General features: G+C 32.0%; 9 protein-coding genes across 28 annotated transcripts; 3 read left to right on the top strand and 6 right to left on the bottom strand.

Moving 5' to 3' along the window:
* Positions 1-29,896: 29,896 nt before the first annotated feature.
* LOC107640865 (ENHANCED DISEASE RESISTANCE protein (DUF1336)) lies at positions 29,897-40,580 on the bottom strand. 2 transcript variants are annotated; one of them, XM_088502232.1, is made up of 23 exons: positions 40,330-40,484; positions 39,980-40,227; positions 39,133-39,207; positions 38,914-38,967; positions 38,385-38,450; positions 38,058-38,116; positions 37,579-37,655; positions 37,138-37,254; positions 36,380-36,414; positions 35,316-35,416; positions 35,139-35,234; positions 34,439-34,503; positions 33,955-34,026; positions 33,578-33,748; positions 33,027-33,229; positions 32,812-32,878; positions 32,487-32,662; positions 32,064-32,165; positions 31,882-31,929; positions 31,336-31,479; positions 31,158-31,253; positions 30,655-30,756; positions 29,897-30,282 (listed from the first exon to the last, which is right to left on the bottom strand). In XM_088502232.1, the coding sequence occupies exons 2-23, from the start codon at positions 40,190-40,192 to the stop codon at positions 30,190-30,192; spliced, it is 2,232 nt and encodes a 743-aa protein (XP_088358358.1). In that variant the 5' UTR covers positions 40,193-40,227; positions 40,330-40,484; the 3' UTR covers positions 29,897-30,189. The 2 variants fall into 2 exon arrangements, with proteins under 2 accessions (XP_088358358.1, XP_016199856.1); XM_016344370.3 differs by having other exon boundaries at positions 39,980-40,580.
* Positions 40,581-43,214: 2,634 nt separating this feature from the next.
* On the top strand, positions 43,215-44,268 carry LOC107640855 (uncharacterized). Its single transcript, XM_016344360.3, has one exon. The coding sequence runs from the start codon at positions 43,215-43,217 to the stop codon at positions 43,758-43,760; it is 546 nt and encodes a 181-aa protein (XP_016199846.1). The 3' UTR covers positions 43,761-44,268.
* STP7 (sugar transporter protein 7) lies at positions 44,238-47,659 on the bottom strand. Of its 2 annotated transcripts, XR_015902615.1 has the most exons (5): positions 47,357-47,629; positions 46,362-46,681; positions 45,262-45,888; positions 44,391-44,927; positions 44,238-44,356 (listed from the first exon to the last, which is right to left on the bottom strand). XR_015902615.1 is itself a non-coding variant. In XM_016344349.3 (4 exons), exons 1-4 carry the CDS (start codon positions 47,499-47,501, stop codon positions 44,511-44,513), a joined length of 1,509 nt encoding a protein of 502 aa, XP_016199835.1. In that variant the 5' UTR covers positions 47,502-47,659; the 3' UTR covers positions 44,238-44,510. The 2 variants fall into 2 exon arrangements, 1 of the variants encoding a protein (XP_016199835.1); XM_016344349.3 differs by having other exon boundaries at positions 44,238-44,927; positions 47,357-47,659.
* Positions 47,660-49,953: 2,294 nt separating this feature from the next.
* Positions 49,954-52,598, bottom strand: LOC107640838 (Endomembrane protein 70 protein family). Its single transcript, XM_016344341.3, has 2 exons — positions 52,361-52,598; positions 49,954-52,152 (listed from the first exon to the last, which is right to left on the bottom strand). Exon 2 carries the CDS (start codon positions 52,132-52,134, stop codon positions 50,146-50,148), a length of 1,989 nt encoding a protein of 662 aa, XP_016199827.1. The 5' UTR covers positions 52,135-52,152; positions 52,361-52,598; the 3' UTR covers positions 49,954-50,145.
* Positions 52,599-54,297: 1,699 nt separating this feature from the next.
* Positions 54,298-62,643, bottom strand: LOC107640832 (D111/G-patch domain-containing protein). The gene is made up of 8 exons (XM_016344336.3): positions 62,251-62,643; positions 61,938-62,068; positions 60,343-61,255; positions 59,793-59,884; positions 59,626-59,700; positions 55,687-55,748; positions 55,543-55,612; positions 54,298-55,230 (listed from the first exon to the last, which is right to left on the bottom strand). The coding sequence occupies exons 1-8, from the start codon at positions 62,429-62,431 to the stop codon at positions 54,463-54,465; spliced, it is 2,292 nt and encodes a 763-aa protein (XP_016199822.1). The 5' UTR covers positions 62,432-62,643; the 3' UTR covers positions 54,298-54,462.
* A 2,747-nt stretch (positions 62,644-65,390) lies between these two features.
* Positions 65,391-66,259, top strand: LOC107615444 (uncharacterized). The gene has a single exon (XM_016317508.2). The coding sequence runs from the start codon at positions 65,604-65,606 to the stop codon at positions 65,916-65,918; it is 315 nt and encodes a 104-aa protein (XP_016172994.1). The 5' UTR covers positions 65,391-65,603; the 3' UTR covers positions 65,919-66,259.
* Positions 66,260-71,856: 5,597 nt separating this feature from the next.
* On the bottom strand, positions 71,857-76,308 carry LOC107640798 (increased DNA methylation 1-like). Of its 18 annotated transcripts, none has more exons than XM_021106060.2 (4): positions 75,269-76,308; positions 73,892-74,000; positions 73,554-73,814; positions 71,857-73,463 (listed from the first exon to the last, which is right to left on the bottom strand). In XM_021106060.2, the coding sequence occupies exons 3-4, from the start codon at positions 73,768-73,770 to the stop codon at positions 72,061-72,063; spliced, it is 1,620 nt and encodes a 539-aa protein (XP_020961719.1). In that variant the 5' UTR covers positions 73,771-73,814; positions 73,892-74,000; positions 75,269-76,308; the 3' UTR covers positions 71,857-72,060. The 18 variants fall into 18 exon arrangements, with proteins under 18 accessions (XP_020961719.1, XP_020961703.1, XP_088358342.1 ...); XM_021106044.2 differs by having other exon boundaries at positions 73,554-74,567; positions 75,269-75,352; positions 75,828-76,308; XM_088502216.1 differs by having other exon boundaries at positions 73,554-74,000; positions 75,269-75,349; positions 75,828-76,308.
* Positions 76,309-78,569: 2,261 nt separating this feature from the next.
* LOC110267301 (uncharacterized) lies at positions 78,570-82,309 on the bottom strand. Its single transcript, XM_088503240.1, has 4 exons — positions 80,504-82,309; positions 79,775-80,186; positions 79,237-79,511; positions 78,570-78,914 (listed from the first exon to the last, which is right to left on the bottom strand). The coding sequence occupies exons 1-4, from the start codon at positions 82,307-82,309 to the stop codon at positions 78,570-78,572; spliced, it is 2,838 nt and encodes a 945-aa protein (XP_088359366.1).
* A 26,483-nt stretch (positions 82,310-108,792) lies between these two features.
* Positions 108,793-111,297, top strand: LOC148578866 (protein FAR1-RELATED SEQUENCE 5-like). Its single transcript, XM_088500138.1, has 2 exons — positions 108,793-111,165; positions 111,253-111,297. Exons 1-2 carry the CDS (start codon positions 108,793-108,795, stop codon positions 111,295-111,297), a joined length of 2,418 nt encoding a protein of 805 aa, XP_088356264.1.
* The last annotated feature ends 4,194 nt before the right edge of the window (positions 111,298-115,491 follow it).

Here is a 115,491-nt window from a genome sequence, read left to right as displayed (position 1 = left end):
TCTCTATCAATATTCATTCTTTTACGGTCTTCGGTGTTGGGTCTTCGCTTCTATCTTTTTAGCATCACTCTACGTCATCATTTCTTATGAGGGAAAAACCAGAGATTGATTATCAGTATGATCATATGATCATATGATGACAACAAGTACAATAAGTATTATGTTTGGTGAAAATTCAGGTGAAATTGACTTCACTTAGAGTGGATATTCCATAGTCGTTAAATAAAAATTTAGTCAAATTATTTAACGATTTTTAAGTATCAATTTTATGTGAGGTCGACTGCATCTGAATTTCTATCATTATATTATGTTATTTTTATGAGATAAAATACGTAGATTATATAATTCTTAGCCAATTAAGAAATTTATTTATAAATTTTAGTTATTAAAATTTTGTTTTACTATAAAATAAAATCTCAAATATTTTGTTAGAATTTTTCGGTGGCCATCTTGATCTGAATTGTTATCTTAATGTTGTATTTTATATAAGGTAAATATTCACATACAATTATCTTTACATTAAATTAATAATAAAAAATTATTAAATAATAATTTAATTAAATATATTACATTATTTAATAATTTTTAATTTAACAATTTTATTTAAAAACAGTAACATGTGAGTTTTCATTTTTTTCATAACGTATTCATTTTTTTTCTTTCAACAAGAAAAATTAATATTAGTTTGCCATATATAAAATAAATAAAATATTAATTAAAAAATATGTATTTATGTGTTATGACTTATAATTTATTAATAGAATGATAATAGAAAATATGTATAATATTTTATTAACTTTTTAATTAATCTAAAACAAAAAATTTTAAAAATAAAAATAAAAATATACACTAATTTTTTAAAATTAAGTCATTGACTAACTCCTTTTTTTTTTTTACTTTTATTTTGGCTAGAAGTAAACAAAGTGATGTATCAGAGTTCAGAATAAGTAATAGCTTCTTATAAACAAAGTTAAAGTTTAGAATAAACAATAATTTTTTATTTTTATCTTTTGATTGGATCTATATATTTCTAATAAACAATAATTATTTTATACAGCGAGTGCTTCCTTCTAAAAAATTAGCTAGCAGATTCATCCAAGACCCCATCTATTGGGGTACAGACTAGGGCTGGAAGTGAGCCGAGCTTAGTTGAGCTAGACTAAGCTCAAGTTTGGCTCACAAAAATTGAGCTTGGCTCACGGCTCGACTCATTAACAATCGAGCCTATTTCTTAAGCTCAAGTTTGACTCACCGAAAGCTCACAAGCTAGCTCGAGCTCACAAGTTGGTTCAAATAATAGAAACATAAATACATAATCTATAATTCTATATCAATAAATGATAACTTACATATTTTAAAAAATATTTAAAAAGATCAATTTTAAATATTGTTATCTATCAATAAATTATAAATTTTTTATTTATGTCCTACATCAAAATTATATATAAAAATTTTTAAATAATTCAGATCATATATATATATACGAGTCAACTCACGAGCTAATGAGCCGAGCTTATCCAATCTCAAACTCGACTCATTTAATTTATGAGCTCAATTTTAAGCTCAAGCTTGGCTCACTAGCTCACAAACTTAGCTTATCGAACTATTAACGAGTCGAGCTCGAGCTAACTCATGAGCTGGCTTGACTCACTTCCAACCCTAGGTACAGTCACCTAAATTGACTTTGATTTATAGACAACAGACAGCCATTGATCAGTAGGTGGAATGAAGATCAGAGTTTAAAATAGTTATTTTGTAAATAAAGTAACGGCTGGGTGCTTCTTTCTAAGAAGCTAGTTAGGGGATTCATTCAAGACTCCCACCTATTGGGGCACAATCACCTAAACTAACCATAACTCAGACTTGAATTTATGGACAGTAGACAGCCATTAATCAACATAATCAACAGGTGAAATGAGGATCAGAATTTAAAATAGTTATTTTATAAATAAAAGGGTACTTCTTTCTATAAAACTAGATAGTGAATTTTCATTCAGGACCTCCATCTATTGGGGCACACTTACACAAACTGACCAGAACTTAGACTGGAATTTATGGACAGCAGACAGCCATTGATTAGCAGGTGAAATGAGGATCAAAGTTTAGAATAAACAATCACTTTTTATTTTTGTCCTCTAGTTAGATTTATAGACTTCTGAGTTTAGAGTAGGTAAAAATAAACAATAACTTTTTGTAAACAAAGTAACCGTATCAGAGTTCAAAATAAATAATAGCTTTTCATTTTTGTCCTTTGATTATATCTATACACTTTTGAGTTCAGAGTACGTATCAGGTATCAGGTATCAAGTTAAGAATAACCAATAACTTTTTTATTTGCCTTCCCGCAGACATGGAGTTTTACGGTCACTATTGGGTGCCATCCCGGACTTCTGTTTTCACGTACTGAAAGGTGTATTATGGTTAGTTTTTTTTCTATGATAAGGGGAAGGAGGAGAGATGAGGAGAAACTCTGCTAACTTCGCTTGTCTGCTTGGCAAATCTAACCTCGAAACTAGAATTATACTTTTTTTTTCAGGTGATATTAGAGTGGATAAAACCTGAAAGAAGTCATATTGAATACTACTGATTAAAGAAATTCTCCACGGATAGGTTGAGATGAAATGTAAGCCTCAAGTACTATAAACCAATAACTTTTGAAAACAAAGTAACCATATTAGAGTTTAGAATAAATAATAATTTGTTAGTTTTTGTCCTTTGATTGAATCTACAAACTTTTATCAGATCGGTTTACAACAAAAAAAAAAATATAAAATGTCTGAAGCCATGCGTAATGGGATGACAGATTTGTGAGGGAACATAAACATTATATGTATTTTTGATAAAAAAAAAATTGATACAAAGAAAGAAAATAAAAATGATTTTTAATACATAAAAAAAATATAAAAAAACAATTAAATATCACAAGTCAAAACTATAATGGTTTATTAGTCTCTCACAAGTTCACAAGAATGTCACGTGATTAAAGTGTCGAGAATTAAGATGCATGTTCTGTTAAAAGAGGAGGGAGAACGTACAACACTAACCTCCTTTCCTGCCAAAAGAATGGAATGTCATTTTTCTTCCAGCAAGAAGATTCACATTATGCCTGTCACATTATGAGTAACTTACTAAAAAAAGTAAATATATTATTTAACAAATTTTAAATATTTTATTTTTTATTTTTAAAAATAAATTAGACAATTTAGACGCTATAATAAAAGGCATCATAACAAAAGGCACCATAGAACTCGCATTCAAAATAAACAATAGTTGTTTTATAAATAAACATATCAGAATTTAGAATAATCAATAAATTTTTATTTTTATCTTTTTATTGGATCTATAGATTTCTAAGTTTAGAGTACGCATTAGTATCAGATTTAAAATAAACAATAACTTTTTATAAACAAAATTGATTGGATCTATAGACTTCTATCAAGTTCAAAATAAACAAGAGTTGTTTTATAAATAAAATAACGTATCAGAATTTAGAATAAACAATAACTTTTTATTTTTATTTAATAAAGTTTAAATATTTTATTTTTTATTTTTAAAAATAAGTTAGGCAATTTATGTACCACAATAAAAAATACTATAGAATTCAACATATTGTGGTTACATTAAGGACCAAATACATACTCACTGCGTTCATAAGCTAACTGCATTTTTAACCAAAACTAACAATAGTTTCCTTGAGATTGGAATTTTGCTGCTATAAATGTTTCAAGGAAGGGAAGAATTAAATATTTGTAAGATGTACTCCAAGTCAAACACGGGGTCAATTAATTTTTAATATAATTTTTTTAACGAGGATAATGCTAAATTTTATTCCATTTTTAAAGTTAATTATGTTTTCAATGTTGTACTGATATCTTAATTTTTTACAGAATAACACGGCTTAAGAATTTCTAAACAATTGCCTTACCGCGGCGTTGTTGACCACGAATATCAACATGGATCTTTTCTATTGATGAGCTTAAAACAAACATCTCAGGCTTGTAATTTACTAGCTCGAGCAAAAAGATTCCAACCAGCAGAGATAAAGGCATCACATGATGATGGCCTACAGATCAACTTAGCAGGGAACAACTTCTTTCCAAACCTTATATTTGCATTCTGGGGGATTATTTTCAAAATACTTTCTGAAGAATTTAGTTGAAAAGTACTGCAGCACATCATATTTATGTCATCATGGTTAGAAATAAGACACAAAATTTGGAAGAATGATAGCACATGGAAGTTCACATGATACATAATTTTCAACATGGATATATGTATTAACCCATACTTACACATGGTGCTCTCGTTTGAGACCGTTGAGTTATCTTGATGATGAAAGAGGGCTTTTCCCACTTAAACTTCTTAGCTTCTTTCAGAGATTCAGGTCTTATAGGACAGGGCCTAACAGGAGATTCAGAATCTTTTCTTCTTCTATTCCTTTTGCCTTATACATATAGGAAACAAAGAATCAGAAACTACCACTATAATGTACAAAAAACAGTTGCAAGTTGTAACTCAAAATCAACATTTGAATCCACAAAAGGAAAGGATGATCTAATTATGAGACACATACCATTAGAATCTTGATTGACAGACACTGGCATCTCATGGTTTTTTTCTTTAGATTTAATACCGTGCGAATTGAAGCTTCTTTCCACATCCCCTGATTTGTGTGTCATTTTCCAACTGTCTACCTTTAGAATACTGGTGCTCTCAGCTTTTTCCTCTGTTGGCCCGGACTTCTCTTGGCAATGGTTCATTCAATCTTTTCTTCTGCCGTCCCTTGTTAAGTCTCATGTTTTGGGTGTTGGGACTACTATCCACATCTCTAGTTTTTTGTTCTTCTGGCCTTTTCATCGGCTGCTGACCACTGACTCAAACCATAACAAATGGCCATGATCAAGAGAGTAATATGCAACAAACTCTTTCCAACCCTTTTTAAACAAAGTTCTACCATCATGATTAGTCGAATCTACTCTCCATTCAGTACTATTCAGAGGCTTAAATACAATGAGTTTGATAGGCCAGAACCATATTTTTCCGTGATTAATCTTTCACCTATTTTAAAAGAGAGACTAATTTCAAATTTCGAATGGCTATTTTGCAGCATTATTTGCATAGTTAAAGACTAGGAGTGAAATAAAAAAAATGATAAAGGACGGGATAGTCCAACATGAAAATTGGTAGAGACAAAATCAGTAATAACAAAATCAGAACTCATGCATAACGAAAAATGATGATGAATATGATAATTTTTCAAATCAAATATGCCCTATGATATTTCCTAATCTTGATTAGTGAAAGTGTTACCTAAATCATTTTTCATTAACAATAATGTAGATTTAATCATAATTAATTTTGTAGCAAGAATACATACAGAGTACATAAAATGTAACCACCTAATATGTTTTTAGGTTGTCATTCATTTTATTTATTTTTTATTTTTTTATGTACTTCTGCTAAAAGATTAATTATAATTAAGCCTACATTATTGTAAATAGAAAATGATTTAAATAACAGGAAGGAGCTTACTATTACTATATTTGTAGCTAAGAAGCCATGCATGTGTGTTCTATGAAGAAAATGTTTATAAACGAGAAAAATTATATATATAGGAATAAAGAGAGAAACTTTTTGTTAACTAAACAATATCTCAAAAGATAAACAGATTAAAAGAAAAAGAGGGAATGGAGAAGACGAGAAAATGCTTACAAAGTCTTCATTTTGAAGAGTTTGTCTGAGAATAATCTTAAAGAAACAAATCACAGTAGAAGTAGAAGGAGACTGCTTGTTTTGTTGACGGCTAGAAGAAGCCATAGCAAACGGATGATGATGGATTTGACTATTGTTGAGGCTGAGAGTCTCTCTCACCCAGTATTCCTTAAATAACTTTTTTTTAAGATAACAATTAAATTAAAAAATAACAAGTGAGTACTAAAATAAGTTATATATATTTTAATTTATTTTTAATATAAATTTTATATTTTCATATGTATTATATATGTATAAATAATTTTAATATATATTTAATATAATTTAATAAATTAAAAAAAAAATTAGGACTGATTCCTTTATAATTGATTGCGGAGTTAATGGTATTATTAGAGAGACGATAAAAAAATAGCCAAAATTTATTTTATAATTATTTTTGTCTAATTTTTTCTTTTTGCTATCAAACATTTTTTAAATGATAATATGAAATGCCATTAGACAAGCTAAATAAAAGGAGAAGGTGCACATGGAAAAAAAACAAAATAGAGGCATAATGAAATGGCACGATGAATGTTATTAGTACATGGAATAAAAGGTGAATACTAATGATCAATTGACTTAAGTTAGGCTTGATTTGATAAAATTTTAATTTCTTAAAAGTAATAGTATTTATATTTAGTAAATTAAAAATAATTGAGTAAAGTATTGTTTTTGTCCCCGACGTTTGGGGTAAGTTCTATTTGTGTTCCTAACGTTTAAATCGTCATATTTGTATCCTTAACGTTTATAAAAGTGATTCAATGTTATCCTACTATCAATTATACTAACAAATCAGATTATATTTTTCAATTATTCTTATTTGGATGTATTCATTCTCAATTAGGTCTCACTTAGGTCTCACTTGGATGTGTTCGATTTTAATATTATACCCATTGTTTGTGTTTAGATTCAATTATATCCCTAAAAAAGTGAATTATATAAATGTTGTAGGAATTAGTTTCAACATTTGATGAGCTATTTTTCGGAAGAGGAGTGCTACACATACAAGTCATTTGGTTTACAAGTCATCATACAAGTTGGGAGAAACTTAACAAAAAAACATGCTGACCCATATACGATTTCTATGGCGTGCTCCTCCTTCTCCTCCTCCTCTTCCTTCTTCTTCTCCTTCTTCTTCTCCTCCTCTTCCTTCTTCTTCTCCTCCTTCTTCTCCTACTCTTCTTCTTCTTCTTCCATAAAAACGAGTTTCTTGTCAAATTTGATCTCCTTTGTGCGTTCTCTCTTTGCCTTTTCATTCGTTGTTTTATCTGTGTTTATCACTGGTATTCTTGCTTCGTTTTTTTTTTTCGATTTTCATGGTTTCTGAAATCAAGTTTTGAAATCGTTTTGAAGATAATGGAACTTTAGAAATACACCCAAACAATTACATAAATACACCCAAACGGTTACGGGAATTCACCCAAACGATTATAAAAATACACCCAAAGGATTACAGAAATACACCCAAAGGATTACGAAAATACACCCAAATGATTTAAGAAATACACCCAAAATTTGTTGAAGTACACCTTATGCAGAACTCTTTCTCTTTCTCCTCTTCATCTTCTGCTGCTTCTTCTTCTTCAAAAACGATTTCAGAGTTTGATGTCAAAAAACAATGGAAATCGAAAATAACGAAGAAAGAAAATAGAGAAAAAAGCACATAAATGAAGAAGGAGAAACAGAAGGCAAGAAAAGAAAAGAAAGAAAAGAAGAAGAAGAAGAGGAAGAAGAACGTGCAGAAACGAAGAAGAAGAGGAAGAAGAACGTGCAGAAACGAAGAAGAAGAAGAAGAAGAAGAAGAAGAAGAAGAAGAAGAAGAAAAAGAGGAGGAGGCACGGAAAAAGAAGAAGAAAGAGAAGAAAAAGAGGAGGCATGGAGAAAGAAAAAGAAGAAGAAATAAATGACTTGTATGACTTGTATGTGAAAAGACTTGTATGTGGAGAATTTCTCTTTTCGGAATAGATCATCGATTCTATCCCAGACATTTGTATTCTAACTTCAAGAAGGGATTTTTAAAACTCAAACTAAGTAGGATAACATTGAATCACTTTTATAAACGTTAAGGATACAAATATAACGATTTAAACGTTAGGGGACACAAATAGGACTTACCCCAAACGTCGAGGACAAAAACGATACTTTACTCAAAATAATTTTTAATAAACATAAGTAATAACAAGTGCGGTAAAATAGTTTTTAAAATTTAAAAATATTATAATAAATATTAATATACGAATTAAATTTAAATATTAATTAATGTATGAAATTATACTAAATTTTTTAATTTTGATAAATATAAATAAATTTTAAATTTTTTTTTCTTAAATGCTTTCAAAAGTACTTTAAACTTTTAAAATTTGCAAATACACTCACATACTTTTTTTTTATTTACTAAATATAAAATAAAGTGTTTATACTTTTATACCTTTTTAAAAAATTTTACTAAATCAAATCTTAGTGCGTTTGATAATAGATTATTACTTACCAAGATATCCAAAAAGACAGACAAAGGTGTTAGATAATTAAATCAAGAATATTTAAGAAAAGTACAAATACAGCATCTTAGAACATTAAAAAAAATTCAAAATCAAATTGAATTGGAATTGAAAACCAAGTTGTATCTTAAATTAGAAGGTGGTAGAAACGGACAAGAATCCAAGTTGTTTTTCTAGCGCAAGACAACACAATATTTATGAAGAACGAAGAATCATGATTGAAAGCTTCAAGTTGATGACTAAATTTGAAGGATTTGAAGCAAATTTGAATAAATAACTTGACTAGTAAAAATTTTTACTAACTTCATGAAATATTACAACGGTACTTAGTTGTTATAAAAATTATTATTTTATTATGAAACTTTGCCCATATAAAGGCTTGAACACATGTACTTTAATCATATCTCCATACGAATGAAAATGCATTGAGTTGTTAGAAATTCTCTTTTCTTCTATGAGTGTGTTGGTGAGTTTGAGAGATGAAAAATAATAGTGTTATTTAAGTGATTGAATGACCAATAAAGTGTTGGTATTATACTTATATTTGGTATCGGTTCAATCCAGAGCCAAGTGTTTGAGAGTTTGTGAAGTGTAGGAGAGTTCTCACATAATTGTTTGTTCATAGAGTCAGTATAGCAAACACTTTTAATGTTGTGTGGTTTGGTTCCAAATTAAATGAAAAACTTGATTACTAAGAAACTTTAATGTCTACCCATTTGAAGGCTTAGATTCTGTAGAACTTTATTGAACTGGGTTTGCAAGAAGGAGTTGATGCTACCTAATAGAAAAAAAATCAATTGGCATTGTCTCAAATTCACCAAAGTGTATATTATACCGTGTTTGGCAAAATAGTAAATGCCAAAAGTACAAAAGAAATATAAAACACGTTGAAACTGTCATACAAAGGCATAGATAAAGCCCAAAAAGCAAAGTTACAATCTTTGAGAAGAGAATATAAAAAGTACGAGATGTTTAATTCACAAACTGTTAAGCAATATCTTTCTTGTGTTAAAAATGGATAAGAGTATGAAAAAATATTCCGAGTAGCAAAGTGGTGGAAATTTTTTTTGCACTATGCTAATGAAGTATGGTCATGTGGCGACTACAATATTAGAGTCCCCACAATATGGACACTATGACGATTGTAGAGTTGTAAGGAACCATGAAAAGCCATATTAGCATAATATTAGAGAAGTTAGAAAAATCAATTGAAGAAGCCCTGAAAAGCCAAGTGAATTTAAACAATGGTGCAGAATCAAGTCGTACACAAAAAGGACGAGACCGTACTTTCAATTTTTAAAGTAGAAGTAGAGGAAGTTCCAGAGGCGTAGGTCGTGGTAATTACAGCCATGGAAGTTATAGTAATTTTACTTTGTCAACCAAAGAAGAAGTCGAGGCAATTTTTATCAAGAACGAACTAATTTCAACTGCTTTTATTGTGAAAAGTATAGACACAAAGTGGTAGACTGCAAAATCAAAATAATGAATAATAATCAAGCACGCGTTGCAAAAAATTAACATCAAAATACTGATGTCCGGATATTCAAACTTTATTTTTTACATGTGACTCATATGTTGAAGATAAAAATATATGATACTTGAATAATAGTTGTAGTAATCATATGTCTGATAAAAAAATTCCTATTAAAGTTTGGTAATAATACAAAGATCCATATTTAAGGAAAAGAACAAATACCAATTAGATTGAATGGTTGTTCTCTGAGTTATATTTTTGATGTTTTCTATACTCCTGAACTTGATTACAATTTATTGAGTACGGGACAGTTATTTGAGAACGGATATAAAATAATTACATATAGTGGATATTTGCATTATATTTGACAACAACAAAAGGTTCATAGATAAAGTAAAGATGACTTCAAACAAAATGTTTCCATTGAAAATTCAACATGTTAATCCTTCTTGCATAAGTTCTGTAACACTTTATGATAGCTGACTGTGGCATATGCAGTTTGTGCATTTTTATTTTTCTGCACAAATCTGAATGCATGTTTTTGTTTTGTTGAGATTCCAAACAATATATAGTAGTAGCAGGTACTTTATCACTTTTATTAATGATTTTAGTAGATATACATGGATATACTTTCTATTGTTATAAAACATGCTCATAATTTAGTATATAGAAAGCATACTCATGTATATCACAACAACGGTTCATATTTTAGTATATAGCAAGTATCCAATGAAAAGTGTTCGTGATAAAATTTCGAAAAAAGTTTGGAGTGAAAAGAGGTCTTTCATTAGTCATTTTTAGTCTTTGGGTGTATTGCTTATACCCATATTCTATATCAATTAAGGAAGAAGTTAAATGACAAAGACAAAACGTGTATCTTTAACATCTATAGCATAGACTTAAAGTTAAAAATATACAAACTGTATAATTCAAAATAAAAAAAAGTGATCATTAGCTAAAAATGTAACGTTTGACGAAAAAGATATGTGGAACTGAAACAGAAAGATAAAAAAGTAGTCGACTGTAATTTCAATTTAAAATATTTTATGCTATTAAATTTTAATATTATATTTAATAACTTATAATTAGAATAATTAAATTTTAACTGCTTTGTTGAAATATAAATTGATTATTATCGTATATTGTTGGTTCGTAATTTTAGTTAAGAATTACAAAACTCACATCATTATATATCTCTTTCATTTAGACAAATTCTTTTATATATATTTACAAATAAAAAACTTAAATAATTAATTTACTTATATGATCAAACCAAGCATATCATTAATAATACTATAGTTCATAAAATATCTGAGTTATAAGGATATTCAACTTATTTTGGGTTGCAAAACAATAAGGTTATGCAAGTTGTAAAATTAAGCGATTAACGGATAAAAAAAGGTACTAAATTAATAAGTCCTAAGCTTTATGCATGTAAACAATTATATAATGAATTTACATTTTAATAAAAAAATAAAATTTATTTATTCTAATTACGATTTATTGCACATAATAAAAATTTAATAGCATAAAATATTTTTTTAAAATTTTTTTTACCAAAGATAGGAGATTCGAACCCGCAAATTCGTAATCTCTTAATTGAATATGGGGAAACTATGTCATTTGAGTTATAATTCATTGGCAAATATTTTTTTCAAATTAGTTGCTAATAAGGATAACAATTAAATTCATCTTATAATTTTTATTTAATGATAAAATTGGCAAATTGATTAAAAACATATTTCCTACAAGTTAGCTTGTCTAATGGCATGATATAGTTTCAATTTGGTAAACAGTTTAATTAATTTTTTTTTAAAATAACTTAAATAATAAATGTCTATATCAAAAGTAATTTATAAATAAATTATTTTGTATTTAATTTTTTAATTTTAAAAGTATTTATTTAAAAAAATATAATAAAAAAAATTTTTGTTATGAGAAAAAATATTTTTTTTAATTTTTCTATAAATACTTAAATAATTTCTTAAAAAATTATAATTTAATTTAAAAATATATCACATATTAATACTATTATTTTTTTATAAATCTAAAACTAAAAAAAGTAACTTTTTAAACTTCCTGAACGAATCCATAATGTAAAATAACGTTCTACGTCAACTTTTTTTATCAAGATAGAGAAATGATCTTGATTTATGGTTTAATTAAAACTGAAAACAAGTTAATTTAAAATTGAGAAATCAATTAATTGTTATTTGATTACTTCACGTTCTTTATCATACTTGGACAATTGCTAGACAGTACAACTATCTTGAATCAAATAAAAGATTAAAATTGAGTGTATTTAACTTAATAACAAAAATTAATTCATAAAATAAAAAAGTTATCTTAACACATTCATTTAAAACGGTTACCTTTCTAATATATTATACGAATTATTATGATTTAAATAGTATTTATATTTTTTGTTTTTTTGTTTTTTTTACAAATTGCAACGAAAGGATATTGTTTACACAAGAATAACAAATAAGGGTAAAAATTTAAGAAACTGGTTTTTTTTTTTTTTTTGAACGAACATAATATATCTATGAGAAAAATTAAACTAAACGCAGAGATATCCCTAATAAATAGTAGAAAAAATGTATTGTTTAATTATAAACTGGAGCTGGTTATTTATTTACCCCTGACCCCTTTTTTAATTATTTTATTCATTTATGTTAACTCAAAAAAAATAAAAAGAATAAAAAAGAACAAACGGGTCAAAATGTCATCAAAATCCGTTGTTCTTATAGTAATCCCAAATTCCAAGGTACCGTCACAAATAATAATAATTTATATGCTAAATGACAAATAAGGGAGTCTAGGAAACTAACAGAGAAATTGAAAAGAGAGATGCATGCTTTGAAAGTTGGAACAAATAAATTAGACGGCACAAGCTACAAGAGGAATAATTGAAGGATAATTCAAGGAAGAAAAGAAAGAAAAAATTAATACGTGCTCAACATGCAGTGATTTATTATGAGTTTATGACACCTGTATTTTTGTTCAATACATCACTACACGTAACACTCTATCAAAGGAATGGAACGATCTTTTTTAAGTTTGTGCGTGGAATAAATTGTAAAATTAGTCTTTTTTGAAAGATTATTTATTTTTTAAAAGGTCTTTGAAAATTTTTTTAATTAAATTTATTTTTTAAAGATTTTAAATTAGTTATGTTTTTTTTGTTATTTTTATGGCTAACAACATTAGAATTTATTAATGTAGTATGTTAAATAATATCACAACATATATCTATAATAGTTGTAATTGACTATTAATATTATTAGTTTATAAAATTAGTCAAATCAATCTCAAATTAAGAAATTTTAATGTCACAAATTCTTTTTTCAATTAAATTTTGATTTGTTCTAATTTCATAAATTTATTATGTTAATAATAAATTAAAATTTTAAATATGTTTTATAGTGTACTTAATGTATTATATTAGTAAATTTTGACATCATCAATAAAAAAATAATAAAAGAATTAACAAGATTAATTAAAAATTTTTGAAAAACAAATTTAATTAATTTTTTTTAAAGATTAATTTAAAAAATAAGTAATTTTTTAAAAATTAATTTGACCATTTATCTTTTATTTGTGTAGCTGCACACATTATAGAGATAATACTTAATTTGGTTCCTGAACTTGTATGCAAGCCATAATTTAGTCCCTAAAGTTTCAATTGCCTTTATTTAGTCCTCAAATTTTGTGAACATATTTCATATTAGTCCTTGAAACAATTTTCAATGTACAAACGTTAACAGAACATTGTCGTAAACAACCAGATGTCACACTAAACCTTATAAAATGATGTCGTTTTAGTTTTGGCACTCAAATAACCCAAAACAACATCGTAAATAGTGTTTATTAAAATTTTACCTAACAAAATAAGTTATATGATGCTCTTTTTGAATTATTTAAATGCCAAAACCAAAACTACATCATTTTACAAGTTTTAACGTGATATCTGATAGTCTATTACAGCGCTTCATTAACATTTTTATACTAAAAATCGTCTCAGAGACTAATATAAGGCACGTTTATAAAATTTGGAAATTAAATAGAAGCAATTAAAATCAGAAACTAAATTAAGACTCACGTGTAAATTCAGAAATTAAATTGAGTATTAACTCCACATTATACTCTTTCTTTTACATTCCATAAATATATTTATTATCTTTACTTCTCTGTTGATAACATTGATATATACACTCTTCTCCTTTATTTTTCTTACTTCATATGCATTCATTTTTACAGATAACTTGATATATCTGAGCTATATGGATATTCAACTTATTATGGTAGCAAAACAATAAGGTTATGCAAAAGTTGTAAAATTAAGCGATTAACGGATAAAAAAAAAGTACTAAATTAATAAGTCCTAAGCTTTATGCATGTAAATAATTAAATAATGAATTTACATTTTAATAAAAAAATTAAAATTTATTTATTCTAATTACGATTTATTGTAACATAATTAAAATTTAATAGCATAAAATATTTTTTTCAAATTAGTTGCTAATAAGAATAATAATTAAATTCATCTTATAATTTTTATTTAATGATAAAATTGGCAAATTGATTAAAAACATATTTCTTATAAGTTAGCTTGCCTAATGGCATGATATAGTTTTAGTTTGTTTGTGTAAACAGTTTAATTAATTTTTTTTAAAATAGTTTAAATAATAAATGTTTATATCAAAAATAATTTATAAATAAGTTATTTTGTATTTAGTTTTTTAATTTTAAAAGTATTTATTTAAAAAAATATAATAAAAAAATTTTTTATTATAAAAGAAGATATATTTTTTATTTTTATATAAATACTTAAATAACTTCTTAAAAAATTATAATTTAATTTTAAAATTATACCACATATTAATACTATTATTTTTTATAAATCTAAAACTAAAAAAAGTAACTTTTTAAACTTCCTGAACGAATCCATAATGTCAAATAAATAACGTTCTACGTCAACTTTTTTATCAAGATAGAGAAATGATCTTGATTTATGGTTTAATTAAAACTGAAAACAAGTATAACAAATAAGGGCAAAAATTTAAGAAACTGTTTTTTTTTTTTTTTGAACGAACATAATATATCTATGAGAAAAATTAAACTAAACGCAGTGATATCCCTAATAAATAGTAGAAAAAAATGTATTGTTTAATTATAAACTGGAGCTTGTTATTTATTTACTTCTGACCCATTTTTTAATTATTTTATTCATTTATGTTAACTCACAAAAAAAAAAAAAAAATACAAACTGGTCAAAATGTCATCAAAATCCGTTGTTCTTATAGTAATCCAAATTTCAAGGTACCGTCACAAATAATAATAATAATAATAATTTATATGCTAAATGACAAACAAGGGAGTCTAGGAAACTAACAGGAAAATTGAAAAGAGAGATGCATCATGCATGCTTTGAAAGTTGGAACAAATAAATTACACAGCACAAGATACAAGAAGAATAATTGAACGATAATTCAAGAAAGAAAAGAAAGAAAAATAAATACGTGATCTATATGCACTGGTTTATTATGAGTTTATGACATTTGTATTGTTGTGCAATAATACTTAAACTACACGGATACATTATCAAAAGAATGGCAACGATCTTTTTAAATTTGTGCGTGGAGTAGATTGTAAAATTAATCTTTTTAAAAGATTATTTGTTTTTTAAAATAGTTTTTGAAAATTTTTTTAATTAAATTTATTTTTTAAAAATTTTAAATTAGTCATGTTACTCTTTTTATCATTTTTATGGCTAACAATATCAAAATTTATTAATGTAATATGTTAAATAATATTACAACATATATCTAGTAATTATAATTGACTATTAATATGATTAGTTTATGAAATTAGATCAAATCAATTTTAAATTAAGAGATTTCAATGTCTTAAATTCTTTTCTCAATTAGATTTTAATTTGATCTAACTTCTTAAATTTATTATGTTAATAGTCAATTAAAATTCTAAGTGTATTTTAAATATACTACATTAATAAATTTTGACATCATTAATAAAAAAATAATAAAAAACTAATAAAATTAATTTAAAATTTTTAAAAGACGAATTTAATTAAAAAAAATTTTAAAAATCAATTTAAAAATAAGTAATTTTTTAAAAATTAATTTAACCATTTACCTTTTATTTGTATAGCTGCACACATTATACTCTTTCTTTTACATTCCATAAATATATTTATTATCTTTACTTCGCTGTTGATAACTTGATATATACACTCTTTAGGGATGTCAATGGGGCGGGGCGGGGCGGGGCGGGGGCGGGGGATGCCTCCCTGCTCCCCGTCCCCGCCCCCAGAATTAATTCCCATCCCCGCCCCGATTCCCGTCATGGGGGGATAATTGTCCCCATCTCCATTCCCCGCGTTCCCCATATTCCCCGCGGGGTCCCATTCCCCATCCCCTTATATTTAACATTCATATGAAAATTATAGTAAAAAATATCAAAAAAAAATAAAAAACAAACTACAAAATACTATTACAAGCACACAAACATATCTTATTCAAGATTATAAGTCCAGAAATACAACATAGCAAATTATAATCCATAAAATAAAATCTTAAAATACAACTTCCATTCTAAAAAAAAGCGATAAGATATAGTCTTTAACATTAAGTATTCTTTGATGGTCAGCAAGAGAAATCATAATTGCTTTAGATACATAGAAGGAGAGAAAATCAAGCAACTATTTCAAAATCAAACCCTAACTATTTCAAAATTATAAACACTATATGTTTAATTGCTTTAGATACATAAAAAGAGAGAAAATCAAAATTATACAACACAGTGAGTAGAGAAGACTGAATAATAGGGTTAGGGTTTTTTTAATTGGTAAAATTACTAAAAAATCCACCTATGTTAGAAATAAAGTAAGGTTATTTAAGAAATTTCAAACATTCGGGGAATTATCGGAGATGGGGCGGGGATCCCCGCTCGGGTCCCCGCGCCTGTCTCGAGGAAATTTTGATCCCCATCCCCATCCCCACGGAAAAAATTCCCCACAAACAGGCCCCATTCGGAACGGTCCCCGCGGAGATCCCCACTTCCCGGGGATTTTTGACACCCGTAACACTCTTCTTCATTTCTCTTAGTTCATATGCATTCATTTTTTTATTTTTATTACTCTATGCCTTATTTACTCATAAATACTTGCAACACAACTCATATATATATATATATATATATATGTCTGAACTTATTCTATTTAAAATATTAACAAAAAAAAAGATATTGAAGGTAATTTTTATTGATATAAAAGCAAGAGTAGTATAATTTTTTTTAGAGTTTATCTATCATATATTCTAAAGGCACATATTAAAATTATAAAACAAAAATTTTTTTATCAGCAGATATTTAAATTTTTAAAAATTTTAAAATATATTTAAGTTATTGACCTTTTCAAAATTTAGACATATTGATTCCTAAGTCTAATTTGTCTCATTTTAAAAACTTTTTTACGTGTATATTTGTATCAACTAGGTCAATACAATGAGAGTTACATTTAATTTTTTCATTGAATATGACAGACCCAAGTGAACATGAGAAATTGATATGTCCAAGCTTTGAAAATGATAAAGACTTAAATGTATTTTCAAATTCTAAAAAACTTAAATGTTCGTGGATCAAAAAATCAATAACCTATTTATTATTTTCTCGTTTAAATTTTCAATGCATTTATTTTGTAGTCATTAAATAAAAATATTTAAAAAATTTTATTATTGATAAATATATTATCTATCTTTAAGGCATATATTAACTAAATCTTTTTTTTTTATGGGTGACCTGATGACTTTTTTTTTATGAATATTACATGATAATATGAGAAAAAAATTGAAAAAAAAATTTGCGTTCAGAAATTTAAAATATACCTAATATTGAACATGTTTATTTTGCTTCAGTTTTTAAAGTATTATTTTTCTTCTCTAACTTATTTTTTTGTATTAACTGTGATATTCTCTGCAAAAATATTTGTTAAGTAGTAAAAAAAATTCGCTTCTTAAGTTCTTTTGCTTTTATGTATTTTCTAATTTTTGGCCCTCTCCTTTAGTCCTTTGCTTGTGATGCTTTTAATTTTAAGAATTTATAGAGCATGAAAGATATTTGATATGATTGTACTCCCATATCTTCTAATTCATTTCTTCATTTATTTAAAAACTTTTGATATATTAAAAAGTGACCGTTGATGCTTTATACCTTCATTTAGTGGATAATTTTATTATTGACGTTCTTCTTCTTCTCTTGCTATTATATCTTGTTACTTTTCTTTTGTAGTGTATTACTTAATCATGATCATAAATTCATAATACATGCAGCAGGTTTAATTTGCATGTTTGTTGATTGGATGTCACAGAAGCAATTTTTGTCTTGAGCCTTCGTTTTTGTCTTGAGGAATATAGGCCTATATTAGCCAAACTTCTTCTGTTTTTTTTTTTTTAATGAATCTTTTCAATTGTTAAAAAAAATTGAGAGTGTAAAGTGTGATCTTTAGTTTTTTATTGTTCTCTTATTTATATTTATTTTTAGTTTTATTTATAAATTAATGGTAAGAGATCACACTTTACTCCTTTAATTATTAAAAAAAATTGAGATGATGCATTTCTATTTTTTTTTCTGCTTTTTCTTTTTTTTGTGTTTTTTTTTATGGATGGAATTGAATTTTTTTCACACATAATAATAATAATAATAATAATAATAATAATAATAATAATAATAATAATATATGCTAGTTAACAAATAATATTGATGATGTGGCTGATGAGAATATGAGAAAGTAACTAAAAAATTAAAAGACGAGACATGCATGCTTTGAATCAACAAAATAACACTGCACAAGAAGAAAAATAATTCATCGACAATTCCGAGAAAGAAAAGAAAGATAAAATAAATAGCTACGTGTTGTTACATGCACTACTTTATTTTGAGCTTATGGCACCTGTATTATATTGTTGACTTGCAACACTTAGGTAGTGTTTGGTGGAGAGACAGAGACGGAAAGACTGAGATTGAGAGACAGAGACTAAGAGACAGGGATTGAAATAAATTTCAGTATTCTGTTTGGTGCAAAATGGGAGACAGGAATTGAAATAAGAATGAAACTCTGATTTAATTTGTACAAAGGGTAAAATTGGAATTAATTAATTGAAATGAAAGTATTTTGGGTATAAAATGTTATTAAAGTTTTAGTCTCTATCTCTAAAAATTTCAGTCCCCTGTGTCCCTACTTTTTGGAGGTACTGAAATACTGAAATTTTAGAGACAGAGACAGAAATTTTAGTACCAGTCTCTGAACTAGCAAACACGATACTGTGTCTCAGTCTCAGTACCTCAAAACAAACACTACATTAGTTAACTACACGAACACTCTATGAAGAGAATGGCGGCAACAATCTTTTCAAATTTGTTTATGTAAACTGCAAACACATTAATGATAACTTTAAAAATATATTTCCAATAAAATACAATTATGAATAAGATATATAATGATTAAAATAAATTTACCAATTATATCCTATAATCTAAATTTAATTCAATAAGTTGGTTATTTACATGATATTTTAGACAATTAAAAATACTTTAAATATTTTGACGTAAAATTATTTAAATATTATAATTAACTTGATTATTTTGATTATTTGTATTTGATTGTATATATTGTTAAATGCTTATAATTAATTATGAGAGCATTTTTAATATTAATTTTAATTTTATTTTATTTTAGATTCTATAAAAATATTTATGAGATCATATGTTATAAATAGTGATTTGAAGCTAAAAATAAATTTTGTTTCTCTAATACTTAATATTAGTTTAATTAAAATTTTATATTATTTTTAATTATTTCATCAACATAATTATATAAGTACCAAAATTTTATTGATTCTCTATCAACGTAATACTGTATTTCTAAGATGATATCAATTTAATTTCATAAATTAACTTCGATAGAGATTTCAATTTAAAATTATATTTTTTAATTTATTTAAATAAACTTAATTCTAAAATAATTTTTATTGTTTAAATTTAATATTAATAATTATATTTCAATTTATATATTAAAATCAAATCCAATTTTTTCTTTTTGATTCAATAAAACAAACTTAATTATATAGTTGCTATTTTTTATTTTAAAATTACCTAAAAGTGTATTTTAGTCCTTTAAAATCAAACTTAAATTTAGTATTATATCTCAATTTATTAAAATCGAAACCAATTTTTTCTTTCTAATTCAATAAAATAAACTTAATTATATAGTTGCTATTTTTTTTTATTTTAAAATGATCTAAAAGTGTATTTTAATCCTTTAAAATCAGACTTAAATTTTAGTATTCTAAATTCATTAAATGACATTAATCCTAAAAGGTATTTTGACTTTTCAAGATTAATCTTAAATAGAATATTTTAATTTTTTATATTAAAATTAAATTTCTAATTTTTTAATGTATTTAAACAACATTAATATTAAAAAGACATTTTGCTTTTTTATTAATATTTAAATGAATATTATAGAATTTTAAAGTTAATTTTTAAAAGAGATAATTTATCTTTTTAAATTTAAATATAAATATATAGTCTTTAAAATAATTAAACTCTAATTTTAAAAATGGTATATTTTTATCTTTTTATAATTAAACTAATTTTAAAATTAAATTAAAGAGTAATTCACACATATAAAATAAATTTATGTCAAAATTATAACAATATTCTAAATTAAATTGGGTTATATGCATATCTTATTTATAACTCTATATAAATCGAATATAGATAATTTTCTCATAGTACTTTATTTTAATATTTCATCATAATATTATTAGGTTCATGAGATGTAGTTTGCCGGATCTTATTGGGCTTTTATATTTTTGGGTGGTGAAGAATTAGCCTTTTTCAACTATTATTTGTTTACTTGTAAAGATTTTATTGTCCTCTATTCCAGAAAAAAGGATGTTATGCTGCTGATGGGTTTTTAATTTGTATCTCATATAATTGGTTATTAGATAAATGTATTCTTGACCAAAAACGAAGCATGAGGAATTGAGAATTTTTATATATGGAGTTTTGTGGTATACGAAGAATTGTATTATAAAAGATTTAATTTTTAAATTTTGATATTAAAAAATAAATTTTTAATTTAAAAATATGTAAATAAAATAAAATTAATAAATGATTTAAAATTAAAAATAAATAAATTATTACAGAATTTGTGAAGGTTTAAAAATTTCAAAAAATAATTAATTTTTGTTAAATTAAAAAATTAATTTGTGAGGGTTTAAATTGTCATAAAAGTGATTTAAAATTATCATAAAAGTCTAGTATAAAACCTCCACTAAACACATATAAAATTTCCTACTGAATAGATTGTGAAGGTTTTTAAAAATTCTCAGAAAAGATTTCGTGGCACCTCAAATTTTGGGAGTTTTAGAAACTCCCGCAAACCATTTGGTGAGGGGGAGGGGTTATAAACCTCTACAAATAAAAAAAAAAACTGCCACAAATAAGCAAAAAATTTGTAGTGCTAATTGGTTCGATTTACCACCATATTTACATATAAATCAAATTGATTTGCTTTACTATTGGTACAACATATATATGGTAAATCGAATCAATTATATTTAATTTACATAGAGTTGTAAATGAGACATACATATAATCCAATTCAGTTTTAGGACATTGATATAGTTTTATTCGATTTATCATGTATATGTTGTATCAATAATAAATCGAATCATTCTAATTTAATAACACAAAAACTTTAATTGTATATCGAATATTTTTTTCATCTTATAGTTACCTAAAATTAGGAATGGCGAAACAGATTCATTTTCGTTAATATTTACTTAAAGACAAAGCAGGTTGATTCCACCTATCAAAGTAAAACAAATTTAAAATATTAGCTTGTCTCATTTTCGTTAATATTAGCTTGTCTCAATAGACTAGTATATTTAACTCTCTATTTAAGAAAAAATATTAATTAAAACTAATCTAATAAAAATTATAAAAAATAAAAATTCAATCTTATTTAAACACAATTTTTTCACAATCTTCTAAATTTTCAACGTCAATAAAATTATTTATCATAATATCTATTCTCAAATTACTATAAATAATAAAAAATATTAATTTTAAATTAATTTTCAACAACTAACAACTTTAAAACAATAACAATATTTACAATACAATATAACACAAACAAAAACATAGTTTTGTGATAAAAAAAAATATTTATTTAAGAAACAAGACCACATATATGTGGAAATGCTAAAAAAACTAATAAAAAATAGAAAATAAAATAAATGAAACAAATAATCGAAAAAAGAGAAAGGCGCGTGTTTGTAAATCATAATTTTATTTGTATGTGTATATATCACTAGTATTTTATTAAAAAAAAATTCTAATTTGATGGCTGGTTCGTCTCATTCAATCTCGATAAAAATTTTGTAAGTTTGACGACGTAATTTGCTAAATTTTTTTAGTTTATTTTATCTTTTTAGCATTCGTTTCAACTTGTTTTAACATCTTATTAAAATTATATTTTAGTTATTTAAAATCAAATTTAATTTTCAACATCTTAATTCCATTAAATAACACTTATTCCAAAAGAGCATTTCAATCTTTTCAACATATATTCTAAATAGAATATTTTAAATGCCTTTTAAACACATTAATATTAAAAAGATTTCTTTATTTTGTTAATTAATCTTTAAATATATATTTTAAAATTAATCCTCAAAAGTGATAATTTTATTATTCTAAATTCAAATATAAATTTTTAATATTTAAAACAATTAAACAACTTTAATTTGAAAAGGGCATTTGTGTATTTTAAAAATTAAATAAAAATATATGTTACTTTTTTAAAATTAAATTGTATTTTTAATTCAAATTAAATAATCTTAATTTTAAATAATATTTTAGTCTTTTAAAATTAATTGTAAAAAAATTTCTTATTTTATTAGTTTTTTTTACCTTTTATGTTTTTATTATAATAGTTCAATATCAATTTCAAAATAAAATAGCCCAAAACGAAAATAATAAAACCAAAAATTCTTAATCCAAATAAATTTCAAATAAAAAATCATAAAATTATATTTTTTTTCTTTGATTTATTACTGTCGCTACAATTTTTAATTTTAACCCACTATAATTTTAAATAAAAAAATTTAATTCCAACTTAAAATGGGTTCGCGACAACATAAAAAAATGTATTTTAATGATCCAATACTAAAATATTACTGGATTTAGCTCAAAATAAAACAAAAACTGATAAAAAAAATATTTTCTCTTTCTTCACATTTAAGAGCTTTTAAAATTTTAAATGCAAACTTTCATTCTTTCTTTTACTTACAGAATTTTAAAACTCTATTTATTTTTGAAGCATTAAATCGTGTGTCTTCTTTTTTACTTCTCGCATTCATTTTCTTGATTTTTATTATTATATGCTTTATTTACTCATAAATACTTGCAACAAAACTCAAATATATATGCAGGTTTGAATTTATTCTATTCAAAATATTAACAAAAAAAAAATATATTAAAGATAATTTTTATTCATATAGAAGCAAGAACAGTATAATTTTTTTTAAAACTTATTTATAATATGTTCTAAAAGCATCTATGTTAAGATAATAAAATAATTTTTTTTATTAAAAATATAAAAAATTTAATAAAAAATTATAAATTGATTTCTAACCTTTTAATCTGCAGATATTTAAATTTTAAAAATTTAAAATATTTAAATTCTTGTCCTCTTCAAAATTTGGATATATTTATCCGAGTCTAATTTGTCTTATTTTAAAAAGGTTTAATTACTCTGTTGGTCTCTATAATTTCACTAAATTTTTAATTAGATCCCTATACTTTTTTTCTATTCAATTGGGTTCCTACACTACTTTTAATTTTGTAATTACGTCATTTTCATGTTAAAAATGTTAAAATTAACATAATATTTTTACCAGAATGCATGTGGTCAAAGATTTAATTAAGTTTTTAATTATAAATACCTTCAATTTGCGAATAAATATTCAGTTAACTCTAATATTTTTTACACTATGAAGGACTTAATTACAAAATTATAGTAGTGTAGGGATCCAATTGAAAGGAAAAAAAGTATATGGACCTAATTAAAAATTTGGTGAAACTATAGGGACCAACAGAATAATTAAACCTTTTAAAAACTCTCTCACGTGTACATTCGTATCAACCAGGTCAGTATAATAAGAGAACCCTAACCCTAAATGCTAACTCCAACCTTAAACCTAACTCTAACCCTAACCCAAACACTAACCCTAACCCTAACCCTAACCTCTTAACTCTAAATGCAAACCCTAACCTTAACCCTAAATGCTAACCCTAATCTTAACCATAATCCTAACCCTAACTCTAAACTTAACCCTAACCTTAATCCTAACCCTAATACAAAATGCTAACCCTAACCCTAACCCTAACTCTAACCCTAACCCTAAATGCTAACTCTAATCCTAACCCTAACCCTACATGCTAATCCTAACTCTAACCCTAACCCTAAATGTAAACCCTAAAGCTAACGTTAACCCTAACCTTAAATGCTAATCCTAACCCTAACCATAAATACTGACCCTAACCCTAACCCTAACCCTAACCTTAAATCTAGCTAATCCTAACCCTAATCCAAACTCTAACCTTATCCATAACCTTAACCTTAATCCTAACCTTAAATGCTAACTCTAATCCTATCTCTAACTTTAACTCTAACCCTAACCTTAACCCTAAGGGTTAGGGTTAGGGTTATCATTTAGAGTTAAGGTTAGGGTTAGAGGTAGCATTTAGGGTTAGAGTTAGCATTTAAGGTTATGGTCAAAGTTAAGGTCAGGATTAAGGTTAGGGTCAGAGTTAAGGTTACGGTCAGGGTTAGGCTTAAAATATGGAGTAGGATTAGAGTTAGGGTTAGGGTACGAATGAATTAAAGTTAAAAAATAAAAAATACAAATATAAAAAAAATTGTAACCAAAGTGGCAAGAAAAATGAGCTAAATAATTATATAAATAAATGATATCATAATATATCTAATACTAAATATCCATAATAGTCTTAATTGATTTTTATTAATTGGTTAATATATAAAAGTGGCAATATTTATTTTAATAAATATCTGATCATCTTTTTTTATGCACATTATTATTATTATTATTATTATTATTATTATAGTTGAAGGATGATTTGAAATATAAAATGTGAAAAGGTTATTTTGGTTATGATGTACGATACAGTTTAATTTGTAAATGAGCTATTGGGCCATTACAAAAAAAAATTTTAATCAGTCCAGTATCATCTCTATAAATTAGTCATAATGAACAAAATTAATTGGTCAAAATATTTAATCATTACGTGTCGTGAGCCTCAACATAATTTATATAGGAACTTCAAATTAAGAAAATGTTTTCAATCATATTTTCTTTCTGGACACTTGTCTTATAATAGTGTTGACAATAAAGACATACAGGTGTAGAAAGAAATCTACACCATAAATTTTTTCTTTTTCTTTTTGTCTTTTGATTGGATTTATAGACTTCTATCAGGTTCAGAATAAATAATAGTTATTTTATAAATAAAGTAACATACTAGAGTTTAAAATAATTAATAAATTTTTATTTTTGTCCTTTGATTTGATCTATCGACTTCTAAGTTCAGATTATATATCAGAATTAGGTTCAGAATAAACAATAACCTTTTATAATCAGAATTTAGAATAAACCATAGCTTTTTATTTTTGTCCTTTGATTAGATCTATAGACCTCTGAGTTTAGAGTACCTATTAGGTTTAGAATAAATCATAACTTTTTATAAACAAAATAATCGTATTAGAATTCAGAATAAATAATAATTTTTTTTGTTTTTGTCCTTTAAGTAGATCAATAGACTTCTATCAGGTTCAGAATAAACAAGAGTTATTTTATAAAGAAAGTAACGTATCAGAATTTAGAATAATCAATAAATTTTTATAAGTTTGACTTCTTTGAGTTCAGAGTATAAGTTTGAATTTCACTTCAGAGGGTAAGGTGTAATCTCTCATAATTTATTTTATAGGTAGAACCAAGAGAAAATATGAGAGAGAAATCATTTAAGGGTGAGAGATTACACTTTTTTCTCTAAAGTAAAAATTCAAAATTTAGAGAATCCAAATTCATATATCAATATCAGGTTCAGAATAAACAATAGCTTTTTATTTTTATCATTTGATTATATAAATAAAGTTCTGAGTTCAGAGTACGTATCAAGTTCATATTAAATAATAACTTTTTATTTTATGTGTTATGACTTATTAACTGGTCATTAAAAAAAATAAAATACCATTCAAAAAATATTTTTTGTTAATATAATATATAATTTATTAATATAATGATGATATAAAATATGTATAATATTTTATTAACTTTTTAATTAATCTAAAATAAAAAATTTCAGAAATAAAAACTAAAATAAAAATATACATTAATTTTTTAAAATTAACTCATTGACTAACTTTTTTTTGGCTAAAAGTAAACAAAGTAACCAATCAAAATTTAGAATAAACAATAATTTTTTATAAACAAATCAGAGTTTAGAATAAGCAATAATTTTTTTTAAACAAAGTCAAAATTCAGCAGTAAAGAATAAAGTAAGGCGGAGTGCTTCTTTTCTAGGAAGATAACTAGCAGACTCATTCAAGACTCCCATATATTGGGGCACAGTCACTCACACGTGGATTGGATAGAACTTGAAAAAAGAAAAAAGACGTATTGGATACCACTTTGCTTAAAGAAACTCTCCATACGTGGGCCTTACGTGTTGAGATGAAGTGTAATTGGAGTACAGTCACCCAAACTGACCAGAACTCAGACTTAGATTTATGGACAGTAAACAGTCATCGATCAGCAGGTGAAATTGGAATTAGCAAACCTAACCTCAAAATTAGAATTATACTTTTTTTTCAGGTGATATTGGATTGGATAGAACTTGAAAGAAGACATACTGGATACCACTGTACTTAAAGAAACTCTCCACACGTGTTCCCTTACCTGCTGAGATGAAGTGTAATTGGAACACAGTAACCCAAACTGACCAGAATTCAAACTTAAATTTATGGACAGCAGACCGTCATTAATCAACATGTGAAATTGGGATCAACAAATCTAACCTCAAAATTAGAATTATATTTTTTTTCAACCTGAAAGAAGACATACTGGATACCACTGTGATTAACAAAACTCTCTACACGTGAACCCTTACCTGTTGAGATGAAGTGTAATTGGCACACAGTCACCCAAACTGACCAGAATTCAGACTAGACTTAGATTTATGGACAACACACAGACATTGATCAGCAGGTGGAATTGGGATCATCAAAACTAACCTCAAAATTATATTAATAATTTTTTTTTCAAGTGATATTGGATTGGAAAGAACCTAAAAGAAGACATACTGGATACTACTGTACTTAAAGAAACTCTCCACACGTGGGTCCTTACCTATTGAGATGAGGACATAGTCACCCAAACTAACCAGAATTCAGACTTAGATTTATAGACAGAAAACAGTCATTAATTAGCAGGTGGAATTGGAATCAACAAACCTAACCTTAAAATTAGAATTATACTTTTTTTCAGGTGATATTAGATTGGATAGAACATAAAAGAAGACATACTGGATACTACTGTGTCTAAAGAAACTCTCCACACATGGACCCTTATCCGTTGAGATGAAGCGTAATTAGGGCACAATGACCCAAATTGACCAGAACTCAGACTTAGATTTATGGACAACAGACGATCATTGATCAGCAGGTGAAATTAGGATCAGAATTTAGAATAATTCAGAATATATTCAGAATAAACAATAACTATTTTATAAATAAAGTAATCGTATCAGAGTTCAAAATAAATAATAACTTTTTATTTTTGTCCTTTGAATAGATCTATAGACTTCATACATATCAGGTTCATAATAAATAATAACTTTTTATGAATAAAGTAACCATATTAGAGTTAAGAATAAATAATAATTTTTTATTTTTATCCTTCAATTGGATCTATAAACTTTTATCAGGTTCAGAATAAACAATAATTATTTTATAAATAAAGTAACGTACCTGAGTCAGAATAATTAATAAATTTTTATTTTTGTCCTTTTATTGGATCTATAGACTTTCGAATTTAGAGTACATATCAGTATCAGGTTCAGAATAAACAATAACTTTTTATAATCAGAGTTCAGAATAAATAATACCTTTTTTATTTTTGTCCTTTGATTAGATCTATAGACTTTTGAGTTCAAAATACGTATTAGGTTTAGAATAAACAATAACTTTTTTTTGAAGTAAAGAGAGCTCAACACAACAAGTTGGAGCGTTAAATTAAACAATAACCACCAAACAACAGCTGACAACTCAAAGTTTATATCTACCCCTAAGTTAGATAATTTTGTTTATATCAATAAATTTTTATTTTTGTCCTTTAATTGGATCTATAGATTAATTTCTGAGTTTAGAATATATATCAGTATTAGCCTATTAGGTTTAAAATAAACAATAACTTTTTTATAAATAAAGTAACGTACGAGAATTCAGAATAAATCATAATTTTTTATTTTTATTTTTTATTGAATTTATAGACTTCTGAGTACGTATCAGCTTTTTAATAAAAGAAAAAATGAAATAAAATTTTAAACTTTAACATAATGACAGAAAAAAGAAAAATAATAATAAAATAAACTAAAGTATCTTAAAACAATTCACTCAAATTACTATATATCTACTTCAAGACCTTAAACATCTAATGGTATGGCAAATTTAGATTTCAATTGATAAATAAAATGAAATCCTTGCAATTTATTGCAAGCATTATCTATTTGATAGTAGTTAAAATTTTAAATTAACTTTTAAAATTTTTCAATATCCTAATCTTAAATATAAAATTTTTACTAAGTTAGATAATTTTGTGTGTTTACAAGTTTAATGCACTTTTTCGATTTTATATAAAATTTTAAGTTTATGCTTATTTCCATTACAAGGATAACATGTTACCAATAGTTTTATATTTAGATAGATGATAATTAATTATCAGATATTATATTACATATTAATAGTATTTAATTTTTTTTTGTACTTTTTTTGAAGTGATACTTTGTCTCCATATGTTACGAATTTAGAACAAATTTAAAAATAAAATAAAATAAAAAATAAAAACACAACCAACCTCAGTCAAAATTGCTAAGTCAATAATAATGTTTGTAACATAAATATAAATCGAAATAATTACGTTTGACTTACTAGGATAGAGAACAAATTAGGGGTGAGCACGACTCGGTTTGGTTTGGATTTGTATTTTTTTATACATGTACCTGAATAAAACCAAACTGATTAAGAACGGATTGGTTCGATTCGGGTAATTGGGTACCCGATGACTTTGAAATTCATAAAAAAAAAAACTAAATTTTTATCTTAAAGATTCAACAAGTACAATAAACATGTAACATCAATAGAAATAATCCAAACATATTAATCACCAAATAAATTAAAAACTAAACTCATTAAAATCAAAACATATTAATAATGAATAATCATTGTCTAATGGAAAAGCCACACATATATATATATATATTTTAATTAATTAATATATGATCGAGTTCGCGAGTTGGTTCGGGTTCCGCACCCCCAAAACCGATACCCGAACCAATCACTAACAAAAGTTATCGATTTGGTTCGAGTTGGACCCGATTACCCGTTGATTTCAGAACCAATTTAGTTGATTCGGTTCGAGTTCGGACGGATAATCGGATACCCGCTATCCATGCTTAACCCCATAACAAATCAAAGTAAATCGTATTGAGAATATTTGATTTAGTACGGTGTCAAAATAATTCGAAACAAATAGCTGAAAATATTTCTTCCATGTAAATGGCTGGGTTAATAACAATATTTGTAACATATACTTATCCAAGGTCATTAGTAAAGAAAGAGTAAAATACCATTTAAAAATATGGTCTGTTAATGTTATACATAATTTATTAATAGAATGATGATAGAAAATATGTATAATATTTCATTAACTTTCTGATTAGTCTAAGATCGAGAATTTGAGAAACAAAAATTTAAATGGAAATGTATATTAGTTTTTTAAAACTAAGTCTCTGGCTAATTTCTCTTCTTGCTTTCATTCCTGCTAGAAGCAAACAAAGTCATGCATATTGCATATATTTTAACAAACAATAGCTTTTCATTCTTGTCCTATAATTGAATGTATATTCAGACTTGTATGAGTTGTATCAGCTCCTTAATGAATTATCTTTTAATTCAAAAAAATAAAATAAAATAAAATTTCACACTTTAGCTAGCGTAGTGACAGAGAGGAGAAAAAATAATAATAAAAGAGACTAAAGTATCTCCACAATTCATTCAAACTATTATATATCTACTCCAAGGCCTTAAACCTCCAATGGTACTGCAGTTTCAGGTTTCAAACGATTTAATCTAACAGTTCCAAGAATATACTCTGGCAACTCCTCCTCCTCCTTCGCCTGCAAATCAATTGATAAATAAAATGATATTATTGCAAGTGTTATCTATTTGATAATAGCTAAAATCTTAAATTAACTCTTAAAATCTTTCAATATCATGATTTTGAATGTAAAATTTTTACTAAGTTGGATAATTTTATGTTTTACAAGTTTAATATACTCTTTCGATTTAACATAAAATCTCGATTTTCTGCTTATTTCTATCACAAGGATAATATATTACGAATATAGTTTTATATTTAGATGGATGGCAATTAATTATTAGATATTATATTACGAATTAATAGTATTCAACTTCCTTTAATCTTTCTTCGAAGTTATGTTACGAATTTAGGATAAAATTTAAAAATAAAAAATAAAGGCACAACCAACCTCAATCAAAATTGCTAGGTCAACAACAATGTTGGTAACATATCCCAGAACAAGGCCGATGACACCCCTAGCCACAGAGGACGATCCAATGTCCACATCAATCTGCATGATACAGAAAATTACTTTTGGAAGTGACTAGGCAAAATATGAAAATGGAAGCAAAATTACATCAATGCCAGAGATCAATTTCAACAAGAATGTTGAATTGTGTGTCTCTCTTCTTGAGATAAGAGTGTGTAACAATGTTTTCTACGTAAAATAGCATAAGAACTTCATGGGCACACAAGACAAAACAATTATAACAGTGACCACACAGTACACATATGAACATATGAATAAAGCAGAATGTTTAACTCAACATTTTTCCATAATTTTGAGAACCAACATTAAACTAATTTTCACTTCTTAACTTGACATGCCAATGCCACAGCCAAATTAATGATCATCAAATCATCATCTAAGTCCAGTGGTCATAGAGGAGAAAATGCTAAGGCTGGCCTTACCTCCAAAAAATTATCTTGTCTAAAGTATTTACATGTCACAGCTTTCCCTAACAAGCAAGCTTTTGTTCCAACGGCTCTCTTAACCATCCAATATCCCTGCATCCATTGAAAACAGCTAGCTGCTCAACACTACCAAGCATCAAACAGGGTATATAACATTTTACAGTGAACCACGCACCTCAACTATGCTTGGAATAAGTTTGAATCTTGAGTCCCGAAATGCATCACTTCCATTTACAAACTTAGCCAATAGAGAATCTTTATTTATAGGTCTGTCAGCCGCAAAATACAGAACCAGACTATAGTTCGGTTTAGCAGGAACCTGATGTCGATGAAAGCAAAAGAAATCTTCTTGAGAAACTGATTTATAAGCATACACAAATTTATGATCCCAATTGAACACCATTTCAGAAAAATCAAGCACTACATTAATGCTTCCTGAGTTATTCAACAGGAAAGCCAGTGAAGGCATCAAACATATTCCACTATAAACACCATACTTTTAAAGTTAATCAATTCTGCATTCAATGACATTGGCTTAAAATTATGGATTATCAGCTATAGATACTTTCATGGTACGTATAGCTGGGGATGTGGGAGATTCACAATAGTCATATAGTTTCATGGTACCTAATAATGGCTTTTTTTAACACAGTTTCTTGAACACTTCTGCATTAAATGGATTTCACTTTGCAATAAAAAAGGAAAAAAATAATATCCATACCTGAAGATTAATGACAAGGATAAATGGAAGCTTTTTCCCAGCTTCCGACTGCAATTCAAAAGGAGGAACATATGAGAACAAGTTAATTGATAGTTTAGTATCTTAGCAGAAAGATTTATCAGCATGCCCAAACAAATCAAACATCTCTTCTCCATCTCTACTTAATAAAAACTTCGTTTTACCTGAACCAGACATCTAGGATGCAGAGCAATTTTGTCTACAGATTGTTCGACTGTGAACCAATCAACTGCTATGAGCCTCAAAAGCGGATCTCCTCCAACTACCTGCGTCATAAATTTCCATGTCCATAATATTCAGCCAAAACCAAAAAATATACAACAAAACTATGCACAAGCAGATAAAGATATATTTTAAAATATGTATAGTTCTTTAAGTTGAAAGATATATTTGAATTCACATAATTGATTAGAGTTTACATGATCAATATGCATGCCCGGATGCCCCTCCACTGAAAGGACATCTATAGGTAGAAAGCTTAAGGACAATGAAGCACATGTACACAATAACAGCATTACTTATCATCCATGTAGACATACGAAAGTTCCTTTCCCACTGTAACCAACCAACTTAAATGGTCAACTCACCTTAGAATTATCTTTAAGATAGTTCTTTCCCCTGATCATAAATCCTTTTCCACTAGGAGAAGTCCAACAATTTGTGTCATTGTCATCCTTTCCTTCGTGTAAAGAACCACGCAAATCACTTGGGTTAATACTGACAGGTGTAACATGGGGATCCAATTCTTCACTCAGAACAGGAGCTGCATGCCATAATTACATAAGAATGAAATTCTGAATGCAGAGAAGAAAATTGAAAATTTAGAGTTTGCATAAAGGTTAACTAGTTGCTTATGCCAAATTGCCTACAAAAAGGACCTAGCAAATAACAAAAAACAAAGAAAAAGCTGACCTGCAGTTCGCTTCAAAGCTAAGGTTGTGATGGCCCATGATACATTCTTTAGTTTGACTCTTGGCCCCTGACAAATTGAATACAGTGTCAAAATATGTAAAAACTAAAAAAAAATACTTTCTGTTCTATTACTAATCAATCACATACAAACAGGACTTATTGCTGCTGCATACTACTTCTACAGTTGAAAGGTATAATCAACTAAAGTAGGAAACCTTTTCATAATTTTTATCATCATCATCATCACTTTCTTCATCTGACGATGATGATTCAGCAGCAATTGCATCATAAAACTCATCTTGCACTTCATCCTCATATTCACCACTGGAAATGGAACCATCAGAGCTTTTGGGATGTACAATTGTGGTGGCATATTCTTGATGTAGTATTGGATTGGCAGTGATATATTCCTTTAGACCTAAATCAATAATAATTAAGAACAATATTAAATGCATCCAGAAGATTATTCACAAACAATTTGTTGAATTATACAAAGCATGCTAATAGCTCATAGCATGTAACTTTCTAAATTGTTTTCCTGAAAGAGTGAGCAACAAAGCTAAATGATTAGTTTGGACCACTAATTATGATAATTGGATTCTTAGTCATAGTGATTCTAGACAATCCAAGCAGTAGGGAGCCATAAAGAGTGGACTGGTGATGAGAGGTTTTGGTAGTTTGCAAAAGATCATAACTATAGATTCAAATCTTAGTGCCATTGTTGTACCAGAGATATTAGATGTTAACAATAATTTGAACACTTTACCTGCCACTTGGGATAATAATGCATAAGGAACAGTCCTCTCAAATTTTGAGCACTGGCTTTTCTTCCATTGATGCCAGGAACTAGAGTCAACCTCCAAAGTATGGGTAACGAGACATCTTGGGCTATTCAACCCCATAGGTGTGTGCAAATTTCTAATTTCCCATGCAGATGCTGCATTCATAATACAACACATTGAAGAACAATGATCAGGGGCCTAAAAAGTACAGAAGTCAGAGGTATATTTTCTACTATACTCTTTCTTCCCCCTTGTCAGAGGATTCCCATAAAGTTCTGACAGTAGCAGAAGATTAAGAGAGTTTCTACCATAAGCAAGATAAACTATTCAGAAAGGAACAAATATGCAGTTTCTATCTTACGATTAATTTTTGCACGTCGATATCCAGATCTTTGAGGCTTTTTCTTATGTATCGCCGGAAATTGTAAAATAGCTGCATGAATTAAATACATTGAAGACTTCAGCATATATTGTCCAGGTAAGTCAAAAAAACAAGGTTTCCAAAAAAATGCAAGAATCATCGCTGATGCTCAATGTTAATCAAGATTACAACCACCATAGTAATACAAAACCTCTGTGCTAAGGAACTGTAACATGTTTACATAAAATTAGTCATCATGATTCATGAAAGCATAAAATAAGAAATAACATTTCTGGAGCATTGATGCATTTTAATTTTTAATACATATCTTGCAAAAGTCTTAGTCTCTCGAAAATTCCTCAGGCAAGTGAAAAGACGTGATAACATCAAAATTTAAAACTAACAACAAAAGTAAATAAATTAACTCTTGACTCTTGAGCACAAAAAGAGCTTAAGCACATGATCACAGTATCCGTATTCTTACTATATGCTCCATCTTGTCCACGAAACCATTGCCTAGAGAAGACAAAATCCTGCTTTGAATGCCACCTGAGCAATCATGAATGCAGATTTTAAGTAAAACATGATTAAGTTAAAAAAAAATTATAGTAAAACTTGCTTTCTGTTCACTGATTGAAAAAGATTAATAAGGAAGAAATGTGATGTTAGTTAGCACATGAATTCATCAAAGTGAACTGCAGCCTAGATTGACAAATAAATAAATAAAGTTAGCAAATTATGATATGAAGTTTTTATTAGCAAATTATGATATGAAGTTTCTAGAATTTAAGGAATCTAACAAAATTGAAGTATCAGTCACCAGGAAATCAAATTAGGCAGTGATAAGAACTTTTATTTTAAAGGAGGAATATAAAAAGTTAAACAGATTAGTAAGAATATTTAAAAAAAAAAATAAAACAAAGATTTAATTTTGTTGTGCCTTAAAAGCACAAGTTAATAGTAGAGTAATAAAAACTTTTTTAAGTTTTTAATGTATTCAATTCATTGGAAATGTAAAGAAGTTATCTTTTCAATAACTTTTGGTAAAACATTTTCTTTTATGGTGCTTTCAAAAGTGTTCTTAGGACACATGTTAGCAAGACCCTAAAAAAAGGGGGGTTGGGGGATCTAGAAACAGAAATTTCAATGTTTGAAATTTCAAAAGATTAACACTAAATGATTACCGGGATAGATACTTAGGATCATATGTCCCATAAACAACATCGTAGTGTCCATCATAAGATTCCACCAGCTCCAAGTCACACATCAAAATATCCCACCTGCAGAAAACAAAAATTACAAGGGAGACTAATTTGCCAACATGTTGTCAAGACTCTCCACACATTCTATAGGCAACTTACTCATATCTTTGCCGTTGGTCAGTGTTCAAAATCACCTCAAAAACTGTATCAGCAGTTGCATCAATAACACCAACGGACTTTGCAAGAACGCCCTTACCATTCTGCAAAGAACAAAATGAATGTCAAACAAAAGGAATCAGATTTATTTTTCTGTCCTACCAAAAGTGAATTAACACATGAAATTTCAATTGGTTTAAATGTGAAAGCAAGAAAATAATAAAAAAATAAAAGAAGAAGAAGAAATCAGATTACCAAAGCTACATAGAAAGCACGTTCAAACAACTTATACATTTACACAACTAAGAAAGGAATGTCAGATGGCTCATTGTTATGAAAGGGAAATTTTCAGGTTACAAAGAGACATGGTCAAGGCTTTTATTGACAATATAATACTATTTACAGCCTGGAACACAAAATCCATTGAATTTTTTCCATATAAGGGACATCAATATGCGTGAAATGTACCCTATTGCCGATGGCTAAAAGAATAAAAAGGTAAAAATTACTTTGTGAAAATGTGATGATAACTCTGTTACAACTATAAAGAGAAAACAGAGTACTAGATTATCGTTGACAATTCTATTACCAGAAGAAATCAAGGGCATCCCAATTTGGTCAAGTAATGACATCAAAAGTTATTAAGAGCAAGAAGTTTCTAAGACTAACCAAATGCTAGATCACAAAGAAGAAATCAATATTTGACGTGGAACAACTGCACATGTGACTTAATTCTTAAATCGGAGCAAGTTCCTTTTGCAATATCAAAAGTATATTAATACCAGGCTTTAGATGAGAGATCTATTTGATTCACAATAAAACATTCATAATATTGTTCCTAATCTTAAGAATCCGGGTTCTGTAGTTTCTTTTGAAACAGCCAGATTCCAGCTGAGAATCAAGTATTTGATATTATAAGAATCAGCAACAAGTATTATACTCGAAACTCCTGTTAGAATACAAACGTGAAGGCAAAGCTAGGGTTCCCTAGTTTCCCAAAAATATGTTGTTAATTATCATTGACGGGCATTTACACCCCTCCCCAAATAAATGAATGCTTTACATACCTTGCGATCAGAAACATCCTCGAAGATTCTTATACCTGAAACCACAAACCAAAGGCATCAAGAGGAATAACAATAGATTCAACTATAATATTTTCTCTTATAACTAAAATGAACAAGAAATAAGTAGGAATAACCATAAGCAGAAGCGTCATCATTTACAAGTCAAACAACCAAATCGTGCACCAAAAGCACAAAGATGTCATGGTTTTATTTGGTTATAACCTTTAGGATTCAAGGGATGTAACAACCCGACATATGATGCCTATAATAAATGAAACACCTATAATTAATAAAAGCCCTTATGGTAGATGCAATTTGTAACACTTCAAGGAAATTAAGTTGCTACCTTGCAATTAATGACAGCTTTTGACCTTTTGATAAGAACTTAATGCAACAAGATTTTATTTTTCTATTCCAGATGAACGACAATTTCAGTGAGAGGCTACAGGAGCGCAGGATAGTCCCTCCAAAATTTCACCTAATTTACTCATTGAATTAATTGCTGGATTGTAATCCAGAGGACCCTGGCATCCAAATCATCCTCCGCTCAAACCCCAAAGTTGGTGTTACCATTATAGATTATAGAGGGCCTTTAATTACAACAATTTATACTTGTTCAAATGAGAACTTTCTTACAGCTTCTGGATGTCTTCCAATTAAAGAATTTGATCAATATTAATAGATCACTGAAGGAAGAAATCAGTATTAGAGCAGCCAAAGTATGCCTTACTAGAAGTTTGAGGGACAAGAAAAAGTACCAGCTGTGGTAAGCACACATTTCCACTTGTGTGCTTCCAATGCATCTCCACTATCTCCTTCAAAAGCATCTGGCCTAACTGCCAACTTCGATGATTGGCGTAACAATGTCTCCGGGCCTTTCAGAATGAAAGAGCAAGTGTCATTTTAACTGTATATGAAGAGAAACGAGAGAAGCACATGGATTCCGAGTAAAATATACAACCACTATTAGTCTTGAATCATACTTTCACAATTGCAAAACTTCTGGTGCATATCAACACTGAAAAAGATGTCTCTCTTTTTGAAATAAGAAACAAAAATAGATGCCCTATTACACTATGATAACCTTCAAAACATGTAATATGCCATGCAATACAAAACTTATCAATTCAATTATGTAGCTAGTGATTCAGAAGCACACATCGTGAATATTATTCACAAAACCGTGCATCTTTTTTTACCTTGGCCAATTCTTATAAGCTTTCTCAATCCACGGGCATACCGCCTCACTCTAGGCCGATGTCCTTCAAGGTTGATCCTTCACAACATAAAGAGCAGTGAAATAATCAGTAACTCAGTTTTTATGGTAAATCATCCAATACAAGGAAACCTTTAAGACATGCCACCAAATAATGATCCCAACATGCAGATATTTCATTAAGCATAATTGATGACCATGAATATGTTAACTTGAACTGTATGCCTAACTGAATGACTTGAAACTTGAAAGTATTTATAACCATCATAATTCCAATATTTTATAACAAAAACTGAAAAGGTCAGACATTGAAAGATCAAAGAAGCAAAAGGAATCCTATGCTAATATTTATGATACAAATTCATTATTAATCATTAATACAGCTTGCTGAATAGAAAATTCAACAACTGTTAATTCTATCAAATATCAGTAGAGTGAATTTCAAGTGAGGAAAAATCATACTCGGCCTCCATGTTTAGTTTGTCCCTAGCACTGCCTCCTTTTGACAGCTCATACTCAGCCTGCAGAGGGCATATCTCCAGTAAATTCAAAACACATGAAAAATATGGTAAATACCAACATAGTTGCTTGATATATAAATTCTTTTAACTAGCAAGGCAGACACTCCCAAAACCTTCATAGGCAAGGAAAATTTATATGTTTGAAAAGTTCATAAGAGGAACTCTTATACAAACCCTGCCACAGAAATAATTTCCTGCCTCCATTAGACTTGGGTTGTCAATGAAATCTTTGGGTTAAAACTGTAACCATCTTGTTTCTTTCTTATACCTGTTGTTTGGCATGATCAAATGCTTCTATCCATCCCCGAGCTTCGCCAGCTGAAGCACAAGCAATCTACAAAAGATATACATTATATAATCTTATTTCTATACTGTGAGGAGGATCGCTTATTCTCCTTTTTTCTTGTATTTTCTTCTTTGTCTTAATGAAATTCCAATGGGTTTTGAATCCCTGAAGCCTACATCAAGCTTATTACAAATTTACAATGGATCAGGCACTTATTTTTTCCAGGATATTAACAAATTACACTAGCTGAGTAGCAGTCCACCTGAAAAAACTGGGAGTAAAGTAATTTACACCAGTTATAGGTGAAATAAGTTATGATACATAGAGCTTTGGTACGGGTGGTGTCTACTTTTTTTATATAATAGTATGAAAGCAACTAAATCATGTTTTCTCCAAATCGTATAACTTAGCCCCCAAAAAAAATTGTTACAAAAAGCTGCTATACTTGTTAAAACATATGTTCCATAGCAAGTAGGACCAACAATTACTAGAATTCAAAATTACAACTTACTTCTCCCTTTTTGGCCTCATCTAATCTGTTGTAAAACCTTAAAACGTAAACATCCTGGGGAAAAAACAAAAAGTATTTAGCTTCTACCAAATTTACAAGGTAGTAATTCATATCCATGAAAACCACATAATAAAATCGTAGTAAAATGAACCTCACAGAGTATGTTCCTTCAGAACCAATGTCAAATCAGCTTAAGCAAACAAATGCATATGAACTTACCCCATTGTTGACCTTCCGACGGCCTAGCTCCTCCACCATTAGTGTGGGCCCAACAACTCCCTGCCTGATGGGTTTCTGGACAAAGAATAATTTCAACATCAAGAAACAGGCAAAAAATGGGGGACGAAATTGAAGAAAGGTGGAAAGTAGGCAATGAAATTGGGTGCGTGTGAAAATACTAATCTATATAAATTCATAAAAGATCATTGAAACCAACCTATATGCATGTTCAACTGAAATCACTAATTCGTTGTAATCTATCAAACAAAACGAAATTTCATTAGCAAATAAAAATGTGAGGAGCAACAAGGGCTGGCTCAACTGGTAGGATTAAACAACATCAACAAAAAGACATGGGAACCTGAGTAGGTTCATTGTAGTTAAGTGGTCTACGAATTACTAGCATATGGTTCACCTAGTCAGTTGGGTGTTCCCATGAAAATGTGCAATTGATGACAGAAGCTCAAATTCTTAACTAGTCAAACATGCTCCATTTATCCTTGTAATCCAGCACACGAGTCAACTCTAGAATTTCACTCACAAATTCAAGCTACGAAAGTTCCACACCCTCTAATGCCAAAAGCCGGTGCTGATCCTAGTTGTAATCTATTTCAAGTGACTCTTGCAAGTTTCTTTTAGCTAAATACACAAATCAATCATAAGCTTCAAGAGTTGTTAAACATTTTGCAATACACAATCAGCATAATTAAACACCATGAATTTTCAATTTCTCCATCCAAAAATGAGCAGCAGCATTGACTAAAGATTACAAAGTCTCAACAAGGAAGTACAGAGTACACAAAAGAAAACAAAGCATAAGCAGCAGAAAAGGGAGCGGGAGCATTACAATGCCAGGGTTATCGTGAGGATCACGCTTGTACATGAAGACATTCTTGCCCCTAATGAAAAGGAATCGGAGGTGACAGTACTCGTGACCAATGGAATTAACTCCAAGGTGATAAACCCAACCGAAATACTCGAACATCCCTTTCTCATCGCTGCTGCTCCGCTCCGAACCTCCGCTACCGGACTTGTTCAACGCCGAAGCAGCTGCCTCCATCAAATCCAGCAGCGGTGACTGTATAGAACCAACTCCTACAACAACAGATCTTTGGCACTGATTTCAACTTCGATTAATTGTTTTTTTTTTTTTCTTCTGAAAATTAATCAGCCTTTATTTTTTTTCCGTTGAAGAACCTTGTTGGCACACGCAGCAAGGTTGGGTCCCACAGTTGAGCAGAGCGTCAAAGTCGAAGATGGTTTGTCATATCTTCTCATCTACTACTCAGTAATCGCATGGTCAATGCGCTGGACACGCCATGCTCCATGATTCTCTCTCCATTGTTCTTTCTACTTGGACATTTGGACGGTGACTCCTTATGCTTCTTTCCTGTCTTTTTCTCCTCCTCATATAAATATTTATATTTTGGTACTTTGGGTTAGTCAATGCATTGCAGGAATTAATAATAATAATAATAATGACAATAATTAAAAATAGTAGACTATAACTTAAATGACATAATTTTTTCGTACTTATTTAAAAGTCTTCAATTCGAATTTCACTAGTAACTTTAAAAAAAATAACAATAATTAAAAATAATAAAGCAAAAACTTAATTTATACAAATGGCTTTATAACCATAATAGATCAAAGTGTACCACTCTTTATACAAGTGACGAATGGCATTTAAGCAAACTTTTTATTGAAACGTTTAAAAAATTATTTAGAAGGTTAAAAAATATTAATTTCTAGATTATTTTTTTTATTTTTGTCACTCGATTAAAGCTAAATTGCCACAAAAAAAAAGTCACTTAAAGTAAAAATTACTAAAATTTTAAAGATTAAAAGTATCTTATTTTTAATAAACACAAAAATCTCATTAAAAATGGATCTATATATAAAGTCACTATTATTTGAATGTCTCTTTATATTTTGTGCAACTTTTTAAAATTACTATGAGAAATATTCTTTGTACATTAAAATCAGTCACTAATGTATTTGTATATAAATATATATGTGATTTAATTTATTTTTAATATATATTTATATTTTAGTATGTATTTTATACTGATGGTTAATTTTGGTGGCTAATTTTAGTGTACACGTACCATAACCCAATTACTATCTTTAAGAAAAATATGTTTTCGAGATTCAAAATGTGATTTCTTTCTTTCATAGATCATTTTATAGAAAAAATAATTTTTAAAAATAATAAGTTGACAGTTTTTTTTAAGATAGAAGTTTGATTTGAATTCACAATTTGTAAGTGGTTATATGTCATTTAAATTATAGTTTGCTAGCAATAAATTCACAATTTATTCATACATTAAATTAGTAACTAAACTGTTAACTTATTTTCTTTTAATTTTTATTTGATGATTTGTAATTATTTAATCATTTAACTGTACAAAATTGAAATTTATTAGTCAAAGTTAAACAAGTAAAGTTTGTTAGTCAAAAATTGTCTATGTCATTTCATAAATGCTATTTCGTCAAATCCAAAATAGCAAACTATCTAATAAATTACCAAATACATAAGCGGGAGGCATATATGGCTTGATATGCTAAATTTAAAAGTTCATTTATATTTTAGGATTTGATGCTATTAGACCGATCTTAACAGACTCAATATTAAACGTAGTTTACATGACAAAAATGAAGCAGATTAAACTTATATTATGTAAGTTAAGATATGAATATTTATTGTTCTAATTAATTCTATTTTTACTATTGCTAATCTCCTAATTATTATATTATTGAATAATAAAGAGATGTATATATTTGGATTTAAAATTTAGCTAGGCTAAGTAGTGAATGAAATTCTTAAATATTGTATGTGTATATAATATGGATAAATTTATAATGATTAAAATTAAAAATTATCTAATCCATTTGATAAAAAAAATGTACAGGTATATTTCTCGTCCAAGTTATTTTTTCCCCTTCTTTTTTAAAGCTATTAAGACTTCCTGCATTATATGTGATCGGTCAATTTATATCCTATGTCTATATATATAATCAAATCTTCGTTCTTAAGCAATCTTCTTAGTTCCTACGGAAGTTATTTCCTTAAGTATATACACTATACACAGACGACTCATTTTGCAAATGAACCATATGTCTCAATCAATCCATTACTTTTCTTTAATGTATGGAGCGAATCCAGTGCAATTAATTACTTAATGAGATTGGTTACTTAGACAACTTCTACTAAAAAAGTATACTACTAAGTGATATTAATATATATAGAGAGAGAATTGGAGATAATTAAAAAAAGAAAATAATAATAATAATAATAAATAGGTAATGAGTGTAGTTATTTTGTTTGTGTAGGATTTGGGTAATTAAATAGAATTTTTGATAATATAATTACATCAAATTCAAAGGATTTTATGTAAAGCAACTTTCACAAAATAAAAAAATTTGTGGTGGTTTAAAATTAAAGACAAAAAGAAAAAGATAGAGGAAGACAAACTTGTCTCTCCTTTTTTAACAAATTGTTTATTTATTTATTTATTTTTGGACTGGGAATTGTTTATTATTATTATTATTATTATTATTTTTTGGACGGGATTTTTTTTTAAGCAGCCCAAATGAATGAGCAATGGGCTTCGGTAGATTTTTGACACTGTAAAGAAAAGGATTAAGAGGCCCAATAAAAAAAAACGTAAAAGAAGATAAACACAGCTGTTTGTCCACGTTCCCACGCAAAGGATAACCCTATACCCGAACCGCCTAACCGTCCTTGGTCATATTCTTGACACGTGTCCATAAATTGGGTCAAGAACAGGGTAGGATAGTAATTTGAGTTAAAGAACAAGCCCGTTAATAAAACATTGAACCTGTCAAATTGCCAAACACCCAAGCAAACCCACCACACCCCGCCAGCAAGGTCGGTTGCCTCGGTTCATGCAAACGCGAATAAACAGTTTCGTTATCTCCACTATAAATTCTCCGAAGTCCGTTTCCACCCTACTCATAATAGAAACTCCCGTTTTGCTATCCCTAACTAATTCCGTACGAACTATTTTCATTTTCATTTTCATTTTCTTTTCATTCTTTCTCTCTCCATTCTGTTGGAAATGGGAACAGCAATTCTTCGTTCCCACGATTGCCTTCAAGGGCGATTTCGCAACGACGCTTTGGCCCTTGCCACCTCACACGTTAGATCTCCAAGATGTTCTAACAACCCTAACCCTAACGTCAATTTCTCCTCTCACCAGAACCGCCGCCGGAAGCGAAGTCCGGTGAACAACCATCACACCATTCGCCACCGGTCTGGCGATCGACCGGCAAAGAAAGTTCCGGCCGCCGCGAGCCTTGTATCTGGCCAAGTCAAGATCCTCAAGAGAGGCGAGAAATGGATCCCGGAGAATAGACACATAGAGGCTCGGGCTAAGAGCGTTGATAATTTGGATCTGTTGTTGGGATCCACAAATCGGTTAGGTCCGGATCCGGTTATGGTGCAGAGGCAGATTATGGTTCCGGTTCCGAAGGATGTGATCTACGCCGGATCGGCGTTTGTTGCGTCTCCGCCTCCGAGCTCCGTTCCGGTTCCCGCATTTTTAGGGAAGAACGGTGCTGCCACGAGCGATCTAAGGCGGTTACTTGGCCTTGATCTGGAATAATCAAAGATAGGATCTGCGATGCGGTGCTGTATTCGGTGGATTAGTTGTTTGTTTGCAGTTTGACTTTACTTTTCTTCCTGCGTAGATGTCTCGACGCGCTTCCTTTATTTTTTCAAGAGGACAAGCCGTTGAGGGCGAGGAAATGAAGAAAGTGTTAAAAGCAAAGCAAAGCGAAGGTTACCTATCATAGGGATGGAAACGAAATGTAATGTTCGATGATGATACTCAATAGGTGATTAGTCAATTAGCTAGTGTTAGTTCTACAAGTTGAATTTGCAAGGGTTGAGCGAAAGTATGATTCTCTTGTACATTCCTATAGTATCGTAATGTGCGTCTGATCTAGAATTTGGATTTAGGTTGTCCCTACCTGTGTGTTCGTTTAATTTCTTTTTTCTCTTCTTCAAAAATGTTAGGAGGTTGGTTGTATTGTGGTGTTCTCCTTCTATTATTACCTATGTAGCTATAGAATTTCATAGTGTAATTCAATAAAATCTCCTTGCATTCTGCAGATTGTTGTTATTCTGATTCCAATTTTTATGGTAGAATTCGAATGTTTATTTTGTGACTCGGCCAAGAAATCAAGCACTTTCAACAGCCTATTCAGAATTCTCCTTTTACTTCGATGTTCACCAATCTACCACTTCGCGATTTCGCCTTTTATGTTCAACTAAATAGCGCTCTAGTTTTGCGCTTTACTTGTTTACATCACTATAAATTTAAGCTTCGTTGGTTTGAAAGAAATGGTCATATTTACGCTGCAGCAGGCAGGACCCTTTTCCAGAACCAGTGTCTTCTCCACATGAATGTCATCTCTTCAATGGGGATGCCCTTGGTTTCAGGTAGGAAAACAGAGACAAATAAGGTCATAATGGTAATCCAGGCAGCAAAGAACAGGAAGATCCCGAACTTGAATGAACAGAGGAGGGACAGAAATGCCTGAGCAATTATGAATGTGAAGAGGAGGTTCACAGAAACTGTGATGCTCTGCCCTGCTGATCGGATCTCCAATGGAAATATCTCGCTTGGGACTGTCCACCCAAGTGGGCCCCATGACCATCCGAATGCCAGAACAAACAAGCAGATCACAACTACAACTAATATTGAGAAGCCTTTGGACAGTTCTCTGTTGTCTCCAAACTTGACCCCCAAGATTATGGCAACTATAACCTGCTCATGTGAAAAATCAAAGTATACTCAAGTAAAACATTTGTTATGATCATCACTTGGCGATACCGTTATCAAGTATATGCTGCTATCTTAACTACTTGAATAATGCATTGTTTCAGCTGCTATTGTTAGTTCTCTGGATCATGTAATAAAACTACATTTATAACTACCAATAGAATTTGCAACTATTGATCTTTTCATTGATGGTTTAGAATTTAGATATTGCACTTTGTTATATAGACTGCAACCTGCACTTTAGCGGACTGTATCCTAGTTTCATTGAGAGCATAATGGGAATTTAGACTAGACAGATATTTGCCAGATATTTGATTACCTGACATGTAATCATTTGTATTCCACCACTGATGAGTAGGGGTCTCCTCCCAAGTCTATCCACTGTTGCTATTGATATGAATGTTGAGGAAGCAAGAACTCCTCCTGTCAAGGCTGAGGAGTAGAGAGATGCTGTTCTGCCAAACCCCATGGTTTGAAATAGCACTGGAGCATAAAATAGAATGGAGTTAATGCCAGTTAGGATCTGGAATGTAGGCATGAAGATTGCCATTACCAACTCTGGCCTGTATCTCTTTTCAAGGATGTTCCTGAAGGGGTGCTTTATTGAGCTGGCCAACTCGCTAGCATCGACCATATCTTGGAACTCTGCATCAACATCATCTGTTCCTCTGATCTTTTCAAGTAGCTTCCTTGCTTTTTCTGTCAATCCTCTATTTACTAAGCTGTTTGGAGTGTCAGGAAGACATATACCTCCCCCAGTCATCAAAATTGCTGGTACTGCAGCCAGGCCAAGAGATAGCCTCCACCCCCATGGTTTAATATTCTGTGTTCCATAATTGACCATATTGGCTGTGAAAATCCCAAAAGTGGTTGCTACTTGAAACATCATGTTAAGGCCTCCTCGAAGATGGGTTGGCGCCATCTCTGACAAATAAAGTGGAACAGCCTTCGAAATACCAGGAAGATAGACAATGTAAGCCCTAAGATACAATATTATCTTCTAATTCAGAAACAATTTCGATAACCATTATATGTTCTATTAGTAAATGGTTTATTCTCTTAAACATCCTCCTAATTACTAAACAGTGGAAGAATTGATTGATTTAAGATTTGATGACACTCGAAGTACTTAAGAGGGTGTTAGGAACATGTTTAGAATGTTATGTCATTACTCATGTTCCATCACACTAACTCTCTTCCATGAACTTTCATGGACTTTCATAGAGATTAAGATAATTAATATTTGAACTTACCCACTTTTCAAAGCCATTTTATGTTGGTATTGGCTAAATCTTGCTTTGAATTGGAATCATATGGTTGCTGTTTTCTAAGCACCCCAATGATGTAATTCAACAAAGCTAGTATTTGCACAAGAAATCAAGAATCAATCACAATTCACAAGTTGAATAATTTTACTACCTGATTTCCAAATCCAATGCCAACACCGAGCATAATCCGGCCTATGATAAGCATTACCAGATTAGCAGCTGCCGCATTTAAAGCTGATCCAACAAGAAAGCTCATACCGCCACAAATGATACTCATACGGCGTCCATACTTCCTAGTAACCGGAGATGCTATCAAGGATGCAACTAAACCAGCAATGTACAGAGAAGAGGTAAATGCAGCAAGCGCCTGACTGTTAAACTTGCAGTAGTTGTTTTCGTGTGCGTGCATTTTCTGCTTGTATACATCAGGGAAGAATTTCTGAAGAAAGTCATCCATAGAAGTAACTCCTCCTGTTAACCAGCATGCATCAGAGAAGTCTTCTTTATGTGACTGAAAATCATGCTTATTTACATAATCTAATTTATAAAATGAAGAAGAATATGAACCATTCAAGAGGGAAAGAGAATATTTTACAGGTCCAAAATCCAAATGGCTATCAAAGAAATAGCATAACAGTGTTGGCCTGTCATGATTTCTACATAAGCCTTGATTTGTTCAGATGCATTAGTTAGAATTCTTCATACATTTTTTTCTCTCTGCCTCTCTCAATTGGATAATAGAAGTTGACAGAATTGCTTACATGTCAAATAGAAACGGAGCCTAATTGATGATTGAATTAATTTGTCAAACAAATCTAGTCTTTTGAAAATATTGGATGATAGTTAATGCTTTGATACACTAACCTAGATAATTATTGGAATGAGAGGAGCTTCACATGCTGCAGATTAGAAAATTAATAATAATCAAGAGTGCAGATAGGGAACCACATGAAATTTTTTGCAATCCTGAGTCTGCAAGTCACAATCTCATTTCTGCAGCATAAATTTGATGTCCCCATGTGTTGAAACAAGAAAAAGTATCTAAATTTTGATTTAGATAATGGATTCTAGAAGAAACTGAACCTAAGGGCAATTAAAACTATGAAATGATGAGAACTATTATTTAGATTTTGATTATGGAAGAACCTGAAATTCCAATATCATAGCCAAAGAGAGAGCCTCCAGTGGCAGCAACAATGCATGTTATGATGACATAAAGTGTGACCCTTCCCTTATATTGTTGTGCCCTCTCCTTAGCCACAGAATCTGTTGCAAAAGATCCACCTGCCATTTCTTCACCTCTCTTGAGAGTCTTCTTCTCTCAGAGAGAAATGAACAATACTTTTTTTCAATGAATGAAGGTCTTTCATACTCATGCTGCTTGAATTTTATAAAATAAGGAAATTCCTGTAGATAAGAACCAAAGAGTTTTATCCAACAAAGACAACTATTTTGATTGCGAAATCATTAATTGAGTTATTATGTAAGTTATTAACTCGTTGACTTGTGTGAAAAGATGCTGTGCTTTCGATGACCGATATTTTGTTGTAATAAAATCTTCTTTAATTAAGTGGTTGAAGCCAAAAAAAACTGTCCTGTTAGGCTGTTATAGTAAATAATATTCAAAACGTTATTATTTTCAATTGAAAATTTTAAATTCAAACAAAAAAGTTACTTGAAAAATAACTTTCTAATGTTTTATTTAATTTATATTGAGCAAAATAATAAAATGCTTTGAACAAACTTATGTGTGTAATATTCTTCAAAAAAATGTCTGTTTTTAAGGTAAAAAACAAGATAGCATAATTTTATGCTTAGTTATTTGGTTTTTATTTTAAGGAAATATTTTTTATTGTTCATGTATTTTCTTATTTTAAGAATTCTAAAAGATTCCATTTCTCTTTTTCCTTTTGTATTCAACAAGTTCATCAATACATCTAGTCATCAAATATTAAATTTATGGACTTTCCTGATGAATTCTCTCATTTTCCCCTGCACGTATCAAATTCTCATTTTGATAACGTTTTCAATTTGGCTACTTTTAATATGTATCAGAATCTATTAATCCAAAGGCCACTTTTCTTATGTGCATATACTAGAACAGTAGCTTTGTATAGATTCTAATTTCTAAGTTTGTTGAGGATGCAAGGGATAGCGCTGAACCCAAAATAGAATTAGGAATATACGGTTTTTCTTTTTTAACAGGTCATTGTACCTGCTTCTGTTTTTTTAGTAACAACTATCTAAATTAGATGGAATTATTTAGATAAAGACATCTAAAATATTTTTTTTAAAAATATTTTTTAGTAATTAAAATTTAACACATATAATCAATTAAATCATGTTATTTTTGTCAAAATTAGGCTAGACAAATTAATTTGACAAAAAAAATGGTGATTTCAGTCTAAATTAATATTATTTTTTATAAAACATAACTATAATACAGAAAATGACTAAATATATATATATATATATATATATATATATATTAATTTTGAAAATTCTAAATCCTAATCCTATGATGGCAGAAAAATAAAGAGTTAGAATTTAAAATTCTCAAAATTAATATATATAATAGGAGTATTTTAGTCATTTCTTATAATAAGGATATTGTAATTATTTTCTATAAAAAAATAATATTAATTTAGATCAATTTAAGATTTAATTTACTATTTTTTCGGTTAAATTAATTTATCTGACCTAATTTTGACAAAAATAACATGATTTAATCGATTATATATGTTAAATTTTAATTACTAAAAAATATAAATTTTAGACGTCTTTATCTGGCTCCCAAATTAAATTCGTATGTTCCTAGATTGGCGGTGACAAGGTTAGCATGTGCATAACAGTTTTTCGTGGTAGGTTTATCACATCCTTTTTATTCTGGTGGGTTAAGATTTCCAAAAATGAAAACTTTTGATAGGAAAACAACACATTCTAAACCTACCAACCAATGCATTTTATGCACTGAGAGGCGTGAGAGCATACAAAACAAAACTTATGCCATTAGAAACAACATTAATAAGCAATGCCCAGTAGACTCCAAGAAGTCAAGAACTAAAGAGTACAGCAAGCATTAAATGTGATACAAGACTTTATGAGCACACCGTATTGAAGGCAATAGGAAATCAAAATTAGGCCAAAATATAGTATTGCTGACGTGTTGATGAATGATTTAATAAGGTAGACTTATTATAAACTGTCAAACTCAACGATTTAATAAAGTAGACTTATTATAAACTGTCAAACTCAACGGTTAACGAGAGCAGTAATGTAAATGCAAACCAAAATCAAGTGAATAAAACAGTATTGTAATTTTGCATGCTAGACATGAAGAGGCTAATTTTTCCTTTTTATGGAAGTGAGATATGCTTACTCTAACATTGTAATTTTTTGTATTTTTTTAAAATTGCGAGAAAAACCAAAATCTGAAAATCTGATTTCTGTATTTCAAATTTTTTATTTTTTTTGAAACAGAAATCGAAAAGTCCAATTTCAGACATCTCTCCTATTTCTATATCTCAGACATAAAAAGATCGGGTCCGATTTCTGCACCTCCTAGACTCTGGGAGTCCGATTTCTCAATCTCAAATCAAATGGTACCACATTTGAAATTACATCCCAACAGCACATAATCCGAAAAAACACTATTGTCAGCCCAATATCAAAAATAAAAAGTGAAAAATCAGAATTACATCCCCAACCTCAACAATCAAAGTATAGTAGTATATACTTCTGAATGGAAAGAAACTTATCATGCATTGATATAATATCTAACAATGAATTAGGCAAAACTTGATAAAATTATTCCGTTGTAAAAATATACTAATTTCCCTAACAAAATGAACTGAAATAAAGTAACATATAAACTGAACATTTTCAAGGATAACTCCTCTCTGCAGGGCTAAACTTTGAACCTTGTGTTAAGGTCTTCAATCCAACTTGACCGAAGAGAACAAGTAATACACAAACCAGAATGAAGAGAGGAACCCAACTGTTCCTGTGGTGAACATGATTGCCAGAACCATGAGGAGTGAATACCCCAAGTAAAGGGTTGCTGATACAGGTCCACTCAAACTCTTTAGATCAAATACGAGATAGTTTATGGAGTACAAAAAGATGTAAATGGCAACGGAACCAGAGGCGAAGAATGACTTCCACCACCACTTCCAGTCCTCCACACAGAGGTGCATGTAGGTTAGAACAAGTGAAACCTCAGCACAAACCACCACCAAAAGGATCAAAACAATGAAGAGGAAGCCAAAGACATAGTAAACGCGTCCCATCCAGATACTGGACATGATGAAGAATAGCTCAATAAAGAGGGTGCCAAATGGAAGGGTGCCCGCGCCGAGAACCAAAAGCCATGATGGGTACCTCTGCTGGGGAATTTCTCGTGGAATTTGATTGGTTCGAACCGGGTACTCAAGGTGAGGTGCCCTTGCCCCAAAGTACCCACCAACAAGGCTGAGGGGGACAGAAATGCAAAACCAAAGCAAGAGCAGTATAACATATAGTGAAAATGGAATGGCTCCAGTGCTGTGGCTTCCCCACAACAGGAAGTTCAAGATTGTGAGGATAAAAAACGCAATACCGGGGAAGAAACATGCGGCCTTAAAAGCAACTGAAGCCCAGCCCTTCTGATCGCCGCAGCCAATTGTCCTCCATAGCCGAACTGCAACATAACCAGCAGCAATACCAAGTATCAGGTAGAAAAATATCATACCTGTGATAAGTGTTCCACGAGAAGCTGGTGACATGAATCCAAGTGCAGCAAACAATATTGTCACAACAGCCATCCCAAGAATCTGAACTCCATCCCCAACCATTATACACAACAAAGCAGGATTTGACGGAGCACGAAACACATCCCCCACAACAAGCTTCCAACCAGATAACTCCTCATTCATCTGTGCTTGAGCCTCCTTATCCAACTCCTCATATCGGGTCAGATCCCTCCTAACAGTCCTCAGGAAGATCACAAGAACAATACCAGCAAGGAAAGTGATCACCATAAGCGAATTGAGGATAGAGAACCAGTGCACTTTGGCTCCCTCCATCTTCAAGTAGGCATCCCATCTAGACGGCCACTTGATGTCACTCTCCTCAAAGGTAACCTCATAAGTAAACGCAACTGGCTGCCCTTCCTTGATAGGCATACCCACAGTGGCTGGATCACACTTGACAGGTGATGGATACTTGCCATACATCTTCAAGTTCTTAACTGAATCAGCATTATGCATAATGCTGCAAGGTATCACCTCAAACCCAACAACCATGTATCCAGGCTTGTCAGATCCCTCCTTACCCACTGGCGGGATCATCTCGGCCGCATCGCCCGTCCCCATGACACGAGCGACATTAGGTTCCTCATACTTATGGACAAGAACATTGAACTTGAGATGGTTAAACAGATAATACACATCCTGAATCTTGATACCAACAGGGTATCCAGTCCACCTCAAAAAGTACTCATCCTTCTTTGTAAACCTGATAGCAGGCAAGTTATCAAGTATCAGATTCACCTGATACATTTCATCAATCCTCTTTGTCAAGATCTTGAACTGTTCATCAGACAACTTATCAACCTGACACAGGAAAATCTCAGACTCATTGGTGTACATCTTGAACTTATAAGGTGAGTTTTCGATCCGATCCCCCATGAGGAGCTCACCGAGATTCTCAGCACTATCCTTGACACCACCCTCAGGCTTGCAAAATGGCAAGCTGTAATAGCTAAAGGGCATCTCTGTGTCAATTGAAGTAAGAGAATTCACCTTAACCGACAACTCATCACCTACACCATACTTGTGTGGATAACTCCCAGGGAGGTAGAATCCATACCCCAATTGGAATACCAAGCAGAAAGCCAATACCCACAAACTAAATTCACGAAAAGACTCCATTTTTGGACGACTCATTAGAAATTTGTGTCAGATCTGAAAGACCCCATGGGGGAAATGTCAATTGAAAAACCAAAATAAAAAAACACAAAATATCAAGTTGTATTTTCTAACTAGATTCTCAGTACAGTGTGAATGCAAATGCAGATGCAAAGCATATATACTAGCTACACAATCCAAAAGACGAAATGTAAATGGAAATAAATGGAATAAGCGCAAGGTGTAATGAGAATTTCTCACTCACCTGATAGGTAACGAGAAGATCTGAGTTTCAAAACATGAAACGAGATCTTCGAGACGAAGAGAATCTAGAAATTGGAGCGAGGAAGAAACGCGAGACGATGTTAGGAAGGCGTTGAAGTTGGCGACTCTGCACATTTATATGGTTGCTTCTCATTTCCAGGGAGCTTCTCTTTCACAGTTTCACTGCTCTCTCATCAGGACTCATGGTCCTCTCAAAATGACCATTCTATCCTTTCTTTATTTATTTTAGAAGTTTTGGTGTGATTGAAATTGAAGTCTTTAAATTTAATTTAATTTGTTTCTTTTTTTTTTGTTTACTCAAACGGTATCCCCCAACTTGACAAGTTAAAGATTAATTCGTCACGAATCTGAGCTCGGGTCTGCTGTTGGCCAATGAGTTGTTGCATGCACAAGGTGGGATTTGAACTCCCAACACTTGTTTAAGCGGACGAGTGAGCTGACCACTCGATCAACCCAAGTTGGTTATTAATTTAATTTGTTTCTTTTGGTCAATATAACTGATTTTGTAATGAAGTAAGCAATAAAATAATATTATTATTAAGATAAATTTAAATTCATAATTAAATTCCAGTCATTCTATTTTTATAAATTTTTTTTTCAACGTGTAGTAAAATTTTGTGGAATTTTCATATACGAGAATATTCCATTGCTCTAGAGTAGTGACTAGTGACTCTTATCACGGTTTTGTCGGTTTATTTTTTTTATCACATGGTCATATATAAAAAACAAAAATTAAAAATAACACATAGTTGATAGTTCACTTAGTAGAAGGGAAAAAACCAAAACATTGAGTCCATTTCACTTACAAAACGACATTTTTCTCGTTGTCGTTCCAATGCATGTTAGCCAGACTTGATTGCAAAAACTGTATATTTTTGTCACCGACGTTATTTAATACTACTTTTTTCTTTAACCTTCATGCCTTACTGCTTCAACCTCAACCATCGCTAGGAATTATTATTTAGTAGTAGCTTGTTTGGTCCACATTTATTTCACCGCGAATAAAGTGAGTTATTTAGTGTACTTTTCCACAAAGTTAAGTTATTTGTACTTCCTTTTTTAATGTATGTTTGACCATAAAAGCAAACACCCCAAGTGACTTGATATTTAATCATTCATTTTCGCCATGTTAGTTTTATTATGTCAACGGTTTTCAATGGCTAATCATGTAATTAAGTGTAGTTTATGAAGTTTTGAATTCTCATTTAGAGCATGCAAATTGAATTTCATTTCTAAAGTGACGCTGAAGTAACAGTAAATTATATGTAACTTTTAAAGGGTTGGCATTCTTCGGCATGCCGGTAACTGTTTTAGTTTAGAGTTTTAGATCTAAATGGCATAATACCAGAACATGAACATGGAAATAAGTGCGAGTTTTGACTTTGGCATATGCGAAAATGTGATATAATATATACTTATATATTGCTTCTACACCAATAAAAGGAGAACCAATTCAGATCTAATCTACCCTTTTCTTATTGACCAATTTACTAGTATAAAATAAAGATTTTGTGCATGAATATTTTAAAAATGTTTGCTAAGATTATTAAAGTGATTTAAAATATCGATCATGCTACATGTACACTAAAAATTAGTCACTCGTATAATCAGAGAGGTTTGAGTGGAGTTGTTGCAGGACATTACAGGCTGTATGATAATGAGAGATTAACCAAATCATCAATGAATTAAAGGTTTGTAAGAGAATGTCTTAATTGGCATATAATTTTCTTGGTGACTCATAGCTTTCATGAATCGAGAAACGATGTGATCTCACCAACTCACATTTTCCTCGAGTTGGATCCTAGATTCTTCCTATTTCAGGATCTCAATGGGTCTGATGATTATGATTTATGATGTTATTTATCTCAACTGAATAAAGAAATATGTCCTCATCAAATGGATAGAAAAAGGATTAAATTAAATGAATGAAGAAACTAATCCATCAATGTATAACCAGGTTCTAATTTATAATCGTTATTCCATTCCGTTCCAGAAAATAGTAAAGCTTTTAAATCATAAGTTTAAGGCTAATATACAATTTAGATAGGAACATAGAAAACAAATGACAATAAAAAATAAAAATTAAGTTTTGGTGGCACCTAGCCCTCGGGACTTTGGTAGCCTAACAGCACCCAGTGGGGCAGTAATACCTTGTGATTCTCTACCTAATCCCATGCCTTCAATGAAGCCCATCTTTGCCATCATTTTTGACCCAAAGCCTTTGGTATGCTTCTCAAAGACACCAATGCTTGAAGACTTGTTCCTTGATGGCTTGGTGCCGATTCTTGAAGACTTGCTCCTAGATGGCTCAGCAGCGGCTGCCACCTCGGCGGGTTTGCTGGAGAACTCCACACCCAAACCGAGTGATTTAGGCCTTTGGATAACCTCTATGGGTTGTGCCACACCTTGACCATTTTTACCCAATCCGCCACCCTCAGTATATCCCATTTTCGCCATCATTTTGGAACCAAAACCGGTAGTGTGAGCCTCGAAAGAACCTACGTTAACAGAGCTGGTGATGACGCCCTTCTTGAAAGTACCATCAGTCTCTTCGGAGCTAACAGCTGTAACCTGCATCGCTTCTGAATGGATTGCACCACTCGACACAAACGAGACAGGTTGATTAGCATAGGAACCCCTTTCTCTACTGCCCTTCTTGTCCTTCATTTTTCCGCTTCCTCGGTTGGCAGAGGACTTGGATGAGTTGTTCTGAGCAGATTGAAGTCCTTGCAATCTGATATCATTCCTTTTAGCATTTTTCTTTCCTAGTCTTCTATCTCCACTTGCAGACTTGTTATTTGTATAGTCAGTGACAGCAAAATCAGCATCTTCGTCATCAACTCCCATCAGCTGAAGTACATACAGAAGTCAATCTCAACTAAAGAAATCAAAATTAATTCCAAATATGTAATATTGTGAATTAAAAAATATGCTTTTCTTGAAAATTCTGTCCAATGATTGAAAAGATCAAAAGCTTCGTCTCTAATCTTTCTAAGTATCAATCCTATTATGCAGCAAGAGTAGCAGAAAAATGAGAGGAGGATGGGCCACTCTGCATCTTAATGACAGGCTTGAAAGGAGGAGAAACAGCGTAAGTCCCACATTGGGATATACAATGCATATATAATAAATTTCATGATAAAATCAGTAACATTACAGAACCTTTTCCAGGCGCTGTCTTCCAGTTGAAGATGGCATGGATGTCGACTGTGTTCGCATCACCGTCACAAATCTGAAACCACAAATCCAGAATATTTATGTTAATATGCAGATTTCATTGTATAAATATGGGAACATCACTGTCACCTTTTTTTCCCAGAACCCTGGCTGCTACTCCGCAGCTGATAGATTGATGCTAACCGTTGCACCTTTAATCATTGAGAAAATAGAGCAACACGGGAGTCAGGAGCAATAAGTATCAAGAGAAACAATGAAAAGTCATATCACACAACAATAAAGGCCAACTGTAGGTCCATTGCAAACATATGGATTTAAAAATCAAGAACTATACATGTTTTATTCAAGCAAGAATACCATTCTCAGACAACCATCAGTGTGGCAAAGTAACAAATGAATCCTTAAAAGGCAGAAATATTTGTATTTGACAGGAGATCATGACTTCATCAATTTTTCCATGCCAAACTCCTAACTAATCGAAAGTTCCAAACTTCTTATGTCACTATAATGAATTCCCAAAAGCAGTAACAATAATCATGATTCAAGCGTGGAACCACTTAATTATTCTTCTTACAGTCCCCAAATCTTTTAACGAAAAATTCCAGCTGAGATGTACCAAGCACTACAAGAAAGTCACACAAGATATAATCCTATAACAATCCTTTAAAAGAAGGTTTATGCGTTAGTGGAATTCCCACATGCCATCCTCAAGATTTTTTTCAAACTTTTTATATATGATCTTTATTACAATAACACCCCATTATCAGACCATCCTCATTCCACATTTTCACTACCCTTCTGAACATTGTGCCTGAGTTTTTTATCCTCTTTTTTTCCGATTGCTTTACATGTACACAACCTGAAATTTCAACATTCAAATTTTGAATTCAAAATCAAAATAAAAAAAGGGAATTCTCTCCATTCTTTGTTTTCAGTTTTATCTCTTCCTCCTCTTCTTCGGTTCTTCTCCTTCACCTTCTTCACCTTCTAATTTCAGGAAGATTTGAAATGTTATTGTTGTTGTGCAGAGGCGTCTTTGTCTGGTGTGGAGCTGTTGATGCAGAAAATCCAGAACCTCATTGTTTTTGCCGGGATTCTATTTGCATTTTGCTTAAACTTCATTAACCTCTTTCCCTCTTATATTCAATTTACATCCAATATACAAAACCAAATCAGATTTCAAAGTAATGCAGCATGAAGTATTCATTTTTCCTTTAGCATTTGATGTCCTGGCTTTTGTATTTTCAGAGTAATTTAAGAACTAAGGCAAAAGAAGTTGTTGCTGTGTAGCTACTGTGGAAGGTTTGCATCCACCCACTCTATTGTGTTTTTATTAGTTCTCTTTTTGTTCAATTGCTTAAATTTGTTCTTTGCTTTTGCTTATTATTATTCTTCTGCTTATTATTACCTTATCTCTCTTCCTTCCTCTCAAGTTTAGCTATGTTCTTCAGTCTTCAGGCTGGTAGTTTCAATTCTCGATTTTTGAGTCTTTTCCGTTCTAAAATAGGGTTAATTTCTTTTTTTCCCCACGATCCATTTGAAAAAAATTGTGGAACAAATTATGGGATACCACCAAGATTTAAGCTTTGTTACCTTCAAAGCTTACTTTAAAAATTTCATATTTCTGTTAGTAGTTCCTTCTTCTATTCTCTCACTGATGTGGTTCTATTATTAATAGTGAGACACTTTCAAAGAATGGACATCACATATTGGTCTTGACATTTCCCCATCAATGCTTAGAATGTTATTTATTTATTTATTTAGGGAAATATATTAAGTTTAGATGAAAGCTGTTACTTGGTATCATGGGTCAGGCATTCACCCTAAAATATTTTCAGTTTTCAAGGTGGTTTGTAATTATGTACATTTTACCTATTTAATTCTGTTTTGAATTGCCTTTAAATTTGGTTTTCAAGCGTGTTTAATTAACTGCTCTATTTAGAGCTTTTGTTTTCTACCTTTGAATTAGATTCTGCTCTATTTAGAGCTTTTTGTTTAATTAACTATATGATTATGTTCTTCTTTCTGTGCTTAATATTGAGTGCATCTTATTTTGAATTAATGTTGTTACAATAGAATATAAAATATGGAGGAAACTATTAGCAGAATACAACTTGAGGAGTCAATGACTTCATAACCTCTCTTGCAGATTTACATTTTTCAGAGTCTTCGGACTTCCTTCAATTTCTGTGATGCTCATTTGGGCTCAGCCTCTAGACTTCTATTATTGGGGAAATCCTTGAGCAGTATGTTATTCAACCATATTTCTTTCAGGTTTCCATAATATGACTAATTTGAGTATTCTTGCAATCACAGGAGGTTATCAAGGTAATATCTGGGAAAGCAGATCCTCTCAACAACTTACAAATTTTTCTTTTTCTTATGCTTTTGATGGGAAGTAAATATGACATATCTTGGTAATTTATGACTGAAGCACCACAAACCCTAAGAGTGGAAGGTTAACAGAAGAAACAGGCTTTTTAAGTGCACAATATTCTGGTTATTGTTAGCTATTAATTTATATTTTCAGTTGCTAATTTATTTAAACTAATTTTCAATTTACTGTTAAGAGTTTTTTTTGCAGTAGTAGACACCAATGAAACGATTTTTTGTTGTGGCCATTGGGCAAACTATAAACATGTTTCTTTGAAGTAATGAAGCCCGATGGTTAAATCCTTTTCTTTATGGAATACGGTAGTTGGTAAACATAATTTATATGTTCTTATATAAATCACAAACTCAAATTTCATTCTCACCTTCCTTCTGGTATGATACTCATGTCAATCTTTTATAATAATTTTGGTATCTTGCGGCTTTTTGAATGAAAGTTGTTATGCACATATCAGTTTGTGAAATTACTTTTCACTCTCTGCGTACCTTTTGGCAAGTGCTTTGAATCCATGGTTTTAGACCTTTTTTCAATGAAAAAAAATAGTAACTAATAATAGGAAGTTAATTTTCGGAAAAAACAGACCCTATTAGCTTGATTGACATAGGGTGAGAGAAGACAAAAATCGGATAGTGTTGCATTATGGATGGAATATTTCTCAACTTCTCATATGATTCAATTTTGGTTTATATCATATTAAGTTTTGACTTAACCATTCTCATTATGAAAAATCATTGGCCTTGATAATAATGTTGTCTTGATGTGTGAGAAATTTTTGAAGGAAAAAATTGATGAAAATTAATCTCATATTTTTATGTCCAAGTAGTCATATTGAGGATCAAGGAAGGATAATCATTTTTATGTTATAGCAATTTTGTTTGGTTGAATCTAATTGTTTATTTTTATTCATTTTTTACTTGCAACTGTTTTTCAGCATTTTAGTTTTTGATATTGAAGCTTTCAAAAGTATTTTTTTCCCTTAAAAAGGAGAAAAATTAAAAAAGAACAATGAATTTGGTACATAAGAGTTTTGGAACAAATGTGAAAATTAAAAAATAATGAAAATTATGGAATTATTTTGTATAGTTTTCAAGATTTGAAAAAAATAAAAATCTAAGTTTTTTTTTTTTACCAAAGATAGGAGATTCGAACCCGCAACCTCTTAATTGAGTATGGGGAGACTATGCCATTTGAGCTATTACTCATTGGCAATAAAAATCAAGTTTATTATTGTAATGCAAACTGGATTGTATCTTAGCTTTAGATTTTTTAGTGTTTGTGTTGTTGATTCATAAACTTTTTTTTATATGGGACTTTAATATTAAATTATTTTGTTCACAACTTCATTATATAATTATACTATAATGTATTTATTGTAATTAAATCATATTTTTTATTTTACTTTATATATTCTTGCCATTTTTCTAAAAAGTAAAATAACATTTTTATTCTTATAATTTAATTTAATATAAAAAGTTTATATTAACTACTTAATCTAATAATATTTTAATATTAAATATTTTTCATTAAACTTATCATACCCGTGCATCCTTCTCTAGTGATCCATAATTCATGGTATTCATCTTAATAACAATGCTTTTAGGTGCTTTTAGGTCATATAATTTAGGACACGCATTGGAAAGACCAGTATAAGGAAACCAACAGGAAAGGTGCATTACCTGTGCACAATCCCGAGAATGCATAGGTTGAAAAGAGAACATATCCACTTCCTCCAACACAATCTGTTCTAATTTCTGGAATCCACACACCAAAAAAAAGGGTTATCACACTGATATACTAAGATATGATTTAACATGAAAATAATTTAATTTTTTTTATTCCATACCGAATTAATTTTCTCAAGGTCAACCCCACGGAGCAGCATTCTGCTCCTACGCTTGGCAGCAATCCTTTCTTTGCGAAGTTTCTTTTTCTCACCTGTAACGAATGTGCATTAGCAAAAGAAAATGGCTGTAATAAATCAATATGTCATCATACTGAAAGTTCTTCCACTAACTTAGCTATTAAAAAAAATAAAAAATAAAAAACCACCTCCAAGCAATTTGTCATAGTATTAATAAAATTCCATAGCTCAAGCATCAAACTCAAATACGACAATGTATATGTATGTCAAGCACACAAGTTTCAGATTTGTTAATCAACAATCCCATCATATATTCCAAAATTCAAATCACTGATTTAAAAAGAACAGGTAATTCAACATACTAATGCAATGAGATTCAGGAGTACAACAATATGACCGAGAAATCCAATGTTTTAGAGGTTGAAAAACTAGAATGTAAATGCAACAATAGAAGAGATTTACTTTACATTAAAAGCTTAAATTAAAAGAATATCATCTGAAACTTGATAGAGGTGGCGCAGAAAAGTGATACCATGGATTCTCTTGGAAGCTTTACTCTTTTGGGCCTGTGAAGGCCAAGAGTGGGGTAGCCGAGAAGCATGTTTCTTTCCACCAGAAGCTGTTCTTGGATCCTTTATCAGCATTAAGTTGTCCAAATCTACAGGCCCATGACGTGCAGATCTTTTCTTCCATGGTTTGACCTGCATTCCATACTCTATAGAAGCTTCTTGAAGGGCAATTCCACCCATCTTCTGCAAAGCCTCATCATAGCAACTGCTAGAAGAACTATCATCCTCAGATCCATCCAAAACAGGTTTAAGCAACCATTTGGCATCCAGGATGTTGTCGCTGCCGCCAACTCCTTCCAAATAATCTTCTGCAACCTCTTCATCAATGTCTGAATTATTATCAGAAGAGTCCTCAGAATCACTGCTTTCAGAGGATTCAACTAATTCTTCCATCTCAGAAGATTCAGAGCTGTCCTGGTCTGATAACTCTTCATCATTATCTTCATCACTTCCATTGTCAGAGATGTCCTCAGTGTATAACTTAAGGCCTCCAATTGACAGAAATCCAGAATTTCTCTCAGCAGAAGCTTTTGATGGAGAGTTTTCTGTCATCTGAGTATTTAGCTCATGGTAAATAACATCGTCAGAACCAAAGGATGACGAATTTAAAACTGAAGCTGGCATTTGTTTGGAGGATGTGCCAACATCAGTTGGAGTTTTGGAATTCTGAGCGGGGAACCCTAACCCCCTATGAGAGGTGTCACCCAAAACAAAATCTGCACCATAGCTATAAGCATATTCCACATTCTGGGGTTTTGAAGGAGGTGTTTGGTCTAGATGAGCAATAACTTGATTCTGATTGGCATCCACAAAGGTAAATGATTGTAGCTGATGTAAATTACTATCTTCAGTGCCATTCTCATCATCTGATACCTCCTGGTAGTATACCAACAAATGAAAGTTACTTTCAGGAAACTATTGACATTTTCATCAGATCTTTGAAAATTACATTCATATTTAACATGAGACATGTGCCATACATAGATAAGTAATATAATTTGCAACCATTTATCAACTTGTATATTCAGAGATTAACTTTTTCCAGGATACTTCAGTGCTTGAATTAGCTATCTGATTAAGTAGAGTAAATCAGCTTGCTTTCTTACTGTATCAAAGAAAATTCACTTTATTGCCTACGTCAGATGATTGTGAAGAACTATTAAAGCTTTGAGTAACATGATATGAGGAAAACTATTCAAAACCTTAATTAGTGTCCTGCCGGCATGCATAGTTAGATTGAAGGTGGGTGACAGCTAAAAACATAATTGCAGAAGTGGAAATGCAAATGGCTCCACAAAAGCCCATCTACCTAAGGTACTTGTAAACAATAAAATTCCTATTCAGCTGGCAACATATAGATTGTTTTCTACCATGGATTTGATAAAGAAAAAAAAATAAAAATTAAAGATCAAACAGTAATGTATGCTGACTAAATTCACATCAGTTGTTATTCCTGCACTTTTTGACATTTAAACTCTTGAAAGATTAAAGATGATAAGCGTGGCTAATAAACATTTAATGTAGCATAAAGGCAAGAGCTTTGTAGAGCATGACAAACCTGAACATCAGATGAAGGATAATTGTAGCCAATAGCAGCTCCCGCATAGTTTGCAGATCCAGTTTTGGAAGCAGAGGAAGCTTCTGTTCTATTTCGGCTCCCAGATTTGGTGTTGGAGCCACCATTTCTACCTGCAACCGATTCCACCCAAAATCATTCCTCTTCACCCACAACAGAGGGTTCCACATATCAGTTATCCATCAATCGGCGTAATTGCTCATGTTAATATGTTAATAACTCCAATAAATAAATAAATAAATAAGGAATGACACTGCTGTTTGTTTTCGTTCAAACTTTCGAGTAAAGAGGGAACCTGAATTGCGGGCAGAAGAAGGTGGGGAACTCCAATCGGACAAGAAACCCCCTTCGATAAAGAGTGAAGCTTTAACAGCTGAACCTCTTTTATGGCTTTTGTGCTTGGTGTTGCTGCCGCTATTGTTGTTGTTGGATCTTCTCCTTCCACCGCCACCACCATTTCTGCTTCCACCTCCCATGCCTTCTTCTTCTTCTTCTTTCAGCTTTGATTTGTTTTGCTATGCTTTGAGTGCAAAAAACGAAATGTTAGGATTGTGTTTAGGGGCTGTGAATGGCGGTGAAGAATCAAGAAAGCAAGAGGAGTAAACGTGGTTGAATACGTCTCGGGACGTGAGATCTACCCACCCAAATTTTCCCATTTGACCCGACCCGACCGGAAAGGATATTCCTATCCACAATTAGATATGCCCTCTCGGCTCTCACATGATAGATTTCATCCAAGTTCAATACCTAGGCCCAGTTTTACTTGGATGCGAGGCCCAATTTTAGAAATAGACCTATCAGAGGCCCATATTATAATAACTGAAACAAAAGAAGGCCCAGTCAACTAAGAAAAGAAAACAAAAGAAGGCCCAGTCGAGCTATAGAGCATGACCAAAAACAAAATTATAAACAAAAAAAAAGAAAAAAATTTCCCTTTTTTTTTTGGTATTACTTAAAAAAAAAATTATACATATACAGAAATTCTTAAAAAAAAAGAAGAAATTCTTAAGTAATATACCCAAAAAAAAAAAGGAAAAATTCTTAAGTTTTATGAGAGCAAGTGCAAGTCAGTGTTTTTGTTTAATTGTCTTTTATATCAATATTATAGATTTAGTATTATTTTTAATTTAAAATTTAAAAATATTAATAAAATAGAAAGTAATCGCAAACTGATAACGTAAATAATATAAACTAAGAATACTCATTTGTTTCTTAGAGTACACAATAAATTTTCATGATATATATATATAAAACAACTATATAAATGTATATAGCATTTCTATATAAAATAATACTAATAGCTGGAATGCTCTCTATGTTACAAACAATTGTGACTTGTAAATGGTTGGTAGGTGTGACAGATTCTCATGCCATTTAGATTATTAATCTCTAAGAAAATAATTACACAACGTGCCACAAATTTTCCTGCCTTCTTCTAAATCCTCCATATTTAGTTATGTCTATGAGTCTATCACCAGCTTGATAAGTTATCACATTTAGCTGCCATGTGCAATGCGCTTCTTCCTTATTCCATTAAGCCATCCAATTTTTCAGGTGAAAGTTGTTGAATTAGGGGACAAAATTCATATATTTTAGCTACAAGTAGTGCATTCCCTCCATTTTTCTTCATTTTAACTTAACGTGTATTACCCTAAAAGGCTACAAATTATAATTCAAACCAATCTTCTTTACTTCCTCAACAAGAAGCAATAACAATAAACTTGAGTAAATTAAAGGCTATTGACTCCAAAATCATGGGTGCTACTTTATACGGTATTGTTTTTCTACCATTTCAAATTTGTACTTCAACTATATATATATATTACATTCTTTGTGCTTTGGTCCTAACATGCCCATAAGATTTAGAACATGGTTTTTTAATTTATTTGTTACGAAGCAATGATCAGTAACAGAAGAGAAATATTAAAAGTCATTAGAATTTATTATTGAAAAAGTTTTAGAGACTAGTATTTTTATTAAAATTTAGTTAAAAAAATGTGTAATTCCATACTATTAGATATAATTTCACACTTTTTAAAATATTAATAATAATTAATTGATAACTATAAATCACAAAATATATTAATCTTTAGTATTACTATTTATTGTTTTTGACTTGTTGGTTATTAATTAATTATTATTATTTAAAAATATAGAATGAAATACATTATTAAATTATTAAACTAACAAAATTAAATTAATAATTAAATAATAACAAAAATAATAAATTCTAATATGCTTTGGCATAAGAAAATATAGTACCTCCAAACAAACAAATCTCAGTTGTATGACATGCATCATATTTTGCACCCTTAAACTAGCATACAAAATCCTATGATAATACCAAGGTGTAGAAAATTGAGTACGAGTCAGTAAATAGTGACAACCACGTGCCGACATGCGTTGCCAAAATTCATAGACACAAGGGGATTAGAAAATTAAAACTACGGCCATTGAAAGTGCAACCAAGATCGTAACGTGTATAACACAAACACAGCTACTTGGAGAATGAGAACAAACATTGTTTCTCGGACCATCCACTAATTCCACATGCCAATAGCCAGAAAGAGATCAAATTCATTTTTTGTTAACCAAATTACAACAAAATCTCCAAATTAATGAAAAATTGTTTTTATTTGGGGAAGGCAAAATGTAAGAAGGCAACCGGTAACCTAAGATTACGTGCGTCTTGCTCATAATATTACTAATTGTTCTAATAATACTTTTGTCAACTCATTATTTTCTATTGTAAAATTCATTTTTTTAAAATCAAATCTTAAAATACTTTTAAAAAAAATTCCTTTATTTACGCATTATTTTAAAAAATAAAACATAAATTAATTTTCATATATTGAAAATATAAAATAATTTTTTATATAAATATTTAATTATATAATATCAAATTTATTATTTAAAAAATGAGCTAAATATAATATAAAAATATCGCTGGGAGCCAATAGAATAAATAGAATAAGTATATAATGTGTACAATTGGCTGATTCTTTGGCCCAAATAAAAGAAGTAACCATATGCTATCGTACAGTTTCGAACATCCAGAATAAAATACTACTAATTTATCAAACACAATACACCTATATTATCCGGAATAACCATCCGAATACCAGGGATAATAAACATCTGATATCCTACTATTAAATCGCTTTAAATAAACATCCGATACTTTAATTTTAATTTAAAATTAATCCCATTGTATACATTATATTGTACTGAATATGTATTGCTCCTTATAATTTCTCGTAATATAAATGTATTAAAATTAACCCCTTATAATTTATACTAGAAAAAGGGTAGATAAAAAAAAAAAAAATCCTTGATACTTTTAAGACGTATGGTTTAAGAGTGGAGAGTTTTAATGATGTCTGCTAACTGTTAACTGTGAAGTAGATTCTTAATTCTTATCACAGAGAGAAGAAAAACCAAATAAAGAAGAACAAAAAGTGTGGCTAGTGACCCACAATACACGGTTCCCACAACTAACTTTAATTTGCCATTCTGGCTTGCACTACTTAAATTGTGTGGCATATATATATATATATATATATATAGGTCTTGTATTTAAGGGATAATAAACCAAGCACTTGAAATACAAGGAGGCCAGGGTGCACGTTGTTATCATCGCCATCATCAATGGCTACTACTGGAGCAGATGGTGTATTCAGGGCAGTGTATGAAGGTTGTATATCAGGGTATGACAACTGCGTTCAGAGGAGGCCTTACCACCGTAACTGTGGTTGTGCTCTTCATAACAATAACAATACAAAACACTGCAGCCACGTGTTACAAAGGTGTCACAAAGTTTCATACCCTATGAGGAGGGCATGGAGTGAAGGCAATTTGGTCATGGCAACTCCACCTTCTTCTTCTTCTCCTTCTTCCAGTCATTCTTCTTCTGGGGACATGCCTCGACTCAGTTTATTTAAGGAGGATGAGGAAGAAGAATAGAAGCTAAACTAGTAGTGTTGTGTTTGATTAAAGTTTCTGTTGCGAGGGTGAGTAGTGTATGAAATTAGTCCCACATCAAAGAAAATAAGAAAGAGTGAGGAGTTTATAAGGTAAGAGACCCATTAATTTACTATCCTAAGATTTTTCTTTTATTCAGAGGTCTGTGTTAATAATTTTGGTTCTCTTAGTTGGTTTTTGATAAGATTTTCATCTTCAATTCTTTGTGTGTAACATAGGCCATTTTGATTTTCATCATGCTCTATAGTCTCTGTACAATAGATGGATCCATTTATTTATTTATTTATTATTGTTAGTTGTAATTATGCTAATTAATCAAATTTCTTTTGTGTATAACCTTTTTAGTATATGTATATGTGTGTATTTATTTTCATTTTTAAGTTCCCTTGAGCTCAGAATCATGGCATATATATAGTTAATGAATAGCTATGGAACATCCATAAACCCAGAACGAATTAAGATATTTGTAATAATGCTTACAAGTTTTAGATTTTTTATCAATCACCATCACCCAAATCTGCATGCGTTTGAAGTCATGATTCAAGAAGAAAAAATGTTGGAAGTTGGAATTCATACTCTGGACTCTTATCAGTTTGATTATGCATACAAAAACAAATAAATAGCATGAACACATTGAAAAATTAATTATATGTTAAAATTTTATATTCTATATATGTATAGCAATTTTTGTCATGTAGATATTAGTTTGCATGATATTTTTAAGGGAAAGTATCGGGAGTGAATGGAATATTTGTACGTATAATGGAGGTTTAGGGAGTATTAGAGATATAATCATTAGTGTTACCTTTTTTTATTAGTGTAAGTTTTTGGGATGAGTGGTATTATAATATGGTATTAGAATTTTAAATTCGAAAGGTTAAGAGTTCAATCCTTCATATATTTCTATCATTAATATTGTGATTAAAATTCAGAAAATAATTTTTTTTAAGAAAGACATTCTCTAACAAAAGGAAATTAGTAAAATAATAAAATATTTTAATTATATTTTAAATCAAAATAATAAAATTTATATACGATAAAAATTATAAATTAAGAATGATTCAAGGAGGTTGATCCAAGTCTTCCATATTTATTGGTAGTCTTCTCAGGCCAACTGCATCAAACCTAATCATGAATACTTTATTTATGCAAATAGAATTAATGGACCTACTCATTCAATTCCCAAACTTGATAAATTGTTTATTGTACAAGACATGAGTTAGCTACTTAGTTTATTCTAGTTATTGATGAGAATTCAAAATGGCTGGCAATCTGGCATTATATATATTTAGAGTTTGAACTTTGAAAGAATCATCACTCTGTCAGAACATTGACCACATGGGATGTCACATGCATGGTGGCTTTGGATCACTTTCCAAGTTGGAACAATGAATGAGGATATTTCTACAATGAAACTAACAAATATTTTTTTCATTTATATTTTAAAAATCATTTTCTAATATAATTTTAAGTTCATCTTTAAACATTTTTTTTATTAATTAAATAAATTCTAATTTTTAATTTATTATATTTTTATATCAATAATTCATATTTAAAATAATAATCAATTAATTTATTTATTGAGTCTAATAATAAATTATTTTTTAAAATATATTACATTTTATACTTTCTCCACATTACACTAACATTTGCCATAAATTTATTATTCTTGAAAATACTACTTTAATTTTACTTTAATTTTGAGTATACTAACAAAACAAAATCCTTCGATCGTTCCTACTTCCTAATTAAATTGGAGGAACAATTTTAGGACTAAAAATCATAGTTATATCTTGCTGGCGATTCTTTCCCCAACATGCTTTATGGCCACACAAATTTATTAATAATGATTTTAGAATTTAGGTTGAGATCACAGAATAAACAGATGGCAGCTGGCTATAGAACTTGGCTGCCAAGTCAAAATAGAATCAAACACAGATGTCAAAAAGGATCAGAGAAGGGAGGGCAGATTGCAATAATAATAAGTAATTCCAAATACTAATCAACTTAAGCTATTTTAGGAGTTAATTTATTAGTTTAATTAAATAAGTATTGGAGATGGAATGTCGGCTAATTTTTTTTTATATTGATTAAATATATGTGTAATACATTATTATTGGAAGATTAGGTGTTTTTTTTTATACGGTGTTTTATTTAAATCGGACGGTCCGATTTGTTTGAAGAAAAAAATAAACTACAAATCGGAGGGTCCGATTTGTTTGGAAAAAAAATAAACTACAAATCGGAGGGTCCGTTTTGTATTTTTTATTTTTTTTTATTTTTGAAAATAAGAATCGGACGGTCCGATTTCAACATTAAAAATTTTTTTATTTTCGAAATCACAAATCGGACCGTCCGATTTGTGATTGTTTGTTTAAAAAAAAAAATAAAACAAACAAATCGGTGCATCCGATTTATACATCCCATACCAATGTGAAACACACTTCTGCTCACAGCTTCTTATTATACACTTCCCTCTCTCACACATAAAAAATAATAAGCGTGGAATGTCACTTTGTTCATTTACCAATTTATTATTGTTCAGTAACAAATTTTTAAATAGATTTTAGATCCGTAATAGATTAATTATTAATCTCTCGAAGTAAAAAATACTATAGTAAAAAAAAAGTTATTCCAACGAATACTTGTATTTGCACAAAAAGATTAAACAAGTTTCAAGCATATCATTCCTTAGCTTGCATGAAATAACACACAAGATCACAAAATATTTGACAAGTTTAACGTGGTGAAGTCCGTTTACTTGGAAACGGATAGAGTTTAGAAGACACTTTGAAATACAAAGAAGGTTGTGAAACCGTTACCATTTTGTAGTAAAGGGAACACTATATGTGGATATATAGAAGTTTACAGTAAGACAGAAAACGATACCTATGAACTTCGATGCATTAATTCTGGTTTATGTGTAGTTAAACATATTTTAACTCCCTTAGCTTGCATGCTGCATGCATATATTATATGTTCATTCTTTTTCAATTATTATAAAACAAAGGAACAAAACGAAAAAAGCTCTTTTAGAAAGTTCTCAGGTATATATAATAAAATTTAATTTTAAAGCACTTTGAGTGTAAAATTGTTTACACATACATATATTTAATCACATAAGGTTATATTAATAATTTTTTATATTAATAGTGTAAATGGTCATTCAAAAGAACAGTTATAATTGCATGATTCGTTTTATACTATCAATGTATCAAAATTAAACTTCATATAATATTATTACTCTGATGCTCTCCCTTTTCTCATGCTCTCTCTTTTCAATTAAGATGCTTCCATGTTCACGTATGTACAGCCATGGCCCATGGAGCATAACTTAAGGATGCGTTTAATTTTAAAAATAAGATAAGATATGATATTGAAAATAAAATACAAAAAAATATATATAAATTATTATTTTTATATTTTATTTAATGATAAATTGAATATATAAAAAAATAAATTATAAAATTTTAATTTATTTTATATTTTATAAAAAAAATAAAAAAATATATAATGATAAAAATTTGATATAAATAATAAAAAAAATAAATTATATTTTTTGTAGTCTTTCTAGTGTCTCTAAGTATAATATTTTTAGCCAATGAGTAATAGCTCAAATGGCATAGTCTCCCCATACTCAATTAAGAGGTTGCGGGTTCGAGTCTCCTATCTTTGGTTAAAAAAAAAAAAGTATAATATTTATATTTGTATATCATTTATTAAATATAATTTTATATTTCTATATTTTATTTCAGTATTTTAAACCTATATCAAAAATGCTATTTGTACACTAAAATCAGCCACTAAAATCAACAATCAATATATTTGTGTATAAATATATATATATAGTTTAATTTATTTTTATTGTACATGTATTTTATATTAGTAGTTGATTTTGAAGACTGATATTTGGTGTACACCAGCATAACTCAACCTATATACAAACACAATCTCGAAGATCCCTATTTCTAACTCATCAAGATCATGATCTGTCATTCATTCCCCTTTTTGGACACATGGAATTGATTAGGGGAGGATCAAGCATAAGGTTTGAAATTAACCAAGTTACTGCTAATTAACACATTATATTGACTTAGAAAGTGTTCAATTGCCACACAGAAGATGCCGCCCCTGGCTCAATATTATAGTATTTTTTCTAACTTCGGAAAATACTATGCCTTCAAAGAAAACAATACCCTGCTAAGGTCATAATAATAAAAAGTAACAAAAAGCGAATGTTTACAATAAAAAGAACATAGGCCTAACCACTAGAATATTATTTTCATTTTCATTCTCTTGATTTCTTCTTCATCTATATATACAGTTATACACACACACAAAGATGGAAGCATCACCTAACTAACTCTTTTCACAGTATTGCTTGTGATACAAGTTAGATAGGAAGGAAGAATAGTAATGGCAACTGGAGCTTCTCAAATGATGTTTGGGGGTGTCTATGAAGGAAGCATGTCGATGCAAGACATGGATGTCGAACGAAGGCCATACCATAAAAACTGTGGCTGTGCATTGCACGGTGTTTGCTCCAATGCTTGCCCTCACCACAGATGCATCTCCTTCAACAAGAAAATTTCATGGAATCATTGTTCCTTGCGCGCTAAGTCTTCCAAAGACAAGACATTGATAGAAATTAGGAATGATATTCATGATCCGTTTAAATAATTGAGAAAGTATAGGGAGCCAATGGCCTAAGTGTACAATGTGTACAATAGAGGTTTAGGAAGTATTAGAGATATGACCATTAGTGTTACATTGTCCTGTCAGGTTACACTTTTGGGATGAGTGGGTTCATGACATGGTATTAGAGTTCTAGATCCGAAAGGTTAAGAGTTCGATCCTTGGTGAATCCCAAAATCAGCTTAAGCTTTTGGGATGAGTGGTTTTATGACATGAGATATTTATTATCCCTGGTATCCGGATGGTTATTCTGGATAGTATGGGTGATGTTCATTTTATTCATGGACCAAAGATTCCATGATTTAGTCCATTGTACACATTGTACGCTTAGGCCATTATGGCTATGTAGCATAAACCATAAAGCATATAGAGTTCCTTTGGACAAATGTTAAGAAGAGACAAGTATAGAAAAATACTACTTATCCTTTAAAATTTAGCTTTTAGTTAACTTTTTTAAAGATTTATTATTATTTAATTAATTTAAATACACATTTTTATGTATCAATTATTTAAAAAATTAAAAAAGTTATTTATTTTTTATTTTTTCTCTTTTTTAAAAATTGAATAAAGAACAATATTTAAAAGATACTAATACGCTGTCTTTTTACTTGTATTCTTATTAAGTTTGTGATGATTACATTACTCCTGTCTCCTTACAGTAATATATAAAATCAAGGAGTATATGCACACGAGGTCTTTATTTCTACCTACATTTTAAATGACTTGTACATTTAATTTAGATATATCTGAAAATTGTAATTCTTCGCCAACTTACTTTACCACTTGATTCTAATACAAAATGATATTGCTACAATATGTTATATCTCAAATCTCAATAAAGAGAACCACCCATATATCGTTTTCCAAAACCATATTTAAAATTTAAAGAGAGACATGAGCAAACATTATTACATTGTGCGTCAACTTGTTTTGTACCAAACTGAAATCAAGATAGAGTTATTTTTACCCTTTCCATGTATAATATCATGTTGTGAGTTACATACCCATAATCTATAGTTATTAGAGGCTACATATTCCATCAGTAAGTCCTAAAGTAATCTTTTGAGATTGATAACATATTTTAAAATAGTTTCTGAGATTTCAATTATATTAACTACATATCTAAAATTGACAAAAGTAAACCATATTTGTCTCTAGTAATGTAATTAGTCTCTATTATTAGTTTTTTTAATTGTTACATGTACACTAAAATCAACTACTAGTATAAAATACATGTTGAAATTAAATACACATTGCAAATAAATCAAACATTATAAAAGTTGTTTACTAATAAGCAAAAACAGCATATATAATAGCAAATGGATTTGACAAAACACACTGCAAATCAGATATAAAAAGTGAATGCAACAAGCAATACTAAACATACACCATGGTCACTACTTCCAACTCCATGCAATCGTTTTAGACCTCAATACAGCATCAAAGGTTGCTTCAATGATTTGTGGCACAATGTTGTGTCTGGAAAATTTGCAAGAGGATAACCTACACAGTAATACTGATCTGAGTGTGTCATTTTTGCAAATCCAAATGAGTTTGTCCAAGTTTCTACTAAATAAGGAGCGGCAGGCAATAGCAACCTCTCAACACCCAACTTAACCAACAGCTTCTCAAGCTGATCCATCAGAATTCGACACATTCCCCGGTTTCGATACTGGTCCCTCGTCGCGACAAGCGGCACTTCTGCAAGCTTTTGGCCATAAATCCTTGTGTTTGCAACAGAGAACACCTCATCATTCCTCTCTAGAATCACAGTGTAGAACCCTGTAAAGTTCATACGTGGCAGCCGTGAATATCTGCTGAACATAATATCTGCAGCAATGTCTCTTCCAAATACAGGATCTATGATGGGCACAAAACACTCATGAATTATTCCAAGTGCGACATTTAGCTTGCTCTCCATTTCAGTAATGGTTCCATCGTCATCATTGTCATTAGTGCTTTTCTTGAGGCTCGTCAACAATGTCCAAGTTAGATTACCATCACCCACAGGAATTGGTTTTCCCAACATGTTATTCAGTGTCAAAAATATCTTGTGACAATCTTCATTGCAAAACCAATCGGTTTCCATGTTCAGAAAAGCAAAGCCTCTAGAAGCTAAACATCCAATGTGGAATCTGCGTTGACACTGATAACAAGCTATAAAATTGTTAGCCAAATGACTTTCCTCTCTGCATTTGGGACGGTTGCAAAGTCTGCAAGAGCATGAAGGGCAGAACCAATCACCAGGGGGAACATGATCAAGGCCAATACATTCGGCGTGGAATGACGCCGGACAGTGATCACAGAGAAGAATGAAACCCCCCTGGAGACAAATTGAACAAATGGAATCATTTTCATGATGATGATCATTATCCCCATTGTTGTTAGCCTTGATCATCATCAATGCTTGTTTCTGGCAATCCAGCAAAGACCTTTTATCTTGTTCCAAGAAGATACTAGCAGAGGGAGGTTGACCTTTGCAACCGGCATGAGCCTGGAATTGAGAGAGTGTCCATAAAGAATCACAACAATGGCAGAAAATACCAGAACGAAACAGCTTCCCTCTCTTCACCAATTCTCCACGGCAGAAAACCCACGCCTCCTGCGCCACCACATTGTTGTCCATCAGCCAAGAAAGAATCGTTCTTGGATTCCGATTATCAGAAGAACTCCGTCTCCTTACTTTTCTTGCGGCAGCAGGACTTTCACCAGAACGAGGACTTACTAAATTGGATACTTGCGTCTCCGGAAGAGTCCAATCTTCATCGTCACTCGGTTTCTTGCGTCTCCGAGGCCTACCACCGGTTACCTTGGATTGAGATTGCTGTGATCCTTGCAATTAATTGGAACTAGATGAAGAATCTTTCTTTTTCTCTTCAATGCAGGCTTTGCATGCAGTTCTGAGAGAAATATAGGTCTTACCAGAAGGGGATTTGTAACGAAGTTCCCAGCGAGTTTTCTTGTCGCAATAAGAAAAGGTCCAACCCAACGAAACGAGGTGTTTCTTCGCCTTCAAGCTCAGGTCAAAATCGTGTCTTTGATCCTTTGATGCAGAACGTTGGTACCATTCCACCACCGCACCAGGGCAATGCTCTCCTTCAATTCTGATTTTAGGAGGGGGTTTACTAGTCAGTGACATTGTTCCAAGTAATACAAGTTTGAGAGGAATGGCGAGTGGAGCGTCTGAAATGATGATGGTTCGGGGGGTTATGGAAGGAAGCATATCAACGAAGGACAGGAATGTTGAGCGCAGGCCATACCATAAAAACTGTGGCTGTGAATTGCACAACTCTAACCCAGAGAATGGTGTTTGTCCTCAGCAGAGATATCGATCCATCTCTTTCAACAACAAAATTTCATGCAAACACTCTGGTTCCTTGCGTGCCAAGTAAACCGAGCTTAACTAGTGTTACTCCTCATCATAATAATAAAAGCAAGCTTAAGGAGTAATGCTTGCAACTTAAGTTGTTCTTTCTAGCAATCAACATTTCTAATGACACGTAATAAACCTAAGGAAACAGCTTTCAAATCCTGATTTATGTAAAATTTAGATCAATAGAATAATAAATCCATAGTTATATAAAAGCAGTAAATTTTCTTTTAAATCTTAAAGCTATGGCTACCTAGCTGGTTTAATTTAATTTAAGCCATACTGGGATAGCTGGCATATTCAACTAACATCTCAGTTCAATTTTATGAAATATATACAATACATGCATATGTACAAATAATTAATGATTTAGTTAAAAGATAAATAATAAAAAAATTGACTGACGACGGGGGGAATGTTATGACTTATGCGGCAACTTTGTTTCTACGTAAATGAGCATAAAAATAAGAAAAAGGAGAGGCCTGGTAAAAATATTCTTGGTTCTGATCTGTTCTGTTTCCACTTTAATTTGCTCTCCACCATTTTGTGCTTTTATGATTTCAGCCCTATTCACGTGTCATAATAATTAATCATATTCCCAACCTCAAAATAATCAATTAAAAATAAATAGTTAAAATCGATCTCTGAGACATCTAAGTCTCTTATAATTTAAAAATACATTTAAGTCCCTAACCTCTTTAAAATCTGGACATATCAATTCCTGAGTCTAATTTGTCCAATTTTAAAAACTCTCACATGTGTGCATCCGTATCAACTAAGTTAATACAATGGGAGTCACATTTAATTTTTTTTGTTGAGTCTGACAGACCCAAGTGAATATGGGGGATCGATATGTCCACATTTAAAAAAAGTCAGGACTTAAATATATAAATTTCATAAATTTCAAGTACGGTGATTTTTAAGCATGCCCAATCAAATGGAAGTTCTTATTGACTCTAATTTCAATAAATTGCTATGAAGTTAGTGTCTCCTATATCAATAGACTATCCGATCAGTTAAACACTTAAAGGTTTGAACTCTCTAATTAACCGGACTTGATGTAGTAAACAAAGTCCTTGAAACTGCTATATGATCTGAAAACTTTAAGAACTTGGTGTCACAAGTAAAACTAAAAGCAATTATACATAGGCATTAGAGGCGTCAATTGACTAACCCTCCACGAAACAGCAGCCGATGATATGCTATTATAACAACTAACGAGCTCAACCAACAACAACAAAATTAACTGAATAAAAATGAAAATGACCTTTGTCACATTTGGATGATCAAGTTTATGCCAAATAGCAACTTCTTGTGTAAACACCGATCTCAGGGCAGCTCCGTTGCCCTTCTTCACCATAGTCCAGTATTTTAATTGATCATTGAGTAATAATCACAGGATTGATTAACAGTGGAAATGCGAAAATAAAAAAAGGAAAGAAAGAAAGAAAGAAAAAAGTAAACCAATAATTCCATCAAAAGCACAACCAACCTCAATATAACATTGAAAATATATTTTATTTCTTAGTCACCACACAAAAACAACAAATCAGGATCACATGAATTTTCATATATGAGCCCCAACATGCAAAGAGATTCAAAGCTACCCATCACCAATCACTATAAAAGAAATGCAATGTAACTAACAGCCATAACTTTTGATCAAGTACTTGATCCAACCGAATTTTGCTCCAAAAACTAAGACTAACAAAGAAATTGGCTATGCTTATCAGTGATCCAATTGAATTAAAGTAATCAATAGTAACAACAACAGTAATAAAATTAATAAAAAGTAGTAAACAGAGAAAGAGAAGAACAGGGGTTACCAGCAACATCTTGGCCATCATAGACACTACGGTGGACAGTACCAAAAGTTCCACGGGCTAGGGTTTGGCTTATACAAATTAAACTCAGAATAAACCCCAAAATTCAAATAAGAATAAACCCAAAAATAGTACAAAATCAGAATAAACCAGGAACTGAAAGCCATAAACTAAGAATCCAAAATAAATGTTATTACCTGAGACATCTCCATCTGAAACTAAGACTTGTTGATAAGAGATGAAGACCGACGAGGAGGAGAAGATGAGAACGCAACGAACCAACAATGAAGAGATTAGAGGACGCGACGTACCAGTAAGGAGGAGACGGCGAGACTGGAGTTGGGGACATTGAAGCTAAAGGTTGCTGCAGTTAACGAAGGTGAGGTTTGGGATAAGGATGGTGTGTGGAGAAGAAGAAAGGGAAGTAGGGCTGCAAAAAGTGATAAACTGAATGAGAAAGGTTTTGCGGGAATGAGAATTCAATTTGGCGGGATGTGAAAAATAAGAAAAGGAGCGAAATAGGAGAAGAGTTTTGGGTAATAAAATTTTAATTTGGGAGAGTTATGTAACTCCTGTTATTTGAGATTAAAATTGCTGTAAATTAAGAAGTAAAAATAATAAAGAGAAAATCTGGCTTTCTTAACTAATTTGCGAGAGTTTTTTAAAACCTCTATTATAAAACTCCTACAAATTTGTATTTTTTTTTGTAGTGAGTACATGTATACGAGATCTTTATTTCTATCTACATTTTAAATGATTTGTGCATTTAATTTAGATATATCTGAAAAGGATCTCGCTAGGGAGACAATGGATTATTTATACATACTATCTAGAATAACCATCCAAGTACTAGCGATAATAAACATCTTCCGCTCTAATACCATGTCATGATACCACTCATCCCAAAAACTTCAACTGATGAAAAAAGGTAACACTAATAATTATATCTCTAATACTCCCTAAACTTCCATTGTACACATTGTATAAATATTCCATTGGCTCCTCATACTTTCCCATCTGAAAATTGTAATTCTTCGCCAACTTACTTTACCGCTTGATTCTTATACAAAATGACATTGCTATAATATGTTATATCTCAATAAAGAGAACCACCCACATTATTGCATTGTGCGTCAACTACTTGTTTTGTACCAAACTGAAAACAAGAGTGTTATTTTTACCCTTTCAATGTATAACATCATGTTGTGAGTTACATACCCATAATCTAGTTATTAGAGGCTACATATTCCATCAGTAAGTCCTAAAGTAATCTTTTGAGATTGATCACATATTCTAAGATAGTTTCTGAGATTTTAGTTATATTAACTACATATCTAAAATTGACAAAAGTAACCCACATTTATCTCTAGTATTGTGATGAGTCTCTATTAGTTTTTTTAACTATGTTACGTGTATACTAAAATCAATTATTAGTATAAAATATATATTAGAATCAAATACACATTGTAAATAAATTAAAGAGTAAAAGACATATCGGTCCTTGACCTTTTTAAAATTGGACATTTTCGTCCCTTAAGATTTGAAAATACTTTTAAGCCCCTCACCTTGTAAAATCTGGGACAATTGAACCCCTCCGTCGATTTGGGTTGAAAAACGTCACCGGAGAAGGCTGATGTGGCTGGGGGAGTGTGACCTGTCCGTTTAGGTTGCTGAGCTGGAGGGGATACTAAAAATCGAAGGACAGATCGATCCCTCACCCACAAAACGATGTCGTCCCCTTCCCTGAGCCCTATTTGATCGAAAACCTTGGAGGAAGACATGGGTGTTGATGCTGCGATCGTCCATGATGAGTGAAGGGAGCTCTTCATGCACAAGACCTGGAGAGGAATCTTCATGGGCTGTGCCAGGAGGATGTGAGCGAGTTGGGATTGCGCCCAAGTGCTACTGTGGCGTCTACGCCATTATGTACAAGTCAAGAACGACCAGTAACCCTAATAGAGTGTTTCTTGGGTGTCCACTGTTCAAGGTAAGTGAGCGATTTTTACAATAGTTGGATTATAGTGTGCTGGGTGTTAATGGGTGATTCACTGAAATTTTGTTCCAGGCTAAAGAACCGTATTGCCGGTACTTTATCTGGCTGGATGAACATTTGAAAAAAATTAGGGCCGTCGAGTTTGAAGCCTTGGGTGCGGTGGATGAAGCTGATAGAGTAGCCATTGAAGAACAGCTGCTCCGAAATAAGGATATTGAGAAAAAAGTAGAAGAGTTGGAGAGGAAGCTGTTGTCTATGGAAAGCCAAAAAAAAATTGAGTTTGTGGCATATAATTGTGATTGGTGTAGTAGTTGTTGTTGTAGCTGTATGTATGTTTAGGGTGTAAAAATGATTGATGTTCATGGAATTGGTTGTAATGGTTGATGTAAAAATGGTTGATGTACATGGAATTGATGTAAAAATGATTGACGTACATGGAATTTGTTTTGGTTGCTGTATGTATGTTTTTTTGGAATTTCTTGTTGCTGCATGCATATAATTTAGAACATTCAGACATTATTCCAGGCATTAAACAAGATAGTAATTTCGGATAGATTAAAAGCAAAACGTTAGAATGACATTGTATCTGATTTAATCCAAAACATAGCTAAACAGCATGAGTTAACTCCAAAATATCATAATTTCTGGTTGGCATGTAAACAAGTTTGCCAAGATTACTTTGCTAATAAGCATTGTCTAATGTCATGCTAATAACTAGCCAAAAACAAAACACAGAAATCATGCTGCTTTGTTCACTTCTTCTGAGGCTTGAGAATTCTCTTTGTGGCACTGGTAGCTGCTTTCATGGTCTCCTTCGAGGGTCCCCCGCTGGTTGGAGTTTTTTTTGTGTGTGGTGTTGGATTTGTTGGTGGATTTGCACTTGTTGGTGGTCGAACAATTGGTTGCTTGGGTCTGAAAGTATGTGCAGCAGCATTGAAGTCTGGTTGGTCCATTCTTGGTACCTGGGATGGAGGTCTGAATGGAGTCTGTGCTGGAGCTGAAGGTTGGGCCATAAATGGTGCAGGAACTGGTGCAGACCCAGCTGCCTCCCCAGCACTAGGTTCACCCAATGTTTCACCCTGTGATTGATTTTGATCCTATGTAAGAAAGACACAGCAATGTAACCAAATGGGGTAATTAGTGCTTAAGCAGTATCAATTATGTATTACTGACTAATAATAAGAAGCATAAAATGGAGGGGCTGATTAGTGCTTAACCAACTGAGGTCTAAAGCATTTTTGGGTGCCGGCTTACCTCTGGTGGAGGGGCTGATTGTGAAAGGGGAAGCAGCACCAGAGCTTGTGAGTTGTCAACTGTCTTCTTGGGTTTCTTCTTCTTTGGTTTCTAGTTCGGGTTGCTTGGAGCTCCTTTACAAGTTTTATAATTATGCCCTTTCTCGTTGCACTTGCTACATGTAACCTGGAAGCTTCTTTTCAGCTTTTCTCCTTGCATATGAGCCTCAGCAGGGTCCTTGTTGCGGTTGTGCACCTTTGGCCGCCCAATAGGCCGTTTGATAGGTGGCGGGGCAGGCCTCAACTGCTCCGTTGTGGTCCAGAATTCTTCACTAGGAACGGGCTTGATGCAATGTGCATACGTCTTGTGAATGGACTCCATACACAACCATGGATGCACGTAATCCTCAACCTGGTCATGCCTCTTTCTGATAGCAGCAATAGCATGTATGCATGGCATGCCTGCATAAGCAGCAAAAGTTACATGTAAAGCAGCATAATTTTACATACGAGGAAAACATATTAGTTAGGGTTAAACTCTTTACCAGTCAATTGCCAGGTGTTGCATGAACAGGTGTGCTTGATTAGATCCACGTCCACTTTCGTCTTCTTTCTGGTTACCTCAAACCTTTTTCTTTCATTGTCCCCCACCCACTCAGCTATCCACCTACTGCTTGGTTTTATTTTCATCTGCAACCTTTTCTCTTGAACTGGTGCTAACTTACCCCTATGGTGTTCTAACAATCTAATGTGCTTGGTCATCATTCTCATTAAGTAGCACCTAATCTCCTCACACATTGTCAAAACTGGTTTTACTCTGTATTTTACTACCTTTGCATTGAACACTTCACACATATTATTAGTCAGGTTATCCACCTTGGGTCCATGACTAAAATAGGCTTTAACCCAGATGGTAGGTTCAAACTTCATCAAATATTCCCATGCCGCATTGTTAACCCCCTTCAGCCTATCCATTTTCTCCTTGAATTCTGGTTCAGTTGTACACCTAGCACACTCCCACACAATGTCTCTAATGTGCATGTCTTTGAACCTATTAATAAAGTTCTTCCATATATGCATGACACAGTTTCTATGATGTGCCCTTGGCATTACCTCTTTTAAGGCTGGCAGCAGGCCCTACTCATTTCCACCAACAATTAAACAGCATTATAGGCTAACCTAACAAACTATACAACTAAGCACATTATAAGCTAAGTCAATAAACACCAAAAAATAAACAGCAAATAGGTTAACTCAATAAACACCAACATCTAGACATGTTATATGCTAATTCAATATACAACAAGATATAAACAGATTATAGACTATTACCCTAAACATCAGCAACTAAGCAGATTATAGGCTAATTCTATCAACAACAACAACTAAGCAGGTTATAGGCTAATTCTATCAACACCAACAACTAAACACATAAAGGAGAGTAAGAATGTTACCTTTTGCTGGTCGGACATAAAGTTCCAACCGAATTGGGAGGCATCACCCAGGTCTTCCTGAAGTTGTGTAAGGAACCATTTCCATGATTCCTTTGTCTCAGATCTTGCAACAGCAAATGCCACAACATAGAACTGATTGTTGGCATCCTGTGCCACTGCTGATAGTAACTGGCCTCCATGGTATGTCTTAAGAAAGGCCCCGTCTAGATGGATGAAAGGCCTACATCCACTCTTGAAGCCTTGCTTACAGCCCTCGAAGTAGATATATATCTTGTCAAAGACAGGAAGGGACTGAGGGATAGGCTTCACATCAATTCTTGCTGTTGACCCAGGATTACTCTTGAGAATCTCCATCCCATACTCCCTGAGCTTTCCATACTGTTCTTTTTTGTTTCCCACTAGCCTTTCCTTGGCTTCCTTTACTGCCCTATATACCATCTTCGGATGCACAACTAAGTTAAACTCTTCTCTGAGAAAATCAGTTGCCTCATTAGTTGTCATATGAGGTTGACTTCCCATTCGCTTTTCCACCTTCTTACTGATCCAGTGTTGATCAGCAGCATTACTACCCAGATCTCTTGCACATGTGTGCTCAGACTTGTAAGTCTTAACCTGGAAGCATAGCAGTGTCTTGTTGTAAGATAGATGTGCCAGCCATGGACAGTTTTCACCTCTGCATGCAACTCTCACCCTTTCCTTATCATTCTTTATCCACAACAATTCTCTCCCCTCAGCTATGAACATATCTTTCACAACCTCTTTGAAGCCATCTATGGTTGCAAACTTGGTACCCACCTCAAACCTCCCCTCTCCAAATCCATAGTCTTCATTAAACACTGGAAATTCATGCTTGTCTCCCTCATCCTCTGATGACACTGGTGTGTGAAGGTCCTCATATGCATACTCATAAACCAGGTCATCATCATCTGATTCCTCTTCATTCACATAGAGCCCTATTGGAGGCCTGTCATTGGGCTGCACAGATGGAACATCTTCTTCAGCATGCACAGCAGCACCAGTTTTTTTGGGCTTGTGATGAGGAACACTTCCTTTGGTCTTGGCTGTAGGCCTGGTTCTTTTGGGCCTCGCACTAGGCCCAGCTCCTTTCGGCTTGGCAGCTGGCATGGTACCTTTGCCACTAGGCACAGCTGCAGTCTTTCTCCCAGCACCTCTCTTGTTCCCACTTGACTCTGCAGTCTTTTTTGGCATCACTTTCTCTTTTTCTTTCACAGTGCTTCTTTTCTTCATAAGATCATTCTCCTCATCACAACTACAGGAGTCATCATCAGAACCAGTTTCAGTGCCATTCGGAGGAGGTTCATACAACTCGTCCTCCCCACTACCATTCCCATCCCCTGCTGTCGATGGTGATGACTGAAGCTCCCGCATGATACTGTCCACATCAACTGCATCATCAAATTCTTCCGGCCCCTGTTCTGTAGCAGCTTCTTCTTCCACAATCTGTGGCTCATCAACAGGGTGATCGAAGTAAATATAGAACTCGTTGATATTTGAATTCTTCAACTTGTTCTCTCGCATTTCATTGATTCCAGCATCCCCCCTCAGTATGTGCAGTCCAGACTCAAGATCATTACTGGTTGGGTCATACCAATAGACTGCCCTGTATGTTGCATACCTCAGACCCTTGAATAGTGTAACCAAATCCCCAAAATTCACAAAGTCCAAATCCATCTCTGGAAATTTCTCAACCTTCCCACCAATATACTCAAGAGTGCCACCGGGTCCTCTACCAAAATGACCTCCATGGTGAAAAACAGGTACAGCATATATATCAACCATCTGCATTATGCACAGATATAGCAATCACACATTAAACCTTAGATCAAGTGCCTGAGAATTTGAAATCAGTTAAATCCCTATAGAATTTTTTCCAGTCTTTTCCCCGAAACAGAGCAAGCGATCATCACTAACCCCAACCCCATGCATTATATTCTACCAAATACTTAAACAAGAACGAACAGTGTGATTCGACTAATACCCTTACCTCTGTAGCAGAAGGCACCTTCTTGCAAGACGAAGCCTGTCAAATCCTTCGCCACCCGCAACGTCCACTGAGCACACAACACCTTCTCAACGAGTTGAAGACGTTCTTTTTTTTTGGAGGGAGAAAGAAACTGTTTGTCTTCAGGTAGGGTTTTCAGTAATTACAGGCATGGTTTCTGGGTGTTATGGGAATAACAATATGTGAAATGGGCTCAGGGATCGATCTGTCCTTCGATTTTTAGTACCCCCTCCAGCTTAGCAACCTAAACGGACAGGTCACACTCCCCCCAGCCACATCAGCCTTCTCCGGTGACGTTTTTCAACCCAAATCGACGGAGAGGTTCAATTGTCCTAGATTTTACAAGGTGAGGGGCTTAAAAGTATTTTCAAATCTTAAGGGACGAAAATGTCCAATTTTAAAAAGGTCAGGGACCGATATGTCTTTTACTCTAAATTAAATCACATATATATTTATATACAAATACATTAATAGCTAATTTTAATAACTGATTTTGGTATATAAATAGTATTTTTATAATTTTTTATACGGACATTGTGATTTTAAAATGTGTGTGCCATAAAGTTTGAATGAGTATTATTACACATGGAGAATATAATGATAATATATAGTATCCCAACTGCAGAATGGATCTATCTTAGAGTGATAACGTTAAAGGTTCATAGAATACTAATTTCCACATAGAAGAAACCACCCCTTCAGTGTTAAAGTTAAACCTTCACTTCGGGGAATTCCATGCGAAGCAAAACCACATATATAGTTGCAATGCTAGTCACATAAAATAGCAAAGACGCGTTAATGTGATATACAACACAAAGTGACAAAGCAACATATATACGAACAATAAATATTTACTATTTTTTACTAGTATACCAGTATTTAGTTGGTAATAATTTGCATATATATTTACAGAAATTTAAACATAAAAAGTATATAATTTATACACATAAATCAATACAGTTTGTATTTATATTTTTTAAAATTTAAAATTAATAAAATTTATTTATTAAAAATAATTTAGTGTTTGGACTAGACATATAACGATAAAAAATATATATATATATGCTCAAATCTCCAGTGTTCTTTTCACTGAGAAAAATTAGAGAGACTTGTATTGTTCTCCCTTGTGATCTATGTCTCCTTATGATTAACCTTCCACTTATATGCTAGAACCCTCAACACTAAATTTAATTTCTCTCGAAATTTACGTGCTCGGAATAAAACCAAAATCTGAATTTATTTTAATTTCCCTCCTCTTGATTTCTTCTTCATCTCTCTCTCTATATATATATCACATTAACTAACTTCCCTGACAAAGATTTTGGTTGTAATACAAGTTTGAGAGGAAGAAAGAATAATAATGGCGACTGGAGCGTCTCAAATGATGATGGTTCGGGGGGTTATGGAAGGAAGCATATCAACGAAGGACAGGAATGTTGAGCGCAGGCCATACCATAAAAACTGTGGCTGTGAATTGCACAACTCTAACCCAGAGAATGGTGTTTGCCCTCAGCAGAGATATCGATCCATCTCTTTCAACAACAAAATTTCATGCAAACACTCTGGTTCCTTGCGTGCCAAGTCTTCCAATTTCTCTTCCAAAACCGAGGCAATGACAATGAAAATAGCTACAGCTATGTTGCTTAACTAGTGTTACTCCTCATCATTATAATAAAAGCAAGGAGTAATGCTTGCAACTTAAGTTGTTCTTTCTAGCAATTAACATTTCTAATGACACGTAATAAACCTAAGGAAACAACTTTGTTTCTACGTAAATGAGCATAAAAATAAGAAAAAGGAGAGGCCTGATAAAAATATTCTTGGTTCTGTTCTGTTTCCACTTTAATTTGCTCTCCACCATTTTGTGCTTTTATGATTTCAGCCCTATTCACATGTCATAATAATTAATCATATTCCCCAACCTCAAACTCAAAATAATCAATTAAAAGTAAATAATTAAATTAGCATTTGAAAGATCCCATCATTTCTATTTTAATCTCCAAATTTTTTTTTAATTAAACTCGTTTTAAAAATATTTTTAATTAGAGGAGTGCTAGGGGCAGCACTTTTGTTAAATTTTGGTCAGTATTTAATCATCAAAAGAAAATTGAATGATTCTACACCATTAGATGCAATCTCACACCATTAAAAACATAATTGATAGCTAATTGATGGCTAAAAACTACAAAATCTACTGGCCCTAGACTTTCTCTTTTAATTAATCACGTTAGTTTTTCTATCTATTTTAACTAACACAGTTAAACAAAATTTATGTGATCTGTTAAGTATCATCTGAACAACACTTGACAATTTTATTTAACAGTCCCAATTAAAACTTTTAAAATCAAATCAAATTAATCTCCAAAATTCTATAATCTTCTGCATCCAGCCATGGAGACAACAATGCAGCTACTCCAAAATCAACAAACAAGCATATATTATAAAAAAATTCATCACGTAATGGAATGAATAGTGAGACTCGTAGAAAGCTAATAATAATTCCTAGGGCCCAAGGGATTGTTCTCCAAATCTTAAAAGCAAGTTTTTGAGAAGCAAAAGAGGGATAACCAACAATTTGTAGTGTCTTCTAACTACAATTTCAATAGATACAAAAAATCTGGATCGCATAGCTCTAGCAAGAGCAACTATTACAAATAGGATAAAGTATATTTTTTGTCTTTTTTGTCTTTGAAATTTGATAAAAATTTTAAAAATATTCTTAAGTTTTATTTTATTTTAATTTTATTCCAAAAATTTTCGATTTGCATCAAATATACCCCTGACGACTAATTTTTCAAAAAATTTAAGACTAATTCAATAACAAGTTCATAAGAACAACCCTCAACACAGGCAAATTAAGCATAATTTTCATACATTATTGTTAGATTAATCTAAAATTTTTTAAAATTTAGCCGTCAAGAATATTTTTTATGCAAGTCAAAAATTTAAGGGACAAAATAAAACTTAAAGGTATTTTTAAAATTTTTACCAAATTTCAAACACAAAAAGTATACTTTACCCTTATAAATATTACAAATTCTATTTCAAAATTTTTCCTATTAAACTCAAAACAATTGAAAATATGCCAAATTTAATATCTGTTTTTGAAATCAAAACCTCTAATCAAAATCAAAATTAATACATTGCACGAGTAAAACGGTGAACCAACCCAAACAAAAATATGTCAAATTCAATATAAGCTTTTGACTTAGAAAATCAACAACCACCAATCAGCGAGAAGCCTAACAAAAATATGGCTTTGCTTGACGATTACAAGAACGATGAGCTCGACTTGAAATTTGGCCCTAATCACCAAAAATTTATTTACGATCATTCCCATCATCACTGTATGCCAAGCCAGACCTAGACCTCATCCGTGAACTTACAAACAAATCCGACAAACTACAACAAACAATGAGGATCGAAGCTTCTTTGTCTTCTCTTAAACGCTAAGATAGAGAGTGATGGTTTTCAGTGGCTAAGAGAAGGGGGTTAAATCTTAGCCCTTTTTTTACTCAATAATACTTGCTGGTCTTTGAAACAGTTTCTGGAGATTTTTGCCTTTTTGTCTCGTACCCAGCCACGAGACTTTTTTTTTGTCTCGTACTTAACTACGAGACTTTTCTTTTTGTCTCGTCGATCAGCACGAGATATTTTCAGTTTTATCTCCTGGGCAGCAGAAACAGAAGTGGAGTAGAAAAGAGAGAGAATTACACCAAGATATATCCTGGTTCAGCTGCTAAGTGCAAGGCAGCCTACATCCAGTCTCCATCATAACAATGATGGAATTTCACTATAATCATTCTTGATTACAAACACCAATTCTCCCTAGGAACTACCCTTCCTATCCGGGACAAGTCCAGAATCTAAACTCAATCCTGAACTTGACTTGGTCACTGCCAAGCTTTCCAATTGCTAAGTGCTGACCCAACTTGCAAGGGGATTCCCACAGAATCATGAAACACAACACAGATGTACAAAGGATCTCTAAGGACATCTATGGCTTTTTCTTTTAATTTTACACTCTCTGCCTTTTTCCGCTCTATGGCTTTTTCATACAAACCTCACTGTTTGCCTTTTTCCATGAGACTCAAGACAGACAAAATTAAATAGAAAAATTACAAAATGAAGAACATTAAAGGAGAAGAACTTCTGTTAGTTTAGGTAGCTATGTGAACTCTGTGCCTTGCACTCTCACTCCTTCTCCTTGAATCAAACCCTGACTGTTCACCCTTACTTATAGGGAGAAGCCTCCAAAGTTGATTCCAAACAAACCAAGCTAATCTTCTTCTTCTTCAAACAGAACCGGTTCGGCCAGAGAGAGAGAGAAGAGATAACTCATGCAAAACCCAACATGCAATTACCTCTAGTCATTCTTTGGTCACCAATCTTCATCAATCCGAGCCCTCCATCTTTTCCTTGCTCTCCAAGATGAACCCCTGTCCCTTGATGCTTCATGATGATGATAGCTTTATCTGCTCCAATCTCTGCCTCCTCCATCACGTAGCCACTGTAGCTACCTCCTGTGGTGGTTGAGCAGAATCAGAGATAAGTCATCCCTCCAAGGATCTTCTTTCTCTGACCGAGATCTTCTTCAATCATTTTTGGTATGGAGAAGCCAATATCTCTTCACCAAATCTTACCACAAGTGAATGAGAATCTTAGCCAAAGCATACTTTTAGTTTGCTTTTTTCTTGCCATCATTGTGATGGTCTTGTAGCGTGCATCTCCTTCTCTTCGGTGGCTAGCTTTGGCTTCCATGGTTTGCTGTGTAATGACCGAAAGAGAAAAAAGAAAAAAGAGAGAGAAGAAAAGAAAAGCACTTAAGTAATCTTGACAAATTAATTAAAAAATGATTTGCTTTTAGTGAAGCTAGGAAAGAGAGTGAAATGAATTAATTTGTTTCGAAACCCAAGCCTAGAAGCGTGTAGAGCACTTAAGGTTATCACATCATTTCTTCACTTTCTCTTTCCATTTTCCAATGTCTGCATTAAGTGAAATAAAACAAAATTTGAAATCCATCCAAAAATAAGTTTGATTTCCGTGGAAGCATGCATGGATCTCCTTCTCTCTTTTTATCAATTTTGGACCAAGTTAATGGATCTTTCCATCAAGGTTGCTTTGGGCTAATTAAAATCAATTCTGGCCCAATAACAAGAATAATAATTCAGCCATACTTCATTGACTATTTTTGAACCAATGCTAGATAAAAATTTCACACTTGAACTTGCAACATTTTTTCTTTTATTTTCGGCCCAATATAAAATCTGCATCACGAAATTATTAATTAAATAAGTATGAATTAAAATCAATTTAATAATTTTGTAAATAATTATATTAATAATGTTTAGTCATCATAAAAATTAGTTTAGAGTTTTCCAAACTCATCAATCTCCCCCTTGATAACAAACATTATTAAAATTGAAATGGAAAGAAATTAAAGATTAAAGTATAGAATACTCCCTTTGAATATTTGAATTTCTCCCCCTTTTTAATTGTCACATGGCTCCCCTTTAATGTATACTATTTTATCAAGGGAAGCTTTATACCTGTAACAATTTTGATCAAGCCTAAGGCAACAATGTTATTCAACATATTCATTATGTAATGTTGAATGACTTGATTTATGAGCAGAATTGAATGATAATCAAAACTCATTTGTTATCAATAATTTGATTTTATGTTCAATCACTTACAAAACATTTGATGCAAGCAAACATTGATATTTCCTAAAGTTGCTTTTCAAGTTATTTTGAAAGTAATTTCCAAAGAATAAATCAGAGCAACTTAATCATAAGGAAAAATTTTCTAATCAAGCACGATCATCTCAAACCATAGCAACTATCAAACTTCATATATCACAACTTAAAGAAACTGCCAAAAATAAAACAACAATTATTTTATCAAGGTAAGACAAATGCATCACAATTATAATCAAACAAGCATTTTACCAAGATAAACATCAGGCAGCAGCAACAATCAAGATAGAACTAATGAATTATCAACATGCATTATCAACATCAAATGTATCATCTCAACAAGACATTGAAACAAGGGTGATCATGAATCCTCAAAAGGATTTTATCCCTGTTTTATTGATTTCAATTTTTCTGCACCATTTCTCTCCCCTTTTGGCATCAAGGGGCACCTGCAAAAAAAAAAGACACAGAGAGCAAAATATCCAATATACCCAAAATGTTAAAGATATGTCACCAAGTCATAGGTCCAACAGTATCCAAACAAACAAAATAGAGTATCAAATTGAGCCTAACATGCCAATATCAAATACTAAACAGATTAATCATCAGATAAATGAAGCTCAGATTCCTCAGCCCCTTCTTCACTTGCAACTCCCAACTCCTCCTCAAGGCTCTCCAGCATCAGACTTGCCCTGTCCTTGCATCTCATCCAAGCCTTTTCATTTTCATAGGCTAGCTTGCGTGCCGCCTTATGGGATTGCACCATGAGCTCCGACATGTTTGAAAATTCTGTGAGAATTTCTTTGATAGATTCGGTTGCTTTGGAAGACTCAGGCCGACTGTCATATTCACTATCCGAAGCCACATATTTCTTCCCTTTGGTTCCTTTAACAGCTCCTCCTCCTTTAATCATAGATACCTTGTTTTCTACAGTCTCATTTAGGAGATCAATTTTAAAATATTCAAAAATACTTATTAAAAACATTCCATAGAGCATATTCGCCTTTTTGGTGCTTTTAACTGATTCCCACATATGTCTGATCATAAGGAAACCAAATGATATAGGAGTTGATGTAACAAGAGCAAAAATGATGAGAGAGTCAGAGAATGTTACTCTATTATGGGAGCCGCTTTGAGGGGTCAGGATGTGGGTGATGATCCTGTGAAGTAGAGAGTTGGTGGAACCGAGAGCTTTGTGGGTAGGAGTAGTCTCATCCAAGCCAGAGAGATTTTCACAGATGTGTTGAAGAACAATCTTATAGGTAACGCCGACCTGTGAGTCCCACTTCTCGGCCATATATGCTCTCGGCCCTTCCTCTTTGTAGCCTAGAGCCATCCCAATAGTTCCAGTGTCAAGAGTTATGTGAACCCTCTTCACATATGAGTGGATGGTGCCATCAATCAGTCGCATGTTGGCATAGAATTCACAAACCAAACCGGGGTAAAACCAGTTTCTGGATGTGGAACAGTGGAGTCCATTGAAGAAGTTCAAAAAGAGAAAAAACATTTATCCCTTTGTTGGTGAGAGAGTCAAGATTGACTAGATAGGTTGCACAGAGATGACATTTTTCCAGAACCTCTTTGTGGAATTCATATGAAGCACAGGAGTTGAACCTGGCAGGATCATAGTGAGAGTGTGGTTTGTTGAATTTGTTCTTGAAATCCAAGGACTCCAGGTTTGCGGGTTCCTTGGTGTTGTGCAGCGCGAACCCTTTTGTTTTCTGAGTACTCCTTCCGGGTGTGGCTTTCTTCGGAGGAGATGGTGGTGGTGATGGAATCGGTGAGGTGTGTGATTCTTCCTCTTCCTCTACAGGAACTTTCTCTTTCTTCTTCCTTGAAGAGGTTTTAGTGGCTATGACTTTCCTTCGCATGGTGTCTGTTTGTTTTGAGGGTGGTGAGGGAGAAGATGAGGATGTAGAATGGATATGGATGTGGGTGTGAGATTGTGGTGTGGACGGTTTTTGAGAAAATAGAATCCTTTCACTTTTTCTAGGGGCAGTTTTCTTTTTCATGATAATGAAAATGGAGAAGTGGAAGATGAGGGGTTGAATAGAAACCGAAATGAGTGAGGGAGGAGGGAGGTTAGGGACGATGCGGAGTGGAGAGAGAATTAGAGGGAGTTTAATGACCATTAAGGAGCGGTTAATACCCAAGGAGTTTCTCTTTTATTTGAAATAAACTGAAAAGTGGTTTCCTATAATCAAGGGATTAGATGAAGAGAAAGATTTGATTTGACAACATCCTATTTCAATAAGATTTGATGAGGCAACAAAAGAAGATTTTGATTTTCATAGAGAGAAACTAACAAAACGGTCAGAGTGGGGTCAAGAAAATTTGGTGGGACCCATAAGAATTTATTTTGGCGCAGTCTCCCCCTTGATCACAGCCATTCCAACACACTCTGATTTTTATCTCCTCCTTTTCTATGAGACAAAACTTAGCAGAATCAAAATTTCACAAGTTATTAATAGAACTTAAATCAATTATTCCCAAACTTTTTCTCAAAGTGCAGAATCTGTCTTCACAGAGGGGTTTTGTAAAAATGTCAGCAAGTTGGTCTTCAGATTTTATAAATTGAATATCAATGGTACCATTTTGCACATGTTCTCTAATGAAATGATATTTAATTTCAATGTGCTTGGTTCTTGAGTGCAAAACATGATTTTTTGAGATGTTAATAGCACTCATATTATCATAAAATAAGGGTATACTATCGATCTTTAATTTGTAATCTTCCAACTGCATTTTTAACCAAATTAATTGTGAACAACATGCAGATGCAGAAATATATTCAGCTTCAGCTGTGGATAGAGCCACTGTGGCTTACTTTTTGCTTGACCACATGTTGAGTGAGCTTCCAAAGAAGCAACACATGCCGGATATACTCCGTCTATCCGCTCTATCTCCCGCATAATCTACATCACAAAACCCTACTGCACAAAAATTATCAGATTTAGGATACCACAAGCCATAATCACTAGTTCCCTTAATATATCTAATGATGCGCTTAACGGCTGAAAGATGGGATTCTTTTGGGTGAGATTGAAACCTTGAACATACACCCACACTTTGAACAATGTCCGGTCTAGAAGAGGTAAGGTACATGAGTGAACCTATCATTCCTCTATACCTTGTTTCATCCACATCTTTGCCATCATCATCATTTTCAAGTTTTGTGTTTGTATGCATTGGTGTACCCATTGGTTTGGAATTTTCTAGGCCAAACTTTTTGATAAGTTTTTTTGCATACTTTTCTTGGTGAATAAAGGTACCACTAGGAGTTTGTTTAATTTGGAGGCCAAGAAAGAAAGTTAGCTCTCCCATTAAACTCATCTCAAACTCACTAGTCATGAGTTTTCCAAACTCTTCACACAAAGACTCATTGGCCGAACCAAATACAATGTCATCCACATAAACTTGAACTAGGAGAATATCATCATTAGATGTTTTAATGAATAAAGTTGTGTCAGTGGTTCCCCTTTGAAAGTGATTTTCTAATAGGAAGGCACTAAGCCTTTCATACCAAGCTCTTGGAGCTTGCCTAAGGCCATAAAGGGCCTTTGAGAGTTTAAAAACATGATTTGGAAAATCTTTATGTTCAAAGCCGGGGGGTTGAGCCACATACACTTCTCTATCAATAAAGCCATTAAGAAAAGCACATTTAACATCCATTTGAAACATTTTGAAACCCTTATAGGCAGCATAGGCAAGAAGCAACATAATCGCTTCCATTCTAGCTACCGGTGCAAAAGACTCATCAAAATCTATACCCTCTTCTTGATCGTAACCTTGGGCCACTAGTCTAGCCTTGTTACGAACAACTTGTCCATCCTCACCAAGTTTATTTTTAAAGACCCACGTAGTACCCGTCACTTTCTTACCATCCGGATGAGGTACTAGTGTCCAAACCTCATTCTTGTCGAATTGAGCAAGCTCTTCTTGCATTGCTTTGACCCATGATGGATCTTCAAGAGCTTGTTTTACATTGTTGGGTTCCATTTGTGATAAGAGAGCAAAGTTGCTTGGTTCAGATTGTCTTTTGGTTGAGGATCTTGTTGTAACACTTTGAGAGGGGTCACCAATGATGAAGTCATGAGGATAACCCCTCATGGACTTCCATTCTCTAGGCTTCCGGATTGGTGTTGAGCTTTGATGAGCTTCTAGTAGTCTCACTGTTTCAGTTTCTCGTGCTGGCTCAGGAGACAGAATGAAAATGTCTCCTCCAATCTGACGAGACAAAACTGGAATGGCAGATTCTTCATTTTGAGCAGACTTGGGATTTTCTTTACTTGTTCCAGCTTCTTCACAATCTGAATCATTATCTATCATAGAACTGGGAATTAAATTAGCATCACAAAAAGTAACATGTATGGATTCCTCTATTGTTCTATGTTCCTTGAGATAAATTCTATAAGCCTTGCTAGTGGTGGAGTATCCAACAAACATCCCTTCATAGGATTTTGGATCAAACTTACCAAGGTTTTCTTTATTATTAAGTACAAAGCATTTGCATCCAAAAACATGGAAATACTTAATATTTGGAGGGGTCCCTTTCCATAGCTCATAAGGAGTTTTCTTCAACCCTTTTCTAATAATGGTCCTATTCAAAATGTAACAAGTTGTATTTACAGCTTCAGCCCATAAAAATTTTGGAATCTCATTCTCATAAAGCATGGCCCTAGTCATCTCTTGAAGGCTTCTATTCCTTCTCTCAACCACCCCATTTTGTTGAGGGGTTCTAGGGCATGAAAAGTTATGAGCAATTCCAAAGTCATCACAGAATTTTTCAAAATCTTGGTTTTCAAATTCCCTTCCGTGATCACTTCTCAAATGGGCAATTTTTTAATCTTTTTCATTTTGAATTTTCTTGCAAAGGGTTGAGAAAGCATGAAAAAGATCAATGTGTAACATCTCTAATGGCCTTTTGGTTGAGATTCAATCTTTTGATTTAAAAGAGGATTTTACTTGTTTGCCCAATTGACAAGCATCACAAGTAAGATCCTTATCAAATTTGATATTTGGAATTCCTCTAACCAGATTTTTCTTAACTAGCTTAGAAATTTGGTACATGCTAGCATGACTCAACTTTCTATGCCATAGCCATTTTTCAGATTCAAGAGAAGTAAAACATGTTACATTTTGTTCTTTCAAGTCCTCAAGAGTCAATCCATACACATTATTGCACCTTTTAGCTTCAAATAGAATATCCCCAGTTTTTTCACAAACAACCAAACACACAAACTTTCTAAAAATAACTTCAAATCCTAGATCACACAATTGGCTTACACTAAGTAAATTATGCTTCAAACCATTTACAAGAAGAACATCATTTATACAAGATGAAAAGCTTTTACCAACTTTCCCAACAGCCATTATCTTTCCTTTAGCATCATCACCAAAAGTAACAAATCCTCCATCATATTCATCAAGCTTTATGAAGAAGGTTGTCTTTCCGGTCATATGCCTAGAGCATCCGCTGTCCATATATCACATATTCTCCTTCTGTTTGGATGCTAGGCATACCTACAAAACAAGCTCAAGTGACCTTAGGTATCCAAATTTTCTTGGATCTTTTCACATTAAACCATCTCTTATGTCCTAAGCCATTGTAATCAAAAACAACTTTGTAAACTTTATCACCAATCATCCTTTCACAAAAAAAATATTGAATGGGAAAGTGTCCATTTCGGTTACATAGCCTACAAAACCTAGGAGTTGCTGTTTTGTTAAAACTTTTTGGGTTTTGAAATCTTGTATCGTTGGAAGATGAAGCAATGTTTTCAAAATAAGGTTTCTCAACAGATTTATGGAATCCCAAACCAGCTTTATCATAAAGAGGTTTTTGACTAGCCAAGATTTGATTCAGATTTTCAGAATTTTTAGTGAACTTGGCTAAGTCTTCTTTAAGTCTTTTGACCTCTTTAAGCAACTCTTCATTTTCTTTAAAACAGTTTACATATGCAACAACTGAATGGTCACTTTCACAACTTCTAAGTTGGGCTTTTAACTGCTTATTTTCTTCAACAAAATCACAGGCAGTTTTGGCCTCCCTTACTTTATCTTTGAGAAAACTATTTTCTGCTTTAAGGATGGTGATTTGTTGTTCAAGATCTTGGTTATCCAACAAGAAGCATCTTATTTTTTCAGAAAGATGATCTATCATAAGATGAAGAGATTCAGTGTCAGGGTTAGGAATGATTACATGTTCAATGTGGTCAGCCATAAGACATGGTTGAGACAAGGTTTCAGATTCCTCATCATCTTCTGAATCATTTTTCAGATCTTCCCATGATGTAATCAGACCCTTTTTCTTTCCTTTCTTTGGCCTTTCTTCCTTCTTCAACTTAGGGCAGTCGGACTTGAAGTACCTCGTTTCCTTACAGTTGTAGCAAGTCACCTTGCTGAGATCTTTCCTTTGTTTTCTTAAACTGCCTCCTTTACCTCTCTCCTTGAGCTTCACCATTTTCCTGAATTTTTTGGCAAACAACACAAATTCATTTTCAGAATCACTGGATTCATCATCCAGGGGGTTAGTCACAGATGTAAAAGCAATTCCTTTCTTTTTTGAATCTTTTTTCAAATATGTGTTTTCAAAAGCAAGAAGATTTCCTCTCAAGTCATCATATGTCATGGAATCAAGACCACTACTCTCAGAAATTATTAATGCTTTTGTTTCCCACTCTTTTGGGAGACATCTTAACACTCTTCTCACTAGCACAGATTCAGGATGCTTGATTCCTATAGCATCCAAGCCGACAATGATGGTGTTGAAGCGCTCAAACAGTTCATCAATGGATTTTCCTTCCTTCATTGCAAACATTTCATACTCTCTGTTTAACATATCTATCATGGCTTTCTTTACAATGGTGGTTCCTTCATGAGTAACTAGAAGTTTGTCCCAGATTTCCTTTGCCATTGTGCATCGTGATACCCGTCGGTATTCCTTGAAACTGATGGCACAGTTGAGTAAGTTGATGGCCTTGGCGTTGAGCTCAACCTTCTTTCTGTCTTCTTCGGTCCAGCTTGCTTCTGGTTTAGGAGAGACAACTCCTTCGGCACTTGTTACGGTTGGATACTGAGGACTTTCCAGGATAATCTTCCAAAGTCTGTAATCCACTGCTTGCACAAAGATCTTAATTCTCTCCTTCCAATAGGTGTAGTTTTTCCCATTGAGAAGAGGATGTCTGTTGCTTGACTGTCCTTCTGTCAGGTTGTAGGACACCAGATTTGAGCCACTGTTTTCTGCCATCTGGATCTTTTCTCCAAGCTGCAAAGCTTGATCTCTTTGAGACCAAGCTCTGATACCAATTGATGGTTTTCAGTGGCTAAGAGAAGGGGGGTTGAATCTTAGCCCATTTTTCACTCAATAATACTTGCTGGTCTTTGAAATAGCTTTTGGAGACTTTTTACTTTTTTGTCTCGTACACAGCCACGAGACTTTTTCTTTTGTCTCATACCCAGCCACGAGACTTTTCTTTTTGTCTCGTCGATCAGCACGAGATATTTTCAGTTTTATCTCCTGGGCAGCAGAAATAGAAGTGGAGTAGAAGAGAGAGAGAATTACACCAAGATATATCCTGGTTCAGCTGCTAAGTGCAAGGCAGCCTATATCCAGTCTCCATCACAACAGTGATGGAATTTTACTATAATCATTCTTGATTACAAACACCAATTCTCCCTAGGAACTACCCTTCCTATCCGAGACAAGTCCAGAATCTAAACCCAATCCTGAACTTGACTTGGTCACTGCCAAGCTTTCCAACTGCTAAGTGCTAACCCAACTTGCAAGGGGATTCCCACAGAATCATGAAACACAACACAGATGTACAAAGGACCTCTAAGGACATCTATGGCTTTTTCTTTTAATTTTACACTCTCTGCCTTTTTCCGCTCTATGGCTTTTTCATACAAACCTCACTGTTTGCCTTTTTCCATGAGACTCAAGACAGACAAAATTAAACAGAAAAATTACAAAATGAAGAATATTGAAGGAGAAGAACTTATGTTAGCTTAGGTAGCTATGTGAACTTTGTGCCTTGCACTCTCACTCCTTCTCCTTGAATCAAACCCTGACTGTTCACCCTTACTTATAGGGAGAATCCTCCAAAGTTGATTCCAAACAAACCACGCTAATCTTCTTCTTCTCCAAATAGAACCAGTTCGGCCAGAATGAGAGAAGAGATAACCCATGCAAAACCCAACATGCAATTACCTCTAGACCTTCTTTGGTCACCAATCTTCATCAATCTGAGCCCTCCATCCTTGCCTTGCTCTCCAAGATGAACCCCTGTCCCTTGATGCTTCATGATGATGATAGCTTCATCTGCTCCAATCTCTGCCTCATCCATCACGTAGCCACTGTAGCTACCTCCTGTGGTGGTTGAGCAGAATCAGAGACAAGCCATCCCTCCAAGGATCTTCTTTCTCTGACTGAGATCTTCTTCAACCATTTTTGGTATGGAAAAGCCAAGATCTCTTCACCAAATCTTACCACAAGTGAATGAGAATCTTAGCCACAGCATACTTTTAGTTTGCTTTTTTCTTGCCATCATTGTGATGGTCTTGTAGCGTGCATCTCATTCTCTTCGGTGGCTAGCTTTGGCTTCTATGATTTGCTGTGTAATGACCGAAAGAGAAGAAAGAAAAAGAGAGAGAAGAAAAGAAAAGTACTTAAGTGATATTGACAAATTAATTAAAAAATAATTTACTTTTAGTGAAGCTAGGAAAGAGAGTGAAATGAATTAATTTGTTTCGAAACCCAATCCTAGAAGCGTGTAGAGCACTTAAGGCTATCACATCATTTCTTCACTTTCTCTTTCTATTTTCCAATGTCTGCATTAAGTGAAATAAAACAAAATTTGAAATCCATCCAAAGATAAGTTTGATTTCCGTGGAAGCATGCATAGATCTTCTCTCTTTTTATCAATTTTGGACCAAGTTAATGGATCTTTCCATCAAGGTTGCTTTGGGCTAATTAAGATCAATTCTGGCCCAATAACAAGAATAATAATTCAGCCATACTTCATTGACTATTTTTGAACCAATGCTAGATAAAAATTTCAGACTTGGGCTTGCAACATTTTTTCTTTTATTTTCGGCCCAATATAAAATCTGTATCACAAAATTATTAATTAAAGGGGTAAGTATAGTTTTGGTCCCTAAAGTTTAACGCCAGAATCGAAACCGTCCTTCATCTAATATTCGTATTAAAATCGTCCTTAACGTTTTTTTTGTATTAAAATCGTCCTTTTTAATAAAATTTTTTATATTATTCCTAAACTACCCCTATTTTAATAAAAAAGTTATAAAATTTAAAAAAAATAAAAAAAACATGTTGGGAGGAGGGGAAACGCGTCGAGGAGGGGGGGAGGAAAAGGGTAAGGGGGAGGGGAGGGGAGGGGAGGGGAGGGAAAGGGGAAAGGGGAAGCCAGCCCCTCACCGCCGCGCACAACGCCTCACCGCCGCGCACAACGCCTCACCGCCACGCCCAGCCCCTCACCGTCTCACCGCCCAGCCCTCATCTCTTCGCCTAACCCTCACCGTCGCGCCAGTCACCCATGCCAGAGGAGGGAGATCGGACAGAGAGAGACGCGAAGAGGGAGAAGGACTCGCGTTGCTGCTTTTTGCCGCCTAGCCGCTGAGGGAAGCCAACGCCACCGTCGCCGCTGCTCCTCGCCGCCTCGCCGCTTCAGCTTCTTGCGGTTATGGGTTCTAATGATGAGTTTGTCGGTGATTCTGCTTGGCCTTTTGCATCTGCTTCTTTGTGCTTTGAATTTCTGATTTGGCTTTGTGCTTCTCTGTTGAATTTGTTGATTTGGCTGTGTTGATTTGTTGATTTGTTGCTTTCTGTTTCTACTTGTGTTAAATTTGTGCTTGAATTTATTGATTTTCTGTTTCTGCTTCTCTGTATGGAGGTGGGGTGGAGGTGGGGGTGGGGGAAGGGAAGACGAGGAGGGGGAGGGGACGCGGGGGTGGGGGGAAGGGAACGGGGAGGGGGGAGGGGACGCAGGGGTGGGGGTGGAGGTTGGGGGAGGGAGAGGGGGACGGCGGCGGCGTTGGTGGTGGTGTTGGTGCTGGTGCTGGTGCTGATGGTGGTGTTGGTGGTACTGTTGGTGGAGGCTGTGGCGGTGGTGTTGGTGTTGGTGGTGGTGGTGGTGGTGGAGCATGTAATTGTGTTGGTAGTGGTGAGGGTATTTTTGTCCAAAAAAAATAAAAAGGACGATTTTAATACGAAAATTAGATAAGGGACGGTTTCGATTCTGGCGTTAAACTTTAGGGACCAAAACCATACTTACCCCTTAATTAAATAAGTATGAATTAAAATCAATTTAATAATTTTATAAATAATTATATTGATAATATTTAGTCATCATAAAAATTAGTTTAGAGTTTTCAAACTCATCAGAGAGAAACAAAAATTGTAGTTTGGCTTAGAGTGAAGTGCAGTGAGTTTGTAATATGTGTGCAATTGAATCAAGCATTGTTTCATTTCTTTAAACCACGTGGTTTAAATCTCAAATCCTCACCCTAAAAATGATGTCTTTTTATGTGATAATGTGCGAGGTCAGTTTTTGTTAACAATGTTAGTGAGGGAAGTGACAGAAAAACTAACGTGATTAATTAAAATGGTTTAGGAACGAATTTGATTAAAAAAATATTTTAAATATTAAAATAGAGATCACGTGATCTTTTAGGTAGCGTTTATTTTGAGGTACTGAGACAAAGACTGAGAGACTGAAAGACTGAGACTCAGTATCATGTTTGTTGGTTCAGAGACTGGTACTAAAATTTCTGTCTCTGTCTCCAAAATTTCAGTATTTTTAGTACCTCCAAAAAGTGAGAACACAGGAGACTAAAATTTTTAGAGATGGAGACTGAAACTTTAATAACATTTTATACCTAAAATATCCTCACTTTAATTAATTAATTTCAATTTTACTCTTTGTGCAAATTAAATTAGAGTTTCATTCTTGTTTCAATTTCTGTCTCCCATTTTGCATCAAACAGAATACTGAGATTTATTTCAATCTCTGTCTCTTAGTCTTTGTCCCTCAGTCTCAGTCTTTCTGTCTCTGTCTCTCCACCAAACGCTACCTTAAGAACTAATTTGATTATTTCCTCAATCAATTAAAAAAAAAAAAACATATATGCATGTATGTATTCATAAATATATTAATCAAGCTCTATAATTAGTAGTAATAATAACTTGTAGTTTTTGAGGAAGATTCTCAATTTGTAGGAATCTAGCTTGTAGCCCTTCTAGAAATTTAGCATAATTTTAGAAGCCCTTGCTTTGTAGTTTGTAGCGGTCTATGTGCAAATATATCTGCATCGATAAGCCAAAATTAAATTGAAACAGAGTGTGAACTACAGTATGAACAAGCCAATAGAAAAGTGAAGTTGAATATAATATATTTATATAGGAAAAAGACAACAAATTAATACTTCCTATTTATGAACCTACAAGAGCTACCTGGGAAAAAACGTTATTACTTCATAGACGAGAGATTTTTCTTTGGGTTTCTCAGTGGAAATTATGACACTACTATTTTGCATTTTTATTCTCTTGATTACTTCAGGATCTCTCCCCCTAACCCCAACTCTCTATAAAAGCAATTAAACATTGCGATGTATCTAAATACATCATGCATACACACATACACAATTCTCCCAAACCTTACTTTTTTTTTTATTTTTATCAAAGATAGGAGACTCGAACTCGCAACCTCTTAATTGAGTATGAGAAAACTATGCCATTTGAGTTATAACTCATTGGCTCTCCCAAACCTTACTTATATGCTCGTAATTAGGTCATATTTAATATGTACTTAGAAAATATTTAAAATATAAATAATTTTAAATGTTTTAGAGTACATATTAACTGTGTTCTAATTAAAAGCTTATAATTGTTTCTGCTTAGATGCATAATAGAGAGAATATAATGTATACCACAAAATCTATGCTGACAAGAGTTGAACGAGTTAAAGCATGTGGTTACCCTTGTGATCTGCTTGGCTTTGCTCAAAGCAATTAAAGCATGATGCATGACATTGACATTCACCAAGAGAAGGTAAAAGCTTTCATTGCTCTTTCTCTCTCGATCTCTCTCTCTCTCTCTGTCTCTCTCTCTGTGACAGAGACAATGTACATAAAAGGTTTCAAAATCTTGTTGCTCGTATTAAATCAAGAAGGAAAAAAAACAAGCCCCAAAGGTCACGGATTTGTTGCATTAGAAAAGTAAGAGGTAAAACAAAAAATAAATAAATAATTATTTACTGGAAAATAATTCAATACTTACTACTATATTAGTGTTGGCTATATTTCTTGAAGTGGCTAATTAATTAAAACCTCCCGGGCCTGCTATGCTATTTCTTTTGTCTTTTTTTCCCTTATAGATTATGGTTGGAACTCTTGAAACCTTTAACAAAAATACTATTTTTTCACTAAAATCAGCTATCAAAATTAACTATAATGTATTTATATATAAATACATATATTTTATAGCTTATTTTTAATATGTATTTTATACTAATGATTGATTTGGTCGTTAATTTTAATGTACATATAGCATAGTCAAACCTTTAAACAGGTGTGGATTCATCCACATCATTCTTAAAAGCTAATAAAAAGTGTTACACTTTTTGTTAATTAAATAAATTATAATATTTATTTTATTTTATTTTATTTTATTTTATATTAATTATTTATATTTAGAAATTAGACTTTAGATATTTAGGGTTAAAAAAGTTTAGAACCCTAAAATCTATAGTTTAAGATATTTTATATTTTTTAAAAGTAAGTTAATTTTTAAAAAAATGTTTTCTTTTAAATGATTAGCATTTGTTAATTTATCTTGAACAATTAAAAAAAATAAAGCAACTATATGGAACAGTTGTTTTTCAAAGACCGATTCGTTTTTGGTTGCCTACGGTATTTTTCAGTCCGACAAGTCAAGGACTAATCCGTTTTGGTTGCCTACGGTATTTTTCAGTCCGACAAATCAAGAATTAATCCGTCGCGGATCGGAGCTCCATTTAAGGATCTGCCGCTGGCCAATTGATTGCTACATGCACAAGGCAGGATTCGAACCTCCAACACTTGTTTAAGTGGTCGAGTGAGCTGACCACTCAACTAACCCAAGTTGATTTGCATGCACAATAATACTTATTTAAGCGGACGAGTGAGTTGACCGCTCAACTAACCCAAATTGGTTACCATTGTATTGTTTTGATGCACATGTTTAACCAAAAATACGTATAATGGGCTTGGTAAATCTGGAAAGTTGGGCCCAAATTACGAACCGGTCAAGAATAAGATCCAAATCTCCAATCCCAATCTAAACTGCAACTGCATCATTCATTTTCATCAAATATCTATTTGGGACCACAAAACAATGGCGCATGAATTCTGTTCTGTGTCCACTTCAGCTGCCGGCAGTGCACTTTTTTCCTGTACCACCTCCTTACTCCATTCATTGAAAGATACAGCTTCATCAAAAGGGATGCCAAAACAACATTAGTATTTTAATCACCAAGACAAACAAAAAGAAACAAATTTTGCATCATATTTGATATTTGGAATTGAATATTAAGTAATATATTATGAGAATTTCGCAGAATTGAAGAGAGGTGGAGTTGGGATTTGGGAACTGGTTCTCTCCTCTGTAGTGTTTGAAGTTAAGAATGGCGTGTGGGGCCCACAAGGAGGGCTTGGGGGGACGTTAGGCCCGCACTCCTAAATCTTGGAAGGGAACGGTACTATGTTAGTGGTCCATGAATGGTGAGGCTGACACGTGTCACCCATGGGTGCTGAGGTCGCTTTCGGGTTGGGTAGTGGCCAGCCCAAGTTGAGGAACGCCAACGCCTCTTGTGGGCCTTGTGCCCACTCCCACTGCTCACTGCCACACCCTCCTGTCACTCTTCCTTTGGTTTTCACTCCCTTCTCACTTCTCATCCTTCTTCACTTTTTCCCTTTTTGTTTTCCCAATAATACTTCTTTTTTCCAAACACAATTACACAAATTCAAAGCTTTAGTTTATTTTCTATAGCTAAAAAATATTTTTTATTCTTAAAATTGGTTAACAATTTTAAAAATATTTTTTAAATTTTATTTTAAAATTTTTTATTTGTATTAAATATATTATTGACAATTAAATTTTTTAAAATTAAAATTTTTATTTATATTAAAAATTATTTTTTAAAATTATTATTAAATTAGTCTTAAATTTTATAAAAAATTAACTGTTAATATATATTTGATATAAATAAAAAAATTTTAAAATAAAATTAAAATAAAATAAAATTTAAAAATAATTTTAAAATTTTTAACAAATTTAAAAATAAAAAATATCTTATATCTTTTCCTAATGTATCCTTCTATATTGATTCAATCGACACCACCAGAATTCATAAGTACACAATTAGCTAGAACTTAGAAGAGTAGTAAATATATGTATTGTGGTGTAAAATATCATCTATTTTTAAGGGTGTGTTTAGCACACGCGTTGAAAGAAAAGAAAAGAAGTACGTTTAATTTTATTGAAAATTTCTATTTTTGGTTTAACAAATTTTTTATTCATGAACGTATAAGTGATAGAAGAGCACTGATTTTTTAGTTTTTCCGTTTCATCAAGAGACTTTTAGATTTTTAGCCATCAATACTCAATCTTTATTTATCTGTTACCAACTTTATTCTTTATGCATATTATTGTATTATTTATGGAAGTCTTATTATTTTTATTTATATGAACTCTTTTTTTATTATTTATACTTTTTATTAATTATTTATTTGATATTATACATTTTTATCATTATAATTTTTTGTATTATTTTTATTATTTTTTATAATATAATTTATTGATCCTATTAGGTAAAGTAAATTAAATAAAAATTAATTATAAATAATAATAATAATAATAATAATAATAAATTATAGCATACAAAAAAATAGTACTAAAAGTATTAAAAATATACTATATAAAAAATATCATAAATTTTTTTTGATTTATTTCAATTACTACTAAGGTAAATATTTAATTTTTTTATTATTCGTAGTACTCTCTAAAATTTATATTTTGTTAGTTTTAATTAAAATATATTTTATCAATTTTTATATATTATTTTTATTTTAGTGTATAAATATTAATTTTATTATAAAATTAATTAATAAGATCTATTCAAATGTCTAAATTAAAATAATAAGATAATATATAAAAATTATTTAAGTTGATGTCTATTTTAATATTTTTTTATTTAAAAATAATTTTGAGTAGTGTAATCCAAATAACATTTATTTTACTATAATCAATTTTGATATAAAAATTACCAAACATAAATTACCTTAACACAAATTTATTTCAAAATCAAATTTATAAAATCAATTTTATTCAAACTAAACGTTTGTAAACCGTAATCTAAACACACACTAAATATTTGAATACAATTGCCATTGGATGAAAGAATATTTGAATGAATAGCCATATGGTGTCAATTTATTGAAGGAAAACAAAAATTATCAATGATAGGAATATTTATCACCGAATATGATGAATACATTTTTTTTATTATTACCTTGTTCTCGTCTAAATAAAAGAGATAATTGATCCAAATCAAAATTTTAAAATATTTTTAAAATAAAATTTGAATATGAAAATTTTGATTAAAAATAATGAATATTTTTGCTTATGATACTAATCATAAAATTAATTATTTATCAACTAATATCAACCATTTTTTAATTTTATTTTTAACTCATAATTTTATTTTTAACTCATAATAGTATTCATAAATTTATTATATCTATTATATATTATTAATTTTATAACTAAAATGTGCTACATATCATTTTCTCATCACAATTAAAATCAAAGCTTTCCTTTTAAAATTAAAAAGTTCTCCTCTTTTCTTTTTTTTTCTTTTTTTTATCTCTCTCATTCCTTCATTTACTCTATCTCTCTTATAGATTATTGTCAATGATTAACTATAAATTTGACAATCAAAATATATAATATGATATTCTATTATTCTCTAATTGCATTCGAATTAAATCAAAATTAAAAATTAAAATATTAAAACTAAAATATAGCTATATTACATTTATATTTATATATATTACTAACTAATTTAATAACCAAAATATGTCACGTGATACTATCTTATTAAAATTTAGAAAAATATTTTCTTCCAAAATTAATAAATATCCTTTTACATTCTTTTATCTACCTCTCTCTCTTTTTTCTATTTCTCTCTATCCTTCCCACTTTATATATAATTTATAATTTATATTTTATATTAATAATTTGACAAGTCAAAATGTGTCATCAGATATTTTTCAGGCCAAGGATTCCTTGCTCCCACTTTTGTGTGGGAGTATGATTAACCTACAGTAAAATAATTACAAAATGTACCCCGTTTTTTTTTTTTTAAAAAATTTATTAATTAAATTTTGATCCCTTAACTTTTGTTATTTACACTTTTTCCCTTTATCTCTTAGTTTCAGATTCAGTTTCACATTCAACGAAGAAGAGAGGTCTGCTAGGGTAACGCCATTTTCTCATCTTCTTCTCTCTTCTCTCTGGTTCGCCTACCCTCGCCGCCACAACACGCATCGTCCGCCGCCCCTCCCTGCGTCCGCCGCCAAGAGAGATCTGCTAGGGTAACGCCATTTTCTGATCTTCTTCTCTCTGGTTCGCCTACCCTCGCCGCCACAACACGCATCGTCCTCCGCCGCTCCCTGCGTCCGCCGCCACTCCCTGCGTCCGCCGCCAAGAGAGGTCTGCTAGCGTGACGCCATTTTATCATCTTCTTCTCTCTGGTTCGCCTACCCTCGCCGCCACAACACGCATCGTCCGCCGCCGCTCCCTGATGACACTGAAATAGGACAACTTTCCTCAACCCCACTTCTTGTTGAGGACGACAAACCCAGCAAGGTATACTTTTTCCTCTGCCTTCTTCTCAGTTCGGTTTGATTCTTTTAGAATAGTCAAGATGATGAATTTTGAATCCTTAGGTTAGATTCATCAAAGCCTCCATAAATGCCTAGAATGTTACCATTTTGGTTCTCAAAAGAATGGCTTCTGCCATTGGTGCCATGTTCATAAGAAATACTGCCCCCTTCTGGTTTACTAATATTGTCACTGTCTATGGAAGAAATTAGTTTCTTTCTTTCTGAAATCTGCAATTGATGAGTTGAGATTGGCCATGTAAACATTTGCTATGAAGCACAACATAAGCATAGTTACAGTAGCCTTCTAGATGAACAAACAAGCATATATAGTACTCTTGGTACATCCATACTAAATATATCTAGATACATTGAATTGTGAGTGTACTGAGTTTTCAAGGTGACAGATATTTTGAAACGGATAGAGTAAATACAACACTACTTTAGGATAAAGCAGAATATACCTGTTGATGTAGGTCCCTTTGCAAAGCAAGAACCTTCTTCCTCTTTTTCAAACAGATCAAGCATCATGCATTGCTATTGTTGTTATTATTTTGCAGGAAAAAGCTATCACGGTGATTTCTCTTCACTTATTTTTATGAATGTTAAATAAGGGAAAACTTCAGATGTTGAGTAATAGAATTACCAAGAAATAGTGTGACAAAAAAGGAAGTAAACAGAATATACTTTCATAAATTTTATTTTGTAGCAGTGGAAACTCAAGTTTCTCTCTTTTTTGTTTCTTTTGCAGGAAAAAGTTTCAGGCCCTTCTTCTCGCCTTGCTGCTGCTCCATCCGATGTTGCCTCATCAGTGCCAGGAATGCCTTACAAAGGTCAGTTTCCATATCATTTTTCATTTTATTTACCTCTAAAAATATTGTGTATCTGCATTTCCTTGCTTTAGTGTTCAAGCATAAAGAACCTCCTCTGAACTTTGCAGTGTGTTTTTTTGCAGCAATTGGAGGTCTAATAGGTACACTCATGGAGCAAAATGCACAGGCCTTCAACCAAATCTAAAAAAATCTTGCTTCTCATATGGTGAGTCAAGAGTGTTTGTAACTTTTGAACAATCAGATTCCTTTTATAAGTTTATTATTATTATTATCATCTAATCAAGCTTTCTCATCATTTGCCTCCTGTAATGGGTGACAGATATCTGAGGTTGTCAATACTCAATTCCACGAAAGATCTGATAGATATCTGTCGGAAGCACAAAATTGGGGCAATTGGTAAATTTTAAATTGCTTTTGTTACTATATTACCCTATTGGGCTGCATGTCATTGTTTTCATGTCTTATCCTAAAAAAATGCTAGTCATTCCTCATTTGACAAGATGTTGATGTCTTTCCTGTTCAGTTCCTATGCTGATACTGAATTTTTGTTTATTATCCCTTTTTTCTGGTTCACGCGTTCTAGTAATTGGTTAGTGAAAGCTGTTAATGCTATCTTATAATTGAAATTTCTTTGGTTTGTGAAAGTTGTCCTAAATTCCCCCATATTCTAACCACATTGAATCTGTTGGTCAATCAAATGGAATAGTTTCGACAGCTTTCTCTTCCATGAGTATTTTAAATTTTGATATTATTACTTTTATCCCAGCTTAGACTTTAGTGTAAGATGTGAGTGTGTGTGCGTGATTCCATGAAAAATCTGATAGATATCTGTCGGGAGCACAAAATTGGGGCAATTGGTAAATTTTAAATTGCTTTTGTTACTATATTACCCTATTTGGCTGCATGTCATTGTTTTCATGTCTTATCCTAAAAAAAAATGCTAGTCATTCCTCATTTGACAAGATGTTGATGTCTTTCCTGTTCAGTTCCTATGCTGATACTGAATTTTTGTTTATTATCCCTTTTTTCTGGTTCACGCGTTCTAGTAATTGGTTAGTGAAAGCTGTTAATGCTATCTTATAATTGAAATTTCTTTGGTTTGTGAAAGTTGTCCTAAATTCCCCCATATTCTAACCACATTGAATCTGTTGGTCAATCAAATGGAATAGTTTCGACAGCTTTCTCTTCCATGAGTGTTTTAAATTTTGATATTATTACTTTTATCCCAGCTTAGACTTTAGTGTAAGATGTGAGTGTGTGTGTGCGTGCGTGCATGTTTTATCCTTTAATACCTTCTAAATGATGAATATTATTTTTCAAAATTTGTACTGATTTTTCATCTGTTAATATATGGCTATTTAAAATTGTCAGACTCTTAATTCCATTTTCAAAAAATTTTTTTTCTTTGATATATTTTAAGTCTCTTCTGCCTTATGAGTTTTCCATATTAGAAGAAATAGTGGGAGAAGAAAAACTGGTAAGAAAAAACAAATGAAGAATGGGTTATTTAACTGTAAATTTTTATAGTTATGTTTTCTGTGCTCCTATGAATGCACTTCATGCTCAATTTTATATTGGCAGCAGGGTCATTTTTATTGTTATATTTTAATCTCTCTTGTCTATTCTCTCATTTCTGGATTTTTTTTTCTTGTAGTGTTTCATGTATTCAGTCTTAATTAGAGCTTGATCATTATTTGTATCCCGGATAAAGGTGATGAATCAGGGCCAATCATACTTCATCTGGATTCTTTGAGTCTTCACTCTAGCATATCACTATTTGATAACATCAAAAGGTTAGGATGAAGTAGCACTTGATTTATTGTATACCATATATGTGACATATCTAGTTCATTTCTGCTCTGGTTATTAGTTCTTAAACATATCACAGCTTCCATATCTTGTGACTTCAATACCATCCTATGTTACAAGTAGGTGTTTTTCTTATGTTCTTGTAATTTGTAAGCATATATGTAGATTAATGTAAAATTGACCTCACCATTGTTTTATATTATTCATTCAACTTGGCCCAGTATTCTTAAAATGTATAGTTACAAACAAGCTATCTAAATCCATACGTATGCTTATAGAGAAAATCATGTGTCACAAAATGGTCCTCTGGCCTTCTATCTTAATGACATGATACAAGTTTGAAAACTTAAAACATATGCAGATTTTACAGTTTGAATGAAAGGACTGAAATAATGAATAGTTATTAATTATTATAAGGATTGTACTGTTGTTGTATTTAATGGTGCCACTGAACATGGTTTGTCCAAGTTAGTTGTCATGTTGTTCCAAGTCATTATTTCAGCAGGAATGGCATATGCATATCTAATCTTGCGAACAATCTATTTCTATGGATTGAGGTGGCAGCCAAGCAAACTTTGTGGGGTTCTCAAAGGGAAAACAATGTGTTCTTCAGTGGCCACGAGCGGCGGGGATTTTGTGACATGGGATCAGAAATATAGATAGATTATAGATAGAGGATATATACTCTTTAATATTTTGTTGTCCTTTGCACCCACCGCATGCATAGCTGGCATTGCCAATTGTTCTTGTCTTTCTGTTTTTTTTCTTATAGTTTCACCATTAGATTTTGGATTCACGCTTCTTCATTTTCCCTTAATACAATAAATGAAACTCGTGTCCAATTCCATGATTCCTAAGATTGACACTATTGGATTGATTTCAATTTTAAAAGATTGTGATTTGTGATGGCTGGTACTCGGTGTTTGGCAATTTATTTACAAACTTAAGTTTCATTTTGAATTGTGTATTGGTGTTTAGGAAGTTATGGGTCAGGAATTTTCTCATGAAGGGGTTAATAGCGAGCATACATCATATGATCAGTATGAGCAGGAGGAAGGAAAACATGAGGAAGTTGATGTGGATTATATGGATGAGGACGACACAAATGTGGAACCAATGTTCGATTATCACGGCTTCGATGAAGGGTATAACATTGACTCACTCGAAGACATTGGTATGATTGAATTTTGGAACATCAGGGATGAAGATGTATGTCATTTTCACTTTTCTGATGTCGACATTGCATTTGAGTTCTACAATAGATATGCAAGGACAAGAGGCTTTAGTGCTCGGAAGAACAGGACTAGGAAGAGTCGTGCGGGCGCACTTAAGTTGAAGAATTTTGTATGTCATCGTGAAGGATTTAGACCGCCAAATAATTACGGCATCGGAAACCTTAAGAGAAAACCTACACCCGAGACAAGGTGTGGCTGCAGTGCAATGATGGAGATTCGTGTAGATGCACCTAGCGGTCGTTGGTTTATTTCTTATTTTTCTGATGAACACAATCATCCGCTTCTGGATCCTCGGTTGACTGGATTGCTCCCTGGGCATAGATTCATGTCCGAGGCTGATATTGGCCACATGGTTAACATGAAAAAGGGTGGGATTAGTGTTGGGCAGATATATTGGGCATTAGCAAATCAGGCAGGTGGCTACGAGTATCTCTCTTTCACGCAAAGGGACATGTACAATAAAATAGCAAAGCAGAGGCGCCAATTACCCGGTGATGCATATGCAGCTTTGAAGTATTTAGAAGATCAAGCAACAAATGACCCTTCTCTCTATTTTAATCATCACATGGATGCCGATGGTACTTTGCGCAATTTATTCTGGTGCGATGGTCTCAGCAGGGCCGACTACTCATTATTTGGCGATGTGCTGGCGTTTGATGCTACCTATAAGAGGAATAAATATATGTGTCCACTGGTGGTATTTTCTGGTGTCAATCATCACAATCAAACAATTATCTTTGCTGCTGCTTTAATTTGCGATGAGGAAAAAGACACATACAGGTGGTTGCTACAACAACTGAAGGTAGCAATGAATGGGAAAGCACCTGTTTCGGTGATCACGGATGGTGATCTATCAATGAAGTTCGCCATTGAGAAAGAGTTTCCTAATGCACATCATAGATTATGTGCATGGCATCTGATTCGCAACGCAACAAGTAACATTGGCAAGCCCCAGTTTACATCCATGTTTAGAAAGTGTATGCTAGGCGACTATGAAATTGATGTATTTCGTCAAAAGTGGTTTGAAATGGTTGAGAGATTTGGTGTCGAAAACAAGAATTGGGTCCTAGATATGTATAAAAAGAGACATTCATGGGCAACTGCACATATAAGAGGGAAGTTTTTTGCTGGTTTTCGGACTACTTCTCGGTGCGAGGGATTAAACTCGATCATTGCAAAGTATGTCAACTCAAGGTACAATCTGGTTGAGTTCATTCAACACTTTAATCGTTGTGTCGACCATATAAGGTGGAAAGAGGTCCAGGCTGACCTCGCCTCTGTGAATGGGAGACCCATTATGCAAACCTGTTTTCAACAGTTAGAGAGGAGTGCTGCGAATGTTTACACCCTATCAATATTTCATATGTTCCAACCAATCCTTGTACGGGCTGCATCAATGAAGGTAATAAATATGAGGCAAACTGGCTCTTATGTGATTTACTCTGTCGGTTTGGACCAAACGCCAAATGAGATGTGGCGTGTATTCTGTTGTGACATTGAGATGGAATTCAATTGTTCATGTATGAGAATGGAATCATTTGGCATACCTTGTGAACACATAGTTTGCGTCTTGGTGCATGAAGATATAGAGGAGTTGCCAAGGTCATTAGTCTTGCCTCGGTGGACCAAGACTGCCAAAGTGGGTTTGCAAAATGCGGTTGGGCTTCATTGGGATTCTTTGATGCTAAGTCAGTACGGTTGTTTGATGGATTGGTTTAGGCAACTAGCCAACTTTGCTTGCCGAGATAACGAGAGATTTATCTTTACACGGGAAATGGCTATGAATTTGTTGAAACAATTTAAGGAGGAAGATGCTGCACAAAAAGGGGGGGTCAATGATGCAGATAGTGTAAGAGATGGTGTGCAAGTGGATGCTTCTGGAGCTGGGCTCGCAACCAATGATCTCGGACATAGCATGCCAAGGGACCCAAGAAAATGTAGGACAAAAGGGGGGGCTTCACAGTCCAATAAAAGAAAACATCGATGTGGACATTGTGGCATGGAGGGCCACAATCGAACAACTTGTCGTGTTCGTCGTGGCATCTCACAGTCAGAAGGCCTTGGAAATGACACATTTGATAATGACTCGGATGACCACATGAACATTGAAGATGACTCATTTGTAAGTATCTTTACCAATGAGGTATGACAAAGTTTTATTTGCTGCTTATTAGCTAGTACTAATGATATTATATTGCTGATATTATAGGTATATGATGAGAGTGCTTCCTACAGTAGCAATGAGGTGCTGTAATAAGGTATGGTTAATGCTTTAATTTTATGGTATCCTCTAATTTTTAGTTGATTTGGGATTGGTGTAATTTTTAATTTATTTCTGTTATATTTAATCTTATTCGAATTCAGCTTTTGCGATGGTTGATGTTGTTCGTGTTTATAACTAAAGGCTTCGTACTCTTGTTATGGCATCATAGAAATGTGAAGCATTTGCTTTTTTATTCCATCATAGAAATGAAAAAAGAAAAAGGTATCTTGGTTGATATATGTGGAGATCATATCTCCGATGATCTGTCAAAATAAATGGAACTTGATTTGCTGTTAGATTTTGTGTTTTCTAGTAAATGATGACTTAAAAGTAACTGTTGTTTCTGTTGATCCAAGGTGAACCATATGCTTGAGGAAAATTATATGCTTTTACTATTTCTAGGCTAGGATGTTTTCATCTCTGATGATATGATTTTCACTTTACACTTCTGCGCTTGTCATAGTATTGTTTAATCTATAATGCTTGTCATAGTATTTAAAATATTAATCTATAATGCTTGTCAATTATCTAAGTTGAGACTTGTTTCTACATTCTTATTCTCATTTGTTATTTTCTTTGCTCTTAGCAGAACAGGAGTACAGGGGAGCTCACCCTTTTGAACATTTACCTTTTTTCAATTGCTGATTCTTAAGATAGCCAACTTAGAATGGGTAACTGGGGGACTTGAATGGGTAATTTCGGAGAGTGATGTAATTTTTTTTTTTTTTGGGTATTTTAATTGATTTCATGTAATCTTTTGTTTTGGTAGTAACTTAATGCAATTTTAACATTTCAAAAAGTTTTTATAAGGTATTGTATAATTAGGATCAAACAAGTGAACAACACTGATATAACTTTAAAATAATAGTTCATATAATATAATATTATACGAAATATACATCTAAGCAGCATTAAAGACCCAGAACCCTAAAATTTTAAACATGGATATTGCAAGGCATTCATGAAAGATAAAAACACAAATCACCAACTACCAGCTCAGCTGGCTGTCAACCAAAAACCTTTGATTATTAATTTTCTTCTCAATGAGTAAACTTCTGTCTTTGATAAATAAATTAAAAAAAAAAACTGAACCAAACACTGGCGTCACTGGCTAGTATAGGTTTGCATTTTTTTAAAAGTTTAATTATTTTTTTAGCTACATTGTTAATTAAGATTTACGCTCCCTTTGTAAATCTATGTCAAAAAATGAAATTATGTTTATTCCATAGATTAATAAATTATAATCTAAAGTATTTAGTTTCTCAAAAATATATGTAATGTCAGTTTAATTCTCGAAAAATTTGTAATATCAACTCAATCCATCAAATATTATAAGTAACATCACCCTAATTTCCAAACATATTTATGGCATGAAATCAGTTCATAAAAAATGTGACACCTCTAATCTATTTGACCATTTTTTTATGACATCAAATAACTTTGAAAACAATTTTTTATTCTTTACACTAAACAAAATAGAGTTAACCACCAAAAATAAATTCTAAAAAGAAATTTTAAAATGATAAATAACCTTTGTCAAAAATAGTCTAATCATAAATAAATTTGAAAAATGTTGTTTCATAACATTTATTTATGAATTATACCACTTTTTTATTTTTTCGGACTTGATGAATTATACTGAATTTTTTCTTTTTTATATTGTATTATTAGGTGTGAAATTCTTTATAATAAACCAAACTATATGTTAAACATTGCTACTTTCATTTATAAAATAATATTTGTTGTTACAAATTGTCAGTGATGTTTTGCTTTTTATAATTAATTTTTTTATTATAAAACGTCAATGATGTTTTGTGCTACTATCACAACCATATAAAACACTAAAATAATCAAATATTTTTATATTTCACATTAAAAAAGTTAAGAAAAATTATTGTAAAGGATCGTTAGAAAGATTCAATTATTAAAAAAGACCTTTAATATTAAAATTATTAAAAAGGACTAAATCTCTTTATAATATTTAAAAAGAAGAACTGAATTTTTTTATAAAAAACAAATATATCTTTTATTATTTTTTATTTACTTTTTATAATTTTTATATTAACAAAATAAAATTATAGTAATTTCTATTATTTATTTATTTATTTTTTTACTTTTCCAATCTTTTGTCTTTTTTTTTCATTGGGTAAAAATTACAAAAATAAAAAATAAATAAAAATAAATAAATAATTAATAAAAATTAATAAAATTTTAAGAGAAATAAAATTTATCAAGATAAAGATTATAAAAGTTAAATAAAAAAATAATTAAAAATATATTTATTTCTTTATAAAAAGATTTAGTTCTTCTTGCATTATAAGTACAACCGCGCACTTGAAAGCAATTGCATCATTCTCTTAATACACAATCAAGTACCAGTGTTACGATGCAACTCATTAAAGTGTTAACAACTTTGATAAGAGAAATTTATCTAATAGTTTTTATTATTCTCGAATCCTATAACAAGTGAACAAGCCCAATGAATTCGGTGCATGTCTAAAGGTGCTTTCAATAAAATTAATGCTGGGAGATAAATATAAAAAAGAAAAAAAATAGCTAAAGTATTCCAAATTTTTTTTTTAAGTTCTTAACAGGAGAAGGAAAAGGTAGTACACAACAAGAGTGATAAAAAATATCTAATAAATAAATTCGTCTATTTTAGTAAGTCTAAGAAGAAGATATAAATAATTCTTTTCAATTTAAATAAAGATGTTATGGGTGTATCATAAGCCACCATAACTGAAACCTCTCGTTAACATCTGACCGTATCTTATTCCAATCTCCGGTGACGAAATCTAATGCTAAATACATTCTACTCCTTTCTTCATGCAGCTGTAATTTATTTTACCAAACGTTAACACATGTATTAGTGTAATTAAAGATGAAAATTGTCTATGTTAAAAGTTACCTTTGGAGGGACCACAGGAGTGAATTCCTGTTGTAAATCCATCCACTGCATAACCCATACAGCTGAATCATTGCTGTGTGAAAACGTATCATGCAGAACAACATAAGGAAGTCAAAAACAGTATATATATAATATTAAATTAAATAACCAACAATTTGAATAATTACCTATTTGAGCACCTAGGAATACCTATTGCTTTACGGACTTCCCAACCCTCAAAACTCACTATTTCTTGTATACCACATTTTGCATACTTTTCTGAAAATATTATCTCAGAAAGAGCCACTCCCTGAAATAAGAATAGTGTGCTTTATTATTCGAGGTAATGTTATTATTAACTTTGTTTCTATAGTAGGAGAACTTACTATATTTCTAATATGATGCTTGCGTGGTTCATCATCTTCAACCTTACAGTGAGAGTCTAAATGATAAAGTATTTTGTCAGGGATGCTCATTACCATTAGATACCAGTGATCATTATCCTTGATTGGGACATATATCTGTATAACAAATACGATGTAATATGTATAAGTCCAAGTTTGAGTACTTTTTATTATAATAAAAATATTCCAATAATTAATAAAAACTTACAAATTGAAGGTCACGGGTTGGTGGCATATAATGTGCATATTTTTCTAGTAGGTCATGATCTTCCATATGTAACGTAATGTCATCCGGGAATGTTTGAGCACAATGGTTATTTATTTTACTTAGTTAATATCCAGAAAATCAAGATTTTGACTTACTGCAAATGATGGTGGAAGGGACCAAACATTTTTTAATTTGGACATGCTGATATTTGATGTTATCTTCAATGCCATCAGCTTTATTACCAGTTCAGACACTTGCTTTCCAGGTACGAGACAGAACAGATCTTCTCTAGTTACAGTTGTATCGTGAATATGAACCAAATCCTCTCTAACACAAAGCCAACACGTTAGCCACAGAGAGAACTAAAATTAAAAATAAAAGATTAAAAAAAATGCTCACGCTATATCATTATCAGCAGCAAAGATGTATATAGCCATGTTGACCAAATCCTCACTCAACCTCATATCTTGTGGTGGTTTGAATGAACAGTTAAGATTCTGCACAAAACGTAAAGATTATCCATAATATACATATTTAAATACTATGCCAGTAAATTTTTTTATCTAAATCAAATACCTTTGGGATAGAAGTGTTCTTGAAAGCCATTTTTTTTTGTTTCGCAGTGGTCGTTAACCGTTCTTTGTCTATGGTGAAAGTTAAAGGCCCTTTGCGTACTCTAGTTTCTG

The sequence above is a fragment of the Arachis ipaensis genome, chromosome B1 (assembly GCF_059453495.1).
Source record: "Arachis ipaensis isolate K30076 ecotype BB chromosome B1, ASM5945349v1, whole genome shotgun sequence".
Taxonomy (NCBI): domain Eukaryota; kingdom Viridiplantae; phylum Streptophyta; class Magnoliopsida; order Fabales; family Fabaceae; genus Arachis; species Arachis ipaensis.
The sequence above is the reverse complement of the archived record's forward strand: the minus strand, read 5'-3'. Positions and strand labels throughout refer to the sequence as shown.

Excerpts from the sequence above, each read along its gene's own strand:
- LOC107615444 (XM_016317508.2), top strand. The coding sequence starts at position 65,604 with ATGGCTACTACTGGAGCAGATGGTGTATTCAGGGCAGTGTATGAAGGT.
- LOC107640855 (XM_016344360.3), top strand. The coding sequence starts at position 43,215 with ATGGGAACAGCAATTCTTCGTTCCCACGATTGCCTTCAAGGGCGATTT.
- LOC148578866 (XM_088500138.1), top strand. The coding sequence starts at position 108,793 with ATGGGTCAGGAATTTTCTCATGAAGGGGTTAATAGCGAGCATACATCA. Across the intron at positions 111,166-111,252 it reads ACATTGAAGATGACTCATTT|GTATATGATGAGAGTGCTTC; the intron begins GTAAGTATCTTT and ends CTGATATTATAG.
- LOC107640798 (XM_088502212.1), bottom strand. The coding sequence starts at position 73,854 with ATGCTTCCTTCCATAACCCCCCGAACCATCATCATTTCAGACGCTCCA. Across the intron at positions 73,464-73,553 it reads TCGTTACAAATCCCCTTCTG|GATCACAGCAATCTCAATCC; the intron begins GTAAGACCTATA and ends ATTAATTGCAAG.
- STP7 (XM_016344349.3), bottom strand. The coding sequence starts at position 47,501 with ATGGCAGGTGGATCTTTTGCAACAGATTCTGTGGCTAAGGAGAGGGCA. Across the intron at positions 46,682-47,356 it reads CTATGATATTGGAATTTCAG|GAGGAGTTACTTCTATGGAT; the intron begins GTTCTTCCATAA and ends GCTGGTTAACAG. Across the intron at positions 45,889-46,361 it reads GCATTGGATTTGGAAATCAG|GCTGTTCCACTTTATTTGTC; the intron begins GTAGTAAAATTA and ends GGTATTTCGAAG.
- LOC107640865 (XM_016344370.3), bottom strand. The coding sequence starts at position 40,192 with ATGGAGGCAGCTGCTTCGGCGTTGAACAAGTCCGGTAGCGGAGGTTCG. Across the intron at positions 32,663-32,811 it reads AGCTTTGAAGCGAACTGCAG|CTCCTGTTCTGAGTGAAGAA; the intron begins GTCAGCTTTTTC and ends TATGGCATGCAG. Across the intron at positions 32,166-32,486 it reads ATCTTAAAGATAATTCTAAG|GTAGTTGGAGGAGATCCGCT; the intron begins GTGAGTTGACCA and ends TTTATGACGCAG.
- LOC110267301 (XM_088503240.1), bottom strand. The coding sequence starts at position 82,309 with ATGCAGATGGTTGATATATATGCTGTACCTGTTTTTCACCATGGAGGT. Across the intron at positions 80,187-80,503 it reads TTATGTCCGACCAGCAAAAG|GGCCTGCTGCCAGCCTTAAA; the intron begins GTAACATTCTTA and ends GGAAATGAGTAG. Across the intron at positions 78,915-79,236 it reads AGCTGAAAAGAAGCTTCCAG|GATCAAAATCAATCACAGGG; the intron begins GTTACATGTAGC and ends TTTCTTACATAG.
- LOC107640838 (XM_016344341.3), bottom strand. The coding sequence starts at position 52,134 with ATGAGTCGTCCAAAAATGGAGTCTTTTCGTGAATTTAGTTTGTGGGTA.
- LOC107640832 (XM_016344336.3), bottom strand. The coding sequence starts at position 62,431 with ATGGGAGGTGGAAGCAGAAATGGTGGTGGCGGTGGAAGGAGAAGATCC. Across the intron at positions 62,069-62,250 it reads TTCTTCTGCCCGCAATTCAG|GTAGAAATGGTGGCTCCAAC; the intron begins GTTCCCTCTTTA and ends AATCGGTTGCAG. Across the intron at positions 55,613-55,686 it reads CAGGGTTCTGGGAAAAAAAG|ATTTGTGACGGTGATGCGAA; the intron begins GTGACAGTGATG and ends TTGTGGTTTCAG.